Source organism: Pongo abelii, chromosome 11, assembly GCF_028885655.2.
Source record: "Pongo abelii isolate AG06213 chromosome 11, NHGRI_mPonAbe1-v2.0_pri, whole genome shotgun sequence".
NCBI lineage: Eukaryota > Metazoa > Chordata > Mammalia > Primates > Hominidae > Pongo > Pongo abelii.
In genome coordinates this window covers 77669671-77813849 of record NC_071996.2, presented here as the reverse complement: position 1 = coordinate 77813849, position 144179 = coordinate 77669671, and the positions used below count along the sequence as shown (strand labels likewise).

At 36.9% G+C, this 144179-nt stretch overlaps 3 protein-coding genes and 1 long non-coding RNA gene across 10 annotated transcripts; 2 read left to right on the top strand and 2 right to left on the bottom strand.

Annotated features, from left to right (window-relative positions):
- Positions 1 to 16495: 16495 nt before the first annotated feature.
- Positions 16496 to 21542, bottom strand: LOC129058038 (uncharacterized). Its single transcript, XR_008522861.1, has 3 exons — positions 21442 to 21542; positions 16730 to 16799; positions 16496 to 16617 (listed from the first exon to the last, which is right to left on the bottom strand). It is a non-coding gene; the product is annotated as an uncharacterized LOC129058038 (long non-coding RNA).
- LOC129058037 (small ribosomal subunit protein uS8-like) lies at positions 17757 to 19376 on the bottom strand. Its single transcript, XM_054549529.1, has one exon. It carries the CDS (start codon positions 19241 to 19243, stop codon positions 18851 to 18853), a length of 393 nt encoding a protein of 130 aa, XP_054405504.1. The 5' UTR covers positions 19244 to 19376; the 3' UTR covers positions 17757 to 18850.
- Positions 21543 to 21715: 173 nt separating the features above from the next.
- Positions 21716 to 25294, top strand: ATP5MC3 (ATP synthase membrane subunit c locus 3). Its single transcript, NM_001131146.2, is given in 5 exon segments — positions 21716 to 21770; positions 21960 to 22071; positions 23261 to 23341; positions 24187 to 24380; positions 25036 to 25294. Coding segments are annotated over 4 exon segments (429 nt in total). The 5' UTR covers positions 21716 to 21770; positions 21960 to 22032; the 3' UTR covers positions 25151 to 25294.
- Positions 25295 to 34450: 9156 nt separating this feature from the next.
- ATF2 (activating transcription factor 2) lies at positions 34451 to 128123 on the top strand. Of its 7 annotated transcripts, none has more exons than XR_010135887.1 (15): positions 34451 to 35125; positions 52244 to 52343; positions 66910 to 66984; positions 73798 to 73867; positions 82491 to 82587; positions 85662 to 85780; positions 85913 to 86041; positions 89159 to 89337; positions 89915 to 90029; positions 92380 to 92466; positions 104685 to 104834; positions 109018 to 109224; positions 109673 to 109746; positions 119648 to 119753; positions 125533 to 125656. XR_010135887.1 is itself a non-coding variant. In XM_054549525.1 (14 exons), exons 3-14 carry the CDS (start codon positions 66953 to 66955, stop codon positions 125757 to 125759), a joined length of 1518 nt encoding a protein of 505 aa, XP_054405500.1. In that variant the 5' UTR covers positions 34451 to 35125; positions 52244 to 52343; positions 66910 to 66952; the 3' UTR covers positions 125760 to 128123. The 7 variants fall into 7 exon arrangements, 5 of the variants coding, with proteins under 5 accessions (XP_054405500.1, XP_009236125.1, XP_063568691.1 ...); XR_008522860.1 differs by lacking the exon at positions 34451 to 35125 and adding an exon at positions 35206 to 35370; XM_054549525.1 differs by lacking the exon at positions 109673 to 109746 and having other exon boundaries at positions 125533 to 128123.
- The last annotated feature ends 16056 nt before the right edge of the window (positions 128124 to 144179 follow it).

Here is a 144179-nt window from a genome sequence, read left to right as displayed (position 1 = left end):
TATTGGATAAGGCAATAATGTAATATGATCAGTGTGCAGCACATTGTAAGTGCTCAATAAATATAATTTATTATTGTTTGTAAATAATATTGTTTGACATATATGTTATATATTCAAAATAAAAATATTTATTGAGATATACTGATATATTAAAATTCTAGGAGCTCCTCAATACCTTTTCAATAAATCCCTTTCCTACTTAAATCAGCCACAGGCAATTTCTATTATTTACAACTAATAACTGGGAAATATATATGATCATAGCAGGGAAAAAGTATGCAGTTGACCTGTATTCTTCAAAAATGTCAATGTGGCTGGGCCCACATTAGAGGGGAAAAATTCTATAAAGAACCTTATTGGAACAATTGATGAAATTGGACTATGAACTGCAGACTAGGTAAAAGTTTTATATCAATGTTAAATTTCCTGAATTTGATAACTATACTGTGACTATGTAAGAGAAACTTCTCGTTTTGAGAAAATATGCACAGAAATATTAAGGGGCATAATGCAGGCAACCTACTTTCAAATGGCTTAGAAAAGTAATTAAAATATCTATAAAATGTCTTTGTGCAAATGTGTATAGATGATAGACACATAGATGTTTATGTATACAGTTAATACCACACTGTGTGTGTGTGCATGCATGCACACAGTCAGAGAGTATTAAAAATTATAGAAAAATGGCAAAATTTATTGAATCTACATAAAAAATAAATAGGAATTCTCAGCATACTTGCAACTTTTCATTGTTTAAAATTTTAAGTTTAAAAACCTAAGTTTAAAATGTACATAAAGAAATGTAAAAGGTAGTGAAGTAGCCCCTGAAAAAAATTAGCTAACTATCCAGAACTTTGAGAAAACACACAAAATTTTTGCAAATTCTTTAGCAAATAATATCTGTTAAATGTTAAAGGAATGTCTGCTCTCTAAATAACATTGAAACATATCAACTAATTCTTTTTGAAAATTGAGAATTAAAACATAAATGGTTTTCATGAGCAAGAAAAATTATGAGCTTCAAGAGCTCAAAGGAACCATAGAGATTACCTAGTCCAGGTTTCTTTCAAAGACAGAAAATCATCCAAATTCCCTTAGGGACACATCTTCCACTCTTACTCTATGAGATAATCACTCTACACTAATTACTTGATGGTTTAAAATTATGTATGACTCATTATTCTGAAAACTAGTAAATAAAAGGAAAAACTCAACAATTTAATTCTGGCTTTTTGGTTCTAATTGTATTATAGGGTAACAAAAATCGTTGATAAAGGAAAGTTCTTCTTTGCAAAATAATTCCAGCTAATAGATGAAGAAGAAATGATAGGAAAAGAATATTGTCATTTTTCAATTCTGATGAAATAATGGATCTAGGTAGTAATCATTAATGGCCACTAAAATCACTAAGTGAAAAGCTGACAGGGAATTATAATAAATCAGGCTGACCTCACTGATTAATTACAACATCACAAAAAAGACAATCAGATGTTATGTGTCTCCTAAATGGTGCACATAGGAAGTACACAACATCACCTGTGAATGCTATTTGAAGAAAGCAAAAATCCAAATCAGACCAAGCCTGTAGCTCTAACTCCCAATTTACAGGGTGTATAGGGTTCAGATGAACATGTTTAGTAATACCATGAGGATTAAATTAGCAAAATCCAGAATGTGGGAAACTGCATGACAAAAAATCTAGTTTGTTCAACTAATCAATTTGAAAGGAGAGGAAGGGAGAATCTCTAGATTAAAAGAGACTTAAATGACATATGACTAATTATAATTTATAGACTTGTTCAGATCTTTAATTTCAACAAACCAACTATAAAAAATATTATCAGGCAATCAGATCAACACTAGCTGGATCTTTGATAAGATTAACAAAGTGTTAAATATTTTAGATGTGATAGTGGTTTGTGGTTATGTTTTTCAGAAAAGAGTCCTTATGGAAATCATACTTAAACATTTATAATTTAAATATTATGATGTCTGGAATGGGTTTCAAAAAAACATGAGGTAGTGAGGAAATGACATGGGTGAGAAAAATAGAAGACACAAGATTGACCACGTGTTGATAAGTGCTAACCCTAGAAGACCGGTGGGAATTTATTATACTATTTCCTTTCTTAATATGTTTTAAATTTCCATCATAAAATTGTAAACATTATTTTTAAAAGATTGAGGTAACTTTGTTTACTGAAATTGAAATACTAATACATATGAGTTGAAAAGTCAAGGTCGATTGAGGTAGCTCTGTGCTGTGTTTACTGAAGTTAAAATACGTATACATATTAGTTTTAAAATAATTTTTATTATGGTAAAATATACATAACATAAAAGTTACCATTTTAACCATTTTTAAGTGTACAGTTCAGTTGCATTAAATGCATTCACATGTTGTGCAAACATCACCACTATCCATTTCATGAAAGCTGAACTTTTCATCTTCCCAAGCAGAAGCTCTGTGCCCATTAAGCAATAACTCCCAATTTCCCCTGGCCCCAGGCCCTGGGAACCTCTGTTTTACTTTCTGTCCTTATGAATTTGCTAAACCTAAGCATGCCACATAAGTAGAATCATATACTATTTATCCTTTTGAATCTGGCTTATTTCACTTAGCATGTTTCCAAAGTTCATCCATGTTGTAACATACATCAGAATTTTACTCCTTTTTAAGGCTGAATAATATTCTATTGCATGTACATACCATATTTTGTTTATTCATTTATTTGTTGATGGACATGAGGGCTCTTTCGACCTTTTGGTTACTGTGAATAATGTTACATGAACATTGATGTACAAGTATCTGTTTGGGTCACTGCTTTCAATTCTTTTGAGTATATGCCTAGAAGTTCAATTGCTGAATCACATGGTAATTCTGCGTTTAACTTTCTGAGGGAGTGCTATACTGTTTTCAACAATGACTGCCATTTTATATTCCCAACAGCAACACACAAGGGTACCAGTTTCTCCACGTCCTCACCAACCCTTGTTATTTTTCTTTTTTTTTAATACCAGCCATCCTAATGTGTGTGAAGTGGTATTTCATTGTGACTTTTATTTGCATTTTCCTAATGACTAGTAATGTGGGTCTTTTCATGTGCTTAATGCCCATTTGTGTATCTTGTTTGGAGAGGCATCTATTCAAGACCTTTGTCCATTTTTACTTATTTATTTCTTTATTTATTTATTTGAGATGGAGTGTCACTCTGTCACCCAGGCTGGAGTGCAGTGGTGCTATCTCAGCTCACTGCAACCTCCACCTCCTGGGTTCAAGCAATTCTCCTACCTTAGCCTCTCAAGTAGCTGGGACTACAGGTGCACACTGTCAGGCCTCTGAGCCCAAGCTAAGCCGTCAGCCCTCTGAGCCCAAACTAAGCCATCAGGCCTCTGAGCCCAAGCTAAGCCATCATAACCCCTGTGACCTGCACATGTACATCCAGATGGCCTGAAGCAACTGAAGAACCACAAAAGAAGTGAAATAGCCAATTCCCGCCTTAACTGATGACATTCCACCATTGTGATTTGTTCCTGCCCCACCCTAACTGATCAATTGATCTTGTGACATTTCTTCTCCTGGACAATGAGCTCCCCACTGAGCACCTTGTGTCCCCCACCCCTGCCCGCAAGAGAAAACCCCCTTTAACTGTAATTTTCCACTACTACCCAAATCCTATAAAACTGCCTGCCCCCTCCCCCAGCTCCTTTTGCTGACTCCTTTTTTGGACTCAGTCTGTCTGCACCCAGGTGAATAAAAAGCTTTATTGCTCACACAAAGCCTGTCTGGTGGTCTCTTCACACGAATGCACATAACACATGCTACCATGCCCAGCTAATTTTTGTATTTGTAGTAGAGATAGGGTTCACCATATTGGTCAGGCTGGTCTCAAACTCCTGACCTCAAGCAAGCCACCCACCTCAGCCTCCCAAATTGCTGGGATTACAGGCACGAGCCACCGCGCCTGGCCTGTCCATTTTTAAATTGGGTTGTTTTGGTTCTTGTTGTTGAGTTGTCAGAATGCTTTACATATTCTGGGTGTTTTAACTTTATCAGATATATAAATATTTTTCACCATTCTGTGTGTTGTCTTTTCACTCTCTTAAGAGTAACCTTTGATGTATAGAAATTTTAATACTGCTAAAGTCCAATCTATCTATTTGTTGTTGTTGTCTGTGATTTTGGTGTTATATCCAAGAAATTATCACCAAATTTAATGTGATGAAAATTTTCTCCTATGTGTTCTTTTGAGAGTTTTGTAGTTTTAGATCTTACATTTAGATCTTTGATGCATTTTGAGTTATTTTTGCATGTGGTATAAGGTAAGGGTCCAACTTCATAATTTTGCATGTAGATATTCAGTTTTCCTAGCATCATTTATTGAAAAGAAGGTATAAGTTTTTATTTAAGAAAATTAAAGCCATATTCATATATTTCCACATAAAAGCATAGTAAAATATCTGGAAAGATACACATTAAACTGTTAATAATGATTACTTCTGGGAAGGAAAACAACACTGGGGAGTAGGCTGTGCAAGAGCTATGGTTTTTGCTCTACATAATTCATATTGTTTAGATTACTTACACGCTCATATTCCTGCATTTCTTATATAATTATAAAAGGATTGTTTTGCTCTTGGTTTTAAGAGAAAGTTGGTCAGATGTGAAAGCACAGGACAAGTAGGCGAAGAGTCAATATTTCGGCAGGATAGAGATCCAAATTAAATAAAAACTCTGAGGCAGAAGAGTTGAGCGTGAGAAGGAATTAGCAGATCTCAAGGGTAATGCTATTTGTCCAGATAATTTGGCAGCAGCAATAGCAAATAGGGACAGTAAAGAAGACTTGGTCTTAATTCTCAACCTTCCCCTACCATTCCCCACAATTTATTATATTTTTAATCTTCAGCTGTGTTTGGGTAGGTTATATTTTGCTAATATATGAAAGAGATAACTGAAGACTCAGAGGTCTCTGAACTTTACTACAGCAAAGCAGTCAGAGTTACAAAGAAGTTATTATGCAATGGGTGTCTGGAGGATGGGAACTGGGCCATTTTGGCCAAATCAGAGGGTTTCAATAATGGGCAAAGTGGGGGAAGGACAGGAAAAAAAAGAAGGCTTTTAAGCTTACATTAATTAGTATACATTTTATTCTAGGTTTTTCATCAAACAAATACTTTTTTTTTTTTTTTTGAGATGGAGTCTTGCTGTGTCACCCAGGCTGGAGGGCAGTGGCGCAATCTCGGCTCACTGCAAGCTCCACCTCCTGGGTTCACACCATTCTCCTGCCTCAGCCTCCTCAGTAGCTGGGATTACAGGCGTCAGCCACTATGCCCGGCTAATTTTTTTGTATTTTTTGGTAGAGACGGGGTTTCACCCTGTTAGCCAGGATGGTCTCCATCTCCTGACCTTGTGATCCGCCCGCCTCGGCCTCCCAAAGTGCTGGGATTACAGGCGTGAGCCACCACGCCTGGCCCAAATAAATATCTTAAGAAAGCAGTCTAACAATTGTATGTAATAAATAAATAAAATGCTTGTTCAATGAATGAATGAGACACAAGAATCTAAAGAGAGGAGGTGAAGACAAGTAGATTAAATAAGAGTAGACTAACACCAGTAAGATATTAGTGTAAATAGAATGGTTTCAGTGGGGGAAGAAAATAAAGGAATGTGTCTAGACTTGTTCCCCAGTAACACTGGACAGGACCCCTATATGATCAAAAGTGTGAATCCTGGCCGGGCGCGGTGGCTCTCGCTTGTAATCCCAGCACTTTGGGAAGCCAAGGTGGGCAGATCACCTGAGGTCAGGAGTTTAAGACCAGCCTGGACAACATGGTGAAACCCCATCTCTACTCAAAATATAAAAATTAGCCAGGCATGATGGCAGGTGCCTATAATCCCAGCTACTTGGGAGGCTGAGACGGGAGAATCGCTTGAACCCAGGAGGTGGAGGTTGCAGTGAGCTGAGATCACGCCATTGCACTCCAGCCTGGGTGACAGAGCAAGACTCCATCTCAAAAAACATGAACAACAACAATGACAAAAAAGTGTGAATCCAGAAACCCATGACTTTTACCCTCCAGTAAGCTATCAGTGAAACTGACCCATCATTGAACTGACACTGTCTCACATTTCTTGGCCTTCTTTCTATTACCTTTCTGGCCAAAACTCTGTCATTGATGACTCTTCTCTAGCTGCCCTGTTCCTGCAGGGTTTTCTAACGTAACAGCAACTTGAAACCACGGAGCACAACCTGGAAATGTATTTCCAGCTCTTCTTTTTCTTTTTTGAGACGGAGTCTCGCTCTATCGCCAGGCTGGAGTGTAGTGGTATGTTCTTGGCTCATTGCAACCTCTACCTCCCAGGTTCAAGTGATTCTCCTGTCTCAGCCTCCCAAGTAGCTGGGACTACAGGCACGCACCACCACACCCACCAGCTCTTCTTTTAACAGACAATGTAGTTCATAAAGTGTTGTGTAGCTTTATGCTCAAGAGCATTTCAGCAGCACTATTACGTATCAGCTTCCTGTTTCTACTTGTCTAGCGGTATTAACCTTCTCTTCTTGTACATTCTGTCCATTTCTTGGGTATGTGTTTTTTTTTTTTTTTTCCTATTTTCCCAAATTTTGGGTGCCCAGAATAAGCTTGGTCCTATGACCTAACCCACTGGCTAGTATACCTACTATGCTTTTATAGATCCTATCACCATTTTGTCAGGGCATAGCCATGCTGCTCATATCCCTGACCTTGCACTAAAATGACCTATCCCATATAACAAAGTCCACCTCAGCTGACTGAATTCCAAAATCAAGGCTCCATCCACTCTTCTTCGTTTGTCCTCCCGGATTAATGACCCATGCCTAGAATCAGACAAAAGTTTGACTACTGTATTAGTTTCCTTCTACTGCTGTAACAAATTACTACAGACTTGTTGGCTTAAAACAACACAAATTTATTACCTTACAGTTCTGGAGGTCAGAAGTCTAAAATGGGTCCCAGCAGGCTAAAATCAAGGTGTTGCCAGCACTGCATTCCTTCTAGAGGCTCCACAGAACTCACTGCCCTTCCTTTCCAGATTCTGGAGGCTGCCCACATTCCTTGGCGGGTGGCCTCCTTCCCTATCTTCAAAGCCAGTGACAGCTAGTGGAGTCTTCCTCATGAGGCACCACTCTAATTCTGCCATCATCACAGCTCCTTCTCTGATTCTGGACCTCCAGCCTCCCTCTTTAACTTTATAAGGGCCCTTGTGATTACATCATGCCCATCCAGATAATCCAGGCAAATCACCTTGCCTCAAAATCCTTAATTTAATCACATCTGCAAAGTCTCTTTGGCCATGTGAGGTAACACATTCCAAGGTTCTGGGGATTAGGACATGGACATTTTTTGTGGTAGTGGGGAACCATTCTGCCTACCAAAAGTGCGCTCCAAAGTATTTATCTAAAGAAGTCACAGTCTTTCTATGGGGGAAGCAGTTGTCACTTTAGTCCCTGAATTTACCCTGAACTCCTTATATACCTCGTTTCTTTTCCCAGTTCACTCCCCAGAGCTCTCAGCATGCTGTGTGATCGATGTTAGCTGATACTGACCAAAAATAAGAGTGTGGTACAAAAAAGCATGAATTGGCTGTTCTAAGCCATGAGGTTAAAAAAAATAGTGAGGAAATAGGGTGGGGAAAAATTTGACTAAGGTTAACTCTTGAGAAGTTAAAATTGCTAGGATCTTAAGAAAAGAATTTGTACACAGTTTGCTATAGTCTAGTAAAGTTTCCAGAAAGATGGACTATTTACCTGCTGTCTGTATTGTTGTAGATTATGTACCCTCTATTAGCCAGAGACCATAGGATGAGCAGATAGAAAGAGGAAAGTCTGACAACAAATCCCTCCACCTAAATCTGAGATTCTTGCACTCTTGAGGTATGCGATGGTGGGATAGGATGTGAGCAAAACCATACGAAAGCAGGACCTATCTCCTAGCACATCAGTTTTACTGGAGAATAATAGGGTGGAGAATTCAGTAATTTAATTGGTAATTTAAAGTATTTTAAATTATCTCAGTCAGATACACAACAGAATGTAATATAAACATTGCATAATTTTTTTAAAGATTTGAAGTTTTTTCTAAGCGAAAATAGAACAGAAGCCTTAAAAAAGTTTTACTGGTTCTTTAAGGCTATACTCTCATAGGGGATCTGTTTATCTCCACTGATGGTAGAACAAGTTCAGAGGATTCCCTTAAATGGTCAAGAAGAGCAGATGGAGGCCAGGCGCAGTGGCTCATGCCTGTAATCCCTGCACTTTGGGAGGCCGAGGTGGGCAGATCACTTGAGCTTAGAAGTTCCAGACCAGACTGGGCAACATGGGGGATAGGACTCTCTAAATTAAAAATTAAAGCTTTTAACTACTGTGTTCTCTGCTTTGTTTTTCTGTAGTTATTGACCATGAGTGTTTGTCGGACCATGTTTTCTACTTCAAGTTCAAATACAAGTTTTTAATTTAAAACGTGCATCTTTTGCTTAGCTATCCTCTAGTTCAAATCAATGAAAGCAATTTTAACAAGCACTCTAATTCAATCCATAAACAAATCCTGATGCTTCCACTTACAGACCCCATTTTGTAGAATGTGTCTCCTTGATGTTTTGCCTCTGAACATCATACTCCACTTAAAATTATTATATGGCGATCCCTACTTTAAGCCAAGTTCCCTCGCTTGGGGACCTGGCATAGGAAACTAACCTAATTTTCAAAGTCCGGAGATCAGAAATTGTTAGATTTCTGATGGGTAAGGAAAAGTCTGAAACTAATCATCTAACAGAATAAATGATTGAAATCAGTAATGGGAAAATGTGGCTGAGAAAAGTATGACTAGTTCTGTGTAACCATGTTATTCCTCCATAGGACCATGATAATCCAAAAATGGAGAGAAAACGAAGCATACTCAGCATGATGCACTTGTACCACATGCAAACCCTAGAATTCTGTAATTGATATAAGGAATTGACCAGGAATACAACCCTTACAGACCTCACTGGGACTACAGTAGCAGAAAATTTTGATACATAAAAGTGCTTTGAAACATTTTGTTATTGTTGTGAAATTTCCTATCTCTTAACCAAAATTTGAATATCTGGGTCCATTAAATATAGATGAATTTGACTTCTTGAAGGAGAATGAGGACTTATACTTGCAATTGATTTTATTAAAAAATAGCCAAAATTCACATAACATCTTCCTATCACGTATAAGAAACTATAGCCAATATATAGATAGAAAGGTACACACACACTCACACACTACACACACACACAATGCTTTAAACAAGGATAGCCTAGCCATAGATAGATTAGAGTTAGAATATAATTTGAAGAGTATTGGGTAGGGCTATAAACTAAAAGTACACCCAAGCCTATCACCAAGAACTGAAATTCAACATTTAGCCATGCTTCCCTTTGGTTTAATTAATGCAAACACACAGAGGGAATAATATATTTTATCAATTGTTGTGAATTATTAAAACATTCCTAACACATTTTTTTAATTTTTAAAGTAATTCATGTTTATTGTAACATATCAAATAATACAGAGATGTATAAAGAAAAAGTTAACAGTTTATCCTTTCCTTCTCCAACCCCATTTCTCAAAAATTCATTGAGTGCCTCTTAATGGGCTAAGCATGTTCTAGACTGTGTGAATACAGCAATGAAAAAAACAAAGTTGGCTGGATGCAGTGGCTCACGCCTGTAATCCCAGCACTTTGGGAGGCCGAGGTGAGCGGATCACCTGAGACAGCCTGGCCAACATGGTGAAACCCCGTCTCTACTAAAAAAATAAAATAAAATACAAAAAGTAGCTGGACGGGGTGACACACATCTGTAATCTCAGCTACTCAGGAGGCTGAGACACGAGAATCGCTTCAATCCAGGAGGCTGAGGTTGCAGTGAGCCAAGATCGTGCCACAGCACTCCAGCCTGGGTGACAGAGCAAGACTCCATCTCAAAAAAAAGAAGAAAAAGAAAAAAACAAAGTCCCTGTCCTCATAGATTTATCGTCTAATACAAGAGCCAAACAAACTAATGATAAATACATGACACCAGCTGGCAAGAAGAGCTCTGAAGAAATATAAAGATAGGTAAAGGATTTGGGAAGCCCTCTCTTAAGAGGTGACATTTGAGCAAAGACCTGAATGAAGTGAAAGTGAGAGCCAGGTGAATATCCAGGGGAAACGTATTACAAGCTGAAGGAACAAAACATACAGCATTGTGAGGTGGAGTGTAGTTCACATGATTCAGGAACAGCAAGGAGGCCAGTATGTGTGTAGCAGAATGAGAAAGGACTTGTCTTTTTATCCCTTAAGAGAAACTCTTTGTATTTACTCTGTGTAATCATGCTACCGGCTATGCAGAGTTAAATTCATTTGTTCCGTTAATTTTTAATTTTTAGAAATTTTTAAAAATTTTACTTCTCATATGGTTTGCATGGTTCCAAATTCAAATCCACAAAGCAAAGTACACTCAAAGAAGTCCAGCTTCTATTCCTTTTTTTAACATAATTTATTTTATATTTAGGATCATGAAGCAATGATTTTTTTTTAATTATACTTTAAGTTCTAGGGTACATGTGTTCAATGTGCAGGTTTGTTACATATGTATACATGTGCCATGTTGGTGTGCTGCACCCATTAACTCATTATTTACATTAGATATATCTCCTAATACTATCCTTCTTCCCTCCCCTCAGCCCATGACAGGCCCCGGTGTGTGATGTTCCCCACCCTGTGTCCAAGTGTTCTCATTGTTCAGTTCCCACCTATGAGTGAGAACATGCAGTGTTTGGTTTTCTGTCCTTGTGATAGTTTGCTCAGAATGGTGGTTTCCAGCTTCATCCATGTCCCTACAAAGGACATGAACTCATCATTTTTTATGGCTGCATAGTATTCCATGGTTTATATGTGCCATATTTTCTTAATCTAGTCTATCATTGATGGACATTTGGGTTGGTTCCAAGTCTTTGTTATTGTGAATAGTGCCGCAATAAACATATGTGTGCATGTGTCTTTATAGCAGCATGATTTATAATCCTTTGGGTATATACCCAGTAATGGGATGGCTGGGTCAAATGGAATTTCTAGTTCTAGATCCTTGAGGAATCGCCACACTGTCTTCCACAATGGTTGAACTAGTTTAAAGTCCCACCAACAGTGTAAAAGTGTTCCTATGTCTCCACATCCTCTCTAGCACCTGTTGTTTCCTGACTTTTTAATGACCACCATTCTAACTGGTGTGAGATGGTATCTCATTGTGGTTTTGATTTGCATTTCTCTGATGGCCAGTGATGATGAGCATTTTTTCATGTGTCTGTTGGCTGCATAAATGTCTTCTTTTGAGAAGTGTCTGTTCACATCCTTTGCCCACTTTTTGATGGGGTGGTTTGATTTTTTTCTTGTAAATTTGTTTAAATTATTTTTAGATTCTGGATATTAGCCCTTTGTCAGATGGGTAGATTGTAAAAATTTTCTCCCATTCTGTAGGTTGCCTGTTCACTCTGATGGTGGTTTCTTTTGCTGTGCAGAAGCTTTTCAGTTTAATTAGATCCCATTTGTCAATTTTGGCTTTTGTTGCCATTGCTTTTGGTGTTTTAGACATGAAGTCCTTGCCCATCCCTATGTCCTGAATGGTATGCCTAAGTTTTCTTCTAGGGGTTTTATGGTTTTAGGTCTAACATTTAAGTCTTTAATCTATCTTGAATTAATTTTTTTATAAGGCATAAGGAAGGGATCCAGTTTCAGCTTTCTACATATGGCTAGCCAGTTTTCCCAGCACCATTTGTTAAATAGGGAATCCTTTCCCCATTTCTTGTTTTGTCAGGTTTCTCAAAGATCAGATGATTGTAGATGTATGGTATTATTTCTGAGGGCTCTGTTCTGTTCCATTGGTCTACATCTCTGTTGCGGTAACAGTGCCATGCTGTTTTGGTTACTGTAGCCTTGTAGTATAGTTTGACATCAGGTAGCGTGATGCCTCCAGCTTTGTTCTTTTTGCTTAGGATTGTCTTGGCAATGGGGGCTCTTTTTTGGTTCCATATGAAATTTTAAGTAGTTTTTTCCAATTCTGTGAAGAAAGTCATTGGTACCTTGATAGGGATGGCATTGAATCTATAAATTACCTTGGGCAGTATGGCCATTTTCACGATATTGATTCTTCCTATCCATGAGCATGGAATGTTCTTCCATTTGTTTGTGTCCTCTTTTATTTTGTTGAGCAGTGGTTTGTAGTTCTTCTTGAAGAGGTCCTTCACATCCCTTGTAAGTTGGATTCCTAGGCATTTTATTCTCTTTGAAGCAATTGTGAATGGGAGTTCACTCATGATTTGGCTCTCTGTTTGTCTGTTATTGGTGTGTAGGAAGACTTATGATTTTTGCACACTGATTTTGTATCCTGAGACTTTGCTGAAGTTGCTTATCAGCTTAAGGAGATTTTGGCCTGAGATGATGGGCTTTTCTAAATACACAATCATGTCATCTGCAAACAGGAACAATTTGACTTCCTCTTTTCCTAATTAAATACTCTTTATTTCTTTCTCCTGCCTGATTGCCCTGGCCAGAACTTCCAACACTATGTTGAATAGGAGTGGTGAGAGAGGGCATCCCTCTCTTGTGCCAGTTTTCAAAGGGAATGCTTCTAGTTTTTGCTCATTCAGTATGATATTGGCTGTGGGTTTGTCATAAATAGCTCTTATTATTTTGAGATACGTCCAATCAATACCTAGTTTATTGAGAGTTTTTAGCATGAAGGGCTGTTGAATTTTGTCAAAGGCCTTTTCTGCATCTATTGAGATAATCATGTGTTTTTTGTCTTTGGTTCTGTTTATATGATGGATTATGTTTATTGATTTGCGTATGTTGAACCAGCCTTGCATCCCAGGGATGAAGCCAACTTGATTGGGGTGGATAAGCTTTTTGATGTGCTGCTGGATTCGGTTTGCCAGTATTTTATTGAGGGCTTTTGCATCAATGTTCATCAGGGATATTGGTCTAAAATTCTCTTTTTTTGTTGTGTCTCTGCCAGGCTTTGGTATCAGGATGATGCTGGCCTCATAAAATGAGTTAGGGAGGATTCCCTCTTTTTCTATTGATTGGAATAGTTTCAGAAGGAATGGTACCAGCTCCTCTTTGTACCTCTGGTAGAATTTGGCTGTGAATCCGTCTGGCCTTGGACTTTTTTTGGTTGGTAGGCTATTAAATATTGCCTCAATTTCAGAGCCTGTTATTGGTCTATTCAGGGATTCAACTTCTTCCTGGTTTAGTCTGGGGAGGGTGTATGTGTCTAGGAATTTATCCATTTCTTCTAGATTTTCTAGTTTATTTGCGTAGAGGTGTTTATAGTATTCTCTGGTAGTTTGTATTTCTGTGGGATCAGTGGCGATATCCCCTTTATCATTTTTTATTGTGTCTATTTGATTCTTCTCTTTTCTTCTTTATTAGTCTTGCTAGTGGTCTATCAATTTTGTTGATCTTTTCGAAAAACCAGCTCCTGGATTCACTGATTTTTTTGAAGGGTTTTTTCGTGTCTCTGTCTCTTTCAGTTCGGCTCTGATCTTAGTTATTTCTTGCCTTCTGCTAGCTTTTGAATGTGTTTGCTCTTGCTTCTCTAGTTATTTTAATGTGATGTTAGGGTGTCAATTTTAGATCTTTCCTGCTTTCTCTTGTGGGCATTTAGTGCTATAAATTTCCCTCTACACACTGCTTTAAATTTTTGCAGTATTCAGAAGAAATACTAGAGGTCATCCTAATTTTTCTCAAGAGACACACATCTTAGCTAAAAGAGAAGAATAATTGTGGTGCTCGGAAAACTGGATATCCATATGAAGAAGACTGAAATTGAGCCCTATCTCTTGCCTTACATAAAAAGCAAATCAAAATGGATTAAAGACTTAAATCTAAGATGTCAAACTATGAAACTACTACAAGAAAATATTGGGAAAACTCTCCAGGGCATTAGTCTAGGCAAAAATTTCCTGAGTAATACCCCACAAGCACAGGCAACCAAAGCAAAAGTGGACAAACAGAATCACATCAAGTTAAAAAGCTTCTGCACAGCAAAGGAAACAATCAAAGTGAAGAGATAACCCACAGAATGGGAGAAAATATTTGCAAACTACCCATCTGACAAGAGATTAATAACCAGAATATATAAGGAAGTCAGACAACTTTATAGGAAAAAAATATATAATAATCTGATTTTAAAATGGGCCAAAGATTTGAATAGACATTTCTCAAAAGAAGATATACAAATGACAAACAGGTATATAAAAAAGTGCTAAACATCACTGGTCATCAGAGACATGCAAATCAAAACTGCAATGAGCTATCATCTCACCCCAGTTAAAATGGCTTTTATCCAAAAAAGAGCAATAAAAAATGCTGGCAAGGATGTGAAGAAAAGGGAACCATTGTACACTGTTGGTGGGAATGTAAATTAGTACAACCATTATGGAGAACTGTTTAAAGATTCCTCAAAAAACTAAAACTAGAGCCACCATATGATCCAGAAAACTGCTAGATATATATACCCACAAGAAAGGAACTCAGTATGTCAAAGATATATATACACTCCCATGTTTACTGCAGCACTGTTCACACAACAGCAAAAATTTGGAAGTGGCCTCTAAGTGACCATCAACAGATGAATGGATGAAGAAAATGTGGTACTTATATACAATGAAGTACTATTCAGCCATAACAAAAAATGAGATTCTGATATTTGCAACAACATGGATGGAACTGGAGGACATCATGTCAAATGAAATAAGCCAGGAACAAAAGGATAAACATCACTTGTTCTCACTTACCTGTGGAATAAAAAAATCAAAACAATTGAACTCATGGAGATAGAGAATGGAAGGATGGTTACCAGAGGACAGGAAGGGTAGTGTCGGGTGGGGGTAGGAGAGAAGGGGGGATGTTTAATGGGTACAAAAAATAAAAACTAAAAAGAATGAATAAGACCTAGTATTTAATAGTACAACGTGGTGACTGGAGTCAATAATAATTTAATTGTACATTTTTAAATAGGTAAACGGGCCGGGCGCGGTGGCTCACGCCTGTAATCCCAGCACTTTGGGAGGATGAAGCAGGCTGATCACCTGAGGTCAGGAGATCAAGACCATCCTGGTTAACACAGTGAAACCCCATCTGTACTAAAAATACAAAAAATTAGCCAGGCATGGTGGCATGCGCCTGTAGTCCCACCTACTCAGGAGGCTGAGGCAGGAGAATCGCTTGCACCCGGGAGGCAGAGGGTGCAGTGAGCCGAAATTGTGCCACTGCACTCCAGCCTGGTGACAGAGTGAGAAAACATCTAAAAAAAAATAAATAAATAAAATAAAATTGGTAAATGGGTATAATAGGATTGTTTGTAACACAAAGGATAAATGCTTGAGGGGATGGGTAGCCAATACTTCATGATGTGATTATTACACATTGCATGCCTGTTCCAAAATATCTCATGTATCCCATAAATATATACACCTACTGTGTACCCACATAAATTAAAAATAAAACAGAATAATAAAATTATTGCCAATTATTTCATACATACTATTTATTACTGAGCAAACATTTATTGAGTGACTACTATGTTTAACACTCTGTTAGGTGCTATGAAAGACACAGCATGCCTTAGACATAATCCCTGCCCTTGAGAATCTTACTATCTGTGCTAGTTATTAACTTATGACTTCTCAGCTACAAATCCACCCTTTTTTCCCTTGCTTTGTTATTCTGGAGCTGGACCCTGTAAGCATTTCTGCTTTGGCAATGGTAAAATTATAGGTTCTGCCAATAGAGGGTGATGGAGAGACACTGGGAGGCCAGAGCAGGAGGAAAGGACTTGACATTCTTCTTCTGGTAGACTTTTGTGTGGAGCCAGTGGATTGGTTTGCAGGCAGGGCCTGGTAGTATTCACCTCTACAGTCCTCACAGTTCAGTTACAGCCCATGCCTCCAGCAAGTTTCTTCAGCACAGGTGGACTGCACATTCCTGTGGCAGCCACACACTCTCCTCTAAATTTCTCAGCTTCTTCCTTGTTGTACATTCTTCTTCAGCCAAGGTTAGTAGCTGTGCCTACAGGACTACTACTAGACCCCTTAGAGTCCACTCTACTCCTTTTAGGCATCTTTCACTGGTTAATGTTTTTTTTATGTTAAATTTTCCCTGTTCAAATTACAGGTATGTTTTTTGTCTCCTAATTGGTCCCTAGCAGACATACCATCAAATAAGGAAGAAAAGACAGATGTAAGTTAATGTAAATTTGGGGGGAGAATGGGCACTTCAGCTGTAATCACAGCCCAAAGGCCAAAGATCTTCAGAGACGTAAGACTATAAAATTATCTATTAGTTAGGGTTGTGTTTAGCTGAATATAACAGAAACTGACCTCAGTGACTTAACCAAACAGAGATTTATTTTTTTCATGTGACACAAACTCCATAAATAGGCAATTAAGGGCTGATACTCCAAAAAAAAAGTGAAAAATTCAGGTTCCTACTTTCCAGATTCTCCATCCTTAACATGTGACTTTTGTTCTTGTAGTTGCAATATTGCTGCCTCCCATCTAGACATTAGATCTGTATTCCAGGAAGAAAAAAAAAAAAGGTAATGGAAAAGAAAGAATGATCCATTTGAATCTATCCCTTTTCTGCACATTCTTAGGGGCATCATCGAGTAACTTCAACTCACATGTCATTGACCATTCCTAATCATAAGAGAATCTGAGAAGCTCAGCATTTTTTTAACTGGGGACAGATCTCTGTAAGTAAGAAAAAAAGGAGAGAATGGATGTTGGATAGGCAAGTAGCTGTGTCTGCCACAAATTGAAAAATTAGGAAATTACTTACATTTGAGATGGGCAAGAATTAGCAGAGGGATTTGATTTCATTTCCATATACTTGTTCATTTTCTTTTCATGTAAGTAGTCTTTTATATTAATTATACACTATGACATACAATTGTTTTTTCCTCAATAACTAGCATATCTTACCAGAAAAGAAGGACAGAATAACATTTATTTTATTATGACATTGTTTTCATGTAACTCTTTTATAAAGTTTAGTCTAGACCTAAAGAGGACATGGAGACATACATTTACTTTTAGTTTCTTACTAAATTATTTGTGGCCCATTTAGTAAATATTCTAGTCCAGTATACTAGATGTCATTAAAGTGGTTAAATAATTTGTAGAATAGTCAAAAATGAAATTTAAGGACAAAATTTTCTACACTAGAAATTGATTAGCAGTGCAGGCAGTTGGTAGATCTGGGAGTGTTAGGATCTATTTAAGAGATACCTAGAAATTTTTTCTATCCGAATCATGCCATCTTTCAAGTCCTAGCTCAAGTTTCTCTTCAGTAAGCTACTTTCTGACCAGGACAATCTCTTTTCTGATGCGATTTCCCTTAGTGCATCACACAACTTTGTCCTGGAATGTAAACTAATTTGTATTTTTCTCTAATTTTTTATATACGTCAGTCCAATTTCTCATATGCCCCAATTATATTGCAAACTCTTACCTTTTCCCTGTGTCCTCACAATGTTCAAAGAAAAGGGCATAGTATTTATTTGAGCTAACCTCAATTGAATGTCCGATAAAACTAGTGCAGGTTCAGAGGTTTTTTTTTCAAAGAGAAATTGATAACGAATTAAAGCCAATAATAAGACACAAAAGCTTTTATAAGAAAAACTAAATATAATAACAGACTCCAGAATATTTTAAACTTATATTTCTGATTTTCATTTCAACAATTTTTTTTTATCACACCAGCATGAGAAGGCTGGTGAAACTTTTGCAGGATATTAACATTTAAAAAAAAATTTTTAAGACAGGGTTTCATTTACATCACCCAGTCTGGAGTACAGTGGTGTAATCTTGTCTCACTGCAACCTCCACCTCCCAGGCTCAAGGGATCCTCCTGCCCCAGCCTCCCAAGTAGCTGGGACTACAGGTGTACACCATCATGCCCAGCTAATTTTTGTATTTTTTGTAGAGATGGGGTTTTGCTATGTTGCCAGGCTGGTCTCAAACTCCTAAACTCAAGTGATCCACCCACCTTGACCTCCCAAAGTGCTGGTATTACAGGCCTGAGTGAGCATGCCTGGCCTAAAATGTTCAAAAGTAGATAATTTAAATATCTTTCCATGTGGTCAGTTAGAATTACCTTACTAAAGTTAATGATAACAATCCTACTCCACCTCAATACTTCAAGGAAAGGGAGTTAGTAACCAAGACCTGGGCTTCTTTCTATCTGGTTTGCTATGAGCTACACTTGGAATTTTAAACTGAAATTCCCCATTTTAAGATACTGCTACCGGATGGATGTGGTGGCTCGTTCCTGTAATCCCAGCTCTTTGGAAGGCTGAGATGGATCGTTTAAGCCTAGGAGTTGGAGACCAGCCTGGGCAACATAGGGAGATTGTGGCTCTATAAAAAATTTAAAAATTAGCAGGTGTGGTGGTGCATGCCTGTAGTCTCAGCTACTCAGAAGGCCGAGGTGGGAGGATTGCTTAAGCCCAGGAGGTCAAAGCTGCAGTGAGCTATAGTCGCACTACTGCACTCCAGTCTGGATGACAGAGCAAGACCTTGTCTCAAAAAAAAGAGATGCTGCTACATCCACATAGATCTCAAAGAAGTAGTGAATATGTAGCAGACAATGTGTCCTGTTTTAGTTATGTATTACTAAATAGATATTAGCACTTCATAATAAACAACCCTAAAACTTAATAGCTTCAAATGACAAAGTTTCTTTTTTTTCTTTTAGCACCAGAGTCCATGAGGCATTTTATTTGTAAATATATATTACATCTCTAAAAAAAGAATCCCAGGATTTTACCTCCTGTGTGTTTTCTTCTTGCTTCTTCATGGTCCACGATACCAGCTGAGGCTGTTAGTACAATGAAACCAAACTGGCGGGATAGAAGCAGATTATTCTGCCATTTTTCCAGATGTTTGAGTTGCACATCAAATCTGGGGCTGATTACTCTACACTTGTTTAGCCTACCTGTGAGGTCCACAACAATTTTTCCCAGCTCTGTGTTCATCAATGATTCAAATTTGCCAATGTAACCATACTTCACCATTACAGTGAGAAACCAGATGATGATTTTGGAGCACAGCCTAATAAGAACCTGGCATTTGCCTCTTCTTTTGGCATTGTTGATGCTCTTGAGAGCATCAGGCAGGACATTCATGTGCACCATTGTGGAGGCACGAAAAGATGGCGGAAAGAGCCAAACGACAACCCTTTCATTGCTCTTGACACCGTGGGTCAGGAATTTGGGTAAAGCTCATTTGGATGGTTCATTTTTGTTCCTCGTGGTGTTGGGAAGGCTTGACGAGAGCTAGAGATCCAAGAAGGCCTCACTCATGTATTGGACACCTCAGTTCTCTTTCTCTGGACTTTTTTCTGTCCAAGTGGTTTCTGGAGAGGGCTATATTTGGGAGTGATCTGTCATACTTCTCTTTACTATCAGATTTCTATCTTCATCATGCCATCATCACTCAGGCTATCATCATCACCCGGTCTTATCAGATATTGCCAAATTATGATGTCATAACTTACTATGACTGTCCCCACTGTCCATGAAAAAACACAGAAAGGATTAGATACTTCTCAGAGAGGTCCCTGTTCATCTTTATGGCCTCACTTTAGTCCTCTCAGAAGGTACTTTTTTTCTTCAAACTTGCTCAGTGCAAATATCCACCCTCAATCAACATCAACATGAGTTGGTGTTACTCCAATTCACTCCCCTCTTTCATTTTTTTTTTTTTTTTTTTTTTTGAGATGGAGTCTCGCTCTGTCACCCAGGTTGGAGTGCAGTGGCGTGATCTTGGCTCACGGCAACCTCCGACTCCCAGGTTCACGCCATTCTCCTGACTCAGCCTCCTGAGTAGCTGGGACTACAGGCACCTGCCACAACGCTTGGCTAATTTTTTGTATTTTTAGTAAAGACGGGGTTTCACCGTGTTAGCCAGGATGGTCTCCATCTCCTGGCCTTGTGATCCGCCCGCCTCGGCCTTCCGAAGTGCTGGGATTACAGGCGTGAACCACCGCGCCTGGCCTTCATTCCCCTCTTTCTATAACGCAATCTTAGGATGCAAAACCAAGCAAAGTCTGAGTTAATCTATCTAAAATAGCACTGTGGAGTCACAGCCATGGTCAGGCCCCTCCACAGAACAGACTGGATTTCGGAACCTATGTCTCTCCCTGCCACAAGCAACTAGTCCATATGCAACTTGGAAGCAGCCACCGTGGATCTTGGCTTCTTTCTTGCTTCCTCCTCAATAGTTACTGCCACTGATGTAGTGCTAAAGAGATAGGAACATCACTTAAAACCATCTCTACACATAAATCCACTTAGAATAATTTTTTCCCCTGGAGGATCTATTATTGAAGCACAAGGCTTTACAGTTTATTCTACTGTAGACACCACAGGACACCATGTTCTTCAGGTTAGAATTGAGTACTTGAGAAACTATATGAATAATTGCTTGTTGAACAGTACACGTGAATTATCTCTATTTTCCAGCTAAAGATTGAGCCTAAAATGATTAGTATTTTTGTAATTTTGAACCATTTGTATTTGAAGTTGGATTAGTGACAAAGTCTTATTCATTTTTCAAGTGTTAGTTCTAAGGGTTTCTCCCCAGCGTTGCTGCCAGATAATATTGCACCTTTGCGCTAACGAGTAAAAAGCTGATCCTCTGGATTGATGTCGTCTCATGCCAGGGCTCCAGGCAGAGTGGGCTGGAGTTCAGTCCCCAGCCATCTTCTTAGCAGGGCATTCTAGATGTTTAATCTTTTATGTTGACATGTTGATATCACTTCCATTAGCCATTTGTTAGAATTACTAAATTAAATTTACATAATTCAAGGATCTAAAAAGACCAGAAGTTCAGTCAGAGCCATTTTTCTGAGATATTTCTGCATTCCTCTGAAGAAGATAATTTGTTCAAACTTAACAAAAACAGGTGTTAAAATTGAGTATGTTTTGAGAATACTCAGACTTTTTTTAGTCTCAAGCCCTACATGAAATACAATCCCTTAAATCTTCCAATCTTAGAGCTAGAAGAAAAGTTGAGCACCCTCACTTTACCCAGAGGCAATTTTGTGCCCCAGATGACAAAGCTCTTAGATCTACTCATTTGCTTATGGCTCCACCAGTACTTCTAGGTCAGGCCCTCTTTCACCTGAAGGATTAGCCATACTTCTGGAACCATTTTCCAGGTTCCTTGAAATAAATATCTTCGCTTTGCTGGGGACCCTAGTTTCCTGTCAAGTAGTGAATGACCCTTCTTTCCTCCCGCCAGCCACAGTCCATTTCACAGAGGAAGAGAATGACCAGCAAGTCAACTTCTACTACAGAGAAGCAGCAACTGATAAAAGGTCAAATCTTACGAGGTGCCAACGTGAAGAAAAAGGCCCACTATCCTGCAGCCAACTCATATCAAAAGTTAATCTGTTTAGTCCTCTCTGCCGGGGCTAGTCTACAGTTTTTCTTTTTGTCTCTCTCTTGCCCCATCACCAGGTGGTTGTCGTTGTCCTTCCCGGCTAGTTGCCAATAAAGTTGTTACAAAGTGACCTTGAGTGTCTTCCTTGGTGCACCCGAAACCCCGCCTTCTTCATCCGGGTGCTGCGGCGCGAATAAGAGCCGGACCGCGCTTGCGCATTCAGTCCTACTCCTTCGACCTCTGCCGCAGCCCGTGCCGCCGCCACCTCCCGGGAAGGTAAGTGGAGGGCACAGGGAGCCCGGCCTGGCCAGGGCGGAGTGGCGCCCAATAGGGACCCATTCATTGTGCCGGCGCCTCACTGGGCACGGGGCCCAAGCTGACGGCGTGCACGGGAGCCTGCGGGGCCTGGGTGGGAAGAACAGGCCCCTGGAGGGCACTTGACCTTAAGCCTCTTTGCCTCCGCAGAGAGGAAGCGGGAGAGGAGCCCACGTCGCCTGTCACCCAATATTTCCAGCCGCGCAGCCCCGAAGAGTGTAAGATGTTCGCCTGCGCCAAGCTCGCCTGCACCCCCTCTCTGGTGCGTAGCCCAGGCAGGGCCGGGGGGATTGAGGAGGGGGCCTCTTGGCCTGGAGCGTCCACGTTGTTGAATGGGGCAACCCTGGGGCGGGGCACACCGCCCTCTCGGGAACGGCTCTCTCCTCACCTATTAACCCATTGCCGTTTTCTTCCTTTCTTCCTAATCTTAGGGCATCTCAGCCCTCTCCTCGCCACTAGGGCGAGGCAGAGAAGCCGAGGCCTAGCTGTCAGGCCTCACTCGGTGTAGGTCAAACTCTCTTGTCCCTAGACCCGGAGCGGCCCTTTCCCCCACCTTCTCTCAGTCTCTCTGTTGGATTGGGGTCGACGCGAAGGTTGGAGTACTGCAGAGGATGTAGGGGGCCGTTGAGGCCTAGTTCACCTCAGCAGCGCTTTCCAGTGCATGTCTGTAGGTCAAACTCGTTGCTGCAGAGGGAGGGACTTTGCCTTTCCGTGTGGGGGCGGAGGAAGGTGGTGGGGGAACGAGCCCAAAGTCTTTCTTCCTGCCTCTGGAGTATTATTTTCATAACAATTTTGCAGGCTTTAAGTGAGGTCTAAATCTGGAGGATTTGTCTTAGAGAATCAGGTTTTGGTTCTGAAGGGTTTTTCTGTGACCTTAGTTTAGTGGACACTCAAGGGCAGAGAAGTTGGACTGGAATATGTCCTTAATGGTCAGATATTTCACAGATTATTCTTAAACTGATGTAGAATTGCTTAAGTTCCTTTTTTAGAAATTTTTTTTATGATTAATGGTCATATAGAAATATCTTTGAAATGGTCAGGGCTTATATTAACTGCTGGGCTATTTTGAATGATAAATGTTTATAGTGACGCTTCTAATTTACTTGCTGGTCCACTTAAAATTGTCAAAGAATGTGTGGTATTTATTGCTTTTTTCTGACTTGACTTAATGGCACTACAATAATGGAAATGTCAAAAGCAGTTCTTACTCTCTTTGTAACTGTTATTAGAAATTTTATTCAAGGTAGCAAGCTTTACCATTTCATTAGCATGAAACTTTATTAAAATTGCTTCATGTATTAAAAATGACCAAACAGCAAAGAGTCAATTCAGAAGTCTCTGATTCATTTTTACTGCTTGCTTTTTTAGAATTCATGGTACCAGGAAAGTCACTGAAGTCTTACCTGTATTCTTTCTTAATATTGGAATGTTTATTTTTTTTTCGTTAATAGATCCGAGCTGGATCCAGAGTTGCATACAGACCAATTTCTGCATCAGTGTTATCTCGACCAGAGGCCAGTAGGACTGGAGAGGTAATAGTAGCAATAATTGAAATTAGGTAACACTACCAAGTAAGAGTAGGGTTTTGATTAGAGTGAAGGAAAAAAACTTTATTAATAAGAGTTTGAGGGCAAGTCTTTCCCACGCTTTTATCCAAAAAACTAGATGAGCCAAATAGAGAGCCAGAAATAGCCAAAAAACTAGATGAGCCAAATAGAGAAATTTCTCTATCCAAACTTGGCCAAGTATTTATATTCAAGTCTATTGATTTAAGTTGCCTATATTTAAAATTATAATAGCTACAGTTATTGAAAAATCTACTCTATTGGGCTGGATGCGGTGGCTCACACCTGTGTTCCTAGCACTGTGGGAGGCCAAGGAGGGAGGACTGCTTGACCCCAGGAGTTCAAGATCAGCCTGGGCCACATAGTAAGATCCTGTTTCTACAAAAAATTTAAAAATTAGCCCAGCCTGGTGGTCACCTGTAGTCTTAGCTACTCAGGAGGCTGAGGTGGGGAGCTGGCTTGAGCCCAGGAGTTTGAGGCTATAGTGAGCTATGATCACACCACACTGTACTGCACTCCAGCCTGGGTGACAGACCAGGTGAGACCTTGTCTCTCTTTAAAAAAAAAAAACAAAAAACCCTACTCTATTTAAAAGCATATTTATATATGTTGTTTCTTAATTTTCAACACCCTTTTAAGATGTAGGTATTATTATCCCTGTTCTACAAGAGTGAGATTATTCTAAGCTCTTGATTTGCCTCTTTACACTCAGCTACAAAATAAGTAGTTATCATTTTGACAATATGGTATTTAATTAAAATAGCTACCTGTGGTTACTGATACGACCTTTACCTTTATTTTCTGTTTTCCAGGGCTCTGCGGTATTTAATGGGGCCCAGAATGGTGTGTCTCAGCTAATCCAAAGGGAGTTTCAGACCAGTGCAATCAGCAGAGACATTGATACTGCTGCCAAATTTATTGGTGCAGGTGCTGCAACAGTAGGAGTGGCTGGTTCTGGTGCTGGTATTGGAACAGTCTTTGGCAGCCTTATCATTGGTTATGCCAGGTAATCATTTCTATCCCTAAATAAGTTAAAGAGCATGCTTACAATAGTTGGAAACTTAGCTACTGAAATAATAGCTACTTTGCATTAAGTGCTTACTCTCTGTCTTGCATTATATTTAAAGGGCTTTGTATGCATTATTTCACTTAATTCTCATAACACCATTTGGGGTGTTATGAGAATAACATCTATGAAGGACTAGAGACACAGAGGTCACATTACTTGCCCAGGTCATAGCTAGTAAATGTCAGAAAATGAATTTTAACTAAGTGTGACTTCAGAGTCTGCATTCCTAATTGTTAAGCTGTTTTGGGAATAAAATTATTAGAGCACATTCCTTAAAAGGATCAATTTATTTTATTTAAGACCTAAACTGTCAGATCTTAAAAGGTGTAGATCATATTTTCAGAGGGATAAGAATGTCAGAACCCATCAAAATGAATGAAAACTAACCATTTATATTGACAGACAGCTCCCTACCTTTATACCATATTATCAGAATTGAAGGAGAATAGTGTAAGAGAGATCTAGGCAAATACTCTTCCAGCAGACTTTTCAGTTTACAAAAATCCCCACACTAGTAATCTGATTCTTTAACATTTACCAAACATGTTGAAACTAATATTTCAAAGTAACGGTCATATATGGTCTCTTTTAGAAACCCTTCGCTGAAGCAGCAGCTGTTCTCATATGCTATCCTGGGATTTGCCTTGTCTGAAGCTATGGGTCTCTTTTGTTTGATGGTTGCTTTCTTGATTTTGTTTGCCATGTAACAAATTACTGCTTGACATGTTCGCATTCATATTAATTACGGATGTAATTCTGTGTATCTTACTGTGACTCCGAAAACTGTAGTATTGGTGTCATGGAAATGTACGTTATTTCCAAAGTCATTTCATTAAAGATGAAAACTTTAATTTCTTCTGTGATTTGTACTTACACTAAGTTTAGATTATCACAAAGAAGAACGTGCATTCAGGCAGATGCTGTCCAATTCAGAGGAAGCTACAGCAGTTGCTCCACTGATGAAAAATATTCCAATGTAATTTTTATGGGAATTCTTTTATATAGTGTTCTGCGTATTGTAATTCATAGGGCTTTTGTTTATTCATATAAAGGATAAATATTTGGGTGTTTTGAGCTTCTATAAAATATGATTAATTAAAGGTAGTTAATACTCAAGATGGTCTTGTGTTTTTAAGGTCTAACATCAGTTAGAATACTTCAAATCAGAATCACCTTCCAAGACTGACTTGGTGGCTGGTTCTAAAAATAAATCATGTCAGCTTTTTAGGAAATGAAGCCTTAAGCTAGGGGGTAATGTGATTTTTGTGTTTCAGTAAGTCTTACGTTAAGCAATTGTGTGCCTCTAATGAATCTTCCATGTCTTTTCAGAACAGGCTCAGTCCAACTAGCAGCTAGTTTCTTAGTTGAACAAGACTATTAAAAACCAAATATCAAAAAGTAAACTGAATTGGCTAGATTTTTACAGCCAAAAGTTGCTGTAAGGCAGTGTGTATCACTGTTGCTAACATGTTTATAGTGGGAGTCTTGGGGATGATAGCTGGTTCAACAGTATTTTGCTGCTAATACTTTATGTTGCTTCTTGGTCAAACTTTTCCCATTCAAAGGAAGAAGATGGTGCTACTATAGACAGTTTTTCCCCTAGCAAATATATTGTACCATAATATCTATCGTCCAAGTTTCAGGGTTTTTTGAAAGTTGATAATTAGGAAAGCGACATTTTACTTTTCTTAGTGCCCTTTGCCTGTTTGATTTCCATTGAGAAAGAGCAGTCAGTTACCAAAGTTCCTCAAGTGTGGGAAGACCACCTCCATCAGAATCAGTGCTTGTTTAAAAAATAAAAATCCCTAGGTTCCAGACCTACTGAATTGGACTCTTTGGACATGAGACTCAGCAATCTGCATCTTTAAAAAGGCTTCTCAGGTGGTTTTTGTGCATACTGTTTGAGAATCACTAAGTTATATATATCTTACCTTCTATAAAGTGAAATGAGGCCCAAAAAAGCTAAAGAGGTAGAGCTGCTACCTCGTTTTTAGTTGATTCATCATCTAGTCTATATCACCCAAAAAAATTGGAAATAGGTATTCAAACAAAAACCTGTATACAAGTATTCATAGAAGCACTACTTACAATAGCCAAAAGGTAGAAACAACCAAATGTCTATCAGCTGATGAATGGATAAGTAAAATACATCCATATAATGGAATATTCAGCCATGAAAAGGAATGAGGCACTGATACATAATGAATAAATGTGAGTAAACCCTAAAACAGCATGCTAAGTGGAAGAAGCCAGCCACATGATTCCATTTATATGAAATATCCAAAATAGGCAAATCCATGGTGACAAAGCCAATTAGTTATCAGGAACTAGGGAGGGGGTGATAAGGGAGTGACTGCTTAATGCGTATGGGGATTCCTTTTAGGATGATGAAAATTGGATGAATTACAGCTGGTCTGATGGTAGTGGGTTATCAGAACTTATTAACATTAGTGTCATTAAAGTTGGTATATAGCCCCTCACTGCTAAATCTGGCTTAAAAATTAAAAGATTTTTAAAATTTGATGAATTAGTGGTGATGGTTGCACAACATTGTAAATAAACTATAATAATGTCACTGAATTGTACACTTTAAGGTGGTTAAAATGGCAAATTTTACATGTCTTACTGAAACTAAGTACTTTACTATGTAATACAAAGTACATAGTATAAAATTTTAAAAGTGATAGGAAAATGCTTAGATTAATAGTCACCTATTCCAAGTATATTTTAAATAAAAACAGTCTTGGTAAAGACCTGTTCTTGGTGCTGGTTTTGGTGGTTGAAAAGGCTTGAAACGTTGATTTGGGAACAGGTTTCTTGTAAGAGATGTCCCAGCTGAGGGAATCTCCCAGAATGAAAATGGACTAACTGAGCTGTGACTGCAGTCTTCAGGCTGAGAAAACAATACAACAAAAAACCACACACAATGACTCAAACTTTATAGAGGGGAAAGGGAATAGTGCATCACAAGTTTAACATCCTTGAGTATACATCCTTTTACTTAACTTTTATTTCTAGTAACAAAGTTACGACATTGAAAGTACATCACTGGAATGCATCTACTAGCCGAAATGTTTATTGTGCACCATTTTTATAGGAAGTACTGCCTCAGCTTACGAGCTTTGCAAACAAATATTAATGCTAAATGCTTTTTACTGACATCTTCGTTTCTGAACAGAAGCTGATAAAGATACTATTTTTCTGTCAAACATGAAATGGATTTTCTATGTTGATAAGATGGTGTTGGTAAAATGGTGAATGCAATGAGTGGGAGTAACTGTTCAGGTGTTCAGAGGGAGTAGAAATAATTTTATAGTTGAAGAATTACATGAAAAAGTACTATTTGTAACTTAAGACAAACCTTAAAGAACCGTGTCACAAGGACAGACCAGAAGAGGGCATTTTGGCTAGTGAACAGCATGAGGAAAAGTAAATGAGCACAGCATTGGTACATGAGAAACAAGGAGTTCCCTGAGTATGAAACAGAAATGGTGTGAGATAAGGCTGTGAAGGAAGACTGGGGCCATTTTATGTAAACAGGCAGGTATAAGATTGTGAATTTTATTCATGTGATACTGTCAATCATTCAAAGTTTAGAGCTGTATTTTAGAAAGGTTGATAGGAAACCAGTGTGTGAGATGGACTGAAGCCAGCAATGAACGGCAGTTCATACTATAGTAGCTTTGCTGAGATGTAATGAAGGTCTAGTTGAGGATGGTGGCAGTGAAGACAGTTGACCCTGAACAACATGGGTTTGAACTGTGCAGGTCCACTTATACACAGATTTTTTTCAATATGTTGGAAAATTTTTTGAGGTCTGTAACAAATTGAAAAAACTCTCAGACAAACCATGTAGCCTAAAAATAATTGAGAAAATTGAGAAAATTAAGAAAATGATATGAATGCATAAAATATGTAGATACTGGTCTACTTCATTTATTGCTATAAAATATACATAAATCTATTACAAAAACAAATTTATCAAAACATGCACATAGACTACATTGTACCATTTACAGTTGAAATATAAACATAGAGATGGAGTAAATCATAGCTGCATAAAATTAACTGAAGAACATACTGTACTACTGTAATAATTTAGTGGCCACCTCCTGTTGCTATTTAGGGAGTATCCACTTAAAATGCTGTGATGCTTATCATCTCCATGGGGCAGTTCATCTCCAGTAAATTGTGTATCACAAAAAAAGTGATCTTCACAGTTCTTGCCTTTTTTTTTTTTTTTTTTTTTGAGATGAAGTCTCGCTCTTGTCTCCCAGGCTGGAATGCAATGGCGGCTCACTGCCAACTTCCACCTCCCGGGTTCAAGCAATTCTCCTGCCTCAGCTTCCTGAGTAGTTGGGATTACAGGCACCTGCCACCACACCCAGCTAATTTTTGTATTTTTAGTAGAGATGGGGTTTCACCATGTTGGCCAGGCTGATCTCGAACTCCTTACCTCAGGTGACCTCCCCGCCGCAGCCTCCCAAAGTGCTGGGACTACAGGCGTGAGCCACCGCGCCTGGCCAGTTCTTGCATATTTTTCACTGAGTTAGTGCAATATTATAAACCTTGAATAACACCATGGAACCTATACAAAGTACTAGTAGTGATGCTAGAAGCGGTCCCACGATGCGAAGTCATGACATTGCAAGAAGTTGAATGGCTTGATATGCACCATAGGTAGAAGACGTCCGCAGCTGCAGTTGTCACCATTTCACAGACAATTCATCTTGTAAACAGATGGTGTAAACTTGTAAACTTAATGATATCGATATAGTACTAGAAATGTATTTTCTCTTAGGATTTTCTTAACATTTTCTTTTCTCCACCTTTATTGTAAGAATACAGTATGTAATGTATATAAAGTACAAAATTTGTTTATCAACTATAATCAGTAAGGCTTCTGGTCAACAGCAGGCTGTTAGTAGTTAAGATTGGAGGAAGTCAAAAGCTATATGCAAATTTTTTATTGCATGGGAGGCTGGTGGGGGGAATCAATGCCCTGAATCCCCAACCTTATTCAAGGATCAACTATATTTTAAAAAGAGTGCAAAGGTAGTATCAGTAGGATTTAATGCCTAGATCTCAGGAACCAGTTAGGAGAAGAGGGTGTGTGCATCTAGTAAGTGCTAGCTATACTGTTATTTAACCCTCCTAACAACTCTGTAAACTTGGGAATAATTTCCAAGATGCAAAGGAAAATAGGCTCGGAGGTTAAACAGTTCCCAAAATCACATAGCTATTAAGTGGCAAAGTCAGGATCCAAATTCAGATCTTCCTTAAAGCCCATGCTCTGATTTTTTTTTTTTTAATATGACTGTTAGCAATGACAAGGAAAAAGCTGATTTGGGGAAATGATGAACTTTGTTCTTTATATAATTTTATATACAAGAGATATAATTTTACAGATCTGGGCTTGAAAAGAGAAGAAAGGTATGTACAGCACAGACTAGATGTGCATAAGAGAAGTGCAGAGCAGCAGTAGGGACCCAGCTCCAGATAGGTAACAAATTGGTAGTGAACATCATTCGCCTAGTTTTGTGACTCTCCAGCAATGTTGGGAAGCTTGTTAATACAAACTGATGTAAAGAGCAGTGAGGGTTATCAGGGTTGTGCACTAGGAAGAAGAGATGATGGAAGGTCAAAGTGGCTCTAGGCAGACAGCAAACAAGCACACTGTTCAACAAGATGACCTATGCATTTCAAACCGGGTAAGGAACAAGGGAAGACACAATAAAGGTGATAAATTGAAATAACACAGAGGGGTCAAGAGCTCAGAGGTTTCAGTAGTGTTGAAAAGCCGTTTCAATAAGAACCAAAAAATACACAAGAAATTTAAAGAATTTCAGAGTTCAAGATCTTGGAAATAAGGTAGGCTCGAGGAATGATCAAAATTTGAGGTCAAGTTGCTGAGTGATTGAAGTTGGGTAGAAATAAATGTAAATGCTGTTAATTTTAAGGCGGGATTGTAGATAAATGGGAAATAACATTTGAGAACCAAATAAACTACTTGTGCTTCTGCTGTAAATGTTAAGTTCTGTTGGACAAATTTAGTGAATATGGTTTGGTTTGGGTGTTGGGTGCTTGGAAGAGGAAAAAGTTGTATTGTTATGGTCCTACGTGCAAAGCCTTTTAAAATATTTTGTGATTTCTACATAGGAAATTATAAATGAGTCGTTGATTCCTCTACATGCTGAGCATATCAACGTAGTTATTTCATAGTATAATTCTACTGACAATATTATGGACTTAACACCCAAACACATGGTCCATCAGTTACTTGCCCAATTCTTTACATTATTAAGGGCAAAAAAAACTATTTCTCTAAAAACTGGTTCAGGTTCCTGGCAAGAATTTGCACTTCTTTCTCCTGAATTGACAAAAGTAACGTGTCTCCTCTGAGTTATTGTGACTTCGATCTTCTTTCTCAAGGGAGCTTCAATATTGGAGAGAGGAAGTAAAGAGAGTACCTAAGACCAATAGAGACTCATAAATCCAAGAGCTTTTGGTTGTTCCTCCCATTAGCACGAGCTAGCATCCTACAACTTATTATGGCAGAGACTCCTGAGAGGACCCATGATTGTTGTCAGTGGCTGCTTTTCAACAACAGCTTTTAGTCAGCACTTACCAGCCATGGAGACTCCAGGATCTCCTCTTATAATTGCATCCCAGGCTTTGCTTCCTCAAATAGCTACACAGGTTGGCTGAGTTTCTCAGCTGCCGGACATGGCAGTATTTTTCCCTCAAGAGTTGTATCTTAAGGACAACTCACAGAATTCTCTGACCACTCTAGTGCTATCTAAAATGTCTGTTACTTTCAAGTTCTCTAAAGTTGTATTTAAAAAGCAAGCTTCTAATATTGCATGTTATTACACCCCTGCTCTATTTTCTCCATAGTACTTACCAAAATTTAAATTATCTTGTTTATATATGTAGCATGTCTCCCCCTGCCCCTGCACCCAACCACAAGAGTCTTCTGAAAAAACTTTGTCTTATTTATAGTTGTCACCTCAGAGCCAGAAACAGTGCCTGGAATGTTCATGCTCAATAAATATAGATGCTTTATGAGTAAAGAGAGCATTAGGTTGATGGTTGACCTCGTTGGCCATAGTTGACCTATGAAGCTGTATCCAAGGTAAGAAGGTAACTGAAAAGAGCAGGATGTTAGTCTAAGGACCCAGGAGGATCCATACGCCGACAGACCTCCCTTGATTTCTAGGATACATAACACATGGCTTTGGTGTTATGTGGGCCTCAGGTTGACAAATAGACTAGTTATGGGAAGCTATGAAAGGTAGGAGTGGTACTATTTTTATTAATAACTTAATATTGTATAAAAAGAAGAATATAATGATGGCAATCCCTCTTTCTGGTGAGTCAGATGAGCGAGAGAGGTGGCATTAGCATCAAGAATGAAAACATGGCCCTTAAATTCCATTCTCTCTCTCTGGGCTGGTTTTGTTGAAGCTAGTATAAGCTAACTGGTATGATGTGAAGATAAACATAGCCCTTTTTCCCCATAATGCCACACCCCATTAATTATAAATTCTTTTGGGAAACCCAAGATTTGGGTTGGAGGGTAGACATCCCTGCACTTAAAATTTCCATGATGAGGACAAGTGCTAAGAGGTAACTTTAACATAGGCCATTTCAGCAATGTGCAGGAAGACCCTGAGCTGGCAGAGAGAGGAAAAGATCTGCCATGAGATAGAAGCTACCAAAATGTCTGTACAATGTCTAGGGCCACATTATCCTATTTCATTTCTCAGATATCAGTGGGGTAATCATGTCCTGCGTCCCCCACCCCTTTCATATCACACACACACACCACACACACCCCTACCTTGATCCCACTGATAAAATCCCAGCTAATCCACTGTACTGGGCTGCATCCTGAGAATATCATGAAAATGTAGAGGCTCTTTCCCTAAGCCTAGGATTAGTTGTACCAACTTATGTAGACATAAGGGGTGCCCTGTAGTCTTCTATATTTTGGTTAGCTGCAGACAAACAGAAACTATGTTCTGAAAATTAATTATTAGCAAGAGAGAGGAGAGGAAGTTGAAAGGGAAGATGGAGAGAGATATGGTTTGGCTGTGTCCCCACCCCAAATCTCATCTTGTAGTTCCCATAATCCCCACATGTCATGGGAGGGACCAGGTGGAGATAACTGAATCATTGGGGTGGTTTCCCCATCCTGTTCTCATGATAGTGAGTTAGTTCTCAGAGATCTGATGGTTTTATAATGGGCTTCTCCTTTTGCTGGGCACTCATTCATGTGAAGAACAAGGACATGTTTGCTTCCCCTTCCACCATGATTGTGAGTTTCCTGAAGCCTCCCCAGCCATGCTGAACTGTGAATCAATTAAACCTCTTTCCTTTATAAATTACCAGTCTCAGGTATATCTTTATTAGCAGCGTGAGAACAGATACACACACACACACACACACACACACACACATTAGTTTTAGAATTTTTGTGAGCAGTTTTAACAGATTATGGATTAACAGCCCTATCATACTAAAGTGGAAATACCACATTGTGTGGCATTTGGAAGATTTTGAGGGCATTTAGAGACCATCATTGATTCTTGTGATATTTACTTATTAACATTTTCATGACAGAAATGCATTTTCTTCAAATAGCCTCATTTTGTATCTAAGGAATATTAGTTTTATTTAGCAGTCATGCTGGGTTCTTAAAGGAGATTCACTAGACCCTCACTAATTCTCTTAAAACTAAGTAGGGTAGATGCATTATGGAACAAGACAGGCAAAGAAGAGTTCTACAAGAAGTTTCCTGCGTTTGTAAACAGAAGACTGTAAAGAATTTTAGGACTCTTGGGGATATTGACGAATGCAGAAGTGAGAACAAAGATGGAAAAGGGTGGCATTTTATGAGGATATGAATAAGTAGTGAGACAAGTTCATGGAATCAGACCTGAATATGTTAATTACATTCATTTTGACAATGCTGAATGTTTTCCCCACTTGTAGAAAAACCACAGTAAACAAACTGTTGTGGAACTAGAAATATGTGGATAAAGTGAGACCCTTTGTTAAATGCCAGGTTGCCAAAATGCATATATAACAGATTGGCATAGTTTCCACCTGTTTCCCGCCCCCTATCTTATTTTTTTTCTCACTTTAGGTATAACCCTCTCTTTAGAAAATTAGCTAAAACTGAATTATCAAAACAGATCACAGTACTGTTCATATCACTAAACAGTTCTTCTCTTGTCTAAAAAGAACTGAAAGACTTTCTTTAAAATAATATGTTTCTCGAATGCATCATGTAGATAATAACTGCTTGACAACAGACTGGAGAAGTAGAAATGAGAAATTTAAAACCAAAGCTACTGCCCAATTGAATCAACACTGGAAAAAATAATTTCAAATTTTAATACACGTGAATGGAAAAATAATTTTTTGAAAAAATCTATTCTAATTGACCCAAACTTCTTTTGAAATGTCTTAACATTTGTAGTTCTTTTTCTCATATTAGTTGTTTTGGGAGATGGAGAGAGAAGCATCAATTTAATCAATGTGTTCTAGACCTAACAATTGTGATGTCAATCAAACATTTTGTCCACCATTTCCATCATGAGTAATCTGAACTGTGAGGTTTTGCTGACATAATTAGTGTTACACTACAATGGCACTACTACAACATTACTGTTACTATATGGGGACAGTACTTTCATTTTAAGTAGGAAAGTGTTAATAATTTGGCTTAATGTTTCTTAACTAAAATTAGTTTTAAAAGAGGACTGAGTTGGCTTATACACATGTATGCGGTCCAGAGACCTACCTGTTAAAATGTCAATGCCATTACAATTTCACTTTTATGCCAGATATAATTCTTCAACTTCAGGCTCATTAACTCTCATACTATCCCCCAAAACCTTTCAACAATTTTGAGAGTGTATTTTATGTTAATATACAAACTAGTTCATAATTTTGTTACAGACTAGAAATCAGTATTTAATAAATGGAAAAAATAAGACTGAAAATCGTTTATTGAATAATGTAAAATTTTCAGAGGCCTCTGATCATACATACTTTTCAACTTGTGCCTATTTATTGAATAACCAACATCCTTACAGTTAATATTAAAATCTTTAAGTTGTGGGGGGTTTTTTGGAGGGGAGGTATGGGCAATTACCAGCAAACTCCGCCTCCCCCAAACTTCACCTAACCCGAAGCTCCCCGTCTCAGGCTCCCGGGGAGCCAGGGGGTGGGCTGAGGAACGCAGCCTACCTTTACCCACCTCCCTACCTAGTGCTGGCAAGTGACGGAAACGGAGACACCCGGCTCCTGGGGCTGGGCTCGGAGGACCCATCCTGCTTTCTCTCTAGCAGCCTTTCCGGAGCTCACCTTTCCTCCCCTCACACCGCCAAAGCCCTGCCTAGCCCTCCACCGCCGCCTGCACCCGCGCCCTCCTCCAGCCGGCAGCCAATCACAGTCTTCCACAGCTCCGGGTTTACAGAAGTAACGCTCCTTGGGCCCTCTGGTCCCGCCCCCTCCAGAACGGCTTCCCGCCCTTCGGGCTCCTTGTCCAATCATGAGCGCCCGAGTGCTCTTTGGTGCCCGTCCCCTCTACCCGCCCTGCCGAAGACCCGCCTTCTTCTCCTTAAGCCTGACGGAATCACCTGACTCGGAGGCGCTCCCTCGGAAGGAAGGCAAGAAGGGGCGTGTGCGTGAAGGGGAGGGGCGCGAGAAGGAAGGGGGGGATGCCGGGAGCGGGGCGGGCGTGGGGGGGTGGGGGGGTTGTCAGTCTGATCTCGCGAGAGAGGACGGAAGCCTGTGGGAGCCCGTGGCCTTTAAAGTGCCGTTCAGCCTTTTCCTCCAGGGGTGGTTTGTAAACACGGCTGTGCTGTGGGGCTCTCAGGTGACCGAAAGGATCATGAACTAGTGACCTGGAAAGGTGAGTAATGATGGGCAGAGGTCAGCAGGGCTGGAGACTGTAGGGATACGGAGAAAGAAGGCGCTAACATGGCGACGTCGCTCAGCACAGTCCCCACCCCCCGTTTCCCATCACCTCGGGTGCTCTTGATGTGCTCCTTAGCCCTTGGGGCGATTGTGGCTGTGCTGCCACCTCGGCGGCCCGCGCGGTGCGGGCTTTGGGAGCCTGACTGGCTGGGCCGGACCGTTAGGTAACCAGCGTTCGTTGTTCCGGCCCCTCCCTCTCGCGCGCTTTCCTAAGGCAGAGGAAAAAGGAATAACGGCTCCCTCTTAGACCCCTCCCTCCGAATTATCTTCACCCTACTTGGGTCAGTTCAGAGGTCCTCGGGGTTGCGCGTCGAGTCAGCCGTGTGCGCAGGGAGACCTCTCCCACCCACAGTCCTTGGGTTGGGCGGGGAGAGGGCCCACTCTGGTCTCCCCACCCAGTATTCAAGCGATTGAGGACCGTGTATTTGTGATGGTGGCGGGGAGGAGGATCGGGAGGCGCGGCTGAAAATAGAATCAGGGTCCCTGGCTGCGGTGCAGCCTGAAGGAAAGAATGGTGTGGAGAACCTAGGAGCTGGAAGTCTCGGCCTTTTCCGTCCTTTCCGCCACCCTCACAATCCCGCTACCCCCAGCTTTTTCCCGGTGGGGCGGGGCTTAGGTGTGGGTGCAGACTGATTCTGGTATTTCCCCCCCCTTTTTTTTTTTAATCTCTCTAGGTGGACAGCAGAGCTTATGTAAAGAAATAATTTGCTTTTCATCAATGCCCTAGGGACCAGGGCCGAAAGGGAGTGTGTGTACGTGTTTTCTATGTTCGCTCGTTTAACCGAACCTAGGAGGAAAAAGAGAGGAGGAGCTGGGGACTATTTTTGTGCCCATAGGTAGTATAAAATTGGCTTTTCTTAATGGAGAGTCTTAAAACTGGTGAGGCCAAGAGCAAAACTACTGTGAATATCATGGAGTAAAAGAGATTACTCCTGATGGACCTTAGGCATCAGAAATTTTAGTGAAAGAAATGTTTCTCTTAAAATTCAATACCTATTTTAAATAGTGATGTAAAGCATTTCTTTACATGTACCTTCAGGTTTTCTAATGCTTTCCTGGCTATTATTTAACTGGTACTAAGGGATTAACTAATCCCTAAATTATAATGTGAAAGTTTAAATTTCTTAGAGGTTTTGAATTATGGAGACGGTCACAATGCATGCATTTAAGATATACATTTAAAATCAGAACAAAAACTGACTTCCTTTGAGCAGACTTTTTGTCCTATTTGAAGAAACATGACCACTGGCGTTATCATTGTGAGTAACAGCCTTTCTAATCTTTAGCCATATAGCTTTGATCTCTTGAATCAAAATTATGAAGGTAAAGCTTTATTTATAAAAGCTTGTTAAAAAGTCAGACCTACAGGTTTAAGTGCCTTAAAGTACAAACACAGAAGCAGTTTTATCATGTATTAATTTTTTTTTTCCTTACTTGAGGAATCCACCGTAAAAACTTTGTTTCAAAAATGATAGGAACATCCTTGTAAAATACGTTTTTAAATATACAGATTCCCCTCTGCAGATTAAGAAAGTTCATGGATCTTTAAGGCCATCAGTAGTTGCGTAATAGTTAAGAATACTCGTCTTTGTAAAATAATTTCTAGGAATCTTCCAAATTTACCGTGATGTGTAAAAGAGTTTCTGAGAATCTTCCAAATTTACCATGATGTGTATGTTGCCTTCCTAAGACGTTTAATCTTGCTTTGAGAGAATGCTACTGCCATTAAGTTTTAAGAAATGATTTAAAATGTAATATCGTGGAAATTTAGAACTTAGATGTTATGTATTTTAGTTGTCAGTAAGGAAGGAGCTTTCAGGAACTTTTTGTATGTGTAGTGTACATAATACCTTCTATAGCTCCGGGTGCATTTCCTGAAAATCCTTTTTAAAATATTTTATCCGAATGTTTATTTCGTATTTGGGGCACTGTATTTTTATTAGTTAAATATGTAACCCAGGAATTCCTGCACTTTTTTTCTTTGGCGTTTTTTGTTTTTTAAGCTAAGATAAAAGTAAAGGCTGGGCGTGCGCGGTGGCTCATGCCTGTAATCCCAGCACTTTGTGAGGCCGTGAGGCGGATCATGAGGTGAGGAGATCGAGACCATCCTAGCTAACACGGTGAAACCCCGTCTCTACTAAAAATACCAAAAATTAGCAGGGTGTGTTGGCTCCTGTAGTCCCAGCTACTCGAGAGGCTGAGGCAGAGGTTGCAGTGAGCCGAGATGGCGCCACTGCACTCCAACTTGGGCGACACAGCGAGACTCCGGCTCAAATAAATAAATAAATAGTAGAAATGGTTGTCAGCATTTTAACAAATAATGGGGTTGGGGTGGTCTTTATTGGTATTCAGGATCTGAAAGCTCTATGAGTATGGTTGAAAAATATGCCATATATCAAACATCTATCTATAAGTAGCATGAACTCTTCAAAAAATAATGTACATTTTTTCTACCCAAATTTTTGTATTTTGGAAAACTTGGGTTTTAATGATACATACGTTCTTGTCTGGTAAATTGTTAGATCAGGTAAACAATCTCACCGATGTGTGCTTTTTCTACTAATTTTGTCTTCAGGCTCTTCCTTCCAATATGAAATATGCCTATAAGTAGGCATTTCTTTCTCTTTTTTATTCTTACTAAAATGTCGTTGGAGAATATAAAGTAGTTGAAGTCTCCCTTATGAAAACCAGATTTTCATCAGAACCTCTCGTTAAACATTCAGTGAATAACAATAATTAATATTCAACTGATTTTTATAAAAGTCAATGCATATAGCACCTGTTGGGTTATTTTGTATAATTAAAATGTACCCTAAAAAAAAATCTCACCTTAGCCAGGTGTGGTAGCTCACGCCTGTAATCCCAGCACTTCGGGAGGCTGAGGCAGGCGGATCAGCTGAGGTCAGGAGTTCAAGACCAGCCTGGCCAACATGGTGAAACCACGTTGGTAGGCCCCTGCAATCCCAGCTACTGGGGAGGCTGAGGCAGGAGAATCGCTAGAACCCAGGAACAGGAGGCTGCAGTGAGCCGATCGTGCCACTGCACTCTAGCCTGGGCAACAGAATGAGACTGCATCTCAAAACAAAACAAAAACCAAAAAACTCACTTGGTATTGTTATAATCTGGAGTTTAATTTAGTATTTCTGTGTTTATCTTATACTCACACCTGTTCCTCAAGGCTAAGAACTTGTCTAAAATGCTGCATGTTCTCTTTATGTAAGTTTTAATGTTGAAGTAGTAGGATAGTATTCACCTATTTATATTTGAAGGAAAACCCCAGAGAACATTTTATTTCCTTTGTTATGTTTCTCAAGGTTAAAAGGTTATATAGTAAGGTATAAGATAGTTTCATAGAAAATCAAGGAAATTTGTGGATCTTTAAGGCCATCAGTAATTGTATTTTATCTTATTTTATTTTTGAGACAGTTTCCCTCTATCTTTCACGCTGGAGTGTGGTGGTGCAGTCTTGGCTCACTGCAATCTCCACCTCCCAGATTCAAGTAGTTCTCCTGTCTGAGCCTCCTGAATAACTAGGATTACAGGGGTGCACCACCATTCCCTGCTAATTTTTGTATTTTTAGTAGAGATGGGGTTTCACCATGTTGGCCAGGTTGATCTCAAATTCCTGACCTCGAGTGATCCGCCCGCCTTGGCTTCTCAAAGTGTTGGGATTACAGGCGTGAGCCACCACACCAGGCCTATTTTTACACATTATTTTATAATATAAATATATTTAATGTTACATATTATATAAATATAAATAAATATGTATGCATTATATGTGTCTTTTCAATTTGTTGAGACTTTTTAACAACCTTGCTGACAACCTTGAAACTGGTGTATTCATTTTCACTTTTAAGGCATTACAGGCATGAGCCACTGCACCCGGCGTATTTTTACACATTATGTTACAGGTGTATTTAATGTTACATATTATATAATTATAAATAAATATGTATTCATTATATATATATCTTTTCAATTTATTCTTGTTGGCAACCTTGAAACTAGTGTATTCATTTTCACTTTTCTTTTTTTTTTTGAGACGGAGGTGCTATGTCACCCAGGCTGGAGTGCAGTGCCGCTCTCAGCTCATCGTAACCTCTGCCTCCCGGGTTCAAGTGATTCTCCTGCCTCAGCCTCCTGAGTAGCTGGGATTACAGGTGCCCACCACCACACCTGGCTAATTTTTGTATTTTTAGTAGAGACGGGGTTTTACCATGTTGGCCAGGCTGGTCTCGAACCTGCCTCGACCTCCCAAAGTGTTGGAATTACAGGCATGAGCCACCACACCCAGCATCATTTTCATTTTTTAAGTATGTTTATTGATTTTTTTCCTTGACATTTTGACATTGACAGTAAAGAAGAGATGTAAATAAGATGTTTTGGGGGCTTTGCCTATTCACCCCTATTTGCATTCTGTATCTTAACAAAGATAGTGGTTCTCAAGCCACTTTTTTGCCTTTCTACCCAAGGAATACAAAATACTTCCAAGAGTAGTAGTGGCTTATTACCACAGAGATTCTCAACAAGATTGGTAGGGAAAGACAGGGAGAAATAATTGTAATTGGCAAAATACCATATGGACTTTGGTTATTTTTGTAATATATAGTAATTTTATCTATAATATTGACCATAAATTTATAAATATATTCCCTAAATATTTTTTGGTTTGCTAGCAGAACCAAAACCTTTGTCATTCCAATTTTTTAGCTTTGCTCCAATGTTATAGCTTTGGTTTTTCTAATTTACTGTTTGGGCTAGTATGTTTGCTTTTATTTATTTATTTATTTATTTATTGAGACAGAGTCTCGCTTTGTTGCCCAGACTGGAGTGCAGTGGCATGATCTTGGCTCACTGCAAGCTCCGCCTCCCAGGTTCACGCCATTCTCCTGCCTCAGCCTCCCAAGTAGCTGGGACTACAGGCACCCACCACCACGCCCACTAATTTTTTTGTATTTTTAGTAGAGACGGGGTTTCACTGTGTTAGCTAGGATGGTCTCGATCTTCTGACCTCGTGATCTGCCCACCTCAGCCTCCCAAAGTGCTGGGATTACAGGCATGAGCCACTGCACCCAGCCTGCTTTTATTTATTAAACACGTGTCAGAACAGTTTTTTTATATATCAACTTGTTTTGCCATACTAACAAATAATTGTGTTCATTATTTTTGTTTTCTTCTAGTTTGTGCATATATATTGCAGTTTTTACAGAATTATATCAAATAAGTTTTATTTTACTTTTATAGCATTGTATTTTTCCATGTTGTATAACCTTTATGATATTTGATTGTTACTTGATAGTTGAAAAATAAGTATTAAATTTGTTCTAAATGCCTGACAGGAAAATAATAGTTTTCAGTTTATGCCTGTTTTGACGTTGAATTGAACATCTCAGTGCATTTATCTTTTTCTTTTATGAATTGTTTCTATAGGATACTAATCTCAAATGAATTACTAGTCAAAGGATATAAATGTTTCTACAGTTGCCAGATTTTTGCCTCCCCAAAGACTTGAGCAAGTTTACACTGTCAGCAGAGCATGAATGCGTTAGCTTTGCCATAATTTTGTGAACTTTGGAGTTATGATTAATGAAGTGTGATTACCTAAATGGGAATTATTGCTGGGAATGAGTTGTATTATTTAGCAGTTTTAAAATTAATCAGTTGGCCATATCATACTATAGTTATTTATCTACCAGTGATCTATGTGATGTGACAAATATTGTGTATTTCATATTTTCTGACATTTTACTGTGTTTGTTTCTCTTAAAGTTTACCAAAACTTTTGACAGCCTGGTAACAATAATTCTTAGATTTCATGCAGTTTTATGTGGTTTGTACACTGAATATTTTAATGCTAGTTTAAGAGTTAATTTTTGGGCTGGGCATGGTGGCTCACGCCTGTAATCCCAGCATTTTGGGAGGCCTAGGCGGGTGGATCACCTGAGGTCAGGAGTTCGAGACCAGCCTGGCCAACCTGAGAAAACACCATCTCTACTAAAAATGCAAAAATAGCTGGGCGTGATGGCGGGCGCCTGTTATCTCAGCTACTCGGGAGACTGAGGCAGGAGAATTGCTTGAAACTGGGAGGCAGAGGTTGCAGTGAGCCAAGATCACGCCAGTGCACTCTAGCCTGGGCAACAGAGCGAGACTGTATCTCAAAAAAAAAAAAAAAAAAGGGTTACTTTCTGAACTATACATTTCATAGTTCTGTCTTATGAATGTGTCATTATGATTTATTAAGATTTATAATGACAAATTCATTTCCATGTAGGAAACACTTGGAATAAAGAAAGTGTATATGAGTATATGATAGCCAAATTGACTGAGTTTTGTCTGTGGCACATAGTAAGTACGTAATCAATATTTTAGGATAGTTATTAAAAGCCAGATTGTCAGGGGTCTACCACTTACTGTGTTATCTTGGGTAAATTATATAACCTCTCTGCCTCAGTTTCCTTCTCTTTAAGGAGAATAATTTAACTCATAGTCTTGCTGTGAGCATTCATGTAATATATATACAATACTTAATATAGTGTCAAGAACTTAATGAGTACTCAGTATATGTTGTGGGAATTATTATTGACGTTCATTCAGAAATAATCTAGCCTAGCCCTCCAGGCATGCTTGTGCTGTAGCTTGAAAGCAGTACAGCAACCATCTACTTGGTAGCTTTGGCAACAAAGTTGTTTTTCCCTAAGAATTTATAATTTGTGGAGGAACATACCACCTTAGAATTTTCATAAATTCCTTTGAGAGAATGTCTCATATTTTTTTGTTCCATATGTGCCCCTTCTCAGACGTTTTCTGTATCAAATTCCTGCAGTATAGCATATCCTTATTTTAAGATGATAAAATTATGATACTGTGATTTTCATAAAATCCAATTATCTTTGTATTTTTGAGACAAAGTCTTACTCTGTCATGCAGGTTGGAGTGCAGTGATGCGACTAAGTCTCACTGCAGCTTCCAGCTCTGGGGCTCGAGAGATCTTCCCACCTCAGCCTCCCAAATAGCTGGACCACACTCGCATGTCACCACACTCAGCTAGTTTTTAAATTTTTGTAGAGATGGGGTCTTGCCGTTGCCCAGGCTGGTCTCAAACTCCCAGGCCCAAGCGATCCTCCCACCTCAGTATCACAAAGTGCTGGGATTACAGGCTGCTCCCCACCCCAACTATTCTTTTCTTCTACTCCACCAATCCCATTATAAACATTCTAGGGAAACCTTTCATTTCTCCTTCCCCATAGTGGAATTGAGATTATGATTAAAATACCACAATTCTAAAGTTGTTTTGAAGTCCCTGCTAATTATACAATTATAACTACACTATCAATTTTTGGCCACAAAGTTGAGAATCAGTGAAATCTTTTATCATTTGTAAGGTAGGTTTTAATGATTGTTGATATATGGATGTTGGGTCGAGGGTTTTTTTTTGTAGTAATACACTTCACTTACTTGAATTTTGACATATTTTGAAAACGGAAGAAAGAGGTGAGCTTATCATTGTTTTAATGGGCATAGTACATAATCCATAGTCTTACTTTATTTCATTTTTAGAGACAGGGTCTCTATCACCCAGGCTGGAGTGTGGTGGTGCAGTCATAGTTCACTGCTGCCTCAAACACCTGGGCTTCAGCGATCCTCCCACCTCAGCCTCCCGAGTAGCTGGGACTACAGGCATGTGCTACTATACCCAACTAATTTTTTAATTTTTTGTAGAGGTGGAGTCTCACTATGTTACCCAGGTTGGTCTTGAATTCTTGGCCTCAAGTAATCCTCCCTTCTCAGCTTCACAAAGCACTGGGGTTACAGGCGTGAGCCACCACACCAAGCCTGTAGTGTATTTTATTTGTGCCCTCTTCATAATGAGAAATTTTTATTGATGTATTTTTAATAATGGTGATTATGAATTACTGTAATTCTTGGAGAGCTGTGAATTTCTATTTCTATTTTCTTTTTGCTTTTACAAAAAATAAGCTTCTCAGGAGAAAAAAAGCAATGAAAGGTATTTTATCACCTGCCTTGGGCAAAAATAATGCTATGGACCTTAGACCACATAATTCTGTTACCAAACCTAAAGTGATGTTATTAGCACAACTTGTGGTACCATTGTTTATATTCATAATTATTACTCTGTAAATTTTTTGTATTTATGTATTTGTTATTCTGTTGTAATTTTAAACTATAAAACTACCTTCTTTACATTGCCTAGGAATAAGCAAGACTCACTTTAAAAATGTTTAATTTAAAAATTGGACTACTGATATTTTAATTGAATATTTTTGAGATATTGAACTGATTTCACTATTCATATACTCATAATACAGTCTGGAGAAGTTTGTGATACTTTTTACGTGTACCATCAACTTTGAGAAATTTCATCAAAATTTTAGTATACTCCTGGGAATTGTGTGAAGGACATCTCTCATGTCTGCTGTGAGTGGGGGAAAAAATACTGCTGCTTTCCTTGTTAACATTGGGCTTAATATTTTTCTCTCAGCTGATGAATTTGAGTTCCCTAAATTGATGAACTAAACATTATATATCAAATAAACTTACAGATAGCATCAAAATCGTGGGTTAAAGATTAATATAAAACTTTTTTTTTTTTTTTTTTTTTTTTGAGACAGAGTCTTGCTCTGTCGCGCAGGCTGGAGTGCAGTGGTAGGATCTCAGCTCACTGCACCCTCCACCTCCCAGGCTCAAGCAGTTCTCGTGCCTCAGCCTTTTGAGCAGCTGGGACTATAGGCGCCGCCACCACGCCCAGCTGATTTTTTTGTATTTTTGGTAGAGACAGGGTTTCTCCATGATGACCAGGCTGGTCTTGAACTCCTGACCTCAAGCAGTCTGCCTACCTTGGCCTCCCAAAGTGCTGGGATTACAGGGTTGAGCTATCATGCCCGGCCAAAACTCTTATGTCTAAAAGTCAAACTGAATATGTAGTTCAGTTTCTGGCCTTAAAAATAAAGAAGATAGTAAGATTAGATATTTATTAGGCATTAGGAAAATGTACATTTAAAGTCAAAGTAAAATGCAGTAAAATTTATGAACTTAATAAATACTATTTTAGTGTTATGCACTATTCTATGTATTTTACATGTTATTTTTATACATTTTGATAGCCCTGAAATGTATATTGTTTTTTACTGTAGAGGATCATAGTGTAATCATACAATTTAAAATTTTCCTGGCCAGGGGCAGTGGCTCACACCTATAATCCCAGCACTTTGGGAAGCTAATACAGGAGGATCATTGCCTTGATTAATGGAGGCTTTAAGGTACTCTTATTTTAAATTATCCATTTAAAATATCCACTTGGGTTCCTGTAGAGATGACCTCAGTTTCCAGTGTTCCCCCCAGACGTTTGCTTCTTGCCATAGGATCAGGAAGCTTTAAGGCACTCTTATTTTAAATTATCCGTTTAAAATATCCATTTTAAGTTATCCATTTTAAAATTATCCATGGATAATTTAAAATAAGAGTTTGAGCTCAAGGAATTCAAGACCAGCCTGGGCAACATCGTGAGACCGGTCACTCCAAAAAAAATTTAGCTGGGCGTGGCGGCATGTGTACCTGTGGTTCCGCCTACTCAGGAGGTTGAGGTGGGAGGATCACTTGAGCCCAGGAGATCAAGATTGCAGTGAGCCATGGTTGGGCCACTACACTTACAGAGCAAGACCCTGTCTCAAAAAAAAAAAAAAAAATCCTGAATTCAAAATACTTTAGTCTTGAGAGGCAAATGAAGTCCTACTAGGTCGTGGCTGCAGGTTTTCAAACTCCTTGATTTAGGTTTGTTATTATGACCACTTTGCTATTCCCAAGGTGATCTCTAGGATCATTTCAAGAATGTATGAAGATAGTCATGAATGTACTGAGTGTTCGTATCCTGCTTCAGTTCACCTTGGCTGTGCCTACATGATGACAAATGTTGGTGTTTTTTTTTTGAGACAGAGTCTCACTCTGTCACCCAGCCTGGAGTTCAGTAGCGCGATCTCGGCTCACTGCAACCTCTGCCTCCCGGGTTCAAGCAGTTCTCTGCCTCAGCCTTCTGAGTAGCTGGGATTACAGGTGCCTGCCACCACGCTTAGCTAATTTTTGTATTTTTAGTAGAGAAAGGGTTTCACCATCTTGGCCAGGCTGGTCTTAAACTCCTGATCTCGTGATCCACCCACCTTGGCCTCCCAAAGTGCTGGGATTACAGGCATGAGCCACCGTGCCCAGCCCATGATAACAGATGTTTGACAGGGAATAAAGTCATGTCTAGTGTCATTGTGCTAGCGTGCCCCTTCAGTGTTTGCCCCAAATCTTCCCTTTATTTTTTTATGTTTGTGGGAAGGGGCCACATCAGCAGCAATCATCAACCAATCAGTAAGATCATCACTAAGATCTGCTTAGTGGTGAACATATTGGCTGTTTAATTGGTAAGAGTCGCTGGCCTGACCACACCACAGCATGGCCACTTGGGTTCCTGTAGAGATGGCCTCAGTTTCCAATGTTCCTCCCAGATGTTTGCTTCTTGCCCAGTCGAGAGGGGATCTCAAGACTCCTGATTGGTTGTTGTGAGCTCTCACCCTGCCTGGCTGTGTAGATAGACTGCATAGATACATGAAGTGGGAATGGGGGCCAAGGGCCTATTACTGCTGTTCGGAAATACTTGCCTCTTATAGATCCGGCCTTATTGTTTTTCTGACATCCTAGTAATAGCAGATCCTGCACAAAGTGGATATCAGAGTTAATACTGTGAGGAGACAAAATAATGAGAATAGTTTTACCAAAGACAATGAAATATCGCATGTCTGCATTTTGCCATTGATTTCAGTGCATCTTTAGAAAACTGAATTTAACGAAAACCCAGGACATTGCTGAAAATTGTATGCCCTTTAGAAACTTTGTGTGAATTTTTATACAAACGCTATTTTATGAGTTATATAAAATGTTACAAAAATAGAAAAAAAATACCCTGTGTCTATAAGGTGGTGCTACTGTTGAAGTCCTGGGGCACAAGTCCATCTTCCTGGTACCTTGCAACTCTTCTTACTGTATTTATTTTCTGTTTCTGACTCATACATTACCACCTACTTAACATCTTAAAACAATAAAGATTTATTGTCTCACAGTTTTTGTAGGCCAGAAGTCCAGGCGGGCCCAACTGAGTCCTCAGCTTAGGGTCTTACAAAGCCAAGATCAGTGCGTTGGCAGAGCTGCATTCCTTTTTGGAGTCTCTAGGGAAGAATCCACTTCCAAGTTAATTCAGGTGGTTGGCTGAATTCAGTAGGTCTTTCCTTTCTTTTTGTTCCTCTTTCCTTACTGGCTATGAGCCAAGGGCTGGTCTTTTCTCCCAGGAGCTGAAGTGCTTTCCATGTGGCCCCCTCCAGTAATGGCAGGTCAAATCCCTCTCATGCTTCTAACCTGTCTGACTTCTTTTTCTGATTGAATCTCTGACTTCAGATGGAGAAAGTTCTCTGCTCTTGAGGTCTCTTGATTAGATTCCTGGATAACCCAGAAATCTATTTTAGTTTTAGATCTGTAGTCCTTTTTTTTGTTTGTTTTTTTGTTTTTTGTTTTTTGTTTTTGAGACAGTCTTGCTCTGTCACCCAGGCTGGAGTGTAATGGTGCAATCTCGGCTCACTGCAACCTCCGCTTCCCAGGTTAAAGCGATTTTCCTGCCTCAGCCTCCCAAGTAGCTGGGATTACAGGCGCCCGCCACCACACCTGGCTAATTTTTGTATTTTTAGTAGAGACGGGGTTTCACCATGTTGGCCAGGCTGGTCTCGAACTCCTGACCTCAGGTGATCCTCCTGCCTCGGCCTCCCAAAGTGCTGGGATTACAGGTGTGAGCCACCACGCCCAGCAAAGATCTGTGTAGTCTTTTTACATCTGCAGTGTTCCTTTTGTGGTGGAAGGTAACCTATTAACAGGTTCCAGGGATTAGGGTATGGACATCTTTGGAGGGCCATTCTGCCTAATACACTCATATACTCCCGAAAAGAAACTTGATAAATTCTGTACCCTTGCACATTTTAAAGTTGATTCCTATGATTTTTCATCATAGATTGAAATTGTTGAAAAAAAATAATTTCTGTTTTTTCCAGATACACCACTTTTATAAGTACCTAAATATCATAGTGATTTGATGCTGTCATTGGTTTTAAAAAAACAAACTTGAATTAATTCATTTTACAGTTGGAAATTTTCAGCGTCCCTTTTTCTTATTAAACTTCATTTTCTTTCGACTTCTCCAACATAATTTTATTTGAATCCAATGTATTTTAATGTTTTAAAATACTTTATTAATGACTCTATCATACTTGTTTGTAGCAAATATACATTTAATTTTTCAAAATTTTTTACTGATTTCTTCATTCTTGCGGAACTCCCTCTCTGGACAATGCATTTTTGTATGGTATTTCCACAGTGGAAGAGGTAATCATTAAATGAAAATTGTTATTCTGTCATCACACTGTACAATAAAGTATATCTGAATTCCTAAACACAAGACAGAACACCAATTCTTAAAGCCATGCTTTGCCTTTAATAGAAATATTTGTAAGACAGGGAAAGCCAGAAGCTTGAGGGTTAATGGTGCCTTGATTAATGGAGGTTTTAAGGCACTCTTATTTTAAATTATCCATTTGTTTTGTTCCATGGAAGCTTCTACAACCTAGGGCAACTCATTCTAATAAGATTTGGGATGGGGATAGGTATGGATTTCTTGTGAAAAGTGGGAGAATGAGGACTCTGGGAAAGTAGGCAGATCATCTTTGGGAAAGCAAACAAAGGGAAGATGAAGATACAGAAGTTGATTTTCTTAAAACTTGTCTTGCTCAAGTATCCCTTGGAAAGCCTTAGTGTGTACCTTTAGTAATACATACCCCACTTTGTCTGTATGCCATACTGCCTCCTTGAAAGACTGTCCACCTCCTGCCTACCTCCTGTCCTCCCACAGGGACAGAAGCTAACTTCTCTCCACCACCCAGGATTGCCCTTGCATCTGTTACACACTTTTGAGTCCATGCCCAAGAGAGGATTAATTCCTTTCTCATACTAATGCCTACCTTTTGGGCCCTGTTTCTTGTCACAGTATTTGGCTCTTACCAGGAAATTTGCCATTAGCAGTGTTTGCACATTTCAGCAGAGATTCTACCCACAGGTTAGTGATATCCAAATATAGCCATTTGCTGCATAACAATATTTTGAGTCAGCAGACCACATATAAGATGTGGTAGCCATCATGATATAGTATAACACATTACTCACATTTGTAGTGATGTTGGTGTAAACAAACCTACTGTGCTACCAGTTGTATAAAAGTATAGCATTTGTCTTTCATTAAGACAAGGAAAAAATAGCACAATTACGTACAATATATAATATTTGATAAACATGTTACTGGTTTATGTATTTAAATATACTTTTTAATCATTATTTTGGAGTGTACTTTTACTTTTTTTTAAAAAAAATGTTTATTTTAAAACAGCCTCAGGCAGGTCCTTCAGGAGGTATTCCTCAAGAAGGCATTGTTATCATAGGTGATCACAGCTCCATATTTGTTATTGCCCCTGAAGACCTTCTAGTGGGACGAGATGTGGAGGTGGAAGACAGTGACACTGATGAGCCTCACCCTGTGTAGGCCTAGGCTAATGTGTGTATCTGTGTGTTAGTTCTTAACAAAATAATTTTAAAGTAAAAAATATATATATATATATATATATTTTATTTATTTTTTCTTTTTGAGATGGAGTTTCGCTCTTCTTGCCAAGGCTGGAGTGCAGTGGTGCAATCTCGGCTCACTGCAACTGCCGCCTCCCAGGTTCAAGCGATTCTCCTGCCTCAGCCTTCTGAGTAGCTGGGATTACAGATGTGTGCCACCACGCCGGCTAATTTTGTATTTTTAGTAGAGATGAGGTCCATGTTGGTCAGGCTGGTCTTGAACTCCTGACCTCAGGTGATCCGCCCGCCTCGGCTTCCCAAAGTGCTGGGATTACAGGCATGAGCCACCATGCCCGGCCTAAAAATTTTTAAGATAGAAAAAAGCTTATTAGAATAAGGATGAAAATATTTTTATATAGCTGAACAGTGTGTTTGTGGTGGTGGTTTTTTTTTTTTTTTTTTTTTTTTTTTGAGGCAGAGTCTCGTTCTGTCGCCCAGGCTGGAGTGCAATGGTGTGATCTCGACTCACTGCAACCTCTGCCTCCTGGGTTCAAGCGATTCTCCTCTGCCTCAGCCTCCCGAGTAGCTGGGACTACAGGTGTCCACCACCATGCCCGGCTAATTTTTTGTATTTTTAGTAGAGACGGGGGTTTCACCATATTGGCCAGGCTGGTCTCGAACTCCTGACCTTGTGATCCACCCTCCTAGGCCTCCTAAAGTGCTGGGATTACGGGTGTGAGGGTGTGAGCCACAGCACCCGGCCTAAAATCTTTTATACTGTATTTTTACTGTACTCTTTCTGTGTTTACATAGGCAAATACCATTTTGTTACAAATGGTAACAGTATTCAGTACAGTAACATCCTGTACAAGTTTGTAGCCTAGGAGCAATAGGCTATATCATCAAGGTTTGTGTGAGTAGAGTCTGAAGTTTGCACAATGATGTTTTGGCCTAACTTCACATTTCTTAGAATGTATCCCTGTTGTTAAGTGATGCATGATTATGTAAGAAAGATGTCTACAATAAGTCAGGTAGTGGGGGCAAAGCAGAGGCTCCTTACATCTGTGCCTTTCAAGTTACAAAAAAAGGATGTTATTTTTAATGTTGTTCAAAGTCTGGGTGATTATCTTAACATTGCATGTGTTAAGACATAAGCTATACAGGCCAGTTACAACTGGCTATCTTATTTCCTTTTGCTTGAAATGACAATACCAGTTTGTCTTCCAGTTTTTTAGGGTATTGTATTTAATGGCAAAAACCGCAATTACTTTTGTACCTGATCTTTTCTGAGTAACTGCTGAAATAAGAACCCAAATATCTCTATACAAATAGGAAAACCTGAAGCCATACTTTAAAAATAAACATTTCTCTGAAAGAAATAATTTGCAGAAATTTATCTCTACCAAGAAGATGTGGTCCTTTACATTATCTCACAGAGCCATTTGTCCTTTGAATTGCTGCTCCATTTTTGTAGTCCCTATTTTACATTTGTATGGCTGAATATACTATTTGGGTCCTTTTTCCCTTAAGGAACAGCCTGTATATAAAACATAATTTTGTTGCCAGCTTTGAAATGAGTTTCTAATGAGTTTCTAGTTTCTGATACAACAGTGTTTTAAACATATTAAACATTTAAACATGTTTCAAGCAATCTTGGAAGTGTCAGGAAATTCAAAGGTAAGTGCAACCCTTCTTTCCCAACATTCTGCACAATAGGAAATCTCCCAATACCTATATGACCTGGTAGTGGAAGCTCAGCACTGAGACAACGTAGAGAAAAGTGTCTTTCTCTTTGAATATTGTGCCTTTTCTTAATGCGGTTGGTAACTGAGCTTTCTGCCAGGTTCTTACTCATTCTCACCTTGACCACACCATTATTTACATAATGATTCTGAGCAGTCATTTCTGAGTTTTGTAGACTGAGTATGTGAGTTTACCTTTTCAAACTACAACAATTTAGGTTGTTTCTTTGCTCTTATGTTGTCATTCTGGTCTTCGTATTTTCCCTTTCTTTTGTCACCTATAGATTAGCCTTACATATTAAAGAAGTCCTTATGAATTTTAGTCTTGGCTCCTGACAGGACCTTCTGCTTTCGAAAACTCTCTTTAGTAGATTGCCAAGCCATCTCCATGAGGTATCCGGACATCTTACATTTTAGAATGAAATAAGTGTGAGGACAGAAACAACTAATTGTCTGCCAATATTTCTTCTATTCTTTTTTCTTATTGGTAGATACTCCAATTGTTAAGCATATGGTGAAATAAAGGACATATTTCCTAGCCCCCCGATAGCTATGGTCATATGACTAAGTTCTAAATCATGAAATGTAAATAAAAGTTGCCTGTGAGATTTCTGAAAAATTTCCTTAAAGGGAGGCTATTGCTTATCTCCTTTTTCTCATCTTGCTTTCTGATCAGCAGATGTGATGGCTAGAACTTACTTGAACAGTTATTTTTAAAACCATGAAGGAGAAGCCACATGTTGAGGATGGCAGACCAACAAAATATAAGGACCCTTGGTTCCAGACGATCATGGTTCTGGGTTGCCTATGTTTTTTTGTGAAAGAAGTAAACTTCTGAATCATTTAAGCCATTGTTATTTTGAGTGTTCTGTCATTCCATTGTTATTTTGAGTTTTCTGTCATTAACAGCTGAACCTAATCCTAACTGATACACATATATTTAAAAATCAAGCTTTTTCCAAATAAGCACATAGACTGGGTCCCATGGGTTTTATTGTGCAGCAATGACATAAGAAAAACTGTTAATCTCCACTCTAAAAATTTTGATACTCAAATTCAGCACTGATATTTCACCAGTTATCTATGACTCCTCCTCTTTCATTTTTCTACTTTCACCAAGGTTTCATTGCCCTACTTCCATCCTTGAAATTGTTAATACCTCTAATAGGTGGTAATATGCCAGGAGTTATGGGAGGCTACAGGATAAACATCTTCCTGGGGCATTGACAATTTGGAGGGCGAACCTTAAGTTTTATATTGAAAAACATGGAATGGGAGGCAAAATTTACATACATTTTTGAAATATTAAGAAAACATTTTTAAAATTTCTATGGAATTGAAATACAAGAGCCTATTAATTTAGATCCCACGTGGTAATAAGTTCACTCTTTTCTGCCTCTCTTTTTCCTTAAGGATACTAGATGGAAACTTGAGAAAGGACTGCTTACTTGATAAGAGCTAAGGTATTCCTGGAAGCAGAGTAAATAAAGCTCATGGCCCACCAGCTAGAAAGGTAAGAGATTTTAAGCTTTTAACATAAAAGTATTCTTTTCATTTTGTGATTATCTTTCAAATACTACTGAATTTAGTAGATGTTCCAGACAGTTGTCTTCAGAATGCTAATGTCCTACCATATTGATAGTGTTTACTAAAAAAAGATTCTGAGATTCAGCAAATTTGGAAATGTCTTTTGGAGACAGAATGAATGTCAGCATATAAAAGCACAATGAGGACTTAGGTTGAATATTTAGTTTTGTTTAACATAGAGTTTCCTAAATTTATCTGACTAGGGACCCCTCTTCAGCAAAGGGTTCCGATATAAAGGTCTCAATTCTTCTAAGAATAATAATAGAAATTAATCTGAGGTATTTTCTGTCTTTCAAAAATATTTTGGGCAAAAAGTTTACCCACTCGAAGGCTGTACAAGCTAACGAAAATGTCAAATTTATTTGCTTTCTAATTGAATGATATCAACTAAGTTTATTACCACAGTTGTGTCTCATGCTGATCAGAAACGTTAATTGGAAGTTATACAGTCCCTCATACATACCTTTATTGAATAGTATGTGCCAGCCACAGAATGGTGATATTAGAGTATAAAGTAAAAATTTTTTTTTTTTTAATCTCAAGCCATTTACAGTTTGGGGATGTAGCTTCTAAATATGGAAGGAAAATACCAATTTAATAAATGTAGTCTGGCGTACAAAATCTTTCAAAACATAGTGATAGACTTTGTTAGATATATCAAAATACACAAGCAGACTGGCTTTTTTGTCACACCTGGATCTGGAGGTTCACATCAAAAGAGGAACTATTCATAAAAGTATAGTTATTCTAATTTTGACAAAAATTCGGAAAATAATTTAAATCTGTCAATACATTTATATATTTGAAAAGCAAAAAATTTTAAAGCAAGTGTAAAGGAGAATGGGTGATAACACTTGATAATTTTTTCTTACTCTCTGATACCTGCATTAAATAATTTTAAGCTGCTTGACTAACTTAAATGATCAAGTTTACTAGAAGCAGTCATCATAAAATACGAGCTCCATGAGGTCAGGAACTGTGTCTGTGTCATCGTACACTGAAGTCTAGCACATTCCTACCCTATTGCATGTGCTCAATAATGTTTATTGACTGAATGATGGGGTAAATGAGAGATCCAAATTTGAGGGTAGGGGAGTAGTAGATGGAAGAAGCTCGGAAGTTAGTGGTGTTGACTAAGAAAGGGATGGATGAATGGGAAATGGATGATGTAAGGGAGGAAATTGATTAAAAGCCTACATAGCTAGAGCCAGAGATTAAGGGGAAGCCTAAGACTGGTTAGGAGGTAGTGGTCAGTCCATGCAAGGGCCTAGAAACAATGTTAAGCATTTGAGACTATCCTGTGAGCTATTTTTTTTTTTTCATAACTGATCCTTGACTCTCATTTTGATAGTACTGCTTTAGTTCAGACCATTATTCTCCCTTGAACTTAGCAGTAGCTTGTGCCAGTTTTCTTTCTGGTTTTTTGTTGTTGTTGTTGTTGTTGTTTAGATTTACCTCTTATTTTTGTTATTTTTTGCCGGTTTTCTTATGCATAGTGTGCTGCCCTCTTTAATCCATCTTCTACACTTTTATTAGTGATCTTGCAAAAATCCTCCTCTTGATTTAGTTCACCTACTTAAAATGTTTCACTTTCTTACAACAGAGTTAGACAAACTTTTTCTTTAATGGGGGAGTGAGAGACTGGGAGACTGATCATACATATTTTAGGCCTTGTGGGAACCACATGTGATCTCTGTTGCATAGTCTTCTTTGTGTCCCCACCCCCACCTTTAACAATTTTAAAGTGTGAAAAACTCAGCACTTTGACCCAGGGCCATAGCTTATATAACCTTGGGACAGTGGGAAGGGAAGGAAGGATGGTGGAAGGGCAGGTAATGGTGGAATCCAAACATTTTACCATGTTATTAAAGGCCTTTCAAGATTTGGATATCTCTCTGGTCTTACTCTCTTAATCTTCTATCCTGTTGATGAGAAGAGTGAAACTCTATAAAATATTTGAAGAGATTTATTTGGAGCCAAATATGAGTGGCCAGTGGCTACTGACACAGCCTAGGAGACCCTGAGAACATGTGCCCAAGATGGTTGGGCTACAGCTTGGTTTTATACATTTTAGGGAGACATAAGACATCAATCAATACATTTAAAATGTGCATTGATTGGGTCCAGAAAGGTGGGACAACTGGAAGTTTGGGGGGTGGGGTGCTGTGCTCCAGTTCATAGGATTCAAAGATTTTCTGATTGGCAGTTGGTTGAAAGAGTTCTATCTAAAGACCTGGAATCAATAGAAAGGAATGTCTGGGTTAAGATAAGAGGTTGTAGAGAATAAGGTTTTATCATGCAAGAGAATAGATTGTAAATGTTTCTTATCAGACTTAAAGAGTCTGTTCTATCAATCTTAAGGTCTCTGTGTTGATATTAATGTTGGTCAGCTGTGCCTGAATTTCAAAGGGAGGAGGGTGTAAATGAGGCATGTGGGACCTCCACTTCCCATCATGGCCTTAACTAGTTTTTCGGGTTAACTTTGGAATGCCCTGGGCCAAGGGAAGGGTCTGTTGGTTGGGGGACTTAGAATTTTATTTTTGGTTTACAGTCCCACACTTCAGCTATCAGAGGTTCTCAGAGCCTCCTCAGTGGACTGTGCTTTATTGTGCCTCAACATGCTGTCTCCTCTTTATGAAATATCCCAGAATGGCTGATGCCTCTTGCTTTGAGAAAACTCAACTCAGGCATTACTTCGTTTAGTAGCATTTCAGGGCCCTCTCCAGGATTGGCTAAGTATTTAGGGAATAGAAAATCAGATAAATTCAAGTAAAAAGAGGGGGTGGGACTCATACTAATGGTACTGGAGACTCTCAGATCCAATCACAAAACATAGTTGGGCATCACAGAAACTATTTTCCTTCATGATTTCTCACCTGTGTTTTTCTGTGCCTACTCCATTCTGGCTTTTATTAGTTTTTTCTTAATCAGTAAAAACATGACAGAAAATGTCTGCCCGTCCTAAAATATGATTTTGAATCTCTGATGCTCACTTCTGTGTGACTGATTTTTTCTTTCTACAGATTTCCTGAAGAGGTAGTCTGATTGGCTTAACTTGGTCAGTATCTCCCCTAGTTTACCTGAGGCAGGTATGTCAGGATCATGGATATATAGGATTGCCCTTTTCTGCACTGTTGGCAGATGAAGCTCTTTGAGAGGGGAATATGAATGCTTTGGATTTATGTTCCCATAGCATGTCTTTATTATTATATGTATCACTGAATTACTATTTTCACTTTTTCTGTTCCTTACTAGTCTGATTTTAAGGGCAGGGACTATGTCTTATTCTTTTTAAAAAAAAGTTTATGTATTTTCATAAAAACCATGGTAACATCAAGCAACTTTTATTCTTAATATGGTATTAGATACAAAATAGGCAGTGAAATGTTTTCCAAATAAATTTTATAAAGTAAATGATTTGTATTGGAAATGCTCAGAGTGCTATGTGTTATCTATAACATTTAGTATTACCTGTATTTTAGAAACTTGTTTGTATTTTAGAAACTTGAGTACGTGCTTAGAAGGTTAAGAGTTTGCAACATTTATAGTTCTATAACCAAGTAAATAGAAGATCAAATTGATATTTTAGAATCCGGATATTTCTAACGTTAGTCACCAGAAATGTGTTTGCTCCCTCCCATTTTTGTAGACTGATTTAACAGCACTATTTTCTATGAAGTGAATTGCTTTCCTCATTTGTTTTTGATAGGGATGTAGGAAAATAAAATATTTTATTGTGTGAATCACTTCAGTGATAGAATTAAAAATGACATGAGAATATTGATACTACAGCCTAAGGCATCTTCCTTTTCCTCAACAGACTTAACCTACATGTCATATTTTAAAAAGGGAACAAGGAGCTAACAGAATAAATGATTATATAATATCACCCTTTGAGTCTTCAGATTTGTAAATTATTCTACTTTGGTATAATTTTATTTGCTCTTAACCTTGCAATGCAGAACGTAGTTTTTCTATTCTTTGATATATATCATAGCATGAAAATTATAAACAAAAAACAAGCAGAGTTCTTAGAGAATAAATATATCTTGTAGTGTTTTTTTCATGACTACTGCTACAAACTACATCTATGCTAATTATATAATGGTTATACAGTACTCCCCCCTTATCTGTGGAGGATAAGTTTCAAGAGCCCCAGTGGATGCCTGAGACTGTAGATAGTACTGAGCCCTATACATGCTATTTTTTTTCCTATGTAGTAATGAGCAGGTAGCATATATAGCCTGGATGTGCTTGACAAAGCGACAATTCACATCTCAGGTGGGATGGAGCAAGAAGATGCAATTTCATCACTCTATTTAAAACAGTACACAGTTTAAAACCTATGAATTGTTTGTTTCTGGAGTTTTCTATTTAATATTTTTGGACAGCTGTTGACTGTGGGTAACTGAAACCATAGAAAGTGAAGCTGCAGATAAGTGGAGGACTGCTGTATAATGAATTATTACAGTGCATATTATTTACATACAACTTAAACTCCTTCTATAAGTTTTTCCTTTATTTTTTACTTCAAAACTCTTTAAGGGTTCTACAGTAAGACATTCTGTTACAAAATCACAATATGTCCATGAAAGTCAGGAAGTTAACATTGATATATTGCTACTATCTAATCTGCAGGTCACATTTAAGTTTTTCCAGTTGTTCTGATAATGTACTTTATAGAAAAAGGATTCCGTCTAGAATCTCAGGTTGCAATTAATTTGTTATGTCGCATTGGTCTTTTAAAATCGGAAACAGTTCCTTAATGTTTCCTTGACGGTAATGATTTTGGTGCTTTTGGAGATTATTATGCCAGTGAATTTATAGAGTTTACCTCAATTTGGGGTTATATAATACTCTTCATTATTAGATACAGGTTCTATATCTTTGGCATGACTGTTATAGAAGTGATGCTGTTACATTCTTATTACATTCTATCAGTGGCACATGATTTTATCTTCCTTATTTCTAGTGGGGTTAAGTCACATCACTTGATTAAGGTGATGTTTGCCAGGCTTTTGTGCTGTAAATTACTTTTGCCCTTAGTAATTAAGCTGTATAGGGAGATATAATACTTTGAGATGATATAAATATCCTGTTTCTTATCAAATATTCAGTTTATTCCTTTATGTCAGTATGGGTTCATAGAACCCTCTTTATTCACAATATGATCCATTACTATCATTATTTATTTTGATCGTCATATTATCCCAGATTTAAGTCCTTTCTTACTTTCTGGCCAAATCTGGCAGCAGTACAGGATGGGTCTTCAATATCTTGTGCCAGAAAGTAAGGAAGGACTTCTTTATTTCCACTACAAGACCCATGCTGTACTGCTGAATTAGAATCAGCCAGTTCTTCAAGGAGCTGAGGTCCCTTTTGGTGGAGAATGGTATTTACACACTGTATTAGGCCATTCTTGCATTGCTATAAAGAAATACCTGAGACTGGGTAATTTATAAAGAAAAGAGTTTTAATTAGCTTCTGGTTCCACAGGCTATACAAGCATGGCACTGGCATCTGCTCAGCTTCTCGGGAAGCCTCAGGGAGCATTTACTCATGGCGGAAGGCAAAGCAGGAGCAGGCACATAACATGGTGAGAGCAGGAGCAGGAAGAGAGTTGCAGGGGGCACACAATTTTAAAAAATCAGATCTCCTGAGTATTCATTCACTATTGAGAGGACAGCACTGAGCCATGAGGGATCTGCCCCAACACCTCTCACCAGGCCCTACCTCCAACATTGAAGATTACAATTCAACATGAGATGTGGCGGGGACATACATTCAACCTATATCACACACCAGAGTCTGGATGCTAAGTGTGCTTATTGGGGTTTCAGTGTTCCCAGGCCCTCTCAGTGGACACAGCTAGGGACATACATGACCACATATGCATGCATATACACATTAACATCTATATTTCTGTATCTTTATGTTGAGAGCCATAAGTTACCACCAGTATCTTCAAATGTCATCTAATACCACGGTTCATTCTATATTTATAATTCCCTTCAACTGTAGTATGAATTCACTCTTACCTAGCACATCCTTGATATATTTACTTATTTGATCAATATCCACGTATTTACATAATGAATTGCCTGGTGCCATCAGGCACTCTCCTTTCCTCTCCATCAAGTGGGTGTCTTCCTGTTTGGGTCCTGACACCCTATGCTGGACTAGTGCCACTCCTATCCTTTACTTCATGTGGATGCCGCCTTAGCCCACTTGGGCATTGACAGCTCACACTCACATCAGGCTGCCTTCCCTTCTTTTCTTATCCTTCTGAGACTCCAACATTAAATGCAGGGCTGACCACCTCCTTCCCAGCCCAATGCTCAACTCATCTATCCCCCAGTGAACATCTTTCTCACTCTGCTTAGACTCAGACACTGCAGTGGGCTGCCCTCAGGTAGCCTGTCTGAGCTACCTCTTGTGCAGACACTCTGTATTTGTTTTCTCTGGTGGCTTAACTTTTATGTGAATTTTAAGTTGGAAGATGCGTTTTGCCAGTTAATTTCTCCCATTTTCTTCTATTCATCTTTTCTTAAAATGTTTTTCTTTATTATTCTCTTATTGGCATTTTATAATACATGATTCCATTTGATAATGAGCCTGTCTAATAACTCTAGAAATTCTAAAAGTCTCTCTGTACTATTAAAAGTGGTTTACATAAAATTTCTGTATAGTTGTTAGTTGTAAAATAGCAGGAGAAATATTTTTGTCCCATTTTTGACCTTGAATAAGTCATTTTACCCTTTCAGACCTCAGTCTCCTCATTTGCAAAATGAATAGTTAGGACTATATTAGGAACCTAACGACGAGGTGCCCGATCAGAAATCCATGTCATAAGAAAAAGCCTATATTCTATATTCAAGTGAGAGAATTTTAACTAACATTTTGTTTTTAAAAATGGGCAAAGAGTCAGGTGCAGTGCCTCATGCCTGTAATCCTAGCACTTTGAGAGGCTGAGGCAGGAGGATGACTTGAGCCTAGGAGTTCGAGATCAGCCTGGGAAACATAGGGAGATCCTGTCTCTACAAAAAATGTAAAAATTAGCTGGAGATGGTGGTATACACCTGTGGTTCCAGCTATTTGTGAGGCTGAAGTGGGAGGATTGCTCGAGCCTGAGCAGGTGGAGCCTGCAGTGAACCATGATCATGCCACTGCACTCCAGCCTGGGTGACAGAGCAAGACCTCATCTTGAAAAAAAGGCAGGGGCTGGGCAGAGGAGGCATTTTACATAGAACCACAAATGACCATTATATATATGAAAAAGTTCAACCTCATTAGTGTGTCAAGATATGCAACTTAAAAATTAGTTTTTTTACCAATATGACAAAAATGTTAAAAAATGATATCCACTGTTGGTGTTGGTATTGAGAAATGAGGTCTTTCTCTGCTGGTAAAGTAGAAATCAATACTGTATATTTGGAGGGCAGTTTAGCAATATAAATTGAAAGCCTTAAAATATGCCTTTACTTTGATATAGCAGTTTCACTTCTAGAAGTTCATCCTGTGGAAATTATTACAGATATTGCACAAAGATTTGTCCCAAAGATATTCATTAATGATAAAAGCCCATTAATAATTATATGATGGAGTACTATATAGCTGTTAAAAATGACATCTATTTAATGACATTACTATTTAATTGTATGGCAGAATTTAGATAATTGCATTTTAGAGGAAATTATAATACTATTTATATATTTTTTCCTCTTTTTTTCTTTGTCATAGAGTCATGTTTTTATAATTTATAAAGTTCTGTATCACCGTGCATTGACAAGACTAGACTATGTACTCTGGAATGTTAACAGTAGTTATCTCTGAATGGTAGTATTCAAGGTAACTTTTATTTTCTTTTTGCTCTTCTGTATTATTCTTGGAGCAGATTTAAAGTTCCTTATAATGCCTTAGTTCATTAGGTGTAGTTTAGTTTACATTATTAGGATATAACAAGTGATCTCCTTCTGAACGCCAATGAAAACTTCAGCTTTTAGCCAGGCATGGTAGCATTGCCTGTAATCCCAGCTACTTACTTAGGAAGCTGAGGCGGGAAGATGACTTGAGCCCAGGATTTCAAGGTGCAGTGAGCTATGATCATGCCACTGCACTCCAGCCTGTGTGACAGAGCAAAACTCTGTCTCTTAAAACACGCACACACACACACACACACACACACACTCACTCACTCTCTCTCTCTCTCTCGCTTGCTCGCTCGCTGTCGCTCTGTTTCTCTCTCTCTGCAGATTTAGGGTTTTTTAGAATTAAGTAAGATTGATCACACACACACACGTACACACACACACACACACTCTCTCTCTCTCTCTTTCTGCAGCTTTAGGGTTTTTTAGAATTATGTAAGATTGATCATTTATACAGGATACCTAATAGCAGAAATTGCTATGTGTTGTCACAAACAAAATTGAAAGTAGAATTTAAGCAAGTACGGAGTTCTAAAATAACATGCTTTATAGCAATAAAATAGAGAAAATATGAGGAACATATTCATGTTTGTATGTGGAACTATCTTACAAAACTGGAAAGAGGGCCAGGCATAATGGCTCAGGCCTGTAATCCCAGCACTTTGGGAAGCCAAGGCGTGGATCACCTGAGTTCAGGAGTTCAAGACCAGCCTGGCCAACATGGTGAAACCCCATCTCTACTAAAAATACAAAAATTAGCCGGGCGTGGTGCTGCGTGCCTGTAATCCCGGCTACTCTGGAGGCTTGAACCTGGCAGGCGGAGGTTGCAGTGAGCCGAGACGCAACATTGCACTCCAGACTGGGCGACAAGAGCGAGAGTCTGTCTCAAAAACAAAAAAACAAAAAAACAAAAAACTGGAAAGAGGAAGCCTTCACTTTTGTACTGATCTAAGTTCTGCAGCAGAGAACATCAAGCAAGTGTTCTCAGTTCATAGGATCCTCTTATGCCTATATTAAAATAACTGCCTATTACCTCAATATATTTTGTAGGTTTTTTTCTTTTCTTTTTTAGAATTTTCAGGGATTTGCTCTTCCCTATTTTTCTGTTCCATCTCTTCCTCTAATCTTGGGAGCAATTGTTAGTGCTCTTTACCCCAGAGCTGTTTTTGGTCATATTTCTCATTTGAAGTTTGAGACAACAGTTTGTATGGAGGAATATTTATTTTTTTCTGAAGTAACACATGTAGATAGCATACATGTTAAGATTTTTGTAGATTCACATTTGAAAAATATATTTATAGGGACCAGGCACGGTGGCTCACCTGTAATCCCAGCACTTTGGGAGGCCAAGGCGGGCGGATCACGAGGTCAGGAGATGGAGACCTTCCTGGCTAACATGGTGAAACCCTGTCTCTACTAAAAATACAAAAAAAGTAGCTGGGCATGGTGGCGGGCTCCTGTAGTCCCAGCTAGTTGGGAGGCTGAGGCAGGAGAATGGCGTGAACCTGGAAGATGGAGCTTACAGTGAGCTGAGATTGTGCCGCTGCATTCCAGCCTGGGCGACAGAGCGAGACTCCGTCTCAAAAAGGAAAAAAAAGAAAAGAAAAATATGTTTATAGTTTTATATTGATTCTACCAGAACCACATACCTAGGTGAAATTTTTAAGTGTTGAAAATAAAGCTTCATGTTGTATTTAATTTGGATAAAGTACCGGGGGAACTTTGTTAAGCCCCTGCACAGTAGGAGACGGAGAGAAAGTTGCCATTTCAAACCTGGAAATTATGCTGAGTTTTTATAGGATGTGAAATGAAGAATCCAGCCCATGGTGGGATAGGAGGAGGGAAAAAAACTAGGGTGAGTTTCACTGACTTAAGTAATTAACAGATACCATTTATGAATGGTCAAATGGTCATTAGCCCTGGTCTTTGACTTCATGCAGCTATGGCAGGAAGGTTATTTCACAAACCTTGAAGTTCATATTTTAAGGATATTTGTGTGTGTGTGTATATACACATATATACACACACACACATATATATATACATATATATATATTTTTTTTTTCTTGAGATAGGATCTTGCTCTGTCCCCCAGGCTGGAGTATATTGGCAAGAGCATAGTTCACTGCAGTCTCAAAATCCTGGGCTCAAGGGATTCTCCTGCCTCAGCCTCCTGAGCAGCTAGGACTACACGCACATACCACCATGCCTGGCTAATTTTTAAGTTGCTTTTTTGTTTTTTTTTTTTTTGCATAGAGACAGAACCTTATGTTCCCCAGGGTGGTCTTGAACTCCTGGCCTCTGATCCTTCTGCCTCGGCACCCCAAAGTGCTATCATTACAGGTGTGAGCCATTGCACCTTGGGCAGGATTTATATATTTTTCAAACAGTTCAAGATATCCTTTTAAAAACAGCTTTTTGAGGTATAATTGACTTATAATAAATTATACATATTCAAAGTATACAGCTTGATACGTTTTGACTTATATGTATACACCCATAAAACCATCACCACAATCAAGATGAGAAATTTGTCACCCTCAAAAGTTTTCTCATGCCCCTTTGTAATCCCTTCCCTCCCACTCCTTCTACTTCTGTCCCTCAGCAACCAGTGATCTGCTTTCTGTCGCTGTGGTTTTCATTTTCTAGAATTTTATATAAATGGAATCATACAATATGATTTCTTTGACTGTCTGCTTTCACTTGGCATAATTATTTTGAGATTCATCCATTGTTGTAGTATCAGTAGTTTTCACGAAAATCTCTTTATTCGCTTAAGAATGCCATTGTCACTTTGAACCAAGTTATTAGTAAAAGAAGAGCAAATCCAAGATGCAGTCTGATTTGGCATTTTCGCCTAGCTGATTTTTTTTTTTTAAACCCACAAGGCATTTTAAACATTTTGGAATGAGGACACTTTTTCTTATGTGTATCTGTGCAGTGACTGCTTCATAGTTACCTCTATGAAATTAAAGATTATTTGTTACTTAAATTTATTCCTGATTTCCTGATGTATTTTGTTATTTTTTTCTCAAAGAGGGAGTTACATTATTTTGCTTTTTACACACATTGTTATGGCACTTTAATTTTAGCTTAACTTTTTGGGCATTTTGCTTTAACCTTCATTTTACTTTATGTTCATGACTGAGTATATTTCAGCAATTTACTTAAGATGCCTTCACCAGTATTGAAGAATTGGAATGGAAGTATTTACAATTTGCTGAGAAGTGGGAAAGTCATGTTTTAGATTTTTCATAATATTTGAACTTTAGGTTACCCAGGGGTGGTGGTATTTAATGTAATCTATTTCTTTCTTTCTTTTTTTTTTTTTTTTTTTTTTTTTTTTGAGATGGAGTGTCATTCTGTTGCAGCGCAGTGGCACGATCTTGGCTCACTGCGACCTCCGCCTCCTGGGTTTAAGCAATTCTCCTGCCTCAGCCTCCCAAGTAGCTGGGATTACAGGCATGAACCACCACACCCAACTAATTTTTGTATTGTTAGTAGAGACGGGGTTTCACCATGTTGGCCATGGCTGGTCTTGAACTCCTGACCTCAGGTGATTCGCCCGCCTCGGCCTCCCAAAGTGCTGGCATTACAGGCATGAGCCACCGTGCCTGGCCATCTATTTCTTTAAAACCTTGGAGCATAGAGGTTGGTAGCCTCTCCAAGATGCAGAGTTATTATTTCCATGTGAAGTAAATATGGACTTAAACATTTTACAAATTACAGTTTTTTTAATTTTTAAAAATGTATCCAACTGATATAATTTCTTTTAACAATTTAACAATCACTCTATGCCTGCTGTTAGCAAGTAAGATACTGTGCAGATACAACGATGAATAGAGACAGCCTTATCATTTTAATAACAGAAATAATAGAACTGCAGCTGCCATTTTATCCAGTACTCATGTGCCGAGCATTGTGCTATATACTTTACATATACTATTTTAAAATGCTTACAACAACTGTGAGGTAGGTGATACTACCGTTGTATTATAGTTGGTGAAACTGAAGTGCAAAGTTGTTTAGAACCTTGCACAATATTGTATAACTTACGAGTGACAAAACCAGGTTTTGGAGCCAATTCTGACTCAAAAGCTCATATTCCTTTGGCTATGTTATGTTTCTTCAAGAAGTAGTAGGCAGTAGAATGGGGTGGGAGAAGCACACAGATTATATAATAGATGACATTACAGAACATAATGTGGATGCTGTAAGCAAAGCATAAACAACATAGCTTGTGGAAGAAATTTTCAATCTGGATTATGGGGAAGGTATCACAAAGGAAGTGTTATTTGAAGTGGGCCTTGACAGTGTAATATCAAAGGAGGCAAACATTCATTTGGGAGGGTATATTTTAGGGAGAGCTAAAATAATATGCAAACTGAGGGTGATTTTCACAGGATGGCAGGCAGTCTGATACTGTTAAATGGGCCATGGTGTATTGGAAGTAGCATTTAGAAGGAGGTCAGATTAGATATAAATGATAGCTAAATTTGTATCTCTCAAAGTATACCTAAAAGTTTGAGTCTGTAGGATTTACTAAGTGAGTAATCAGATTTGTATTTATGGTATTCAGTGATAGTTTTGATTCTTAATTTGAGGTTGTAAGAAAAGGAGCTCTGAGTTGGATGCTTGATTAGTTAATGTAAGCCCCATCACTATCTTGGAAACTCCATGACGACAGGTATCTATCTTGATTTGCCAGTACATCCTCAGCATCTAGCAAGAAGTACTCATGCCAAGTACAAAATGGAAACTCAAAAGCAAGGAAGATAAAGAAATGTTAGAAGAGTTAAGAGAAATCAAAGAAGCCGACTTCTAAAAAATTTTACCTAGAACTCTCCTGGGTGCTTTTCATGACAGTTGATTTTCCTACCAGTATAGATTGTAGATACTTGCCAGAGAGTAATGTGATATATTAACAATTGTCTATGTGCAGTCATTGACTTCTCCAACAATCTATAGCTCAACAAAACCTCCCTTCCAGGCTTCTGTTATGAGCGTATTTGCAACACTGCAATAAAAAGGAGATAAGCCTGGATTTATAGGCTTTAGATTCAGTTAGATTAATAAAGAGATAGCATTTAAGCCTCCCAGAATTGTTATTGTTTCTGTCTCAGGGTGCTTGAACTGTTAATATTTATTAACTCTCTTAGCTAGGTATTAGAAAATGGTAATAAGGGAATGGAGTTTTTATTTGTTGGCTAAGAAATAGGCTGCTGTGTAGGTAAGAAACTTGTTGTAGAGGAGGGGGACAGTATAGTGGAGAGTAGAAAAGATTAAGGAGAAGGGTACCAAGGGCTAACTCCCTCTAGAAGTTTTTCTAGAGCTATCAGATTGATCCCTCCATTACCTCTCTACTCTCATAATATTTTAACTCTTATTCCTACGAAATTAATTGAAAATTGTACTTCAATATTCCTCTTTCTTCTAGACTGAAAGTTTCTCAAATGCAAGGAGCGTTTTCTTCATCTTTGTGTCTGTGTATAGTTGATGTTTAAATATTCCTTGTACTAAACTCAGCTAGGCGCTGTTGTAGGTGTTAACCCAAAGATAAGTTCCTTGCCCTCATAGAGCTCATATTCTACTTGTAATGACAGACGCTTCCTTGCCCTCATAGAGCTCATATTCTACTTGTAATGACAGAAGCATGGCTATTACAGATTTCCTTGGATTTTTCTAGTGTTCCTTTTCCTCTCCTCGCAGACAGCGTGGTAAAGTTGAATGTGAATGAAGAAATGGAACCCTCTCAGATAAAAATTTTGCATGGGACAAGGGAAGAAACTTTCTCTCTTATTTCCTATACCAGATCTACGTTTACTCCAGGACTCTGAACTTTGGCTAGTTAGGCATTTCCCCACAAGAATTACCAAATTTTTCTGAGCATGACATTCTTGAAACTTCATTTATGAACAAAATTATGAAAAATGCAATTTTCCTCTATGCACCATTAGCTTATTTGGATAACCACATAGTTACTCTTATTTACCACTGGATGAGGTTTCAGTGACTATAAGGTGAAGCCATTGGTGGAGTTTTAAAAATGGGTCATTAACCTGAGTAGTTTCAGTATACTGTACTTGTCCTTAAGCTGATACAAATGGGAGCTGCTTATATAGATCAACTACATTGTGGGACAAATAAATTTTGATGAATTAGGCTGAGAAGCTGAATATCAATAAGTACATTTTTTAAAATTAAAAGCTTTCTGAAGAGAAACATGGAATTACTAGGTTGCATCATTCTCATCAGTGTTCAAAGTAAGGATTTTTTTACTCTTAATGGCTGCCCTTCAACCACAGCCCTAAGGGCTGAATTAAATGTTTCTTCCACTTTTAATCCCTTTGGTGGAGTTGGATATGTTAATACCTATGTTTAGGATATTTGTGTAGGTGTGTTGATATTTCAAGAGCAGTACTCTATTATAAAAATTGTTAATAGTGACTAGTTTTGGGGTGACAGTAGTGTTACAGAGAGTAATTTGAGCACTTTATTTTCTACTGTGTGTCAAGAAGTGTTTCAGAACTATTTTTAACAGTGTGAAACCACTTTGTTTTTCAGTATTCTTGCCATGAGAAAAAGAATGTGATAAGTTATTCAACTTATGAAATTCAAGTTACATGTGAATTCTGCCAGGTATGTGTGCAATATTTGGTATTTTTAGCCATTTTTTACATTTTGGGTTGTAAAAATCTTTATAGCTTGTTTCTATTAGATAAGTATTTGTGGTGTTTTTTTCCATAGAAAACAAGTCACTTATTTAGTATGGAGTTTAGCTGATACTCCTATTTTGTTTTTAAATAATCAAATTAAAAGTATCTAAATACACTTAGCTATGACAGACATAAACATGTTTTAAGGTTTTGATTTCCTCTAAAATGAGTTCTATCAGTCCCATGGGATGTTCTGTGAAAAAGTGTTCAAATAGCAAATAGCTGTGGCAAAAATGCCATACTCTGGGTGCTCCCCTAGTCATTTTACATTAGCATATTAAAGACTGTGAAGAGTCCTGCCAAAAAAAAAAGAAAGAAAAGTATATTTCAGCATTTCCCGGATTTATTTGGCCACACCTTTTTTTCTTTAGTGTCTACTTACATCCCCATTGAAATGATTTGGGGAGCACTGCTGTTGAAGGGTTAATAAGCTACTATTTGAAAAAGAAACAGTGTTACAGAATTATTAGTTGAGTCAAATATATTTGCTATATATAATTTCTAGAAAGAAAACAAGTTGATGGATGGGATAATTAATTGAGAACTTTTAAATCGAAATTTAAAAGTAGGAAAGTAATCCTGACTCAGAGATGTCTTTTTGCATTTGTTTTGTTCGAATCAGGATCCAAAAAGGTCCTTAATTTGGTTGTATGTTTATTAAATTTCTTCTAATGGAAAACAGTAACCCTCTTCCTTTGCTCTTCTTTTTATCTCCATGACATTTACTTGTTGAGGAGACCAGGTCATTTGTTCTAACTTACAGTGATTCATCTCAGTGTTTTTTGACTTTACGATGGTGGGAAAGTAATACAGTCAGTATACTGCTCAATTCATGATGGGGTTATGTCCCAATAAACCCATTGTAAATTGAAAATATCTGTATTGGATTTGGATGATTGCCTCCTGGTGGTGTTGTTTAACTTCTTTTTCTGTCTCCTGAATTTCCTTGTAGTAGGAGCTAGGGAGGCTTGATTAGATTACTTTTGACTTTTGACATTCCCCGCCCCGACCCTTAACAACCTTTGGTGTTAATTTAAGACTAATCTGTGAATTCAGATGCTGTTAGCCTGGTCCAACCATTGTGAAGTTCCTATCAACTTTTCTCCTAATGGTTTTAAAAATCAGACATTGATGATAGTTGCCCAGATCCATTATTTCATTAGGGATTAAAGTGGTGGTGTTCTTCCTCTTCCACTTCTTCCTCCTCCTCCCCCTTCTCCTCCCTCCCTTCTTCCTTATTCCCTCTCCTCCCTCCTCCTCCCTCCCTTCTTCCTCCCTCCTTTTTTCTTCTTTCCTCTCTCTTCCTCCTCCCTCCCTCCCTCTCTTTTCTCTCCCTTCCTCCCTCGTCCTTCCTTCTCCCTCCCTCCTCCTAGCCTCCTCCTCTTCCTGTTGCGTCTCTTCCTCCTCCTCCCTCTCCGCATTCTTTCTTCTTTCTTTTTTCTTCTTTATTTTTTTATTTTTATTTTTTTTTGGAGACAGGATCTCTGTCTTGCCCAGGCCGGAGTGCAGTGGCACGGCACAATCACCGATTACTGCAATCTTGACCTCTTGGGTTCAAGGGATCCTCCTGTCTCAGCCTTCTCACTAGCTGGGACCACAGGCATGCACCACCATGCCCTGCTATTTTTTTTTTTTTTTAAGTTTTTTGTTGAGATGGGGGTCACGGGGATTTGGACTGAGATTTGGTTATGAGAACTTCCCAGCTCTGCCTTTGCGACCAAGTGGGCAGTGCTTTTGTTTTTGTTTTTGTTTTTGTTTTGACAGAGTCTTGCTCTGCCGCCCAGGCTGGAGTGCAGTGACACGCTCTTGGCTCACTGCAAGCTCCGTCTCCCAGGTTCACGCCATTTTGCCTCAGCCTCCCGAGTAGCTGGGACTACAGGTGCCCGCCACCATGCCTGATTAATTTTTTGTATTTTTAGTAGAGGCGGGGTTTCGAAAGTGTTAGCCAGGATGGTTTTTTTTTTTTTTTTTTTTTAAAGAGATGGGGTCTTATTCTGTCACCCAGGCTGGATTGCGGTGGCACAATCGCAGGTTACTGCAGCCTGGACCTCCTGGGCTCAAGAGATCCTCCTGCCTCAGCCTCCAGAGTAGCTGGGACTACAGGCGTGCACCGCCATGACGCTACCACGACACTACCACAAGTGGCTGTTTTAAATTATTTGTAGAGACGGGGTCACGCCGTCTTTCCTAGGCTAGTCTTGAACTCCTGAGCTCAAGCCATCCTCTCACCTCAGCCTCCCAAAGTGCTGGGATTAATAGTCATGAGCCACTGCACCCAGCTAAAGTGGCAATTTTCTAATTATTTTATTCTTCTGCACTTGTTGAAATTCTATAAAAGACTTTTCCTTCATCAACTCTTTGGTTACTGGAAATACATTTTATGCACAAAAGGCAGATTAAACACACTGATCTTTTTTCTTTTTTTTTTTTAACCAGTTTTCAGATGAGTGCATTTTCTTAGTTGTTGGGTTGCATGACTTGTCTGTCAAGCCCTTACTGGTTTGCTGTATGCCAGGCTTTTCTTTCAATCTCTTACTCCACTTCTACTTAGAGTCCTGTGAAAATCAGTCGTTTTTTTAGATATACAGTTGTTCCTCAATATCTGTGGGTGATTGGATCCAGGATCTCCTGAAGATACCAAAATCTGAGGATGCTCCAGTTACTTATATAAAATCGTGTAGTATTTGCGTATCACCTATGCACATCCTCCCATATACTTTAAATCATCTCTAGATTACTTTTAATACCTACTACAATGCATATGCTATATGAATAGTTGTTACACTATATTGTTTAGGTAATAATGACAAGAAAAAAAGTCTGTACATGTTTAGTACAGATGCAGTTTTTTCCCACATATTTTTGATCCAAGATTGATTGAATCCATGGATGCAAAACTCATAGATACAGAGGGCTGACTGTACATATTCTTTTATTTTTAATTATTTTTTATAGTATGTGTCCTTCTCAAAGCTTCTGTAAGGTTTCCTGGAACACACTGTCTGGATGTAGTTACCTGTATAATTTTTGTCTTTTTCCTAGTATTAGGTTAAATAACTGTTTGCTTCTTTTTTGCTTTTTATTGAGGTATAATTTAAACAGAATAAAACACACTATGAAGAGTAAAATCTGTTTTATCAATCTTTTCTTTTATGGACCTTTTGTGTGCTGTTTAACCTTTGCCTACTCCAAAATCATGAAGATTCTTTCCTATTTTTCTTCTAGAAACTTATGCTTTGCCTTTCACTTTTAGGTCTATGACCTGCTGTGACTTAATTTTTTGTATAATGTGAGATAGAATTCATGGGGCATTTTTTAAAGTTATGAATCCTTAATTGACATAACATTAAGGTGCTGAAAAGTCCTGTAAAATGAAGCCTACACATTCAACATTTCCCAAATTTATTTGGCTAAAAATCTTTTTTCTATGATAGCTACCATGCTTTGGGAAACATTGATCTAAAGCACTGATAAACTACTTTTGTCAAAGGAATATTACATAATTATTATTAGTTGAGTCAAGTACTCTTGCTATATAAAATTTCTAGAACCAATTATTGAAAAGACCATCCTTTTCCCACTTAACTGCAGTTGAGCATTTGTACAAATCAGGTAGCCTTATGTGTGGTTCCATTTCTGTACTCCTTTCTTTTCCATTTCTTTATATGTTTATCATTGGACTGATACCACAGTGTCTTAATTATTGTAATTTTATAATGGGTCATGATATCTGATAATAAAAGTCCTCTAGCTTAATTACAATTCTTCATGACTGCCTTGTTTATTCATTGTGTTTTGCATTTTGTTACAGATTTTTCAGTTTCCACACATACATAAAAGCACTGGGATTTATTTTATTTATTTATTTATTTTTTTGAGACAGAGTCTCACTCTGTTGCCCAGGCTGGAGTGCAGTGGTACAGTCTCAGCTCACTGCAACCTCTACCTCCCCAGGTTCAAGTGATTCTCATGCCTCAGCCTCTCCCAAGTAGCTGGGACTACAGGTGTGTGCCACCACGCCCAGCTTATTTTTGAATTTTTAGTAGAGACGGGGTTTCACCATGTTGGCCAGGCTTGTCTCGAACTTCTGACCTTAAGTGATCCACCTGGCTCAGCCTCCCAGAGTGCTGGAATTACAGGCATGAGCCACCACACCTGGCTGAAGAACAAAACTGATACAATAATTTTGGTTTGTATCTATTTAAAGATACTGAATTCATTACTTAAAACCACCCAGAAGAGAAAGCTCCAGGCTCAGATAGCTTCACTGGTGAATTTTCCAACATTTAAGGAAGAATTAGTACCTATCTTATGCAGATTTTTCTAGAGAATAGAAAAGAGTTAACATGACCCAATTCTTATAAAGCCACTGAACTTAGATACCTGGCAAGGTTATTTCTCATGACATAGATGTAAACATCTTAAAATATGAGCAAAAGGGAGGATTTATTTAAGAAATTCTGGTTGGTGTGTCAAACATTCAGTGTGATATACCACATTAAAACAATAAGAGAAAAAAATGGTATCTGAATAGATGCAGAAAAAGCATTTGATAACGCTCTGTCTACTCATCATTAAAACTTGCAGGAAACTAGAAATTGGAGGAAGCTTTCTTAATCTGATAAGGAGTATCTGAAAAAAATCTGCAGCATCTGCTTTCTCCCTGAGATTTAAGTGTATTTTTAAGACTAGCATCTGCACAGTGCAGTGAAGCTAAGCACAATAAAATGAGATATGCCTGTACCAGGAATTCTCGTAATGTGAGAGCGGTCTGTGAAGTCAAAAACATTTTTATAATAATACTAAAATATTTACCTTTTTAAAATTCTCATTATCTCACAAGGATTTGATGCCATTTTCTAGAGGATACATGATGATATCACAACAGGTTGAATACCAGAAGCACATAGGAGAATTCAGCTGTGTTACTCTGTTAAGCCAGATGTTAAAGATTTGCCAAAAGTGGGAAATAATGCCTTTCTCACTAAATTTTTATATTGTTTTAAAAAATACATGTTAACATGCAGTGAGTTCATTGATATTTTTAAATCATAAATTAATATTTTTAGAATTTCTCAGTTTTAATTTCTGATGTGGTCAGTATTGATAGTGCATAAACAAAAACGTTCTTTGGGAGCCTAAATTTTTAAGAGTGTAGAGGATCCTATTTGAGAACTGTGAGGCCATACTGTTCTCACTCATTATTTAGTAAGTTTTACTAGTGGTCAATTACAGCCAATCTTGTTAGAATACTTTGCTGTTACTTAAAAATTTATATACCAGTATTCCTTAGTTTGTAAACATTTAAGAAGCACTAGAAGGATAATATGTTATTTAGATAAATCGCAGATATCATGAGGAGATGTTCCAAATTTAGTTATAAAATAGCTTATAATGCTCACAGATTGTGTAGGTCAAAAATTTGTACAGGGTACGAGAAAATGGCTTGTCTCTGCTTTTTGTCTCTGCCTAGTACTGGCACCAGCAGCAGGCATTTGCTATTAATAAACTGTGATTCTCAGTGTCTGCCTCAGTCTCAACTTTTCAGGGCACTGCCCTTTGACCTCATTTCTCTGATGGATGTAAGAAGAGTTGATGATTTTCTGTGTTTAACTTATTTCTCTTTATGAGGACAGGAATGATGACTTTCAAGTTCTTTATGTGTTGGACGAGAAACCAGAAGTCTAGACCAATGTTTCCCCAAGTGTCATCCTTGCACCTAGCAGTGCAATATCAAGTTGTCCATAGGCTATTTGACAATTATAGCAATAAACATTTTGGATAAAGCAATAAAAATTTTGTTTACACATTTCACAAATTTTGTATATGAGATTAATAATGGTGACTTCCTGGAAACCATTTGTATTCTCAGTGATCATTGCGTACATGCTTTAAACATGAAGCAGTGACTACTGTGAACCAGCATGGGTTTCCTAAAAATGAGATATATCAAATCTTTGGCAAAAGTTTTGATATATTACAAGGAAACAGCATAAAATATTGACAAGACTTTTGAACTTGGACTCAGAAGATTAAGTTATGATCCTCAGTATACCACTAACAAAAAGTTGGAAATTTAGGATTTAGAAAGAGATCAGAGTTAGAGATACAGATTTTGTTATATTAATACTACCTTATCTCCTTTACTGGGAGGAGAGATTCCCTGAGGCTGGGATCCATTTCTCTTTTATTTTTTAATTTCTCTGAGTCTTCTATAGTGCTTCCAATATAGGAAAAGGTGTAAATTTAAGAAGGGATTTAAGAGTTTGTTTTTAGACATGATGATGTTTTGGTAGCATGTTTAGGTAGAAATGTTTAGCCAATAGATAAAAATATTCCACTAGAATTTAGGACTGGAGATAGAAATTTTGCCACATTATTTTCATAACAGTACAGTATGATCCTTGGAAGACTGCATAGTATTTGCTCATTTAATTTTCTTGAATAAATGGAATGTGTTCATTTCACCATAAGTACTTTTACACTGTTGAGCAGGAAAAAGTTTGCCTGACAGAGCAGTGTTCCTAACCTTTTTCCTATAGTGCAAAATCTGCATGTTACATGTATTTTATCTACTCTCATAATAAGAAAGATAGAATTAAAATGTCAGAAAAGTGTTTTATTTTGCATTAAAATAGAAAAGTTAATAAGCTTAATGAAAAATCTTGAGATTTATATTTTAAATTATTCTTTATTTTAAAATATGTACTCTAAAGTGTTTTCTGTTTGATTATAGGCAATACAAGGACCTGTGGAATATGAGTGATGACAAACCCTTTCTATGCACTGCGCCTGGATGTGGCCAGGTAATATATAAATTACTTTAAATTATTTTGTATATTTCCACTTATTAAAACATTGATGATATAATATGTTATCACTAAAAGCATTTTCTTACAGTATTCTGTAAAATTTTAGAGTTAGGATGAAAAAAACCCAGAAAACTTGGCAAGAAATTCTGCTTTTTCTTCAATAGTGCAACTGAGTTTTAGAAAGTATAATCTAATATGGAGGGGGGGAGCATTATATCTTGTAATGGAAAGGTGGAAATCCTACACAAAAGTCCAAGATATAAAAGTGTAATTTGACCGTTATTGGCTGAAAATTATTGATAAACTGCCTAATTAGAAATCAGATCTATATTATATGAGAATTATTTTGCTTACTGAACTTTTATGAAATTAACTAATATTTACTTCTTAGAGTATCACTAATGTATTAATGTTGTTAAGCCTAACGTCTTTAATATTGGGCATGTGGCAGCAGTTTCAGAAAGTAATATTTTAGTTTTTTTAAACAACCCACTAAATTATTAATCTATTCCTATTATACTTATCTTAAAATAACTATAGACAGTAAGGAAGAATTAAAGAATAAATGTAATGTGTAGCGAAGTTACAAAGTACTTAAATAATACAGACCATAAATTGTAAGTAAGCATTATTCCTTCTCATTTATTTTCTTTAGTTGATATTTTAAATTGAAATATAATTGACCTACAATAAACTGTATATACTTAAAATGTACCATTTGATAAGTTTTAACACACGTATACTCATAAAACCATCAGCACAATCAGGATAGTAAACATACAGTCACCCAAAAGTTTCCTCATGCCTATTTATAATTCCTCTTATCCCACCTACCTTTATCAATTACTGGTCTGCCTTCTGTTACCGTAGATTTGTTTGCATTTTCCAGAATTTTGTATAAAAGGAATCATATAGTATGTACGTTTTTTCACTCCACATAATTTAATATTTCTCCATGTTATGTTACCAATAGTTAATTCCTTTTCATTGAGATATAATATTTCATTATCTCACAATTTATCTGTTCATCTGATGGATATTGGTTTACTTCTATTTTTTAGTTATTAATAAAGCTGTTGTGAATACTTGTGTACAAGTCTTTTTATGGACACATGCTTTCATTTCTCTTGGAGGAATACATGGGAGTATAATGATGGGATTATCTGGTAGATATATGTTTGACTTTTTAGGAAATTGCCAGGCTGCTTTTTTCATGTGTTTGTTGGCCATTTGTATCCCTTACATTTTGTGAAGTATCTTTTTAAATCTTTTGCTCATTTTAAAAAATTGGGTTGTCTTTTTATTATTGAGTTGTAGGAGTTCTTCATATATCCTGGATAGCAGTCCTTGCCAGAGGCTTCTTTTTCTGTGGTTTGCATCTTAATTTTCGTAATAATATCTTTTGATGAGCAGATGTTTCTAATTTTAATGAATCCTAATGTATTAATTTTTTTCCTCTTATGGTTGTTGCTTTCTGTGACTTGTCAGAAATTTTTGCTTGCCTTTAGGTTATGAAGGTATTCTCTTTTGTTTTCCTCTAAAAGCTTACTGTTTCATTTAGATTTCTCTTTAATCTTGAATTAATTTTTGTGTATGGTGTGAGATAGGGGTTGAAGCTAACTTTTTTTTTTTTTTTGAGCCGGAATTTCGCTCTTGTTGCCCAGGCAGGAGTGCAATGGCATGATCTCGGCTCACCACAACCTCCGCCTCCCGGGTTCAAGTGATTCTCCTGCCTTAGCCTCCCAAGTAGCTTGTATTACAGGCATGCACCACCACACGTGGCTAATTTTGTATTTTTAGTAGAGATGGGGTTTCTTCATGTTGGTCAGGCTGGTCTTGAACTCCTGATCTCAGGTGATCCGCCTGCCTTGGCCTCCCAAAGTGCTGAGATGATAGGCGTGAGCCACCGCGCCCAGCCAGTTGAAGCTAAGTTTTTAAAAAATATGGGTTTAGATATCCCAGCATAATTTCCTGAAAAGATTTTTCTTTCCTCATTAAACTGCTGTGGCTCTTTTAATGAAAATCAAATGATTGTGTAAGTGTGGATCTGTTTCTGGGCTTTATATTCTGTTCCATTCATCACTCTGTCAACTTTTATGCCAGTACCACACCATTTTGATTACTCTAGCTTTACAGTTAGTGTTCCAGTCAGTTAGGGTAAATTCTCCAATTTAGTCCTCATTTTTCAAGATATTTTTGGTTAGTCTCAAGTTTTTGTCATTCTGGTGAGGGTGTAGTGGTATCTCATTGTAATTTTGATTTACGTGTTATTTAATGATGTAGAGCGAGGTAAACATAGGCGTTATCAGGGTTAATGCTATTTTAGATAGGTTAACCAGGGAATGTGCTTCTGCTAAGGTGACATTTGAACAAAGACCCGAAGAAAATGCAGGAGCAAACCTTGTATGTTTCTAGACTAAAGGAGCAGCAAATGTAAAAGCTCTAGGGAGGGAATGTGTATGGTATGTTTAAGAACAGAGACACAACTACTGTGGCTGGAGCATATAATGATCAACAGAGAGAAGGTTAAGACAGGAGGTCAGAGGAGACAGAAAAAAAGACATATCCTATGATAAGGTGTTTGGGTTTTATTCATTGAGCAGTGAAAAGCCACTGCTGAGTGGTCACAGGGAGACAAGAGGCTGACAGCAGTCCAGGTGAGAGATGATGGTGGTTTGAATTAGGTGTTAACAGTGGACATAGAGAGAGAAATAGGCTAATTTGACATATGTTTTGGAGATATATTTGACATATATATTTTTCTGTAAACTTAAGAGAGCTAAAAACTACAATTCTCTTTGCACCTAGAATTCTGCATATGATTTTAGGTTTCACCAACCAAATTTACCTGGTAAATCAGATTTACTTTAACTTTTTTTTTTTTTTTCTCGAGACAGGGTCTCACTCTGTCACCCGGGCTGGAGTGCAGTAGCATGATCATGACACACTGAAGCCTCAACCTCCTGGGCTCAGGTGATCCTCCCACCTCAGCCTCCAGAGTAGCCGGGACCACAGGTGCTTACCACCACACCTGACTAATTTTTTGCTTGGTTTTTTTATTTGGATACAGGATCTCCCAATGTTGTCCAGGCTGCTCTCAAACTCCTGGGCTCAAGCCATCTGCCCACCTTGGCCTCCCAATGTGCTGAGATTATAGGCATGAGCCACTGTGCCTGACCCACTTTACTTTTTGCATTTGGTACTGAGTGAAATGGAATGAGAGATGGTATTAGTCAAATCATCCATTTTGCTGGCTTGGAGTGAACAAACAACTTGATTCTGTAATCCCTGAATTACAGCTAATGCAATATGTTTCTAGGGCCAGCCTTTGGACAAAGACTAGTTTTGACATGTTCTAGGTATCATTCTTGGAGACTCAAAAAAGGCCTTTCCTGATTCTCTTCTGCTTAAAATAGTTAGAATGGTTTTTGTGATTGACTTCTTACTAATACACGTGCCATTTTAAATAAAAGCATTACAATTAACTTAGAAGAAAAACTGATTGCTGAACATTAGAATTTGTGTGTGTATGTGTATCATAAGGAATTGTTACAAGACCTCTCTAACATTATATGTGAAAAACATTAAGAAGTTAGGGAATTATTTTTTTAGGTTTCCTACTATTAAAGGAGTTAACATTCATACTTTCTACCTCCACTTCCCCATCCCCTAATGTCTGATAATTACTCTTATTTTTTCCATTGTCGAGGTTTGTAATACTTAACATTTTGTCTTATCCATAATTCCCATATTTGCTTAGTTTTACTTCTGTATCACAATAGTCTAGATGGAAGGGTGAGAGCTAAGCTTTAAGGCACCTCCAGTGTTTAAAAGTCAGAAAGAGGAGGAGAATGTAGCACAGAAGATAAAGAAGTAGCAACCAGTGAGGAAAATTGAATCTTGAAAGTTAGAAAAAATATTTCAAAGTAAGAGAAACAATATAGTCATATCCTAAATGAGATAAGATGATAATTCAGTATTTACTATTGAATTTAGAGACCGTGATAAGAGTAGCTTTCAATGAAGGGGCAGTAACAACAGTGTAATTGGAGTAGGTTGAAGAGAGAATGGGAAGAACCAGAAATGGAGACATTATAGGACAGTTCTTTCTTGGAGGTGTAGCTAAAGGGAAAGTGAGATACATAGCTTCAATGTAGGATTGAAGATGGTGGAACTTTTTTGTTTTGCATTTTAAGGTGGGAATATCACAGCATATTTGGCAATGCAGAAAATGGGACCATTGCAGGAGTGGGGTCCTTAAATAGCTAGGAGAGGATGGGATTTAGTTTTATTTTTAAAACAAAATTGGGACCATACTGCACAGTTTTGTATTCTGTTAGTATTTGGATGACATTACACATATTAGCATTTTGTGTGTTAATCGAAAGCATAGCTTTAAGTGACTATTGCTAGAGCATGTCCCATGATTTACTGATTCCACTATTATAAACTTTTAATTTTGGTATTATAAGCAATATTGTGATGAATATCCTTCTACATAACCCTTTGTATATGTCTCTACTTAGTTTCTTAAAATACATTTTGGAACTAGAATAACTGGATTGAAATGTTTACACATTTCTAAGTTTCTTCATGTATTTTGCCAAATTGTTTTTTAAAAGCTAAATCAATTTTTTATTCTCACTCATAATTGAATTCTCACTAATAGTGATTCTTTTAAACATTAAGCATTTGATCCTGAGTATTATTTTAGGGGGGGCCTGTGTTTGTACCGTAAGATACTTAAAATAATCTCTTTGTAAGTATTACTGATCAAAATATAACCTGGCTACTCATCCATTTGTTAAATCTTGCTGAGAACAGAAATGGTATGGTCTGTTTTTAGATTTAAATAGTATTTCCTAGGAACTACTTAGTAAGAATTGGTTTTAGAAGCATCATTTTGATGGTGACTGCTTTTTCACAAGATTGCCTTTTCACACTGTCTTTTTAAGTTTCTTGTTATTTTTTGTCACCAGTAAGCAGTGACATTATTCTGAATTTGAGTTTCAGCTTTAACACAATGGTCTTAGTTAAATTTAAGGTTTCAAGTAGATTTTTACAATTTAAAATCTATTTTGGTGGTAATACAACTTCAGAGAGAGACCTATAGAAATGATTACAAAGAGTTTTTAACACTAGACTCGTGCTATTAAATCTTTTCTTATTTGCCTCAGTTACTCTTAGGTTTTCCACATGCCTGTTAATTTCACTTGTTTTAAAGTGATGCTTCTTGGAATTTAGTAAAAGAGACAGTGAGATAATTTGGTGAAAGATTCATTTATCTTTGTTAGTCTTCCATATAATTGGTAGTATCTTTGCTTTTGGTGTCCCTGTCATTGAAAAGTGTTTCTTTGGTAGAATGTTTACACATTATAAGCTGTTTTATAAAGGAGATAAAGATTCATTTTATATTTAGTCTAAAGTGACAATGGACATGTATGTGTGGGAGTGTGTGTGTGTGTGCGTGAGAGGGACAGTGAATATATCAGTGTAACTTCCTGCTGTTGTTCAATAGTCCTTAAACTAGTGAAGAAAGTAGTGAAATGAGCTATTGGCCCAATGGCTTGAAAACTTATTTGTGTCTATCTAATATGTTTAAAAGGAATAATAATATATCATGGATATGAGTGTATGTATTGACTATAGAATGACTGATTTTTTAGGAAGTTAATTCTGGTGAGAGTGGTCAAGCCTTAGTAACACAGATTTCCCAGATATCAGAACTTAAATTATTATAGAAGCAACTGATTTACCTTCTTCCCATCTGACAGGTTACCCTTTCTTTTTAACCTTTTAAGAGAGATTGCTACCTGCTAGGGACCTTTCAAAAAAAAAAATTTTTTTTTTCACTTTTTCCATTGTTTATTAAGCTGTATACTCAAGGTCTTAGTCTTGTTTAACAAAATACTTGTGTTTCTGTGTATATCTGCAGCGTTTTCTTCGGGGTTGTGCTTTGAAATACCTGGAAGAATACAATTTATGAATTCAGTATGTTGGTGTTGCTAGTAATATATATATTTTTACAAAACTTATTATTGGAATAAATTTTAATTTGACTGGAAAGACAGTTAATATCGATTCTGTAAAAAAATTTTAGCTTGCAGCTACTTTATAAATAAATAAAGAATGCATTTCTTTCATATTAAACTTCTGGTGACTGCCTTTTCACAAGATTGCTTTTTCACACTGTCTTTTTAAGTTTCTTGTTAAAAATAATAAATTTTCTCAGATAACCAAGGTCAAATTCATCTGTATCAAGTGCCAGTGTGTTTTGTCCTTTGCAGTGTTTTTGTATTTTGAGTGTATTTTGTCCTTTGCAGTGTTGCTGTCCCTGTATATAATTAATACTGTTACAGGATCAGTAATCCCTTTGTAAATTGCATTTAGGGAAATTTGATCTGTGGATCTTATATGAGAGTTTATAAATACATATTCCTTGCATTCTCCCTTTTAATATTGATATGATCCTAAATATTTGTTAGGTTGCTTCTGGCCACTTCTTTTCACTTAGGATTGAACTTGGAGCCATTTCCTATGTTTCATATGAACACAATGTTATTTATTCTACATGCAGTTCTTTGATTTGAATATTTGGGGTCAAACTAATCCAAGCAAAGAAAATTGGTAGAATAAAATTCCTAGGCGACAACATTCCAACTTCTTATCTATTAATTTGTTGACTTTGCAGTTTTAAAATCTGGGACCTGCACCAAAATGCATTCATTCACAAATGTTTAATGATTGCCTTCAGTGGAAAAGCCACATTATGAGGTTCTTTGGAACATAAACTAAATCTTACTTTCAGATGCTTTTAGTGTAGGATGTAAGACACATATATTTAAAACAGCAATACAAAGAAAAAGCATAAAATATTAATGTCAGTACGCTCTGCAGATATGTTCATTTTCTGAGAATTTTGTTATTCAGCAGTCTCTCAAAAGTACCACTGTTTCTTATTTCCCCAAAATTGGGGGAGATTCTTATAATGATAAAGTAATAGGAAGATAGTACCTGGGTGGGGAAAAGTTTGGTTGTGGTCCTACTGCCTATAGTTGCTGCCCAGTAAATGTCTGAAGAGTGAATGAATATGTCAAGTAGTGGAAGTGTTGTTGCATCTGAACACTCTCCTTCAGTGGTAATACAGGCAGGTTCTGAAGAGAGGTTATAAAATAATAGTTTTCTGTTGGTGTGTGAAGTAATCCAAAGACTAAGTGATAAAATGTAGCCAGATTAAATTGAAGTTGAATTCATGTTAATGGACAGTGGTTTAGGGTCTTTTTTAACCCCCTCAGATTGATCTTTAAGATTCATCTATTTTATTGTAATGAATTCATTCTTTCAATTAGCATTTATTGAGTACTTACTATATGCTAAGTTTGGGGGACCACAGTAGGAGCTCAGCCTACTTAAAAGGACAGATACATGAAAATATGATAGGTGCTATAACCAAGGCATTGTGCCGCACATACTGTGGCACATATGAGATGATTTTCACCTCTACAGGCAGAGGGATAGTGGACTGGGCCAAAGATGTTAAAATGTTAAAAATGTTTCATTCTTTTACATTGTGTTTAAGGTAACCCTAAAGCTACTATTATTAGTTGCATGAAAGGATGTAGTGAATTGGGTAGGGGAAGGAGACCACAAGAAATGGAATTCATTTTGATGGTTTGGGCAAACCAAGTTCAAGTATATATATTTTAACAGCCTCACTTGTAAGGTTATAAAGAGTGAATTGAGATCTGTTAACTTAGCATTTTAAAATTATTGCTCTGAAATAACAGAAAGCTCCCTATTTTCAGTTATAAATGTTGCTTAATGAGCATCTTCAAAAATGTTGATGTTCAGACATCGGAGATAATGCATTTATTATGTTGTAATCATAAATGTTACCTTTGGCATGCAAAACTTATCCAAGTTAGAGGTAGGAAAAAATATGATGGATAACTTTAAAAATAAAATGTTTTAAAAATAATTTTGCTCCATTTTTATGTAAGAACTCTCATGAAAAAATTATTTTGGCTACTTTAAATTGTTTTATTTTAAAACGAGCTGCTTTTTTATTGTATCGGTTGCTGTTTCTTTGCTGGATTAAAACAAAGGCATTCTTTTTTATGTGGTAACATAAAAATCAGATTTATTTCTTAATTTTGTCCAGGCGTAATACTTTTATAAGAAAATTCTCTTTTAAAAAGTGGTAAGTAACCTTAAGTCTAGGTAAATATTAATACTGCAGTACTTTCTTGAAAAGTCATTGTACCATGGAGTATAGTTTCTACTATGATAAGACAAATTAATGGTGGTCTATTTTTAGTATCCATAAGAAATTTATATAAAGTTTCTTTGCCTCCAATTTTATTTTTAAATGCTCTCAAATGAGTTATGTGACCTAGCAATATATCAGTATTGCTTATTCTTGAGTAATGGGTTTCTCTGTGATTGTTTGCAATCTAGTGTGCTTATCTACTAACAATAACAGATTCTTTTATAGTTTAAAAACTGCTATTTCACTGTTAATGGTGGTTTTACATGTTGTGGAAATTAATTTCCTAATCATTTTACTTACTTGATCAAATTGAAAATCTTAACTATATTTTAAAACTTTTTGCCACAGCGTTTTACCAACGAGGATCATTTGGCTGTCCATAAACATAAACATGAGATGACACTGAAATTTGGTCCAGCACGTAATGACAGTGTCATTGTGGCTGGTTAGTATATGCTTTTATTAATAGCTTGTATACATATTTCACCTGGAATGTGCACAATTTTTGTGTATTCTCTGTAAATAATATAGTCTGGTGATATTCCAATGACTTCATTACAGTAAATGTTGGCAACATGTATTTTACCCATTACATTTTCATGTTTCCTTCTGACCATTCATTTCACTTTTTTGTGTGGTTTTCAAATTTATATTCCAATGTCAATTTTGTGGAAGTTCATTAGAACTCTGGGAACATTCATACTATCTACAAATTTTACATTTAACTAATAATTGAACTAACATGGTATTTAGTCAGCATTTCTTTTAGCTATCTTGTACAACTGACTTACAAGGCTGTGTGAAGATAGAAAATGATCAAGCTTCTCCCATTGGAGAAAGAACAGTGAGCAGACTTGTTCATTAGAGTTGTTTGTATTTCTTTTCAGACTAAACATTTGTATTAGTAAAATATTCTCAGTAAAGAGGCTCTAAATTCAGTCAATGCAGTTTTTGTGTGTTGACACTATGAACGTACAGTATCGCCTAAGCAGATGATTATTTTTCACTGTATGTGAAAAGAAAAACCCAGTTCATACATTGGTTGATTGTCATTCCATGCTGTATTAGCTGCCTTTTTTTGGTATTTAAATATATACACACACACATCTATGTATATATACATATATGTCATGTATAATTTTGCTACTTTTTTGGTATATTTTATAAGTATTGTGATAAAACAAAACTATATAAATTTCAGATCTTTTGTGTCATAATCACAGATTTACATATCATAAATATTCAGATTAACTCTAGATTTTTCTTTTCTCTTATAAAGCTTGTTATATATCATATAAGTCTGGAATTACACCCAAATACTGTAATACTTTTAAATTATTAATCATTATAGAGACCAAATTGTTCTATGCAGTGTTTGGATAGATAATAAAGCAAATATTCGGTGGTTTTCCCTCTACTTTCAGTATTGAAATTTTTGTAATGAAATTGAAGGTAACAGAAAGCTAATTTATCGAAAACAATATACGTAGGAAAAATGTAGGGGAACTTCCATCATATCCTAACTAAGTTCCATAAGTAACTTAGAGATATGTTACTTATACAGAAGAGTGAGATAATACTTTTTTTTTTTTTTTTTGGAGTATTTTACATTAGACATTAAGAGCTAGAACCAAAGGAACCAAACAAGCAAAATAGTAACAATCTAGAAAGTTCACTCTCCTAGGCATGAAGCTCTTTGTTTCTCTGAAACTTTCTGCCTTAGCACAATCTCTGTCTGTGTGTAACTCTTTAACTCAAATATGTTTTGAAATTGGTTTCTAGAAATTACTTTCCTGTCTGATCACATTTAATGCAGTAGAAAAATAGAGCACATTCAAACACAGTACTTGACCTTTTTTTTCACTAACATGTTGAGATGAATAGGTTAACATTACTATGCAAATAAAATGCATGATGTGTGTGGTATATTTTTGGTGATCAGTAGCCATATGCAATGTGCATGTTAAATGATTGTGCCTATGTTGACTTTTCTCAAGTCTGATGGTTCCAGTAATCATTGATAAAAGTGACTTATGCTTATGTATTTTATTTTTTTAAGATTTTTCCCTCCCTTTAATGTAAGTTAAGAGCCTTCTAATGAACTTAGATAGACAAACCCTTCGGGTGTGAACAGAAAAGTCACATTTAGATTTGACCTACTAATTTAGTCATGATGGACTTAAGCTATTACATGTACTTTACTTACTATAATGTGATTTTTGAGATCTTTTGGGAGGTGGGAATTAAGGGATAGGCTAGAAACTAGTAAAATTATGATATAATAGAGCCCTTCTAGTAATTCTGATATTACTAACAGTGCCTGAGACAGGCCTGCATTATGTCTAGTTTTGTATTACAAGTGGGTCATTTTAGTGTGAAATATATTTGTACATAGTAAAAATACTAGTTCTCTAGGTATACATGTGAGGGGCAAAGGTAAAATAGTAAGTAATGCCCTCTGTGGGGACATAATGGTTAACGAATATGTAAATTTTAATCTTACAAAAGGAATTAGGAGTATTTTCTCTTAAACCAAGAGTCTTCCTTAGTGGAGTACTTTTACTTCACTTAGGCTAGATCCCTGCTATAGCCTGTAAAATTGGTGCTCTAAAATATATTAAACATGAATAGAATTTGAATGTGCTACCAACTCTAATCAATATGAATAAACACCCTTGAAAATAGTAACACTAAATAGGCAGAATTTATAAGTTTCTTGCTATTCATTCAGTGTAAATCTTATCTGGCATTTTTTGTAGCCTATACATGGACACTGAGTACATATGTTAATGTACATAGTAGGAGTACATATTCGAGTAAAGTTGAAATGTTTCATGTTGTAAGAAAATAGAGTAGACTCTTTCTTTACTCCCTAGGAATTAAGCTAGAACATTCTGGAGGCATGTGACTCACACATACCCCTTGTACCTAGCTTGTAAAATGCATTAAATTAGAAAATTAGTTTCAGTAGATAGTGGCAAAAAGAGGGTTTGTTGTTTCAGGGCTGTTTTAACTTTTTCTTTCTTTCTTACAATATTTTTATCTACCTATTAAAGATTGTTTTATCTTAGTTTGCTTTCATAATAGAGTATGAACAGCTAGTGGAAGAACCAAGTTAAAGCAGATATACATGCTCTTATCCTAGTTTTCCCCAAATTTCATTTATTTAAATAATTGTAGTTTTTAATAATGTAAATGTAAAAAATTCTATATACTGTGTTAGATAATAATAGTTTATCTCTTGAGTAGAGGATGTTCATGCCATTCTACTCAGAGAGAAGCAGTGGACTAAGGAGCAAAAAGGACTTCTTTCCTACTTTCATAGTTCTTAAAGTTGGAGGAAATATGAAGTACAACAAAAATTTAACCAAATTTTGTTTGCTTTAAAGGAAGAGGTCTTTCCAAAGAGAGAATTAACAACTGACTGAACCAGTCCTGCTAATTTGTTAACTTAGTAGCTATATTTCAGAGTCTTAACATATTTAAATATGCATGAATACTTCTTGACATTTATTTCAGATCAGACCCCAACACCAACAAGATTCTTGAAAAACTGTGAAGAAGTGGGTTTGTTTAATGAGTTGGCGAGTCCATTTGAGAATGAATTCAAGAAAGCTTCAGAAGACGACATTAAAAAAGTATGTTGTAACCATGAAATTTAAAAAGAGTACTTCTGACAGAAAAATAATCATAGTTTATACTTCCGGCTTTTTAAATTTATACACACTGTTTTTGAACTTATAACCTTTTCCTTATTATTTGAATTATAGATGCCTCTAGATTTATCCCCTCTTGCAACACCTATCATAAGAAGCAAAATTGAGGAGCCTTCTGTTGTAGAAACGACTCACCAGGATAGTCCTTTACCTCACCCAGAGTCTACTACCAGTGATGAGAAGGTTAGAAATTTTTAGAAATACAAAGTAAGGGGGAAGAACAGTACCCAAATAAAGTTTACTATTTAATCTCCATAAAATGTTAAGGTATTAAATTCAGTGTCAGCTTGCAATAGTTTTATATGTGAAAGCCTGTCAATACTCAGATATTTCAGGTAAGAAGACTGCAGCTTTATTGTACATAGAAAAATTATAGGGGAGAACAGTCATGTTAGATAAAACTTATTTTTAAAAGATATATAAATTTATAAATTTAACTTAATTTTTCTGTGTTTTGCTATTTTATATTTAGCTACTTTTATACAGTAACAGCTTAATTAAGAATCTATTCAAAAAATTATTTGAACAGGGGTTTTTTGGACTTTTACAGGATTAAGGGACTAGTTACTCATTCTCAGCAGTGGATCTTTGTTAGTGGCAATTAGGACGATGATGATACTAGCTTGAATACCCAGATAATCTGGGATCACCTGGGCTACAGTTGTGTGTTGAGTAACATTATTATGGGAACTTCTTGATCACTTTTTTGTTCACAAGCACATAGAATAAGCACATATTTATTTGAGAGTACCATGCAGGACACAGCGAAGAGGCAATGGGACACATGAAGAGGCAGTGGCAATATTCTTTTTTAGATTGTTATTCTAAAACCATACTTATTAATGGACTTCTGTCATGGCAGAGGAGCTAGAAATAAGGAAATACAGAAAAAATAACTTTTTGGCCAAGAATAAATGCTTTGTTTTCTGGTTTTTTTTTTTTTCTTCATTTTCTTTTTCTCATTTTAAAAGTACATTCTCATTCTTCTTCTCTAAGAATACAGAAACATGAAAAGAAAACCAAAATCACCTATTAGCACATAATTGAATAAGAATTACTATCTGGAAACATTTTTTTCTAGATATATACATTTATAGGTACAAATACATAAGTGAATAGTTAAATAGAAGGATAGATGGATATAAAGATCCTAGCTTTATTTTATATTGTGCTTTAGACCCTCAGTATTGATGAATATTTTCCCATGTCATTAGAGAGTTCCCCAAATCATAATTTTTAATGGTTGTACTTTATTTTATTATATGATATGTATTATGTTATCCTGTTCTTTTTAGACCTAAAGGTTGTTTCCACATTATTACAGTTATTGGAAATGCTTTTTAAATCTCTGATGCAAATCTTTTTTCCTAGAGAGCATTTCATTCTTTTCACACTTAACAGTTTTTCATTGTTCATGGCTGCTTCAGCATCTTTTAGGAGTATTCCTTCTTTCTGCATTCCCCAATCATTAGGCCCTCCTTGAGCAAGGTATACCATATGAAATTGATTAAAAAAAAAAAAAAAATCTGGACCTCTTCTTCTTTCTTGATTTTCTTCCTAGGTGATCTCATCCAGGCCCATAACTTTAATAAACATCTACATACTGATGACTCCCGAATTTCTATGGGCATAGGTATCTCACCAGATTGCCAGATTTATATCCAACTCCATCTTGACATTACCTTTTCTATGTCTAATAGACATCTTAAACTTAATAGGTCAAAATCATAGTCCTTGATTCTTCCCCCAGTTTTCCCCATCTCAGTAAATTTTCTCCATCCATTTAGTTGTTCTAGCTGAGAATTTAGGGGTCATCCTTAATTTCTTCTTTTCTTTTACACTGAAACTAACAGCATATTTTATCAGACCTGAATCTCATCCTCTATGTCTGTGTTCAGTGACACCACTTAAGCCCAAACCATCATCATCTTTTGTTTGGATTATTAACAGTTACCTTCTAACTTGTCTTCCTGCTTCTGCCTCCAATCCATTTTCTGTAAGATGAGTTTTAATACATTAAATATGTCACCTGCTTAAAATCTTTCAATGGTCTACCATTGTATTTAAAATAATTCACACTCCTTGGCATAAGCCCTCTTTGATCTGGGCCTGTCTATGCATCTATCCTCACCTCATGCCTCTTTATTGTGTTCATCAAATATTCAAAGCTTTTTCCTACCTCAGGACACGACATATGGTATTGCTTCCTTCTCCCTACAACGAAATGCTCTCCTCCTTATCCTTTCATCATCAGTTCAAATGCTGTTTTTGCAAAGAAGCTCACCTATTCTTACTATGCTATCTAAATTAACTGACTCTTCCTTACCTTCAGCTAATCTTTCATCCTTTGTTACATTGCACATATTATTCTGTAACACTTAACATTTACTACAATCTGAAATTTTCTTACTTGTTTTACTTGTTTATTGTCTCTTCCTTGAGGGCTAGTCCTGGGGTGCATAAGTTCTCAACTTACTGAATAAATGAAGTTACAATACTACTACTTTATCCTTCTTCCTCTGTAGCTTAATAAGATTTTGATGATAAGTGGCAGCATACAGGCCAATTCATAAAACACAATAGACCCAATTTTTACACTGACTTTTTAAGGAATTCTGGGTAAAGTCTTTTAAAACTTGTTGTTCTCTAATTTGTAAAACCAGAGGAAATACCATCTTTAAGGTCTTGGCTGACAAATTCTGTTTTCCTAACTTGAAAGAGTTCACTCCAGTAATTATTTATTTTACATTCAAGATATCAGTATTACATGGCCTTTTGATATAGAAGAGATAGCTAACTGAAATTAACAATTATTTGTATTGCTCTAAAAATTCTTATTTCTGTTACTTAATTTGTATCAGCCATAACACAGTCTCACTGGACCTGTTTCCTCTTCATACAGTATAATGAGGGAGGGGGACTAAACAGTCCCTTCTGGATTTTAAGTTCTGTGATTCTCTGAGAATGGATTATATTTTTATTTTTTATTAAAATTCTCTTGGTATCATAGCCAAATTGCCCAGTCTAACTTATTTCTGGATTGACAGGAGAACAAGTTGTACTGAAAAAAAAAAAAAAAACAAAAAACCACCAGTCTTTTTAAAATTAAAATATTAATTGAACATTGCATTTGAATCTTTACAGCTCTTCTAAAATGTTCTTTTAATTAATTTTAGATATTAATTTGCTTTTAGCAGTTATTATTCTGTAGATGCTTTTAGAAGTGTGTTACATTCTGTTCACTAAGGTACATGATTTGTATTTTTAAATGCCACTCTTTTTTATCTCATTGTTAAATAGGAAGTACCACTGGCACAAACTGCACAGCCCACGTCAGCTATTGTTCGTCCAGCATCATTACAGGTTCCCAATGTGCTGCTTACAAGTTCTGACTCAAGTGTAATTATTCAGCAGGCAGTACCTTCACCAACCTCAAGTACTGTAATCACCCAGGCACCATCCTCTAACAGGCCAATTGTGTAAGTGATTCAGGCCAATCATTGAACATATACGTGAATTAAGTTTGTTTTGTAATGATTTTTCCTAAGACAGTTGATTATTCAAACTAAGATCTTAGTTTTGTATGTGTGTGCATGCTTCGAATTTTGGAAAAAGTACTTGCGTAGTCTTCTTTAATATAAATATTAACTAATAGAGTGGGAGATAAATACAACTAAAAACAAATATAGAATGTGAATTTAAGATAGTCTTATTTTCATGCTATTTCACACAAAATATAAAATTACTGCATCACCAGATTCCATTTCTGTCAGTTCTTACTGGTAGCTCCCAAGAGCTCTCGATAGTTTTTCTCATTTTACAAATTAGAGATTGTCCTAAGTAAATCCATAACTTTTCTCTTCTTTTCAATACTGCTACACAAGTTATGCATTTAAGATGCAATTAAAAATAATTAAATTTTGCTATTTGCTTTGCTGTGGTTAGAAAATGTATTTTTAAATGATATGATTATAGGAGTAAAAATACTATTGTATTTTTAAGAGACAGTTGGTATGAATCTCTTTTTTAAAATTTCTCTTCTTTTGTTTTTCTTAGCCCTGTACCAGGCCCATTTCCTCTTCTGTTACATCTTCCTAATGGACAAACCATGCCTGTTGCTATTCCTGCATCAATTACAAGTTCTAATGTGCATGTTCCAGCTGCAGTCCCAGTAAGAAAGTTAGACTATTTAAATCTCTATCGCAAAACTGATCTTTGTAGTCAGAAAATAAAGTTGGCTGCTTGACTGGCTTATTAAATTGAATTTAACATAATATTGATTAGCAGTTGATAGTATTTATTTGTTATCATTGTAATAGCATATAACATTCAAGGTATAGCTATTTTTTCTCTTCCCCCCAAAATCTTAATTTTTTTTTTTTGTGCTGAGATCTTCTTATTCAACCCATGTCAATTTGAGTGGACTTGTAGCATTCAAATATTACCACAGATTTCAAATTTTAGAAAGATATTTATACTAGAATACTTGTCAGGTAACTCTGTGGTATTTCTATTAGTATGGAAATTGTTTATAAAGACACACTCTGAATTTTTGTGGTCAAGTAGGGTTTGTAGAATCTTTGATAGCCCAGCATGTTAAAATGTAAATGTTCTAGAATCTTTCACTTTCCCTTTGAAAAGACCCCCCAAAAAAGTTTTTTGAGGGGTGTGTTAAATATATAAATTTTGAAAGACATAGACAAAATAGTTAACTGTCTACTTATAATATTTAATAGTTTGGCCAGGCATGGCGACTCATGCCTGTTGTAATCCCAGCATATTGGGCGGCTGAGGTAGGAGGATTGTGTGAGCCCAGGCGTTTGAGACTGCGGTGAGCTATGGATCCTGCCTGGATGACAGGGCAAGACCCCAAGTCAAAAAAAAAAAGTAATAGTTTAATGAACATTTAAAAACACATTGTTTGGAATAATGTGTGTTAGAAAATTGCTTTTTTCTTACTTACATTACATAAAACAGTTTTATTCAAACTCTTCAGTTATGTCTTTGACATTCAAGTTTTCATCCTGAGAACCACTTTTTGAGACATCTAGCACAGTTTCCAGAACACATTATTTTCTTTTTCATCTAAGTCATTTACGACATATTACTTTTTGAATCTCTCTATTATTCTCTCCCTGGAAATCTTACACCAAGCATTAGGTACTTATTTATGTAGTAAAAAGATAGTTTTTTCTTTTACCTTCTAAGATGCTTGTTACTGATAGTACAGTGTAATCATTTACAGTGTAACTTTTAAAAATTATTGTTAGGCCAAGTGCAGTGGCTCACGCCTGTGATCCCAGCACTTTGGGAGACCAAGGTGGGTGGCTTGCCTAAGTCCAGGAGTTCAAGACCAGGCTGGGCAAGATGGCGAAACCCCATCTCTACAAAAAATAAACACAAATTAGCCAGTTGTGGTGGAAGCACCTGTAGTCTCAGCTACTCAGAAGGCTGAGGTGGGAGGATCACTTGAGCCTGGAGGTTGAGACTGTAGTTAGCCGAGATTGCACCACTGCATTCCAGGCTGGGCAACAAAGTAAGACCCTGTCTCAAAAATAATAAAAATTATTAAAAATTATAAAAATTATTAAAAATTTTAAAAGCTTACTTATAGTAACATTCCAACACTTTCGATGAGATTATCCCCAAGAATATTACTAGGATTAATGTTTGATATTTATATCTTTTTTTAATTAACTAATTCTTCCAGGTGATCTTTTGAATTATCCAAAATTAGCATTGATTGACATAATTTCAAGATAGTGTGCCTTCTTTAAAAAGAACTTTGTTGTTCAAAATGCATTATTTGAGAGACTTTGTGAGGACTCAGATATAAAGTATCTGCTTCCTCTTTACTGAGGATATTTTTTTGAGGAGGGAAACATTCTTGCCTTGTTTTTGAGATTCTGATTATCCTGTTACATGTACCTAGTGATGAAAGCAACCGGAAATGAAAGAAAAGATACGCTTTATTTATACAGTAACCGTGTTCACTCAGTGTTAGGTTTAAGAAAAAAAAGGAAAAAACCAAAATGGTTAAAACCTGTTACAGATTATTTGAGAAATTATTACAGTGTGTTACTTGTTATTACGTGGTATGTTTAAGAAAATTCATTATATATATTTTTAGAAAAGCAAAGTTCATTGTTGAAATTATTTTTTATGCCTAAGTGTCACAAGTTTTGACATTCTTCCTTTCATATTCAAAGTGGAAGTTTGACGGATCTTTGAGAATTTTTGCATTAATCACTTTGAATATTATGAATTTCTAACAGGGACCATTAAGAAAGAAAGTGTAGAAACTGAAAATTAGGAAAGCACATGTCTCAGAAATTGACAACTTTTGAAGGGTAAGTCAGGATGTAAGACCAAATAAGGATTTGGTATAGAGATAAAATCAGCTGGAGATAAATTTACAATGTTCTGATTCTTAAAGTCTCAAATTATTATAACAGCAGTAAAGTACAAATCTCATTTTGAATATATTCTCTAGCAATTATTTTTCCTTATCTTATGCATAGCTCGTTCGACCAGTCACCATGGTGCCTAGTGTTCCAGGAATCCCAGGTCCTTCCTCTCCCCAACCAGTACAGTCAGAAGCAAAAATGGTAAGCCAGATTTTATTTGTTCTGTACATTGCTTGAGGCTGTTTTGAATTAATGTTTTCACTAAAGCCTGCTTCCAGTGCACAATTTAGATCACATTTTTACAAAGTTACGGACTGTTTTATACTATAGATAAACCACAAAATTTGAAAAAAGAAATCTTCCTTTAGCATAGTGAGTAGTTAGTGATACTTTAAAATTAGTGGCAGATTAGAAGTTCTTGTCACTTATTGTTTGTCTGGCTTTTTCTTGTGGCTTTTTCTCCTCCTAGTGGAAAATAGGAGTATTACATCTGAAACTAGATGTGATCGTCTGAAGGCAGTGCTGCTAATAATGATGAGTGGTTTTAACAGTATTAAAAAGAATTCTGAAATAGTGTATAAGTTAGCAAACATGATACATATAAAGAAAACCATGTTTTCTGTTGTGTTGTTTAGATGCTATTAAATTAATGTTTAGATGTGTATTTTAATTTTAATTTTAATCCTAACTCCAATATTCACTACCTTTAATTAAGCAACTTTAACTTTCCTGAGATTGCATTTCCTCATCTGTAAAATAAAAGGATTAAGCTTTGGTTCCTGGGGTACTTCTTAACCCTAAATGCTATAAACTTTCTAATTTTCTTAGCAGAAGATCTGACGATTCTATTTTTAAAGAAAATCAGGGCTGGGCGCAGTGGCTCACACCTGTAATCCCAAGCACGTTGGGAGGCTGAGGTGGGCAGATCACCTGAGGTCAGGAGTTCGAGAGCAGCCTGGCCAACATGGTGAAACCCCGTCTCTACTAAAAATACAAAAATTAGCCGAGCGTGGTGGCACATGCCTGTAATCCTAGCTACTCGGGTGGCTGAGGCACAAGAATTTGCTTGAACCCGGGAGGCCGAGGTTGCAGTGAGCCAGCATCGCACTATTGCACTCCAGCCTGGGTGACAGAGTGAGACTCCTTCTCAAAAATAAAATAAAATAAAAATCAGTGTAATTCTCCTTGCTGTGTTGTAATACAATAATGTCAGTTAATAACATCAATTAATTGGGTAGATGTTAACGTTCTATATCGTAATAGGGCTAACAAGAGCAATTAATTAATGTATCCTTAGGAAATCAATAGATTAGTAGTTATTAGACACCTTCTATTTGCTTCAGTTATTTGCTAGGCACTATACTAAATACAGATTTTTACATGCTAAAACATTGCAGAGCTGAATTTATTTATTTATTTATTTATTTTTTTTGAGATGGAGTCTCGCTATTTCGGCCAGGCTGGAGTACAGTGGCACAATCTCAGCTCACTGCAACCTCCGCCTCCTGGGTTCAAGCAATTCTCCTGCCTCAGCCTCCTGAGTAGCTGGGATTACAGGTGTGCACCACCATGCCTGGCTAATTTTTGTATTTTTAGTAGAGACGGGTTTTCACCATGTTGGTCAGACTGGTCTCAAACTCCTGACCTCGTGATCCCCCCTCCCCAGCCTCCCAAAGTGTTGAGATTACAGGCGTGAGCCACTGCACCCGGCCTGAAAAATTTTTACTGCTATTCTCCATTAGTGCAGACAATCAGTCAGAAATTTGCACAGGACACCCTGTTTTAGCAATAAAACTTACATATTATCTGAATGAACAACAGTTGGTTGAAGAGTATAAAAATTAGGTGGTTATTGATTGTCAGAGAAGACCCTAAAAACCCAAGGAGGAAATTTTTCACATCATAGTATGTTCAGGTCAGAGCTTTGGAAATACTAAGATGAATCTTCTTCACTTGATAGCAGAAGAGCTTCACCAGGGGCATTTTTTGCACTTCCCATTTTAGTATACTGATTGATGAAAAATTCAATTTAATTTACCATGCAGTGGGAACTGAGTAGAGCAGATATAGATATTATAAGGAGATCCTGTTATTGTGTACTGCATCTAAAAGTATTTTTACATATTCGTTGGACTTTTTTCTATAAATTAATTCAAAAGGAACAAATCCACTTTTAAGAAATACCTTTATTTACAAGAGTAGGCCATATTTTTAGAAACTGTTAAACTTAACCTGAATAACTGTTTCTTTTAGGTCATCAGGAAATTAAATTAAAAAGAATAAAAGTTTCTCTCTTTCCGATCAGTCCACTCCACCTATTCTGATGTTTGTAACCATAGATTAGTTATAGAATTTCATGTAAATAGCCACTTTATACTCTCATGTCCAGCTCAGCATGTCTGAGATTTATCCATGTTGTTGAGTGATCACAGTTTGCTTCTTTTTATTGCTGAGTGGTATTCCATTGTGTGAATATACCACAATTTCTTTGTCCAGTCTCCTGTTCATGGACACTTTAATGGTTTCTAGTGTTTAGCTATTGTGAATAAAGCTACTATACACATTCTTATATAACTCTTTTCATGGCCATATATTTTCATTTTATTGACTAAACAGCTAAAAGTAGAATTGCCAAGTCAGAGGGTAGGTATACATTTAACTTTATAAGAAATTGCTAAACCTTTACCCAAAGGTTTACGTTCCTACCAGCAGTGTATGGGAATTCCAGTTGTTCCCACATTCTTGTCAGCATTTGGTTCTCCCTGTCTTTTTAATCGTGGACATTCTAGAGCTGTTTAGCAGTGTCTCATAGTTTTAATTTCCATTTCCTTTTTGGCCAGACATTAGTTGTGAGGTCTTTTGCCCATTTAAAAAATTGTGCTGTTTTTCTTTTATTGATTGATTGATTGATTGTGACGGGGTTTGGCTCTGTTACTCAGGCTGGAGTGTTGTGGTATGATCTTGGCTCACTGCAGCCTGGATCTCCCAGCCTCAAGTGATCCTCCTGCCTTAGCCCCTCAAGTAGCTGGGACTACTTGTATTTTTTTATAAAGATTGCTCTGCCAGGCTGGTCTTGAACTCCTGAGCTCAGGCAATCTGTCCTCCTCGGCCTCCCAAAGTACTGGGATTACGGGCATGAGAGTCACCACACCTGGCCAATTGTTTTTATTATTGCATTATTATTTTTATTTATTTATTTATGTTTGAGACAGAGTCTTGCTCTGTCGCCCAGGCTGGAATGCAGTGGCACAATCTCAGTTCACTGCAACCTCTGCCTCCAGGGTTCACACAGTTATCCTGCCTCAGCCTGGGATTACAGGCTCCCGCCACCACATGCAGCTAATTTTTGTATTTTTAGTAGAGATAGGGTTTCACCATGTTGACCAGGCTGGTCTCAAACTCCTGACCTTAAGTGATCTGCCTACCCCAGCTTTCCAAAGTGTTGGGATTACAGGCGTGAGCCACTGCACCTGGCTGGAATTTTTTTTTGTTGTGTTTTGGACAGTCTTTCTCTTTGTCACTCAGGCTGGAGTGCGCTGGTAAGATCTTGGCTCACTGCAGCCTCCCCTTCCCAGGGTTCAAGTGATTCTCCCACCTCAGCCTCCTAGTAGCTGGGATTACGGTCACCTGCCACCACACCAAGCTAATTTTTGTATTTTTAGAGATGGGTTTCACCATGTTGGCCAGGCTGGTCTCAAACTCCTGACCTAAGGTGATCCACCCTCCTCGGCTTCCCAAAGTGCTGCGATAGCGTGAGCTACTGCACTTAGCCTGGAATTCTTTATTTATACCGGATATAAGGTTTTTGTTAGAGAGAGAGGTACATATATTTCTACTGTCTATTTTCTGTTAGTGTGTAGCTTGCCTTTATTTTTCTTAATGGTATGTTTATACTCCCATTGACTTACTTTTGTCTTTAATATTTGTTTTTCCTACTTAATTAAGCTTAATTTGCTTATCTTTTTTGGGTTTCTTAAAGTAGAAGCTTAGATTATCTATTTAAATCTTTTTTCTAATATAGACATTTAAAGCACAAATTTTGATATGCTATACTTTTATTGTCATTACTTTTTAAATTTCTCCTGTGATTTCTTCTTTGACCTGTGAGTTATTTAGAAGTGCACTGTATAATTTCCAAATATTTCAAGGCTTTTCTATTTATCTTTTTCATATTGATTTATATTTTAATTACGTTGTGGTTTGGGAACTTACCATCTTTGGTATATTTGATTTTCCTTTATTTCCATTTTCTAATAGATCATAGCTATTTATTTCAGCTCATTTGTGAAACAGTAGATATTGCTATGCTGGTATAGTAACCTGAACTGGTAACTTAAAATGTCAGTGTACTGGATAAGGGAATTCTGGTTACTTGAATTTTTTTGTTGCATAGAAATTATTTCACACTTCAATATTCTTTTTATATTAACAATATCGTTTAACAACTATTTCTATCAATTGTTACATGGCAAACATTTCTTGGGTTCTAAGAAATTCAATAGACATGATCTTAGATTTTGAGATTTTTCTTGCAAATGTGTTCAGTGACCATCAGGAGAGTCAAAAAAGAATGTTCTTCTAAGAAGACCATTATGGTTTTTTTTTCCAGCATGTGTAGCAATTAGGATTGTATTTTATCAATGAGCTATTTTGTTTTGGGTTTTGATTTCATATTTTTTGTCGGGGGGCAGATTTTAATGCCCTTGATGGTGACTTGTACACATAATGATTATTCAGGGACTACTTTTAAAAAATAATATAAGATTTATTAAGATTACAAGTTTAAAAACCTAGTGCTTTCCTAAGTTCCCAAGGCAATTTACATGTACAGTTATGTAATGATTGCTTTTAAAGAGCTTAAAATATAATCTTAAACACGCTAAGCTATATACATGTAAAGCTATGTACTCAATAATTCTCTCAATTGTCTGACTTTCTTAAGTACTTTAATAATTCTTAAATTTAACTAAACTTACAGTGATACATAGTTTTCTTAAATATTCATTAATTATTTAGAAGCTTACTTAAGATTATCTCAGCACTTACAACTAAAATCACAGGCCCATTCTCAGCACTTACGACTAAAATCACAGGCCCAAGTCAATCTCTTAATTAAACATTTTCACTTAAAGTCCAAGGGTAATGTGTTATTCCACTTGGCAAGTTAGATTAGACACTTATAGAACGTAAAATACCAAATAGGTATAGTTTATTTGAAATTAAAGTTTGAAATTAAAATGTCAGTGGTATTGGTTTACTTCTTTAAGCTTCAGTGGGCTTAAGAAGACTCACCATATAAACAATTCTGTCATCCCAACTGAAGAACATTGAAGATGGGTTCGTATCCCAGTGCACAGAGCTTTCTTAATGACCAGATAAATGGTCACAGAACTTGATTCTTTCCTGCCTTAAAGATAGAACTCCATGTCCACATTCTCCAAATAAGTGGTTCCCAGCTCACGTTCCCTAGATTCATGTTACACATTAAGTGATTTTTCTGACTCTTCACCTGTTTGTGCACCGCCCTCCCACCCCGCCACCACCTTAAAACTTGTAATTTCTTCTTTTACTGCTTTTGTTGGATTTTACTTTGTTGTTTTCAGATCTTTGAAAGTATTTTAAACATCATCCTTTTGGGGTTCTGCATCTCTCTCAAGAATTTATTAGACCTTTATGATCACAATCTGTTAATAATATGCTGTATATTGTAGCAGTAGTGATTCTGCTAAAATGACCTGTGGTTAAAAATAATGGGATTGGAACATGGAAGAATGAGTAGCACACTACAGCTAAAGAGAAATTTACTTTGTATGCTAACATAGGATGTTTTCGTAATTCCCTGATTTTCAGATGTTCAGTGCCTTTCCAGGAAGATATTATGTATGCATTGTATTTGTGTGTGCTGTGAATACTGAAATAAGATCTTTCTTTTCTGCTAAAAAAAAAAAAAAAAAAAAGTCTTCAGAGTAAGCTTGTATTTTTTAATTTTTAAGAACTTTAAGCCTTTGGAACAGTAAGAATGTGTTAAATGTCGATAGGGACCGAAAAATGAAAGACTATCTAGTACTTTTTAATACAACAGAAAAATTCCCAGGATATAATTTTCTACAGAATTAGACTAGTTGTCACTAAATTTTGGTTTCAGGGTTTTGTTTGTCATTAAGCCCGTAAATCATATTACTCTTCTAATAAAACAATTTTCTTTTGTAATATTTGTAATCAAAAAGCAGCTCTTCTGAATAAGAAAATGTTAATCATCTGGGAATTTTAAGATTTAGTAAAGTATTTAAATAGTATCCTCCAGAATCTTTTTTTTTTTTTTAAGACGTGTGACAAACTGAGAAATATCTTTGCACACAGTGGGTAGCCAGTAGGTTTTCTGCAGGGGGTTTCTACTGAGAGCTGACAGAGGGCATCCTGGCAAATGTTCAGAAACCTACATTAACTTGGTTGGGCCCTGCATGGAACCTCATGTTCAGCAGAATTCTTCTGACCTGCCTTTGCATGCCGAGCTAATCAGCAAATACCTAATGAGCTCACTCCAAAGAAACAGACCCTCTCTCAACCTACTTGATTTTCATACGTTCTCTGGGGGTGGGGAGACAAGATTTCATGAGGACTGATGATGCTGCAAAGACCACAATAATGATAATTAACTTGCTGAATTTAGAAGATTATGCTGTTAATTAGTTGCAAAATAAAGATAAGTAATAGAGCAGCAGATGGTAGGATAACACTCAGGAGAAGGAGGGTTATTACTCTGATGAGCTTTTGTGGCACATATGAAATATGGATCTGACTTTTTCATAAATTGTTTCTAGAGAACATTATCTTTTTTCTTTGAACTCTGATGGAGTACTTTGTTCGTACTAAGTTCTGACAGATGTGATAAAATTTATTTTCAAGGGTGCAACATAGAACTTGAATGACAAATTATTTCTAGGAGATCACCTCTTAAAGCGAATGTGTCAGATTGGTCAGCACAACAAATTATTCATCCTTTAATTAATTGAAACAATCTATATCTCTCTAAGAAAAAAAGTTTTCAATATAGTAGTTAACTTTACATCACTGAAAATTAAACATTAAAATACTGGTCTGTTTCATAGAAACATTATGAAGACATTTTTGTTTATCAAACAAAGTCTACCTTTACTTTAAATTTAAATTATGCCTAAGTTTTCTTGTACATGTTGGATAATATAGACCTTGTAAAGTCCTCCTTTTTTTTTTTTCTTTTTTTTTTTTTTTTTTGAGTCAGGGTGTTGCTCTGTTTCCCAGGCCAGAGCTCACTGCAGCCTCAAACTCCTGGGCTCAAGCAAACCTCCTGCCTCAGCCTCCTGAGTAGTTGGGACTACAGGCATGCACCACCACACCTGGCTAATTTTGAAGTTTTTTGTAGAAATGGAGTTTTACCATATTGCCCAGGCTGGTGTGGAACTCCTGGGCTCAAGCAGTCCTGCCTTGGCCTCCCAAAGTGCTGAGATTACAGGCATAAGCCATCACACCCCACCTTAAATCTTTAATTTTTATGAGTGCTCAATCTTTACTTCTTAGAGTACTTAATCTTTATTTACATATATTAAATTTGCCTATTGAGAGAGATTTTGATCTTAGTAATGGACTGACCAATATCAGATGCTTAACTTAATTGATTACTAATAGATTTAGAAAATTTAACATTAGACTAGAGCTCCAGTTTGGCAAAGCTTTTGTTTAGAATGTGTTTGGTGAACTGGGAGTCAACAAATAGAATTTCTGGTTTTATCTCTGCTAACTATGATTCTGGGAAGTAACTTCAGTTTTTTGGAGTTTCTGTATCTGTAAGATGGTGATTGGACTAATTAACTTTCATTATCTCTGCTAGCTCCAAAATTCTGTTGTAAAATAAATGTTCATTACATTTGTTTTCATTGATTTTTTTTTTTTAAACCAAAGTATTTGGCCTTCTTCAAATGCACCTAACAAATATGTATGGCTGGATTGTAGATATCCTTACATTAATTGTAAAATTTGTATGAATGATATTTAGTGACTGCTTTTTTGACCTAAGTCTAATTTTTTTTAGCGTGTGTGCATTTTTGTTGCAGTTTTAGAAAAATTAATGGACAGTTTAGAACAGTGTTAATTAACCCTTAAAATCTTTTTCTTCTGTTGTATACCCACTGGCATACTTTTCAAGCCAGACCCATTGTAATCAATGTAACAGCATGGAGCAAACATTAGAGCTTCCTCACTGGATGAGTACTCTATACCCTAGAGCAGTCAAGGAAGGATAATGAATGAATACTGATGCTGCTTTTAAGTGCTCTGTAAGGTAGTAACTTGCCCTACTAAAGATTATTCAAGAGAGTGATGTTTATGTATTTCAGGCTCCCCTATGTGCAGTTACTGTATTTCATTAATTCTGAGAGTTAAGCTCTTCACTGTAAAACTTTAAATGCTCTTCAATTCTATGATAATTTCTACCTAAGGACTTAAAAATCTTTTCCAAACACATAATTTACTAAGCCTCACATTTCTACCTCTAGTTATATTTGTGCACATTTTAAAACTAGAAATGAAAGCCCCAATTTATCACTATAGGCTTGGTACTAGTCATTGTATTTTGATGTCTAACATTCTATTTATAAAATATATAAATATGCAGACTGGCGACCTCCCAAGGCTCTCTGCCTTTGTTCTGACCCACACTTTTCCAACTGAGGTCTTTCTACTTTAAATACTTCTTGATCATTTTCCAAAGTATTCCTATCTGATTCTAGCCAGCTACGACTTTAGTCCCTCATTTAATTTCAGTTTTAATCCATCCACTTCTACATTATCCCATCAATTATTAGGGTCCTAATTTCCTATGTTTTAGCTACTAATATAGTTGTTTCTGATTGTTTAGAAAAGGAACTAGGAATCTTGTCTTGATTCTAAAAAATTCAGTTTTTCTTATGGTCTTGAGCATGTCTCTGTTAGGAATGCTTACTTGTTCCCCAGTGCTGTAAAGAAATAGCACTTGAACATAAATTTAATTTCCTCAGCAAGGCCAATTTTTTTACTTTCTGCAGAAAGGGTACACTCGCCAGCAGTTTTCCCATGAGAGTACACCGAACAAAGGAGACAGGGTCATTTATAACCTGACGCATCCACCCTACTGCTGTGTCCAATTTCCATTGGCTGGAATGGGACCTCACATTCTGTATTTGTCCTGATTGGCTAGCAACTTAGAAGTTTTAAAAGAGGCAAAGGCAGAGGAGAACAAAGGAAAGAGGAATTAACTTGTGGAATGCTGAGAAAGGTAAAAACACCTTCAAATAAGGAAGAGGAACAGGCTATGACCTAATGCTTGCTTGGACCAGTATAAGCATGCCAGGGCAAATATGTAGGTAAATTGTGGGAGCTAAGAACATAAAGTACATTGATTTCTTTATTACAGCTAGCAGATATTTGAGTGTTAGCACAGGTCTTTGAATAAATTTTGCTTCTAAGAGAAGTTATTATTTATTACTAATTAGATGGGGAGGAAAGTCTTTGAAGAGGAACCTCTACTTTACTTTTTACATCTCATATATAAAATATGTCTGGGATCAAACCAATGCTTAAGGTGACCCTTAAGGACATTTTGAAAATTCAGAAACATAGGAACTATCCTGATTCTTTGGACCTCCGTGCTAAGAAAATAGAGGCCTCAATAGTATTCTTAAAAGAAATAAGGAAACTGACATCTGAAAAATTCTTTTACAAGTCAGATAGTTTTACATGTTATATTTATTTTTCAACTCAACTCTGCAAGGAAGTTATTATTCCCAGTTTTATAGGTAAAGAAATTGAGACTCAAAGATCAATGATTTGTTCAAAGTCACAGATAGTTTGAGGTGGAGTTAGGTTCTGAACCTAAAGTGTATTCTCAGCTGTATAAGACCATAGTACATTGCATGTTCTAATCAGTGAAAGCACTAGGATATTACATAAGTGGTACTTTTTATAATTCATAAAGAAGTAGTCTGTCAGAAAAGAGGGAGAAAACATGCCTGATCCTGGCTTAGCAGTTGCAGTAACAGGTTTGGCACTCTAAATCCTTATGATTGTCTTTTGAATCATTAAGCCACAAAGTTTCAGACTCTCTGTCTTGATCTTTCCCTGTGTTTTCTGGTAGCACCAAGGTTAAAGTATGCAGCATGGTGCCATGGAAATATTTTGCACTTGAAATTAAAGAGATCTGGGTTTATAGTCAGGATTTGAACTAGCTTAACAGCTCTGCATCCTTGAGCAAATGATATCTGGTTTCCTAAAGTGTAAAGTGGGGATACTATACAATTAAAAACTCATTAAAAAACTACAGATAATACAACAACACAGGTGAATCTCAACTGCATTGTGCTCAGGGAAAGAAGCCAGATTCAAAAGGCTATACAATGTATGTTTCCAAGTATATGATCTTCTGGAAGAGACAAAACTCTTGGAATCAGAAAATAGATCAGTCGTTTCCAGGGCCAGGGAGTAGAAGGAGAGTGTGACAGGAAAGGGCATGAGGATTTTATTGTGGTAAAACTGTTATGTATCCTGATTGTAGGGTAGGTTGCATGAGTGTATTTGTTTGTTAAAATTCAATAGAGGCCAGGCACGATGGCTCACACCTGTAATCCCAGAACTTTAGGAGGCCGAGGAGGGTGGATCACTTGAGGTCAGGAGTTCAAGACCAGCCTGGCCAACATGGCAAAACCCCATCTCTATTAAAAATACAAAAATGAGCCGGGCGTGGTGGCATGCACCTGTAATCCCAGCTCCTCAGGAGGCTAAGGCAGGAGAATTGCTTGAACCGTGAAGGTGAAGGTTGCAGTGAGCTGAGATCATGCCACTGCCCTCCAGCCTGGGCGACAGGCGAGACTCCCTCTCAAAAAAAAAAAAAAAAAAAAAAAGATATTTAATAGGATTGTACACTAAACAGAGTTAACTTGCTATGTGTAACTTATATCTCAAGAAAACTTTTCTTTTTACAAATTGACTTTATTTTAAAAATCACACCCAGAATATACAGTGATTCGCAAGAGAGAGAAAATGTCCACTAACATTTGTTCACACATAATTACTGCCTCAGTTGAAATTCTGGTGATCTTTTCATATATGCTTCAGTTTTTATGGGATGTGGATCATATATGATAGACAGTAAGAAGATAGGCCTAGATGAAAAGGAAGAAATTACAAGTTTTGAAATAGTTATAAAAATTTCTGAATTGTTCTTAGTTGAAGTGAATGGAAATACTTGTACTAGTATTATTTGGGGGTCTTTTTTAAAAGCTCTTCTCTCACTCACTCCTTTCTGCTATACTCAGGGAAGGAAGAAAGGAAAAGATTGCCAAGAATATGTGTTCTTAACACTTAACACCCCAGACAGTTATTTATTTCTAAAAAGTTTGGGAAGTGCTGGGTAGGCTGCAACATGGTTCTCACATCTCTATCTCTCTTTTTTGCCTCTCACTTGCGCTGGCTCTCACTCTCTTATTAGCCTCCATCCCCTCAAAGATGAACCTCTATAAGAATCTTAGGAAAACGTAATATACATAACTCTGACTCCAATTTCTGTAATAATATGTATTTGGGGCCCAAGAACTACATCTCAGTTACTAAGAACAATATCAGCAATAATAGTCTCAGGTCTGTTGGATCCCTGAAGTCCCTTTCATTGCTGAGATACTGTGGTATGATTATCTTTGCAAATTATTTTATATTTACAGATCATAACAAAACCACCTTAAAGATCACATATGACCATTTTCACTAAAGAAACCAATTTCTATCAGTTAACAGATATGTTTGTTTGTACCTATGTATCAAATCATTACATCAGTTGCTAAAAGAAATACCCAAAAGTATAAGATAATCTCTGCTCTTAGAGAGCTTACTAACTGGTTAGGAGATAAAATAGTTGCATATAACAAATTTTTATTGATAGCATAACAAGCTTCATTCAAATTGTTTCTTGATAAGGTGGTAGACATAAATATCTAGGGCCTCATTCTAATACTAGATCTATCATGCTCTGAATGTGAGTCCAGTACAATCCAATAATTAACTGGCAAACCTGCAACAGCAAAAGAGAACTAGATCTGCTTACTGGGGACAGGGAAAACCTAAGAGAGACAAACCCAGCTGTAGGTTCTTGGAGGAGGCTCAGTTTGGGCCCATTTGATCTCTGTTTGCAGGTTTGGTGCCAGTGCTTACTTGGACAGTGACATGATGTTACATTTTTAAGGCCTTTATTATTATTTTCTCAAAATTCACTAGTAACAGCAAAATACAGAATCCTCTAGTAGTACTGGGCAAAAAGACTCAGGGAAACTACCTAAGGTGTTATTGTTTGTCTTGTTGATATTCATGATGATCTTTAAGGACTTAAAAAAAATTTTTTAATGGTGTTTGCATTTCAGAGATTAAAAGCTGCTTTGACCCAGCAACATCCTCCAGTTACCAATGGTGATACTGTCAAAGGTCATGGTAGCGGATTGGTTAGGACTCAGTCAGAGGAATCTCGACCACAGTCATTACAACAGCCAGCCACATCCACTACAGAAACTCCGGTATGTGTGTTGTTTTTATTATTCAGCACTCTGTCATCTTTAAACAGACAAGTACAGTGTAACTTACGACTTATTTAAAAAATATTACTCTGGTCATATTGTTATTCCAAAGGTGTATCAAAAGCCTCAGGGAAAGGTAGCTCAGTGTACAAGTATTGATATAAAAATAAACATAATAGAGCAGTTTTTCTGTTCAGGACACCTGTAAATATTTCTGTGGGTGTCCATATATGTTGGTCACAATTCTTTTTAAAGAAAACATCTTTTTCTGTTGATTTTAGGACAGTGAAACTGAATACTGCTTTGAGAAATTTCCTTTACTCTCTATTTCCTGATTGAGGAAGTTTATAGAGTTATGACTTTGGAAAATAGTTATATAACTAGAAAAATAATATTAGAACCTTACAGTGAGAAGAATGAAATTGTATCTTGTTTTCTTAGTTATCATCCAAAACTACAAATTTGACATAAACCATAACTATTAACACTAGATATTTTTTCTTGCTGTGGCATAAACAGGTTTGATTTGAACTGTTCTCCTGTGTAACCAAAGTATTGACGTTATAGGAAAATTTAATAGGTTAAGTTCTGTAAATTTTATAGACAATAACAACTTTGTTAAGGGATGCTGTGTTCTTCAGAAATGTATGTAACTAAATCTTACGTTCTTTTTCAAGTAGCAAAACTAAGATTTCTAAAGAATCTTTTTGAATCTCTTCTTAAAAAATGATTGATTTTCCTTTTTTCCTAAAATGCCATATGTTTATGATTACCATGCATATCATATTTCAGTATTGTGTTGCCATCTACAGCCATTAAAGTGTGTATGTCCCAAAGAGGCAGATGTTTTTTCTGTTTCCATTACTAGCAGAACAAATAATTCTTGTTTCTGCTTTTAATATTTGCTCACTCATTGTAAAACATTACTCTTTGTTATTTATTTGTATAAGTAACCTTATCTCACTTGTAGGTAATCAGAGGTCTTTTAGAGAAATAGGTAGATAAATATTCACACACATACACACATATGTAGGTATTACATTACTAACATAAATCAAATGATTCCTGAATTAAAACTTGTGAAACATCACCAAAGGAGCAAATATGCTTTATGGCAGCTATTTATACTAGAGACCCCTTTCACTTATCTCTAGTTTGTGACTGCCTGTGAGATGATTGATATTGTTATATGCCTGCAGTGCCTTTCTAATTCTTTCTAGTAAAAGATTATTGTACTCCTGTTAAATGTTTCAGAATTCTATTTAGACCTTTTATCTTTACTTGAAGAATATTAGCATTGGCATTAAAAAGCAAAAGTTTTCAAAGAAACACATATAAACAAGTTTTAGATTGCCACCTAATCATAGGTATTTACATAACTGTATCTTGTCTTTTAAAAACTTAATATATAATGAAATGTAGTTGTGGTTGTCATCCACTAACCAACTTTACTTAGGGACCAAAAGGGAAAATGAGGGGCTGAGTGATTGTGTTATGTGTGTTAATATTATACCTCAGGGTTTAACAATGATTCACAGGCCATATGCAACCCATGGGTGTTTTTGTGTGATCTGCAAGTTAAGTATGATTTTTTACATTTTTAAAGAGTTATTTTTAAAAAATGAATATAATTTATTTTTATTGTCCTTACTTTCTTGCACTAACTATAGTTTCCCTGGATCTAATTTTTATTTATATCTTTATATGTTATTGTATTGGATGGAAGCCCCATGAGGGCAGGACTTTATCTGTTTGTTCACTGCTATACTTAGTTTCTAGAATAGTTCCTATAAGTATTTTCTGAATGAAATAGAATGAATTAATAGACATGGGGCGAGAAGGAGCAGTATACACTTCTAAGAAGCCTCCAATCCTTGATAGGCATAAAGATATACAAATGTAACTCTGAGTAGCAGAAATTAAGCTTCTGCTATTCTGCTAGTACTTATGATTAGTCTTTGCTATAATGAGTTCAATCAATTAAAAACAAAAATAAACTGTTCTCTCTTATTCAGCCAGATGAGTAAAAGAAAAAACCTGCCATTCTCAATAAGAAAAATAGGAGGATGTGGCTCACACCTATAATCCCAGCACTTTGGGAGTCCAAGGCGAGTGGATCACCTGAGGTCAGGAGTTCGAGACCAGCCTGGCCAACCTGGTGAAACCCCATCTCTACTAAAAATACAAAAATTAAGCTGGGTATGGTGGCAGGCACCTGTAATCCTAGCTACTCGGGAGGCTGAGTAGGGGAATCACTTGAACCCAGGAGGCGGAAGTTGTAGTGAGCCAAGATCACGTCATTGCACTCCAGCCTGGGCCACAGAGCGAGACTCTATCTCAAAAAAAAAAGAAAGAAAAAGAGAAATAGGAGGATGAAGAAAAAAATTTCAAGATTGCAAATCTTGAAGTCAGCCATAGAAATATTTTTCTAAAACATTAAGTTGCAATTATGTAAGTAAAAGAAACGCTGTAATTTAAATGCTTAATCTTTATTACAATTAAAATATCTCTTTTTTGAGACGGGATCATCCTCTGTTGCCCATGCTGGAGTGCAGTGGTGCGATCATGGCTCACTGCAGCCTCCACTTCCCAGGCTCAAGCAATCCTCTCCCACCTCAACCTCTTGAGTAACTAGGACCATAAGCACATGCCACCACACTTGGCTAGTTTTTTAAATTATTTGTAGAGATGAGGTTTTGCTATGTTGCCCAGGCATGAAATACTTTATACATGCAATAACTCTCTTTGTAATGCTAGTTATTTGGACAAAGAAATGATAACTTTATTTTTTGGAATTTGTTAGAGTGAAAAATAATTTGGTAATTTACCTGCAGAATTTATCTTGAGCTTTATGTAAGACTTGTATTACATAGATAAGGAGAAAACAAATTTTATTTGTGCATACCATTTTTAAATATAATAAATTATAGGTAAAAGATTGTTTTCAGGCTTCTCCTTTGGATTATGTGCCTATAGCCACAAAGTGTTCTTTTCTCTACACCATTTCCAAGAGTTCATTTTCTTCTTTCTTTCTTTTTTTTTTTTTTTGTATTTTTTGAGACTGAGTCTCACTGTATTGCCCAGGCTGGCATGCAGTGGTGTTATCTTGACTCACTGCAACCTCTGCCTCCCGGGTTCAAGCGATTCTCGTGCCTCAGCCTCCCGATTATCTAGGATTACAGGCATGCACCACCACGCCCAGCTAATTTTTTTGTATTTTTAGTAGAGACTGGTTTTCACCATGTTGGCCAGGCTGGTCTCGAACTCCTGACCTCAAGTGATCCACCCGCCTTGGCCTCCCAGAGTGCTGGGATTACAGGCATGAGCCACCACGCCCGGCCAAGAGTTCATTTTTTGACACCCTTATTCATTTGTTCTGTGGCACAGTTTTGGGGTTTGTGAAAGGCTTGAAGGTACCTGTTGTTTTATAGTCTTATACACTAGACAATATTACTAGTGACTGAAGATTTCTTTCTCTTGCTAATCTGAGATAACCAAGCTGATTCATTGGGGAGCAGAGGGAACAATTAAAATGAAAATTAAGTCTCCTGTGGGATTCTCCCTACCAGAAAAATGAGTATTAATAAATACAAGAACTTGACCCTTAGAAAAAGACTGTGACCCTAAATTTCACAAACTGAAGAAAAGCTGAATATACCAAAGAATATACATATTTTCACTCCATAACTTTAGAGAAACAAATTTTAAGAAAATTGACATTTAATATGAGATATTTAATTTAAAAATAGCGTAGAAATCATGGTTTTCTATCATGAATTTAAATAGGAAGTTATTAAATGTTTTGAGAAATTTATAATCAGTTTTCCAGGGATTTAATAATGTAATAAAATCTGTTAAAATATACTTGGAAAAATATTTCTATATATCATTTGTATTGTATTTTAAATTTTTTCATATTTGTATGTAAATGAAAATATACATGAAGAATACATTTACTGTGACATTGCACTAGTGAGAATTGTGTTATAGCATAGCTCATAACATAAGTATATTCAAGAAGGAAGTTAAACCACAGGGTGATTTTCATATTGCCCCAACATACTGATGTATTCAACAAGACTTAGAAAATACAGTTGCTCTCCCCCTTTGACACCCTTTACTGCCTATGTTAATTCACTCACTAGATACAAATATAACAGGCTTTCATCTCTGTTTATAATAGGCTTCTCCAGCTCACACGACTCCACAGACCCAAAGTACAAGTGGTCGTCGGAGAAGAGCAGCTAACGAAGATCCTGATGAAAAAAGGAGAAAGTTTTTAGAGCGAAATAGAGCAGCAGCTTCAAGATGCCGACAAAAAAGGAAAGTCTGGGTTCAGTCTTTAGAGAAGAAAGCCGAAGACTTGAGTTCATTAAATGGTCAGCTGCAGGTATGGTGCATATATGTGAATTTTGTTTTCTTTCTTTTTTAATAATTGTGAACATAGATTTTTTTTTTTATTTCTAGTTGGGCCTCCAAACATTTTAGGACGTGATATTGGGTGTGTATGGAATCTGTAGTAAATCATAGTTTTGTAAACTGTTTGTTTGGATGCTGAGATGAAATAATATAAAACTTTCAACGCTGATACAGTGAAGAAATTTAAAATGTGTTTACCTGCGTACAAAAGTAGCTAAACTATCTGGTTTGAACTTTATAAAGTTGTGATATAAAGTGCAGAGAATTTTAAAATTTAAAAATATCACTGTTATTTCACTTTTCTTGTCTATTTTTTTGGTTTATAGCACAACTATAAAGTTGCTTCAGTAGCAGTTTTTACTTTTAAATTCTTTCATTCTTTGAATTATAAATTTTGTTCTGTTTTGTTTTATTTAAAGTGAATATATTGCTCGTGAAAGGTGCCAGATTGACAGCTTTGGAAACTGAAGGACTCTAATTATCCACAGACCAGGTACAATATGGCCAGTGGCAGTACAGATCATTTCATACTGCCCTGCCAATGTGCCTCAGATACATTTCTTAAAACCTCATGGAGTATAAAGTTTTAAGGCAGCACCGAATCTGTTTCCTTTGTTTTTCTTCCTTCCTTTTGTTTTTGTTGTGTTTTTTAACATAAATATTCTCCTATATAATCTTAAACTACCAACTGATAAGTATCAACTAGAAAATTGATGTTAATGAATTGCAGTTGTTATTAGTCTAGCTCAGTCTTCTGAATTATCCATACCCAGTTAAAAATGAATCTTTCTGTATAATCATAATTGATGGTAAGAGACCTGCTGTCTTCTTAAATCTGTCTTTAAGATATCACCAATATAATTGTCTGTTTAAATGGTTAGGAAACAGTTTTTAGCATCAGACATAGCATTTAACCAAATGTAAGTTTTATAATTTAAATTTTTTTAATGTGAAGCAGGCATCTTTAAGTCTTTATTGTGCTTTGAATATTGACATGATAGAACAAATAGATTGTCTTGCAGAACTTATTTTTAACGATTTTATTTTAATGATTTAGGAGAAATTTTTAATACAACTTACCACATCACATAGACTTAAAATATGTGCTTATCTTCTAGGGTTTATTAAGAAATATAATTTATCATTTATCATCTGATAAATTGTTTTTTTGTTTTTGAGACGGAGTCTCACTCTATCACCTGGGCTGAAGTGCAGTAGTGCAATCTCAGCTCACTGCAACCTCCAGCTCCCAGGTGCCAGTGGTTCTCCTGCCTCAGACTCCCAAGTAGCTGGGATTACAGGTGCGCACCACCACGCCTGGCTAATTTTTGTATTTTTAGTAGAGATGGGGTTTCACCATGTTGGCCAGGCTGGTCTCAAACTCCTGACCTCAGGTGATCCACCCGCCTCAGCCTCCCAAATTGCTAGATTACAGGCGTGAGCCACTGTGCCCAGCCCATCATCTGATAAATTTTTAATCAAGAACAAGTCTCAGAAATTTTTAGAAGACATTTCTAAATTTTTTTTTTAATAATATAGACTGTAGGTACTAATTTATGCTGCAAAAATGGCTATTTTATATCAAGTCTGTTAGAATATTTATTATTATTTAAATTTTCACATATTACATTAACAAAGTGATTTAGGTATGTGTATTTTTTTTTCTGTTCTTAACTAACAAAATCTTCTGAATGACCTGCTATTTTATAGTTGTATGACATAAAACACAATCATTGTTGTCTTTAGTTGTCTTACCTGTGGAATAGATGTGGTAATACCACTTCTCTGTGTTGTTAGATAAATCAGTCAATTCAAGGGTTTCTTCGTACAGAAAATTTTAACTAGTAAGACAAATTTACCATTATTTTCCTTTGTAATTTGGCTTATTGTGCCTTATTTAAGAAGTAAAAGTACCTGAAAACTATGAAGTAGTACATACATATATGTTATTATTTACAGGGATTTTAAGCTGGGCAAGTTTTCTGCTTTGACCCATTTTAGAGCAATCTTAATACCTTTTAATGAGATATTGCTGTTTCCTTAGTTACACTGCAGCACTAGTTACCACTATTAGCCCTTTATTATTGCAGAAAACCATGGAAAATTAAGTATTCAAAATAAATATAATCTTGACTCTATTTATTTCATTTTTTTTCTGTCACACAGTCTATGATTAAAATGTCGTTATTGTAGCAGTGCTTTGTATATACTTCCTAATTTGGGTAGAAGTTTTTTGATTGGAGAAATAAAGATTTATCATTAGGTAGAAGTTTGCTGACATCATTTTTTGAAGCATGAGACTATTAAATGGAAGCTAAATTTAGGAAATCACTAAATTAAGCTCTACATTTGAACTTGAGTTTAGTTAATACCTCAAATTACGTACAGAAGAAGTAAAACCAGTATTTTTGACCATTAAAAACTGGGTGATGATGGCATCATCTTAGATTTAGAAATGCATTTTAAAATAGGAGCCAAAATGATATATTATCAAGGATTTTACTTAAAATACTTCTCCAAAAAAGAAAAAGCATTGTATCCATCTATTTATATTAATCTGGGAAAATACCTAGGATATATATGTTTGGGCAAAAAGAAAGTTGTTGGAAACAGCCCAAATGTCCATCCAAGATGAATGGATGTGCTTTATATGTACAATGGAATATTATTCCGCCATAAAAAGGAATGAAGTATATGCTACAGTGTAGAGGAACCTCAAAACATTATGTTAAGTGAAAGAATACAGAACAAACATCAGATGTTGTATCATTCCATTTATGTGAAATACCCAGAATAAATGAATCCATAGAGAGAGATGGCATATTAATGGGGGAGGGATAATAAGGAGAAATTGCTTAGTGGGTTAGGGTTTTAATTTGGAGCGATGGAAATATTTTGTTACTAGACAGAGGGTGGTAGTTACACAACATTGTGAATGTACTAAATGCTAGTTTAAACTGATTACCTTTATGTTATATGAATCTCACCTCGGTAAATTACCAAAAAAGGTCAGTTACATCTAAATTAAGCATTATTATTATGCTTAATAAAGCATAATCCTTTCTTATTAATAAAAAGGTTTACAGTTAGATGGGTAAATGTATAGGTATAGGAACTGGTATAGAAATGACTCCCTAAGTATAGGTAGCATTTTAGAAATGACATGTACCAAGGTGCAAACGATGGTAAGGAGGGAACTGAGAGCATGGATGGTTTGGGAAGAAAGGGTACTTCAATGATGATATTCTGTTATTGTTTCAAGTCAATATATTATTTTGACTTTTTGTTGTTTTCTACTTATTTGGCAAGTAAAATAAGTTTTTTAAAAGTGACAGATTTTAGCTTTCAGAATGTGAAGAGTTAACATGCCTATAATAGATTCAGGGAGAAAAATTTCTTTTAGTCTGCCAACAGCAAAACCGTTAACTGTGAAGAACAGAATGACTTGTAAAGAAAATTGAATATCAAAGAAATAATTAAACCCTACTTTATGTGAAAACATTAATCAATTCTGTATTTCCTTGATGATCCTTCATGTGACATGTAGGCTTAGCTGATCAGTGTAGTGGGCTGTAATGACCCATAGTTTACTTATATATTTTATATGTAATACAAGGTTTAACAAGTGTTGAGGTATGATTGTTCATATTTTTACCAAATACATATTAGGCCTTAAAATATATTCAACCTTATTGCCGCATTCACTAAATTTAATCATGTTTTAGTTTTCCCAAATCATTGCTAAAAGAGCAATTTCATCAAATTATATTAGAGACATTTATGGTAATCTAGACCAAAAATTGAATACTGTTGGTTATAAATTATTGTTTTTTTTTTTTTTTTTTTGGAGACAGAGTTTTGCTCTTATTCCCCAGGCTAGAGTGCAATGGTGCAATCTCAGCTCACTGCAACCTCCACCTCCCAGGTTCAAGCAATTCTCCTGCCTCAGCCTCCTCAGTAGCTGGGATTACAGGCATGCGCCACCACACCCGGCTAATTTTGTATTTTTAGTAGAGATGGGTTTCTCCACGTTGGTCAGGCTGGTCTTGAACTCCCGACCTCAAGTGATCTGCCCGCCTCGGCTTCCCAAAGTGCTGGGATTACAGGCATGAGCCACCGCACCCAGCCAGTTACTGTATTTTTAAAGTAATATCTATTTTGTTAATTTTGTTATCTTTTACTTGAAATGGTTTTTACCTGTTTATAGCTTTGTCTTTCAGTTATACTCATTATGGGGGTTAATTTTCAGTATATAAATGTAGCATGTTTCCTTATGAACAAAAAGCAGATTTCTTTTCTTTACTAACAGTAGCTGCTTAACAGTTACTCTGTGGGTACAACTTGATAATTATTTTTGTGTGGATTTGGCTGTTATATTAGGTTGGTGCAAACGGAATCGCAGCTTTTGCCATTAAAAGTAACGGCAAAACATACTTTCAATGGCAAAAACTCTGATTCTGTTTGCACCAACCTAATAACTTAGATACTGCAAAATGTGTGTGGAGTGGAAGCACAATAAATTAATAAAAGCACACTTTTATAGCTAGAGAATTATTTACTCATAAGTTAATGATGTGGAAAAGGTTTTATTGGTCTGTTGACTTATAGAAAATGAGATTAAATCTTTTATTTCTGGTACCAGACAATATTTTATTTCAGTATTTATTACTTGAAATAGGAAAAAATAACAATAATTGGAAGATACTTTATAATACCTTTTTGATTTAATTTCTGAATTCTATGATCTATCTTCCACTTTTTTCCACTGAGTTTTTAACTATATTCTAGATGAAAGAAAGGGGTATTAGTGTAGCTGCCATCATCTCATGCATTTTATTCTGAGTTTGAGATCTAATACTTATATTTGAGGCTTTTACTAAGAATCTTCCTAAGCCTTTGTTTCTCCGTCAAACTGTGATAGAATAAGTACTATTATGAAAAGCAACTGAAATAAGTTATAGAACAGTGTTGTAACTACACTGTGCAAATGCTAGTTATTTTTCATTCTGTCATTATGCATCTATTATGTGCAAGGCGTGTTATTAGATATGGGTAACAGCGAAAAAGACATTGTCTTTGCACTTACAGAATTTGTGGCAGAGGAGACAGACATGAAACAAGTAATTAAAGTGTGAGAATAGGAAAGGAGTCATTCCCATTCATTTTGCAAAGTGTTTCCAAAGTATTTTATAGCTCTAATGAGAACTCTGTCTTTTTTTCAGTTAAAAATATAAATTTTTAAAAAACTAGTTTGTTTTCATGTGTAAAGTTTTACATTCCACGATAACCCTTGGAACTGTGCGGAGAGAATCTTGATACTTAACTGCCTTTTGTGAGGCTTAAACATTTTAAAAATTCATAGCAATGAGAAATTCCACAAAATAAGAAACTATTCAATACTGTGTCTTTATTTTTGGGGGTAATGGCTGAAGTAGAAAGTCAAAGATCATAAATTTAGGGAATACCTGATATTCATGGCCAAATATCAATAAAAGTTTTGATTGATTAGTCAGTTGGCTGTCGTGTGATGATTTCAGTAGGCTGATTTACATTACGTAGACAATGTAAGAAAAATTTGTTTGCTGCTATGTAATTAACCTTTGAGTAGCCACATTATTAGAGTGGAGCGGTGGTAGAGATAATGATAAAATAATTTACATCAGATTTTAGACCAGAATAATAATTTCTTTTAGCATCTGTTCATCTTTCCAAATATGTTTTACTTTGACAGAGTGATGATTTCTCACATTTGAATGAGACTTTTACATTTTCAAAATGCTTTTATATCTCTTATTTTAACTTCATCTTCAGAATGACCCAGGAAGATAACTAACATATCCTGCAAGTATACTAACTCACAAATAGTAGATAGTACAACCAGAAGGACTTTGGAGGCCGAATCCAACTAAAATCTAGTCTAAAATAATCCAAAAAATAGTAAGAGGTGTACATTTTTTTTTTTCATTTAATAATAAGTCTTTTTGTGGCTGAACATCCCCTTGATATTTATTTTGGCTTAAGCAAACTGGTTTTGTGTGTGTGTGTAACCTCTGTTTTTATATTCTGAGGTCTCTGTGTATAGAAACTTAAGGAGTCTTCCCATTATATTTGTGTAGCAGCCCCTTCTCTCTCTCTACCTGTCTTCTGATCTTTCTTAATATAAAGATTTCAGAATTAAAATCATGACTTATGCAGCCATCTTATCTGAATAGTAATAAATCATGCCTATCTTTATTTTTAGGAATACAGTATTTTCTTTATAAGACTAGAATTCTTGAATGCTTGGAGTAGTTTGTTGAATTTACTATATTTATCATAAATGAGGCCAGGAGCAGTGGCTCACTCCTGTAATTCCAGCACTTTGGGAGGCTGAGGCAGGTAGATCAGTTGAGGCTGGGATGGTGAAACCCCATCTCTACTAAAAGAAATAAATGTGTGTATATATATGACTTAGGAACCACTCAGCTTTTGTCTCTTCTAACTAATTCAGTTATAAAACCTTTACCTGCATGAGCATCCTATTTCCAACCCCCGCTTGACCTGGTCTTGACCACTAGCATATGCTTATACTTACTAGGGCTGTACAGCTCAACTAATCCACTTCTTCAAGCTTTGGCCCACCCTCATGCCTAACCTGCACTCCAGCTATGTTTGCTTTGCAGTATTTCTCTCTGTCCCAATTCCTAGCCAGTAATTGTGTCTCATTTGCTGCTTTTAATCTAGTGGTGATACCATCTTTTAATGAAATCGACTACTAGAGTACAGTGATAATACAAGTTATATTTAATTTGTAACCTGTCATCCAAAAGTCACTTTTGAGCTTCAGAATCATCATTAGGAAAATGTTACTGTAAAACATTTTAGATCAGGACAATGTAAAAAATTGGACTGAATTTGTATTGTGCAGACCTTGAATTTGTTGGTTTATTTCTTAACCATTTCTGCCATTTAAAAGGTGTAGTGGAAAAAATTGCTTATTTGAATTTTGGATAAATATAATTTACAGCATGCTTGTATATTATACCTTTTAGATACATGCAAATTTATATACAAGAATGTGCAGAGTTTTTAAAAGAAAAAAAGTAACAGAAATTTAAAAATAAAAGAATGTGCAAAAGTTTTTATTTTTAATTTCTTCTTCTTGGCCTTTTCCATTGTTTCTCCAAGTTAATGCCAATTAAAATTCAGTTAGCACAAATATACGTTGTAAGAAGAATCAAGTACTGTACCTCTTCAGTCCTTGATGTTCATTAACCTTTCCTGGCTACTGGCATCTTCATGTTACAACTATATGTTAGTAAACCAGATAGTCTAATTAGATCAACAGCCTGAATACCACCAACAGTTAAGTTTGAAATGTAGAAATTGATGTCCTGTTCATCAGTTTCAGACCTGTCTATTTAAAGAGAGAATTTGTGTGTGTATGTATTTATTTATTTCATTTTTTTGAGACTGAATGTCACTCTGTAGCCCAGGCTGGAATGCAGTGGTGCAACCTCCACCTCTTGAGTTCAAGCAGTTCTCCTGCCTCAGCCTTCCAAGTCACTGGGATTACAGGCACGCACCACTAGACCCAGCTAATTCTTATATTTTTAGTAGAGACAGGGATTCACCACGTTGGCCAGGCTGGTCTTAAACTCCTGACCTCAAGTTATCTGCCCGCTTCAGTCTCCCAAAGTGCTGGGATTACAGGCATGAGCCACCACACCCAGTCTATATTTAAATCAATTATTTTATATCAATTAGCTAGCCAACGCATAACACTTTCAGTACTTTTATCACATATAGCATTTTGTTTCATAATATGGTTTATTGTGAATGTATAGAGTGTTTAAGAGAGAAGGCATTTGTGATTTTTAGAGTTCCGTAATTGAGGTGATACTATATAATATGCCAATTCACATAACTGAGAAAATTAACAATGTAGCTGTATTGGTGAGATTATTGCTATAAATGATGAAGTTAGGACCTCTGACCAGATTCATATTATTTAAGCTTTTTCATTTCACCTTCTTTGATATTTTTTACGTCCTAGACATAGAATTACGTGGTCCTCTCTAAAATATGTCTGTCTACTCAGTCCATATCAGGCAATGTGCTGTGCTCTGGGGATACCAAGGAAAAGATATGTTCTGCCTTCAAGAAATTCCCAGTCTGGTAGAGGTAGCAAACAAGTACACCAAAAGTTACAATCCAGTGTGATAAGTACTATGGAAGAGATCTATATGTATACACACAAAAGTATATGGCTGTGGGAACACAGAAATAGGCACCTAACTTATTTTCCTGTGCATTCTAAACTGTTCTGAGTTGACACTTAAATATTTAGCAAGACAAAAAAGAGGGGATAAAGACAACGGTATGTATTTAGCTAGCAATTTCAAACTGTTACTTTTGTAAGTCAAGACAAATACTGGTTATTTCATATGGTTCAAACTAATGTGAAGGTAGCAAGGGTATGAGAGGCTTGAAGCATCACTAGTGTTTGGTGTTAAAGGATAGAGTATATCAGAAGAGCAGTGAGAGTTGAAAATCATTATGGTCACCATCACCAGATTGTAAAAGATTGTATATTCTTGACTAAAAATAAATATCCAGCCCATTTCCTGTTACAGGATTTAATGAGAGAAACTTGTAGACATCAGTCTCAAAATCAAGCTGACAGGATGGGTAATATACATTGGGTAATATACATTGGATTATTCATAACATGGTTTCATCAATAGTGTCATTAATACTGAACTATAATTAGCAGTATTGACACCAGTTGGAGAAGGTGTTTTCTAAATGACAGCTTCTTTTCAAGCCAAACTGTTTTAAATTTTACCTTCTGTACTTTGATTACTATCTACCCATTCTTGCCTCAAATACAGTATTCTAAATAATCTAATCTTTTAATTAACGGTTTAGAGTTATTATGAGCATCAATTTTTGTTCTGTACTTAAATACAGTGATGTAATTCATTGTTATTGGGGTGTGAGGAACTGTTTGACCCAATAGACTTGCCTTTAGATTGCTTAACTTTTATTATTTGATTTTTATGTTTCTGTCACTTATCACTTAAGGAGGCCCAAGTCTGCTAAATTATTTTATTTATTTTTTTTGAGACGGAGTCTCACTCTGTCACCAAGGCTGGAGTGCAGTGGCACAATCTCACCTCACTGCAGCCTCTGCTTCCTGGGTTCAAGCAGTTCTCCTGCCTCAGCCTCCCGAGTAGCGAGTAGCTGGGATTAGAGGTACCTGCCACCACGCCCAACTAATTTTTGTATTTTTTGTAGAGACAGGGTTTCACCAGTTGGCCAGGCTGGTCTTGAACTCCTGACCTCAAGTGATACAACTGCCTCGGCCTCCCAAAGTGCTGGGATCACAGGCGTGAGCCACCATGTCAGCCTGCTAAATTATTTTACATTCAGCTTTCTGGTTAAGAAACAAGGTAGAAAATGTCATGCCTGAGCTTTTATGTACACCTGTTTGCTATATTTTCTAATTTACTTTTTGGTTCATGGATGAAATCTGAATGGTTATAGTTACTGTGTAAGTCCAAGTAAGTAGAGGTATTTGTAAGTTAAGAATTTTTTATGTTACCAGTTTATTAAATTCATATTATTTCTAACTCTTGAGTATTGGTAATGATCACTGACTTACATGTTTTTAATATTCGGGGTAACTCAAAGGAATTAGTCGGACTTGCTCAATTTGGAACTTTTTACCAGATTAATGTATCCCAAACAATGGCTGAAGTACTCATTCTGAAGATTAGAACAAATCTCCATTGACGTAGCAGATTTAAATTTAGATGTGTACAAATTGCCTGGGTCAAAGGCAACTGAGCCATTTAAATGTTATATCTAGTTTCATTGGTTTCAGTGTCCAGCAAGAGTGCCTTGCAGTGAATTTTAGGTATCCATAATTCTTTGGTTATTTTGGTTTCCCCTGTGGAGCTTTTCTTGGTTTCTAGGAAACTAGAAACTTGCTTATTTGAATTTCTAGGATGAATTTTTTCATTTTTAAGTGAATGGAATCAGTGAAAATTCATCCTGACTGCCTTGATGTTTCTTTTTAAATAATCAGAAGAGCATGCAACATATATAAAATAAAAATACTTTCAACAGGTTACCTGTAATATATAAGAAGTCCCAGGGAAATGGAAACAATTTTGAAATATGCTATCCAGTTGTGCCATTATCTTAAATTTTTATTCAAGTTACAGCTTTTTAATAAATGCTAAAATATAAAAGCTGCCATGTACTGATTAGACATTTAATCAGCATATTTTCTTTGTTTTTAATGTTCTGCCAGTGATGTCCAATTTTATACTTTAATCCTTGCTTGTTTTAAACAGTAAAAAATATGTTTAGTCTGTGGTAAGGTACATAAGTTGTTTCTTCTCCAGAGTGAAGTCACCCTGCTGAGAAATGAAGTGGCACAGCTGAAACAGCTTCTTCTGGCTCATAAAGATTGCCCTGTAACCGCCATGCAGAAGAAATCTGGCTATCATAGTGAGTAATGTTCCATTACCTATAGCCTTAGGCTACGTCAGTGAAATACCATCAGAGTGAACTGAGCTGCTACTTTAAAAATGGAGACTGCGCTTCTAATATTTAAGATTAAATATCAGAATGTCTGTAAGGTTATTATAGAATGCAGTAGAGAGGTATACTTTTTTAGAATCTAGAGAGTTTGAGTTTTCCTGTTTCTAGCTTTTTTCCTAAGCATTGCCTTAGATCAACAAAATGGATTAGCTAATAATTTAAAATATACTGTAAGTACTTGATGATATTTTGTTCATCTTCTCAGGGTAACACTTTGTCTTAGATTGACAGGGTGAAACACTACTTTTTTCCCAGCCTCCATTCATTAATGATGATATTTTTCTTTTTAAAATCAGCTGACTGCCTTTAACAATATATGATATCCCTTTACGGTATCAGATCCTATTGTTCTTTCTTAGATAATGTCAGCATTGTGTAATGTTTTTATTGTTGTAAACCTTTATATTGAGATATCTAGTTAGTTATAAAAATGCTAAAACAGGAACAGTAGTTAAATTATCTGCTTGTAAGTTTCCTGCTAAATGTTTTCCCAAAGAATGAGATTCTTTTGTTTTCAGCATTTTAGAGGTTAATTGTGCCTTTTCCTTTTTGCAATGTCCTTTTTTGATAAGATGCACAGTGTTGGAACCAGCTGTTACTCTTGAATAAATGGCCAATTTTGTCCATAGTATACAAATTTGTAACAACAGAGTTGGGAATGCATTAGGCAACATTTATAATATATAACCCACAGCTTTAGTCTTTATGATTTAGTGATATTTCAGGATATTTGTAAATGTGAAGATTGTTTCAACCATATGTATCCACTTCATTTTAATTTGCCAGTGTCAGTAATTCAAAAGAAAGAAACATTTTGTATTGGATGCAAACAGTTCCTCAGGTGGTCACGATAAAACTTAATGGCCACCATCTTTACTTGTAGTCATTGTAAGCAGTTTCATCAGAATGGGCAATATTTTTTAATTTAAAAGATTCCGTAGATTTAGCAACTCTCAATTGCCGTATATATTTAGAACGCTGATTTTTGTCAGTTTTGAGCATATAAATCTTGGTTATTTGATATCTAGTAATTTTGACAGGATGGTGAAACACATTGTGGAGTAAATTGGAACCATATAGAAATATGTTTGGGATTTATATTAACAATGATTGCTTCAGGGATGAGGCCATTACGGTTCCCATCTGACTTAACAACATAATTTCCTATAGAAGCTACTAGTTCAGCATTTATGCATACGTGATTTTCTTAACAAGAAATCTCTCTTGGATTTTGATAGTTTAAAAGGAAATAAACAAATTATTTTATAAAATTAAAAGGAAATTAACTGTTCTCTTAAATTGTATCCAATTCAAAATTACCTGTAATTTTTAAATCTTTGATAATTTATTAGATAATCCCAACAGTTTTGACTCTATTATCCAGGGAATGTATGCTCAGCAGATGCAAACCAGTTATTCATTTGACAATCGATTTACAAGATATCTTAAGTGTATAGATGCGTGGGTTTATATACTGTATACTTAAATGACTGAAAATCTAGATTAATACATTTTTAGTACATAGAGTACTAAGTTATGAGAATATAAGAAATGAATAGGATATTTTTGTTGTTTGGAAATAATCCTATCTTTATTCCTGTCTAGTCATGTAGATAATCAAATTAACTGAAATATAGTTCTACCATAAAATTAATTCTCTTCAGCTCTTGGGAGATAATTGGATTTTGTAGAAATTTTCAAATAATTTATATTTTCAAATTTGAAATCTTGGAAATAAGTCTGACTTCTCTGTTGTGTAGTAGTAAAAATAGATACAGAGATTGACTAAGTGAATACCTTTGAAAAATTTACACTCTTCATTATGTTGTAGCACACAGCTCTTGCTAACAGTGGTGAGTTGTAATACTAGCTAAATCTTTAAAAACATTTGTGAATCAAAACTAAGATTTAGTAGAAATTAAGGAATGTTACAAAATCTTTCAAGTAAAGGTGGAAGTACTAAGTCACAGCCATAGGGTCTGTCCCGCCCAGTTTTAGCACTGAAAGTCCTACTTACTAAGAAGACCCCTCAGTCGTGGGAAAACCATGACAGTTAAGTCACCCCAACAGTTAAGTAATATAAAACCTGAATGAAAATAATAAGAGTACATTTTAAATATTTGGGTTCCATGAAGAATAAAGCACAAAAGTGATCTTATTGCCATGAATTAACATTCTTTAGATCTGGGCATAATTAAAGTTGTATTATAATTGTCTCTATAATTATAAATGGGAAGAAAAGCTTCTTGGGGACTAATCAACCACAAATACTTTTATTACTGAAAATCTGTATAGGCCAGGCACTGTGGCTTATCCCTTGTAAGCCCAACACTCTGGGAGGCCAAGGCGGGAAGATTGTTTGAGCCCATGAATTCAAGACCAGTCTGGGTGAAATAGCGGGACCCCATCTCTACAAAAAATAAAGTTTAAAAAAGCCAGGCATTTTGGCACACACCTATAGTCCCAGCTACTTGAGAGGCTGAGGCAAGAGGATCACTTGAGCCCAAGAGTTCAAGGCTGCAGTGAGCTTTGATCGTGCCATAGCACTCCAGCCTCGGTGACAGGGAGACCCTATCTCAAATAAGAAAAAGAAACTTGTGGACATAGGTAGAGAACTTTCAAGATTACTGAATTGCCAAACAGCTGGTTTCTTTTAGCTTAGGTAGAGCTGGAAGTGGCTCTTTGAGTACAGCATGGTTTTCTGTATCTCTCTAGTGCTTGTGATTACACCAGTCATTTTCTCCCCTCACCTAGAAATGGACATAGGTGCAAATATATCACATTGTAAAGGTATTTGATGTGTATGTAAGGTTTATAATTACATAATTGTGAGTACCTGATTCTTTGTACTGCTTAAAGATTTCTTTACCTAATTCTGAAAGTCTGTAGGTAAGCATTCATCCCTTATAATTTACTGTTTCATTTTGAGTTGTTGCCTCCAGTATGTATTTACATTTCCTTATACCACTCATCACAGATCAGCCTCTTTATTTTTAAAAGCTGGTGTGTCCCTTGAACTCAACATTCAGGGAAACGTCAGCCTGTTGTTCTTTTAAAGAATAGTGGTGAAGTTAGAATGGTGATCATTAAAAATTCAGGAAACAACAGGTGCTAGAGAGGATGTGGAGAAATGGGAACACTTTTACACTGTTTGTGGGACTGTAAACTAGTTCAACCATTGTGGAAGTCAGTGTGGCGATTCCTCAGGGATCTTGAACTAGAAATACCATTTGACCCAGCCATCCCATTACTGGCTATTTACCCAAAGGATTATAAATCATGCTGCTATAAAGGCACATGCAAACATATGTTTATTGCAGCACTATTCACAATAGCAAAGTCTTGGAACCAAGCCAAATGTCCAACAATGATAGACTGGATTAAGAAAATGTGGCACATATACACCATGGAATACTATGCAGCCATAAAAAATGATGAATTCATGTCCTTTGTAGGGACATGGATGAAGCTGGAAACCATCATTCTCAGCAAACTGAAAAACCAAGGACAAAAAACCAAACACCGCATGTTCTCACTCATAGGTGGGAATTGAACAATGAGAACACATGGACACAGGAAGGGGGACATCACACACCGGGGCCTGTTGTGGGGTGGGGGGAGGGGGAGGGATAGCATTGGGAGATATACCTAATGTTGGATGACGAGTTAATGGGTGCAGCACACCAACATGGCACATGTATACGTATGTAACTAACCTGCACGTTGTGCACATGTACCCTAAAACTTAAAAATCACATAAAAATACTTTAAAAAAAAAAGACTAGTGGTGAAATAAACAAATAGAGCTTTTTAGTATTCCCTCCAGTTAAACTGTCATTGCCAGTATTTTGTTTTCTTTATACATGTAATGATTGTATTGGCTATCTTAATAACTGAATTATAAATATTTTATAACATTCATTACTGCTTGATCAGAAAAGTAGGGGGGTGAAGGAGAGGGGCAACTAGTTGAGAAACTACCTATTGGGTGCTATGTTCACTGTTTTGGTGATAGGTTCAACAGAAGCCCAGACCCCAGGATTGCACAATATACCCATGTAACACACCTGCATATGTACCATCTGAATCTATAATTTTTTTTTAAGTATTCATTCTGTTTTATATAATTTTAAAAGGATTACTACTTCTGGTGGTTGGTGGTGGTGGTGGTGGTGTTGTTTTATTGTACCTTGAGGTCAAGTATCCAGGGGTATGGTTTTGATTTATAGCATGTTATAGAGAAGATGGGGTCCCATCTCATTAATGTATTTTAAAACCTGCTTTTCAAAAATGCATGGATTTGAGGCAGATGTTGAAAAATTCTGTGAAAACTATATTTCAGAAAATGCACAAAATTAATAATTTTATTTTAGCTAAAGTTGACACTACCAGGTATCACCCTCTCCATCTTCTACATTGCAAATCATAGGCTAAGTCCTGCTTCATAAGATGTCCACAATTTTTTTCACTAATTGACTTTCAGAATGGGCATCTGGCCATTAGTAAGCAGGCCAATACACATTCTTAGATTTGATTTTAAAAGCCTACTTATTGTCACTCCTAAACACTGAATAAGAAAAGTTTTAATGCCAAGTGAAAAAAGCAAGGTGCAAAAGAATACATCCAGTGTGATACTGTTTTTAAAGTGTTTCAAAATAAACAAAGCTGAACTATATTGCTTAGGGATACATACCTATGTGGTAAAACTACAAAGAAAAAACAAGAGAATGGTTAAAGAAATGTCAGAGTGGTGATTACCTTTGGTGAGGACAGGAACCTCCAGGAAGCAGAAGTGTTAATAGCAATGTTCTCTCTTAAGTTGGCGGCTCGGTTCCCAGGTGTTCATGTTATCACTGTTCGTCATAACTTACATATACTATAAATATTTGTGTGTGTTATCTATATCAAATTTTTACTAAATGAAATTACTGGATTCTGTTCTATTAAAATAAGGATGTAAGAGACTTGTTCAGGTCTAAATATTTGCAGATTTATTTTTGTAAATATTTAGAATGCCCTTTCCTTAATATCTTTTCAGTTGCAGTGTTTAGAGTTTTATATGGATTTTTACTTGAATCCCAATTTATTCATGCAACTATAACAGCTGGTGGCATTTAGATTCTAAATACTGCTTATTCTCCTATGTATGCATCATTAGAATCAGGTGTTATAATCATCCATGGCTGCAATAGATGGAAAATCAGTCAGAATAAATACAGTTCTGGAGAATGCAGAGGGAATAATTTGAAGATATAATTTGTATGTAAGAATTCATTTTGTTTATGCATGTGGTTATACATTTTTATCTTGTAATAAGAATGACATGTAGGCCAACCAGACTGAGTTTGTTAAATGTGATACTTAATGTTTGATTGTATCTGTAAGAGACTGTCTTCCAAACTCTACCTCATTTTCTTTCTTTAACACTATTTAGCAAATATTTCTTCAGCTCTATTCCATAAGGCAGTGGGCACCCAGATGTTTCCATATGCATGGTTGTGCCTTCTTTTGACCTATTGCAGGTAAAATTGCCTACTTCATGACCTATATCAATTCCTGTAATACCAACTTGTCTAATCAGTTTTGTAAGATACTTTCTAACTTTTTACTCTGTATATTGCCTCAGCATACTGGTGCATTCTTACTGATTTTAGGAAAATGAATAATTTTTCTTTTTTCCACCCAGCTGCTGATAAAGATGATAGTTCAGAAGACATTTCAGTGCCGAGTAGTCCACATACAGAAGCTATACAGCATAGTTCGGTCAGCACATCCAATGGAGTCAGTTCAACCTCCAAGGCAGAAGCTGTAGCCACTTCAGTCCTCACCCAGATGGCGGACCAGAGTACAGAGCCTGCTCTTTCACAGATCGTTATGGCTCCTTCCTCCCAGTCACAGCCCTCAGGAAGTTGATTAAAAACCTGCAGTACAACAGTTTTAGATACTCATTAGTGACTTCAAAGGGAAATCAAGGAAAGACCAGTTTCCATTTATGCGAAATCTGTGGTTGTAAATTTTTTTTTTTTTACTTGAAATTAAATTTGGCTCTAAAGTTGGTGTAGCAGCAGTTGATCAGACTGAAAAACAGTTTTTAGTCTCTGGAAAAAGACTGATTTTGCTTTTTTTATAAATATTATTAGATTTATTAATTTTTTCTGTGCTCAATGTGTAAATTGTATTATAATTCATTGTGATTTATTTCACTTTTAATTTGCTGGTGTTTTAATAAATGGGGGTGTTACTGAATCTTTCTTCCCACTTCCATTTCTTTTGACCGCCCCTTAACCCTCAACTGTGATGGTAGTAGTATTATCATTTATACCAAAGTTTCGCATAGTCCCTGTTGACTTTGTAATGTTAACGGAGTCATAAAAGCACTAGGCAAGAGAAAGATAGAAATTTGCTTTTAATCTTTTTGCCTTTTATTTTGCACATTATGCAAAAGGAAAAACATTAAAGAACACTTTTTTTAAAGTGAGTGAAAACATGGTAAAGACATACAGTGCTTTTGTGCGCATTGTTAAGCTAAATCAAGGTCATTTATAATCATTTTCCTTTTTTATTTAAGAGTTTAAGTAAACATTTTAGAATTTTCAGCATTTCAAAAATGATTTTATTTTTCAAGTCTTAAATTCAATATTTTACACCTATGTTTTGAGGCTAAAAAATATGAAATTATATAATGTATGATACAGGGTTATCAAATATCTAATAATTTTTGAAATTAGCTCTTGTTTTTGTTTTTTTGTTGTTGTTTTTACAGATTTCAGGTTACAAACTGCAAAGTTTATGCATAATTAAGTATGGTATGGTTGCCAGAAAAGCCTAAAATTACTACTTAGAAAATTTAAGACTGTTTACCCCCATTGTCTTGTACTTGCGAGCTAACTTGTACTTATTCTTGTGAAAGCACTGTCATCTTTTAGTAGCAAATTTTGATAATGTTTCTCGTGGAAAAAAAAAATCAGTATCTATCTTTAGAACAATGTAATTACAATGTGGGAAGTGTGCATGAATGAGAGAGAGTGTGTGTGTGTGTGTGTCTGTGTGTGTGTGTGTGCGCGCGTGTGTGTCTTTCAATAGTTTATGCCAGCAATCTTTGCTTGAATGTTTAACGATGCCTTCAGTGTGATGCTGGCCAATAGATGATTGCAGTTTAAAATGTCATTATTGTGCAGGCTTGGATAACTAACATTCCATGATGTAGCTTGTTTCTGATGAGATGATTGTAGGTACATTTTTCTCATTATTCAATCATCTGTGGGATACTTAGTTTTCTAATGTGCCATTATCTATTTTTATTCTGCAGTTATGTTCAAAATACAGTACATATTTTAAAATAGAATAAATTGTTAAACATAAAATTTTAAAAGTAGTAGATGTGCGTAAGAAAACTTTGTAAAATAGTTATGAGTCCTACCCAGTAGCAACTTCTGGCATTCAAGCAGGATTCCACTATGTAAATATCTGTAATGCATTTATAATAAGTTGTGTAGTTTGTCCTGCATCCATACTACACTATTTGCTAAAGTCTCAGTGCCATCTCCTGATGAGACTGACATTTCAAAAGTCTGTATGGAATATCCTTGATAATTCAAGGAAATATCCCTCCTGCCTAAGTTCCAAACTGGGAAACATTCAAATTATATAAATGACATTTCAGGACTTTAAGTATGAAGATAATGGGAATTTTATTGTTTTGCTTTTTAAAATGAGAGCATTTTTATTTGATAATTCTTAAATTTTTAATTTTTAACTAATTTCATTATTTTAAAGTAATCAGTTTTTCAAATCATGATTTTGATATCATTATTCTAAGGAGTTATCTCAAAGGCACAAAATATGAATTCTGCAAGAAGGCTATTTTTTATTGTAGTTTGAATGGGTTAGGAAAAGCCTCAATTTTTCACTCTTTAGTCCTTCAGTACATTTTTCTTTCATCTTATTACTTATGCAAGTTAAGGTTCTTTGGTAACAGAATTCTTGCAACTGTAAAATAAAACTACATAGATGTAAGAAGTCATGTAAACGGTTAACAAGCTTACCAAGGTTAGCAAAAGTTTCATTGTAAATCAATCTGTACTGAGCAAATAAAAATCATTATTAGTTGTATAAACACAAATTCCATTTTGACTTTCAGGATGTCATACTACTTCTGTACCTAGCATTTTCAGTCCTTATTTGCAATGTTACACAAACTGTACTATTTTCTTTTATGTGCAGTTTGCATGAGTAAACCATCAGAGAATAAATTCTATCTTTAAATTATGTTCATAATTTGCTTGTTCTCTTACCTTTCCTTCATAAAGTAACATCACCAGATAATGATTTTTTTTTTTCCTTCAGGACATTTATTAACTGAGAAGAACCTGAGATTCTTTCTAGTTCTGTGATAAAATTCATTCATTCCTTTTAACTGCAGGGTACTTGGGCCTTATTCCTCTCTGCACTCACTTTGCATCCCATTTATATATAATGAATTATATAATTATATAATTCATATGCAATTCCCCACACCCCTGAACTTTAGTCACAGATCCACCTGCCTTTGGCATCCTTTGGTGATGGCCTGACAAAACATCTGAAACATTACATGTCCAACACTGAACTGCTAAACAGCTCACCCTACCCTCAAACATATCTCCCACAAACTTTCACAAGTCAATTGATGACAATACAATTCTTCAAGTTGCTTAAGCTAGAACAACCTTGTTGTCACCCTTGATTTTCTTTCTCTCAGCCCACATCCAGTCCGTCAAGAAATACTATTTGCTTTCCCCTCAAAACAATCCAGAATTCAACCACATATCACCATTTATACCACTTTCATCCTAATCTGTGCCTTTATGATTCCTCATGCAATTACTGTACTTGCTTCATAAGTGTCTTTTCACTTTCACCCCTGCCCACCACAGCCCATCCTCAATACAGCAGCCAGAGCGATGCTTTTAAAACTTTTGTCAGGTGACAGCACTGCTCTGCCTAGAATCCTGGAGTGGCTCCCCTATTTCATTCAGAGCTTGAAGATGGCCCACAAAGCCCAAAGATGATTTATTCCACATCCCATCCCATTGTGTCTCTGACCTCATCTGCCACATTGTTTTGTCAGTGAACGTTTGAGTGCTACTAGGTGCCTGAGGTTGCTCTAAGCACTTGAAGTAACACAACGGCCAAAAGCAAAAATCTCTGCCTTTGTAGAGGCCACATTCTAAAGATGGTGGGAGGATGTTGGGAAATGTAATCAAGTCAATTACGTGTTATATTAGAAGTGGTACATGCTAAGTGAAGAAGCAGACTTACACCAGTTTTGCTGGAGAGTGTGTGGAGTGACCGTTTTAGTCATATCTGTTAGATATGACCAATCTGAGGAGATGCATGGCTATTTTTTAACAAACATTCTACCAATGTGCTTAAGGTAGATTATGTGATATAGATAAAAAGTTGCATGAAGGCAAGCTGATGTATTTCTATAACAGGTTAACACATGATCAAACAGGTTAACAAAAGGTCAAACTCATGTTAGTCTTGACTTCAGAGGACAGGAAAGATAATCTCGTCTATGGTGTGTACTTACTATTAAATGTAGTTTTGCTAATTCTACATCTATGAGACTATAGGATATGATGGATGACCATATTTGAGATTATCACGAGAGAATCCTATTTATTCCAAGGCCCTCATCTTAGATAAATAGACATGAACAAACACACACACCCAAAATACCTAGAGAACACAGTTATCAAAGCAATTAGTTCTAAATAGACATTTAGAAGAACTAATTTTTAAATCTGACATTTCTAGATTGGCCACAGAATAGTTACTTTTGAAGCAAAGTTATGCCGTTTTATTTCTATCCAGTGTAGTTACGAAAAATCATTTCTGAAAACTTAATACAAATGAACTTTTCCTGTAATTCTCTCACATGGCTTAAAACAACAGTACAGGTCTTTCCAGATTATCAGTAACTATATATTGAAATGTGGGTGTTCATAGAGTTAATACTTTGGTATTAAGATCCTAGAGAGCTAGCATCCTTCTGTGTGGAAAAAAAAATCTCAAAGTTTAGAATATTTCTAAAGTCCTTCCTGAAGAAATAAATGGTTCTACCATTTAAATATAAATGATGAGTTGCAAGTTACATACATTGCCATAGAATAGGTGCCATCAGTGAAAATGTTTCCAAAATTAAAAGACTTAATCTGAAATAGCAAAGGCCATGTGGCATTGGAACTTAAAATGGAAGAAAAAGCATGCATAGTTTTCTGTTGTAGTCCAAAGCACCAAATCAAAGGTTAATTGTAAAAATATCAAGTATGTCACAGCAATCAAACTGGAAGGGCTCTGTTAATAATGGGCAAGTGGCTTGCATCATTTTTCTTCAAATGTACATGCAATTTCTTCCAGTGGCTTTCCAAGAAGAGAAGATACCTCATTTTCATTACTGTTGCTAGTATACCCTTATCATGGTCACAGTGCCTTCCCTTGTCTCTATGTTGCATTAGATTTTACATGTGAGACATCATTTCTTGAGACATAATTTTTTGAACAAAACAATTGTATTGGTGTTATCTGCTTTATCTCAGTTATTTGGGAAAGTATTTCTTACTCTGAATCTCAAATTTTAACTATGGCAGTTATGTCAAGAATTGGCTTACTTTAGTCATTTTGCAGTATATTTTGCTTTCTAGGAAAGCATTAATAGAAAAAAACAGGAGAATATTCCCCCAAAACAGCTTCTTTTAAAGTTATTTTTGCTTAATAATTTTTAAAAGCATGTAAATTAAGAAGAGATGCTATTTTTCATAGGCTGACCCAAAAATTAGGCAAATTTTTATAAATTTTCCATTTTTTATGCATTTATAGTAGGCATATATATTTATGGGATACATGAGATGTTTTGATACAGGCATGCAATGCATAATCACATCACGTAAAAATGGGATGTTCATCCCCTCAGGTATTTATATTTTTTGTGTCAAATCAATTATTTCAGTTATTTTTAAATGTACAATTAAAGTATTGACTACCGTCGCCCTGTTGTATTATCAAATACTGGGTCTTCATTCGTTATATTTTTTTGTATCCGTTAACCATCCCCACTTCCTACTCACCCTCCCACTGCCCTTCCCAACCTCTGGTAACCATTCTTCTGTTCTCTGCCCCATATGTTAAATTGTTTTTATTTTTAGAACCCACAAAGTGAGGGGATGTGATATATATCTTTCTGTGCCTGGCTTATTTCACTTAGCATAATGACCCCCAGTTCCATCCATGTTGTTGGAAATAACAGGATCTCATTCTTTTTTATGACTCCATTATGTAGTTACCACATTTTCTTTTTCCATTGATCTGTTGATGGACACATTGGCTGCTTCTAAATTTTGGCTATTGTGAACGGAACTGCAACAAACATAGGAGTGCAGATGGCTCTTCAATATACTGACTTCCTTTCTTTTAGGTATACACCTAGCAGTGAGATTACTGGATCATATGGTAGCTTTGTTTTTAGGTTTTTGAGGAACCTCCAAACTGTTCTCCACAGTGGTTATACTTTTACACTCCCACCAACATTGTATGAGGATTCCCTTTTCTCTATGTCCTTGCCAGCATTTGTTACTGCAGTCTTTTGGATAAAAGCCATTTTGCCTGGGGTGAGAGGGTATCTCATTGTTTTGATTTGCATTTCTCTGTTGATAGTGATGTTGAACACCTTTTCATATATGCCTGTTTGCCATTTGTATGTCTTTTGAGAAATGTCTATTCAAATCTTTGGCCCATTTTAAAATCAGATTTTTAGATTTTTTTCCTGTAGATCTAGTTGAGCTTTTTATATATTCTGGTTATAAATCTCTTTCAGACAAGTAGTTTGCAAATATTTTCTCCCATTCTGTGGGTTGTCTCTTCACTTTGTTGATTGTTTTTTTGTTTGCTTCTTGTTTTTTGGGTTTTTTGTTTTTGTTTTTTGCTGTGCAAGCTTTTTAAGTCAATGTGATCCCATTTGTCCATTTTTTCATTGGTTGCCTGTGCTTGTGATTTGTTATTCAAGAAATTTTTGCCCAGACCAATGTCCTAGAGAATTTCCCCAATTTTTTTTGGTAGTAGTTTCATAGTTAAGAGGTCTTAGATTTCAGTCTTTAATTCATTTTTATTTGATTTTTTTATATGACGAGAGAGGGGTGTAGTTTCATACTTCTGCGTATGGATATCCATTTCTCCCAGCACCGTTTGTTGAAGAGACTGTCTTTTCTCCAGTGTGTTTTTGTCACCTTTGTTGCAAATGAGTTCACTATAGGTGTCTGGATTTATTTCTGGGTTCACTATTCTATTCCATTGGTCTATGTGCCTTTTTATGCCAGTACCATGCTGTTTGGACTACTATAGCTCTATATAATTTGAAGTCGGGTAATGTGATTCCTCGAGTTTTGTTCTTTTTGCTTAGGAAAGCTTTGGCTACTTTGGGTCTTTTGTGCTTCCATGTACAATTTAAGGATTGTTTTTCTATTTCTGTGAAGAATGTGATTGGTATTTTGATAGGGATTGTGTTGAATCTGTAGATTGCTTTGGGTAGTATGAACATTTTAAGAATATTGGTTCTTCCAATCTATGAATATGGAATATCTTTCCATTTGGTGGTGTCCTTTTCTATTTCTTGCATCAGCGTGTGATAGTTTTCAATATTGCAATCTTTCACATCTTAAGTTAATTCCTAGATATTTATTTGTGGCTATTGTAAGTGGTATTACATTTTTTATTTCCTTTTCAGATTGTTCGTCACTGTTGGCATATAGAAATGCTACTGATTCTTATATGTTGATGTTGTATCCTGCAATTTTACTAAATTTATCAGTCCTAATAATTTTCTGGTGTAGTCTTTAGGTTTTATTAAATATAAGATCATAGCATCTGCAGACAAAGATAATTTGACTTCTGCCTTTCGAATTTGGATGCTCTTTATTTCTTGTCTGATTACTCTAGCTAGGACTTCCAGTGCTATGTTGAATAACAGTGTTGACAGTGGGCATCCTTGTCATGTTCCAGATCTCAGAGAAAAGGCTTTCAGCTTTCTCCCATTCTGTATGACACTGGCTGTGGGTCTTTCATATATGGCTTTTATTATGTTGAAGTATGTTCCTTCTATACCCAGTTGTTTGAGGGTTATTATGAAGGGATGTTGAATTTTATCAAATGCTTTTTCATCATCAATTGAAATGATCATATGGTTTTTATCCTTCATTCTGTCGATGTGATGCATCACATTGATTGATTTGCATATGTTAAACCATCCTTGCACCCCAGGAATAAATCCCACTTGGTCATGTTGAATGATCTTTTAATACATTACTGAATTTGGTTTGCTATTATTTTGTTGAAGATTTTTGCATCCATATTCGTCAGACATATTGGCTGGTAGTTTTCTTTTTATGTTGTATTTGTGTCTAGTTTTGGTATCAGGGTAATACTGGCCTCATAGAATGAGTTTAGAAGTATTTCCTTCTCTATTTTTTGGAATAGTTTGAGTACGATTGGTATTAGTTCTTCTTTAAACATTTGATAGAATTCAACAGTGAAGCCATCAGGCCCTGGGCATTTCTTTACTGGGAGACTTCATTACAGCTTCAGTCTTTTTACTTGTATATTGATATCTTTATTCAGGTTTAGGAAATTCTCTGTTATCCTGCTGAATAAACTTTCTACCCCTATCTCTGTCTCTACCTCCTCTATAAGGACAATAACTCTTAGATTCGCCCTATTGAGGCTGTTTTCTAGATGCTGTAGGTATTCCTCATTGGTTATTTATCTTCTTTTTTCTCCTCTCTGTATTTTCAAATTAAGCTCACTAATTCTTTCTTCTGCTTGATCATTGCTGCTATTAAAAGACTCGTGTTCTTCAGTATGCCAATTGCATTTTTCAGCTCCAGCATTTCTGCTTGTTTCTGTTTAATCATTTTAATCTCTTTGTTAAATGTATCTGATAGAATTCTGAACTCCTTTTCTGTGTTATCTTGAATTTCTTTGCATTTCCTCAAGCATGGCTATTTTGAATTCTCTGAAAGGTCAGAGAATATCTTTGTTTCTCCAGGATTGCTCCCTAGTGCCTTTTTTAGTTCATCTGGTGAGGTCATGTTTTCCTGGATGGCGCTGATGCATGTAGATGTTCTTCAGCGTCTGGGCATTTTAGAGTTAGGTATTTATTGTAGACATCAGTCTGGGCTTGTTTGTCCTTTTTGGGAACACTTTCAAGATATTCGAAAGGACTCAAGTGTTGTGATCTAAGCTGTACCTGTTTTAGGAGGCACCCCAAGCCCAGTAATGCTGTGGTTCTTGCAGACTTGTAGAGGTACTGCCTTAATGCTCTTGGATGAAATCCAGAAGAACTCTCTGGATTACCAGGCGGAGACTGTTGTTTTCTTAATTTTTCCTAAGTGAACGGAGTCTTTCTCTCTGTTCTGAGCCATACGGAACTGGGGGTGGTGTGACACAAGCACTCCTGTGGCCACAAACACTAGGACTGCACTGGGTCAGATCTGAATTTGGCACAGCACCAGGTCTTGCCCAACCTTTCTATAACCTCTCATTGGCTATGACCTATGTTCGCTCAAGGCCCTGGAGCTCTAAAATCAGCAGGTGGCAAAGCTATTCAGGCCTCTGTCCTTCTCTTCAGGGTAGCAAGTTAGTTCACCCAGGCCCTGGGTTTGTCCAGAGGTGCCATCCAGGAGCCAGGGACTGGAGTCAAAACTGTTAGAAGTCTACCAGCCAAGACTGGTGTTCTATTGTACTGTGGCTCAACTGGCACTCAAACCATAAGACACAGTCCTTCACACTCTTCCCTACCCTTTCCAAAGGCAAAAGAGCCTCACCAAGTGGCCACTGCCACCACAGGCCCACAGGGAGTACCTCAAGACTACCACCAATGTTCCCTTAAGGGCCAAGGGCTCTTAGGTGAGATTGTGATGAATGCTGCCTTCCCTGGGACTCACCCTTCAGGGCAGTGGGCTCCCCTCTGGCCGAGGCAGGTCCAGAAATGCCATCCAAGAGCCACGTCCTGGAATTGGGGACACCAAGACCCTACTTGGTGCTCTACCCCGCTATGGCTGAGCTGGTATCTAAGGTGGAAGACAAACCCCCCCTTTGCTTTTCCATCCACTTTCTCAAGTGGAAGGAATCTCACCCCATAGCCACCACAGCTGGGAATGTGCTGTACTTGCCTGAAGCCAGCAAGTTTCAAGAGGCTCGCTGAAGGCCCTCAACATAGTACCTGAGTATCGCTGCTGGTTATTCAGGGCCCAAAGGCTCTTCAGTTAGTAGGATTCTGCCAGGACTGGGTCCTTCCTTTCATGGAAGCAGGTTCCCTTCTGGTCTAGAGTATGTCTAGAAATGGGTCTGGGGGCTAGGGCCTGGAAAGGGGGCCTCATGATTCTGACCAATGCCCTATCTAGCTGTAGCTGAGCTGGGATCCAAGATGCAAGGCAAAGTCTTACCCACTCTTCCCTCTCCTCTCCTTAAGTGGAGGAAATGGGGTTATTTTGGAGCTTTGAGCTGTGCAACCTGGGGTTAGGGAAGGGATGATGCCAGCACTCACATAGTCACCCTGGCTGTGTCTCAGTAGGTTGTGTGCCCTGCTGTTCATTGTCTCTGGGCCCAGTTCAGCACTAAGATTCGCCTAGGAGTTGCATTCCTTGTGGCCTAGACTGCCTTTCAAGTGTTATCTGGAGCCCCAGAGCACTTCAGTCTGCGGTGGTGAGGCTTTTGGGAACTTAAGTTCAGGCCACTGGGACTGGCAATTCCCCTCTGGCTAGGGCTGCTTTCATTGCTCCCTTCGTGGGCGGGCATCAGCTGAGTTTGGGCCAGTTTTGTTTTCTAATTTTTGGTTTTTATGAAGGTGTTTCATTTTGTGTGTGTGTAGATAGTTGTTAAATTGGTGCCCTTGCTGTGGGGATAATCAGTGGAGATTTCTAGTCTGCCATCTTGCCCTGCCCCTACTCCCCAGATTTTTAATGTTATTTATTTAGCAGAATTTAAGATGGCAGCATTGTCTATTAGGAGTTTCTCATGAAGCACATACATTATATGATGTTTATGAGGAAATGAGAAAATTTGTGAATGCCATTATCTTTTTTCTTTTGTGACAGAGTCTCACTCCTTTACCCAGGCTGGACACAATCTCAGCTCACTGCACCCTCCATGTCCCGGGTTCAAGCAATACTCCTGCCTTAGCCTCCTGAGTAGCTGGCATTACAGGCGTGCACCACCATACCCGGCTAATTTTTGTATTTTTAGTAGAGATGGGGTTTCACTATGTTGGCCAGGCTGGTCTCGGACTCCTGACCTCAAGTGATGAAATGCTGGGTGTAATCATTACAGGCTTGAACCACCACTCCCGGCCAATGCCATTATCTTAAACCAACTTTGCATTATCAATAATACTGTATTACCTATTTTACTGAATTATTTTTTCCACTAGTTTTTTATCTCTATGTAATTTAAACATGTGGCTAGTTCCTAGGTCCATTTTTAGGAGGTGTGCTCATTAAAATTCATTTCATAGGGTCTAATTAAATAACATCAATTTGAATAAAGTGAGTTAGATAATATAACTATTCTAATGTAATTAATGAGGACATTTAAAAAATAATTCAACAGATAAACATTGACTTCCTCCCATGGCTAAATTATTAGGAAAATACCTTCTACATTACATCTTAAATTATTCAGCTCAGGTGGTGGTTTTTGAGAACACTTTCAACACCGTGAGGTAATATGCTGAATCATAAACAACCACGTCAGCCGCCTACATTAACATACTGCAAACAAGACTCTTCAGATCTTTTTCATGGCATTTAAGTCCAATTCAAATAAAACTTCAATTCTTTATGGACTAGAGTATATCTGTGACAAGGAAACATCAGATAACATTTTAAAAAGAATGTATGCTACCATTGTTATTTTTTTACTATCTGTAGAAGCTTTATACGTGCCCCAAAAGTAGCTATTTTTGAAAATGAGATTGATCAATAATTTAAACACTTGCACAAAATATATTGGTATGCCTGTTATAAGTGCATAGGCATGTATAATTTAAAATCACTTATAATTTAAAAGTTTTAGCCTCTTTTTTAAGATTTTCCTCTTGCCAGGTGTGATGACTCACATATGTAATCCCAGCACTATGGTAGGCTAAGGTGGAAGGATGACTTGAGCCTAGGAGTTCAAGACTAGCCTGGGCAACATACACCCTCTCTATATAAAAAATAAAAAAATTAGCTGGGCATAGTGGCACATGCCTATAGTCCCAGCAACTCAGGAAGCTGAGGTAGGAGGATTGCTTGACCCTGGGAGTTCAAGGCTACGGTAAGCTATAATCATACCACTGCACTCCAGTCTGGGTGACAGAGTGAGACCCTGTGTAAGGTAATGGATGTGCTTTGGTCAAGGATAGGCTGAGGTAAACATCCTGTATGACTTAGCAGGATTGGAATGCAGGCACATAATTCCATGTATAATGTAAACACAGCTATGTACATAACATGGGAAGGTCATCACTGGGCTCTACGTCACTATTGTCTGTAAAAGGTATAATTGCCCTGCTGACACTGTTCAGGCACTTGCGCCCAGAGAAAGAGAGAGAAAGCCGGAGATGTCTGTCTTGCAGACTGGCAAGAGGGAGCCAGGACACAGCTTGGCTTGCTTACACCCAGAGGGAAAGAGTTAAGCTGGTGACCCTGAAGGCAGAGCGAGCAGGAGAGTGCAGCTGTGTGTGGGAGCGGCAAGAACTGCAGAGTTAGAGCAAGCAACAGAGACAGAGACAGACAGTGTAAGAGAGCTGCTGAATAAAGCTGTATTTCACCTACCTGTGGCTCCACCCACTCCCTTTGGACCTCAGCATGGGCTGGAACCTGGACTTGAACCTAACACCCTTTCTCTACAAAAAATTAAAATATAAAATTATAAGCAAAACAGGTTTAAAAAAGTGAGGTATAAAAAGGGGATTAATTCAGCACAGACTTAAAAGACAACTCTATAGCAATAATTTAATATTTGATAAAAAGATAATTGCTTAGAAAATGTCATTTATCCAAGATGACTCTGTAAAAGTTAGAAAACCAAATATATCTGTAAACAATCAAGAAATGTAATTGGTGGTTAAATATCAAAAAACAAAATGAGAGAGACAAGAATCTACTTCTAGAGGCTTTGTAGGGAAGTTATTACAAAATCACTTAAAAATAATATATCACTTTACAGAGGACGAGCAGAAAAAAATCTCACCAACTCATTTTATGAGCTTAACACCTAATCAGACTGAAACATTAACACCCAAACCAGACTATGGCAGTTTGGTTATTTTTATTGTTCAGTGGTATTCCACTGTATGGTTATATCACAATATGTATATCCATTCACCCTTGATGAGTATTTAGATGGTAACTAGGTTTTTGATGGCAATGAATAAAGCTGCTATGAACATTTGAGTAAAAGTTATTGCATGACCATGTTTTTCTGTCTTTTGGGTCAATACCTAGGATTGGGAATCTTAGATCCTATGGCAAGTGTATATTCATAAGAAACTGCCAAACTGTTTTCCAAAGTGTGTGTACCATTTTATATGCCCACCAGCAGTGTGAAAATTCTAGTTGTTAAAATTTGACTAAGGATTTTTGCATACATGAGCTCATGAGGGTTATTGCTATGTAGTTTTCTTATAAGGTATGGGTATCAGGGTAATTCTGCCTTCATAAAATCAGTCAGGAAGTGTTTCCTCCTCTTTGGTTTTTGAGAAAGTTTACGAAGATTTTGCAGTATTTCTTCCTTAAATGAGATCTCAGAAAATTGTTCTGTCTACTTCTTTCTCCAGCCTTGGGTAGAGTGCTATAGTGTCTCTAATTTACTTTCTAATTGACTTACATTCACAAATCAGTACTCAGCCAAAGAGTCAAGGAGTCTCTCCTGCAGATCTCTGGAGATCCCTCATCTCTAGTGCTAATATACATCACTTTCTGTTTTAGTTTTCTATTTCTGCTGTAGCAAATCACCACAATTTAGTGGATTAAAACAACACAAATTTATTTTCTTACAGCCCTGGGGGTCAGATCCAAAATGGGCCTCACTGGACTAAAATCAAGGTGGCAGCAAGTCTGTGTTCCTTCTGGAGGCTCTGGGGAAGAATCCATTTCCTTGGTTTCTCCACTTTCTGGAGGCTGCCCACTCCCTTTGCTCATGGCCCCATTTCTCCTTCTTCAAAGCCAGCAGTGTAGCATCTTCAAATCTCCCTGCCCCTCTGCCTCTCTCTTCCATGTATAAAGACTGTGGTGGCTACATTGGGCCCACATGGATAATCCAGGATACTCTTCCCTGTCCAGTAGCAAATTTAGGACAGCTGATAAGCAGACTTCATTCTACTTTCAACCTTATTTTTCACGTTGCCAGGTAATATCATATTTACAGATTTGGGGGATTAGTATATGAACATCTTTGAGGGCCATTATTCTATCTACTTTACTTCCCCAAGCTCTGCTGTGTTTCCCTAGCTCAGGAAACGTGGCTCTATGTTTCCCGGCTCGGTTGCTGCACCCTGGAAACACTGACCTTGGGGCTCGCTTTATGTTTCCCTTCTGGCAGGAGCCACAGCCCAGCACTGCCTGTTGTCCAACATCTAAAAGACATTATTTTATATGTTTTGTCCAATTTGCTAGTTGTTTAAGGTGGGAGTATCAATCATGTTCCTGTTACTCCATATTTTCCCAAAGTGAAAGTCAACATACCATATATTGGGTTGTATAAGACAATCTCATTATTCTTAGGATATTCAAGATGAAAATGTTTGGGTTAAAGTATTATTATGTCCCTAAATTACTTTCTAATATTTCAGAAAAAAGAAAGTAAATATTAGAAAGTATTAATAATTATTGAAAGTTGAAGGAATGTATATATGTCCATGGTGCTATTTTCTCAGCTTTTCTGTATGTTTGAAATTTTTCAAGATAAAAAGCTTTAAAAAAAAGACAAGGGATAAATAAAATGTTACAGCTAAATAGGGAGAGTTGAATTATGAGTATATAATTTATTGTTTTTCCTGTTTTAAATTCCAGAAATGAATTCTAATTTAAAATATAATATTTATAATAGAATCTAAAACTATAAGGGATCTAAAAATAAAATTAACAGAATTTGTATGAGAAAATTATAAAATACCTTAAAATAAAGGATATAACATGTCCATGGATTAGAAGAGTTAAGTATTTTGCAGATACCAGTTTTTCCCAAAGTAATCTATAAATTCTTTATATTAATAATTTCTACCAAAATATTAGTAGAATTTTATGTGGAACTTGGCATGCTCATCCTAAAATTGACATGGAAAAGAAATGACTAAAACTGGCTGGGCGCAGTGCTCACACCTGTAATCCCAGCACTTTGGGAAGCCGAGGCAGGCAGATCATGTAAGGTCAGGAGTTTGAGACCAGCCTGGCCAATATGACAAAACCCCGTCTCTACTAAAAATACAAAATTTAGCCAGGTGTGGTGGTGTGCATGTGTGGTCCCAGCTTCTTGGGAGGCTAAGGCAGGAGAATAGCTTGAACCCAGGAGGCGGAGCTTGCAGTGAGCCGAGACTGTGCCACTGCACTCCAGCCTGGGCGACAGAGCGAGACTCCGTCTCAAAAAAAAAAAAAAGAAATCATGAAAAACATCCAAGACAATTTTGAAGAACAGCAAGGTCAAACCAACTTACCCCACCATATATCCAGACAGTTAAAGTTAGAGCATTGGAAGGGCAAACAAAAGAGAGAATAGAGATGCCAGAAATAGACACACACACACACACACACACGATAACTGGATGCTGAATGTAAGAGGAGACTGGCATTAAAAATCACTGAGGAAAAGATGTATTAGTGTTCTATCTGTGTTTATCAGTTATCTATATATATATATTAGTTTTCTATTTGTATAGCAAGTCACCACAAACTTATTAGCTTAAAACAACACTCATTCATTATGTTACAGTTTTTTTAGGTCAGAAGGCTGGGCATGGCATAGCTGGCTTCTCTGTTCAGTGTCTCACAAGGCCAAAATCAAGGTGTTGGCTGGGCCTGCATTCTCACTTCAGGCTCCAGATTCTCTTCCAAGTTCACTGGGTGTTGGCAGAATTCTGTTCCTTACACTTGTAGAACAAAGATCACTGCTTTCTTGCTGGCTGTCAACTGGAGATTGTTTTCAGCACCCATCAGTATCCACCATGTGTTCCTCTTCACAACATGGTAGTTTGCTCCCACAAAGCCAGTAAGAGAATCTCATTGACTTTGAATCTAACTTCATTTAAGGGCTCATCTGATTAGGTCAAGCTTACCCAGGTTAATCTAGATTTTTGAGAAACTACAAGTAAGCTAATTAGGAACCATAATTATGTATGCAAAAATCCCCTGCCAATTAGGTAACATAATCACAAAGTAATATCCCATCATATTCTCAAGTCTCACACTCAAGAAGAGGAGATTCCAGCATCTGGACACCAGGGGACAGAACTCTTGGGGGCCATCTTAGTGTTTTGTTCATCACAGAACGTGATTGCCTAGCTATATTGAAAAAGGTAAAATTAACTCCCATCTTCGCATCAATCACAAAAATTAATTCTTTCAGAATATACTTTTAGAAAAATATTTAAGAGAGAATAACTATAAATTGGGGTGGGAACCCATTTAAAAAATAAGATGCAAAAAGTAAAAACAGTAAACAACAAGTTTTATTAATTTTACTGTGTTAAAAATTTGAACTTCTGACCAATTAAAGATATCATAAACAAAGAGAAAAGGGAAAATCACAGACTAAGGGACACTTTCAACCCATTAATTAAAAATGCACTAATACTCAAAATACAGGGCCTTCAGGCAGGGTGGCGAAAGCTAGAAAGTGTTACCTTCACCCTAAGAAGAAAAAGCCAGATAATCTACAAAGTCAAAAATCTCCCTGAACCATCAGAGAGCTGCAATTGCAAAGCAAATAAGTAGCATGAAATCTAAGGAAGACAGGTAAACCAGCAGCACTGGCCTACCAAGAGGAGGGTATGGGAGCTGTGGGGTGGGGGGAGACGGGGTAGCCACACAAATGGGTAGAAAGAACTCAGCTAACATTTTAAGCAAATTGCTAAGGCCAAGGATGGGATCCTGCAACCCCTGGAAGCCACTGACATAAAGAGATTTACACCCACTTGCAGGCTGTTCTGCACAAGCCTCCATCAGCCCCTCACAACGAAGTCTGGGGGCAAGTGGGAGACTTGAGGAAACCACCGTCAGTGGTGCAGGCCCTGAGGGGAAAACTGTAGGGGAAGCTCCAAGCTCCACCCAGACCTTCTCCCCTATAGGAAAGAAACAAAACATCTTAAGCTCCTCTGGAAAAGGGCAACAAGCCATGTTGTCCCAGGGCACAGGGGAAGTGGAAGGAAACAGGAAAAATCCTCTATGCCTAGAGGAGTAGCAAGATATGATCCTGAGTCCAGATCATCCACACTTTCCTGCTACTGGAAAAGGGGCAGGATATTTGAAAAAGCCCCACCCCAATGCAGTGCCTGCCCAAAACTGAGGCTAGACTAGGACAAGAATCAAACCCACCCAGCCTCCACTGCCAGGCTAGCAATCACCCAGTAACGAAAACTGGTCTACGTGTGGGTGAAGGCATGGGCCTAGAAAGAGACCCTTTCAGAGGCACAAAAGCACAGCAGCTTGAAGTTGAAGGTAGATTAGGAACATAGACAAAAACCCCAGTCCACTTAGCCCGCAGCAGATTATGCCAGGGGAATTTGAACCTGGTGGTACACTGAGGGTCTAGCAGAATAAGAGGTATGCCCATTTCTAGGCATAAACATTTACCTGTCTGTACTATTGTTTTGTATTCTTTTATAATATGGCCCGTCAAGTGTAGCCTCAAGAGGAGACACAGAAAGGATGGGGGTGGGGCGGGACAAGACCAAGGTGAATTATATTCACAGGACCTAGAGACAGGAGGCACATCGTTCCATGCAGGGTCACAGTAAAGACACCAGGTGGTCAGGAGGCAAAAGACAGGAGCAAGAGGAACACACTAGGCCAGAGCCTTTATTGGGGTTTCCATGGGAAAGGCAAGGCAGGGCAGGGTGAACAGCTTAGAACTGGCTCGTTATAATAATTTCAGAGAGACTTAAACTATAGGAGCGGCCCCTAGTTGCCTGGTACCTGGCCCTGGGATGACTAAGGCAGAGGAATGTTGTCTCCTGTGGTGTACAGGCCTGCTAGAGGCGGCATGGAGTCTCTGGATTGGTCAGTTTGCAGATCAAAGGCATACTCCTGGCTGAGCCCTTGCTATGCATAAGACTTGGCTAACCCCAGGAGGGGCAATCATTCCCCAGCTAGAAAGGTTCTTTTTCATTTAGTTTTGTTTTTAAGATGTCAAAACATAAGAATATACCGAACATTAAAAAGAACACTCACAGCTAGCTGGGTGTGGTGGCTCACATCTATAATTCCAGCACTTTGGGAAGCGAGGGCAGGCTGATCCCTTGAGCCCAGGAGTTCAAACTCCATCTCTGCAAAAATTAGCCAGCCATGGTGGCGTGTGCCTATAGTCCCAGCTACTTGGAAGGCTGAGGTGGGAGGATCACTTGAGCCTGGGAGGTGGAGGTTGCGGTGGCTGAGATCACGCCATTGCACTCCATCCTGGGCAACAGACTGAGACCCTGTCTCAAAAAAAAAAAAAAGTAGGCTGGCCATGGTGGCTCACGCCTATAATCCCAGCACTTTGGGAGGCCGAGGCAGGTGGATCACGAGGTCGGGAGTTCAAGACCAGCCTGGCCAACATGGTGAAACCCCATCTCTACTAAAAATACAAAAATTAGCCAGGCGTGGTGGCACGCGCCTGTAATCCCAGCTACTCAGGAGGCTGAGGCAGGAGAATCACTTGAACCTGGGAGGCAGAGGTTGCAGTGAGCCGAGATCATGCCACTGCACTCCAGCCTGGGCAACACAGCAAGACTCCTTCTCAAGGAAAAAAGAAGTATTCACAATACAGTTGTCCTACACATGTCTGGCATAGCTGGGTTATCTGCTCATGGAATCACAATTTCAATAAAAAGTATGAAATATGTACCCAAAAAAATCCACCGTCAAAATACAAAACTAACAACAATCAGACTCAAAGATGACCCAAACAGACAGAGAATTTAAAATAACTACAATTAACACGTTAAAGGCTCTGGTGGAAAAATTGGGCAATATATGGGACCTGATGGGGGAATTTTAGCAGAAAAGTAAAAGGATAAGAACAAGTCCATGGGAAATGCTAGAAATAACACAGTAACATAAATCA

Excerpts from the sequence above, each read along its gene's own strand:
- LOC129058037 (XM_054549529.1), bottom strand. The coding sequence starts at position 19,243 with ATGGTGCACATGAATGTCCTGCCTGATGCTCTCAAGAGCATCAACAAT.
- ATF2 (XM_054549525.1), top strand. The coding sequence starts at position 66,953 with ATGAAATTCAAGTTACATGTGAATTCTGCCAG. Across the intron at positions 90,030-92,379 it reads ATGTTCCAGCTGCAGTCCCA|CTCGTTCGACCAGTCACCAT; the intron begins GTAAGAAAGTTA and ends TCTTATGCATAG. Across the intron at positions 119,754-125,532 it reads GAAGAAATCTGGCTATCATA|CTGCTGATAAAGATGATAGT; the intron begins GTGAGTAATGTT and ends TTTTCCACCCAG.